Source organism: Syzygium oleosum, unplaced genomic scaffold (genome assembly GCF_021117445.2).
Source record: "Syzygium oleosum isolate NSW1041296 unplaced genomic scaffold, Sole_v2.1 Sole_v2.01, whole genome shotgun sequence".
Lineage (NCBI taxonomy): Eukaryota > Viridiplantae > Streptophyta > Magnoliopsida > Myrtales > Myrtaceae > Syzygium > Syzygium oleosum.
In genome coordinates, this window is record NW_026607485.1 from 35,026,364 (window position 1) to 35,168,407 (window position 142,044).

Here is a 142,044-nt window from a genome sequence, read left to right on the forward strand (position 1 = left end):
CAGAACTCGATTGATAGTTTGGTCAGGACTTTTGGAGAGTTTGTGTAGTGCACTTTCCCATGATGGTTCGTTTCTTCCACATAAGAATGAGCCCAACACTTCGAGGGCTAACGGAAGGCCGCTAGCATAATGCAGTGCTCTATATATGAGATCCCTTCTTATTTCAACTTTCTTGCTATTTGGAAAGGCGTGCCAAACAAAAAGGTCTAGTGCCTCATCGTTCTTTAAAGTTTTAACTTCATACACATGATTTATGCCAAGAAGGAAGAAGTAAGCAAATGTTTATCCCTCGGTGTTACAAAGATTCTACTTTCTTTGCCAAACCAATCATCTCCTCCAGCTAACGCATTTAGTTGACGCAACTGGTCAACATCATCAAGAACCAGGAGAACCTTCTTGCAACAAAGTCTTTCCCTTATCAAACTAATTCCTCCACCGACACTATAGATTATGTTCGGATTTTCCAGGATACAAATCTGTTTCTTTCAAAGATAACTGTGTCAGCCAGACGTACTTGACAAGGAAGAAGCAATTCCATTCCAATTAGGAGCTCATATTGTTGGTTCAGCTTGCACAACCACAATTCAGGAAAAGAAAAACATTTAGTTGCCAACAGCATTGGAGAGTTCAACATACCCAATCCCCGGTACATTTGTGCAAAAACAGGGAGACATTCGAGCGAAAGTTTCTGGCATCCCAGAGATCTTTCAAGACACTGTCAAATAACTTGAAAGGTTGGTAAAAAAAAATAACTTGAAAGGAAGAAGATAAGATAACTATAGCTAACACTATGACAGCAAAGCGGAACGAGAAAGAATATATAATTCGCGGTATCAAAATCTGTAGCTACATTTGACTCAGAGATTGCACGATTTCTGTTGTTCGAACCATTTTCACAGTCATTTCTTTTGTTTGTTTTTAAATCATGCGTGCTTAGGCAGAAGCAGACAGGAACAAATTAAAATTTCTAGAAACAGAAGTGATGCATCTGGAGATCAGAAGACTAGAATGAATAATTCTAGGTAGGACAACCATAATAGTCGACAAGATGATATCAGTAGCACTCTTCTGAGCCGTGACATTAACCACATAAACCTCCTTTCCAAGAAAATATTGTCTCGACTTATCCTGGGTGGTGCAGGGAACAGTGAGACCACAAAGTTGAAAGTGGGGCTTTGAGTCACCTCCATTTACCTTGTGTTCTAGCAAGAACAAGCCGACCAATTTCCCCACCAGTAAAGCAATCGAAGACGAAAAAATCCGCACTGAAGAACCATCTGGCTCGGGAAACAATCTGCATTGACGTTATAAGATAAATAAAATGCATAGCGCCCCAAAAACATTGGCACGCGAGTGTGATCCCAGAAGGGGCATGCCATCATCATAGCTGCTCAGCAGTGTCTGTTCGCTTTGGATCAACTTAAAAAACAGAATGAGGCATATTTTCCACTTCGAAACTAAAAGAAAATGTCTATCGATAAAAACCTATCTTTTGAATCCGTGGATGGGCACAGAATCATCTGGTATAAAGATTGTGTAAGCATATACATCCAACTTATCTAATTCTGAAGTTCACGCTCTTTGAAATTAGCCACTCCTTTTTGTTTTTTTCTTGTATAAACGGCAGCATCCGGTTATGATGGCAAGGGGAACACCAGCGCATTTTTTTAACTATATCTCAACCTATCTCCGGGGTCCAATGATTCGTCTCCATCTTCAAAAGCAGTGTCCTTGGAAAAGTCCCGAGACTGATCTTCAGATAAGCCATGAAGAACATGAACTGATTTCGCACCTGTCACCTCTGCAACTGAGTGGATGCGAGTGGTCACAAGTATCTTGCTTCCCTGTAACCTAGACAGGGAGGAGCTCAGGTTTATGGGCGAAGGGCACCGGATGATGTCACAGAGGGTGGATTTTGAGAGTGAATTGACTGCGGATACGGATGGTATGTGTGGAGCTCGGTTCTCCGGAGGTCCTTAAAATTCGAGTTGGCAAAGGCTGCGGCCCAACCAGGTGGTAGTGCAGCGAGTGTGGTCTTGGCGTGACAGAGGAGTTGGCTTACACACCGGTTGGGGAAGAAGATGGAGCTACTCAATTTCTTTTAGGAAATTAGCTTTTCAACATTTATGATTTTAAATTAGTTTATCCGACTTCTTTTTGCCACTTAAGAATAGGGATGAGCAAAAAGAATCGGATTGAACTGACTGGTTCTGGGCGACTTTCGGGGTCACCGGTCCTTGTGGTTCCACGGGTGAAATTGCCCACCCAGACCGAACCGATTGTTATTTTTTATTTCTTATAAATTTGAAAAGAAAAACCCTACTCACTACTCCCTGATTCCTTGCCCAGAGAGTTAGCTTCTTCGCTTTGTTGCCCAGAGAAATATGTTCGTCCATGGTCATCACTGGCGTCGCTCGTCTAAGCCGAGCCACCCCTTCCATCCTCTCCGTCGTCGCTTGCGGCCATGAAGGAGCTGTCTTCGCTAGCTCTAGTTTGGAAGTTCGCAGACTCCACATCTAGATTAGCGGAGTTGCCAGCGCGATTGTCCAGGCTTGCGCGTCCAAGCCGAGCCCTCTCCGTTGTCGCTTACAGCCATGGTCGACCCACCAGCAGGAAGTTCGCAAGCCAGATCTTGAGGCACAACTCCAAAGCTGGACCAGAGACTTGTCCAACTTGAGCCACTTCTCTATCGTCCATGCTTGTCAGATCTGTGGACAAGCCACCAAGCAAGCCACGGACGAGGCCAAATTTGGACGGGCAATGAGTAGGACAATCACGAGCGACACCGAAAGCAGTGGCTTGGCTTGGAAACATGAGAGGTGCTTCGCTGCTGGCGACGGCGGGGAGAGCCACCAAGTCCATTTACCCACCCGGAAATTGGTCCGGTCCGGTTCCAGGACTAAATGGTCCGATTTCCGGTTCCTGGGTGAGAACCAATCGCCCGAGAACCGATTACCTTTAATTAAGAATGCGTGGCTACTGGGAAAATAAATTAAAATCTGTCAGCTAGTGTTGTCCCTATGTTTCCATGGGCAATTATGTATCCTACGGTGCGCAGGCATATAATTTCAGAAGTAATTGGTATGGTGGAATCCTGGCTGTTCATGATCGCAATTTTTATTATAAATCTGTTAATGATTGATTTGCATTATATGACACCATCTCGCTTATTTGACTAAAGATAGGCTCTTTAGAGCGTGATTACTATAATTAAAACATGTGCTAATTTTCTAATGCAAATGCATGACTGAAAAGTATCAGCGGAGCGTCTCAATGCAGCGATTTCTACTTTTGACTCTTGTGGATCAACTTTTAAAGAGTCGATAATTGGAAAGTATAATTGAAAGTACTAAAAAATGAAGTATAATATGCCTTACAAACAAAATAAAAGGAAAATAACAGTGTTACACCTAAATGAACCATAAGATTAAAATATAAAAAAAAGGCCATGTTAGCATAGGCCCAAAGTACGAACACATTTCATGATTGAGGGATGACCTGGGCTGGACTTTTACCACTAACTTCATGCCCCCGTCCAAACCCCAAAACCCTACCCCCGAGCTCCCTTACTAACTCAATGGGCTGGTCTATGGAGCTAACCATTCTTTAAAGGGAAAAAACCACCAAAAACCCCAAACTTTGCCCTATGTGACACATTTACCCCAAACTTTTTTTTGTGACACCAAAAATCCCAAACTTTGCTATTTGTGACACATTTACCCCAATATACTGTAGCCTAGGGTATTTTAGTCTTTTTTCCCTTTTTCTATTTTTTTCTTTTTTTTTTTTTTAACTATATCTCAACCTATCTCCGGGGTCCAATGATTCGTCTCCATCTTCAAAAGCAGTTTTCTTGGAAAAGTCCCAAGACTGATCTTCAGATAAGCCATGAAGAACATGAACTGATTTCGCACCTGTCACCTCTGCAACTGAGTGGAAGCAAGTGGTCACAAGTATCTTGCTTCCCTGTAACCTCGACAGGGAGGAGCTCAGGTTTATGGGCGAAGGGCACCGGATGATGTCACAGAGGGTGGATTTTGAGAGTGAATTGACTGCGGATACGGATGGTATGTGTGGAGCTCGGTTCTCCGGAGGTCCTTAAAATTCGAGTTGGCAAAGGCTGCGGCCCAACCAGGTGGTAGAGCAGCGAGTGTGGTCTTGGCCTGAGAGAGGAGTTGGCTTACACACCGGTTGGGGAAGAAGATGGAGCTACTCAATTTCTTTTAGGAAATTAGCTTTTCAACATTTATGATTTTAAATTAGTTTATCCGACTTCTTTTTGCCACTTAAGAATAGGGTTGAGCAAAAGGAACTGCCTGAATCAAACTTAGTTGGCTGGTTCTAGGCAGTTTGCGGGGTCACCGGTTCTTACGGTTTCACGGGTGAAATTGCCTACCCGGACTGAACCGATTGTTATTTTTTATTTCTTATACATTTGAAAAGAAAAACCCTACTCGCTACTCCTTGATTCCTTGCCCAAAGAGTTAGCTTCTTCGCTTTGTTGCCCAGAGAAATCTGCTCATTCATGGTCATCACTGGCGTCGCTAGTCTAAGCCGAGCCACTCCTTTCCATCCTCTCTATCGTCGCTTGCGGCCATGAAGGTGTTGTCGTCGCTAGCTCTAGTTTGGAAGTTTGCAGACTCCACATCTAGACTAGCGGAGTCACCAGCGCAATTGTCCAGGCTTGCGTTTCCATGCCGAGCCCTCCTCGTCGTCGCTTACGGCCATGGTCACCCCACCAGCAGGAAGTTCGCAAGCCAGATCTTGAGGCACAACTCCAAAGTTGGACCAGAGACTCGTCCAAGCTGAGCCACTTCTCTATCGTCCATGCTTGCCAGATCTGTGGACGAGCCACCACGCAAGCCACGGACGAGGCCAAATTTGGACGGGCAATTAGTAGGACGATCACAAGCGACGCCGAAAGCAGTGGCACGGCTTGGAAGCATGAGAGGTGCTTCGCCGCTGGCGACGGCAGGGGGAGCCACCAATTCCATTTACTCACCTGGGAATTGGTCCGGTCCGGTTCTAGGACTAAATGGTCCGGTTTCCGGTTCTTGGGTGAGAACCAAATCGCTCGGGAACCGATTACCCTTAATTAAGAATGCATGGCTACCGGGAAAATAAATTAAAATCTGTCGGCTAGTGTTGTCCCTATGTTTCCATGGGCAATTATGTATCCTACGGTGCGCAGGCATATCATTTCAGAAGTAATTGGTATGGTGGAATCCTGGCTGTTCATGACCGCAATTTTTTTTATAAATCTGTTAATGATTGATTTGCATTATATGACACCATCTCGCTTATTTGACTAAAGATAGGCTATTTAGAGCGTGATTACTATAATTAAAACATGTGCTAATTTTCTAATGCAAATGCATGACTGAAAAGTATCAGCGGAGTGTCTCAATGCGGCGATTTCTACTTTTGACTCTTGCGGATCAACTTTTAAAGAGTCAGATAATTGGAAAGTATAATCGAAAGTACTAAAAAATGAAGTATAATATGCCTTACAAACAAAATAAAAGGAAAATAACAGTGTTACACCTAAATGAACCATAAGATATAAAAAAAAAAAAGGCCATGTTAGCATAGGCCCAAAGTACGAACACATTTCATGATTGAGGGATGACCTGGGCGGGACTTTTACCACTAACTTCATGCCCCCGTCCAAACCCCGACCCCCGAGCTCCCTTACTAACTCAATGGGCTGGTCTATGGAGCTAACCATTCTTTAAAAGTAACAACTAAAGAAAAAAATTGCTTCTAATGGATCCTTGGTGGGGTTGGGTCAAGTATGGGATGACTATGGGTCAAAACGGGTTAAATTGATTAATTTGGATCAGATTATTTTTTACCTAATCCAAGTCTAACTCGACTTGACACACCCGTTAGACAGGCCTTATCCAAAAGAGGATTGTACTGAAGTAATATGGTTCTCTACTACAAAACACCACAGCATTTGGCGAGAGTTAAATACATTCTATAGACCTCCTTAGCGTTCTAGAGCACTGAATAGGAGTGTCCTGACAAGAACGTGAAAAATCCTTGGTGCCGATTCATTTGTTGTTTTTGGAATTAAAGAATTAATCTTATTTGTCTTTCCTAAGAAAGAATAAAATTATTTTTTAACTCTTTTTTTTTGTTTTTTGGGTCTAGTATTTTTTAACTCTTTCAAAAGAGAGAAAACTGCGGGTCATGAAGATCATTCCATTTTCCGCAAAGGTATGTTAAGAGAACTTTCGAAAAGGAACCCAGTTCTATTATTAGACTAAATTACCGGAATATTGTATAAAAATTTCATGTGGTCTTTAACGACCTTAATTATATTTTTTTAGAGGTTTAAGATATATAGTAGTATATAAATGAGAAATCTCAAACACTAAAAGGAGAAGTAATTGCCAAATGATAAGACAATCAGTTAAGGGTTAATATCGCGAAAAATCTCAAACTGGTAAACTTCTAATAAATTTACCATGAACTAATTTTTTGACCATCAAAAACCTCAAATTGGTACACCTATGATAAATTTACCACAAACTAATTTTTTTACCACCAAAAACCCCAAACTTGTACACTTGTAACAAATTTACCTTCCGTTAAATTGAATTGATACCATGAAAAATCACAAATTAGTAGACTTGTGCAAACGGAGGGATAAAACCCTAAATGGTACACCCGTCAACTGCCTTGTATCATTCAACTCAACAATTTGATGGTAAAATTTAACAGAAACTAAAGGAGGGTAAATTTGTCACAGGTGTACCGGTTTGGAGTTTTTGTGGTCAAAAAATTAGTTTTTGATAAATTTGTCATAAGTATATCAATTTATGGCTTTTCGTAATATTAACCCTTTCGTTAAAGGGCTTGGCATTCAAATTCATTGATCGCCATGTTGTCCGGAGCGATGTGGGAATCACTATTTTGTCGATAAAACACTAAAGCTACATAAAAGTTACAGCGCAAATTGGATATGGATTGACTCAACGAAAAGAAAACTCAAGCTTCTTTTGGATAAGTTTGACCGGTCAACGGTATTTTTCCATGACCAATTTTTTAAAGATTAAATCGTAGAGCAATTGAAGCTTAATAAATTAGAATAAGACATGCTAAATTGCCAAGTTAAAATACAAGCCCGTCGAAACATTTGAAGAAAGTCTCTCTCAGATTACTTGGACTTTGAGATAGTGGATTTTCCATTAAGGCATCTACTAATTGAGCCTAAATAACACTTCATTCGAAAAAGTTTCATTATCTGATACTATAACAACTTGGCCCGATTCACGTGACCCGATCTGCCAAAAACTACGCACAAGTACTTATCACTTATTTCAAAGGGGAGACATATTAGTCCCCATGTGAGTATAAATATTTGGGTAGGAGCAGAGCTTGGAGCTCTTTACAAAGAAGTAAATATGGCTACTCGGTAAATGGATAATGCTCGTATCGAAGTCTGCAGTCTTTAAGCTGATATTGAACCCCAATGCTCAACATACATTCATTATTTATCCTGTTCACAATTGCCTCCAGGCATGTGGCGCAATCTGGTTGATGAAGCGCCCCATTGCATGCCGCATGGCCGTAACAATCGTCGTTACTCTCCGTGCTTTGGCAGTACTTATTGAAACCCGAATATGCCGCATCAGGCAGACACAGGAGAACTTGGGCGACATTAGTAGCATAGGTACTGAACGGGTTATATGTTGCTCCGTTGCATATTTTGCTCACTAGAGTGGTGTCTGGAGCACTCCTCGCAGAACCGAGAATGAGAAAAAGCGCAGCTATGACTGCTGCCGCAATCCTTGGAAAAGTGACCATTTTGCTGACCCTGAATTTTGCTTCTATAGCTAATCAGCTTGGCTATATATATATAAAGGCGTTGTTCTTGAAATTTGTTGCGAAAATTCAAATCGGCATTAGCATAAATATTACAAACAATACAGAATTGTAAAGAAACGAAATTGCAATAACAAAGTCGGAATCGATACAAATGAATACCGAGGCCTGTGTTTGACACAGTTTCCTTAAAACAGATTCGTTCCCTCCAGTACGCGATTGAGGTTTCGTGAACGTCTGTCTCCCAGGATACAACGGTTGACAGCGAAGAAGAGATCACGGCACTTCCAAGCTTTCGGCGAACTTGAACAAACTTGAAAATGAACACTACCGAAAAACAGTGCAAATGCAAAGAATTTTAAAACAGAGGAAGAATGATTTCGATAAAAAAATAGAACGCAGGGGAGAGCATTTCGGGAATAATAACGGCCGATTAAATCTGTCGTTACAAAATCAATACGAATAACGGACGATTAAATCTGCCGTTATAAAATCAATACGAATAACGGACGATTAATTCTGCCGTTATAAAATCAATACGCATGGGATTAAATCTGCCGTTATAAAATCAATACGCATGGGAATAACGGTTGATTAAATCGCGACGTTACGAAATTCGTAACAGTTTGAGTTGAAAAAAAATAAATCAGAAGGCAAAATTGGGCTCGTCGCGAGGCCCACTTTTCGGTCCTGCAATCGTGTACGCGGGATGTGCGCTCGCGCCCAAGTTTCAACTTGTCGGGCGTCGGATTTGCACCCACCCTGCGCCTGCGCGCGAGGCAGAGAGTTTGTGCTATGATAGTTACCACTTCAAATAAGTGTAACTGTATATAAAGCACTCCATAGCCTTCTTTCTTTTCCGATGTGGGAATAGTGTTTTTCCACTTCCCACTTCCAACTCAAGGGTGTTCTTTGAGCATCAATTTCTCATTCATTCACCCATCAATTTATCCCATATTTCCAACAATCCCCCACATGAATGAAAATTGTTTTAGTTTTGACTCTGTGATAGTGTTCAACAATTGAAACCTGCATAGGATAGGTAGGTGTTACCCTTTGAACCTTTTCTTGTGAAAGTATATTTACTTTACTAGTTGTCCAGTAGACATGATGTCCTTGAACTGTCCAGCTTTCTTATGTAAATGAACCATACACTTCACACAGGAATCATCTAAACGTTTGTTCGGTTCTCATAGTTATGTTCGTTTTGGCCATGAACATCAACCTGGTTCTCGCAAGAGTTTCTAAAGAATTTAGCCCTTAAATAATTCTCCTTTGAAGCGGCCCCACTTCTCTCTCACATAGGTGATTACTTAATTTTGAGTAATTTGTTTACTCCACTTAAGAATCATTAAAGCAAAATGCTATCCTTTCCATTACAATATCACTGTTATTTTATATAGGAATGGTTTTAGGGATAACCCCCATAGTGACATCACTAAGTTTATATAATTAGGTTGTCCCTTTGAACCTAGATCTTGGAATCTCCAGTCAACTAGGTTGGGTTTCCTTTATACCAACTTATTCTTTCATGGGCTTCAGTCCCATTCCTCTTGTTGATTTCTCAACTAACTCTCTATTTCACCCTTTGGTTAGCGGATCAGCAATATTATCCCTTGACTTTACGTAGTCAATAGAGATAATTCCTGTTGAGAGTAGTTGTCTAATGGTATTATGTCTATGACGTATATGTCTAGACTTACCATTATACATATTACTCCGTGCTCTTCCAATCGCAGATTGACTATCACAATGTATACTTATTGGTGGCACAGGTTTTTGCCATTTTGGAATATCCTCTAAGAAATGGCGTAGCCATTCAGCCTCTTCACCACATTTATCTAATGCTATAAATTCAGATTCCATTGTGGATTTGGCTATAACAGTTTGTTTATAGGATTTCCAAGATACGGCTGCTCCTGCTAGTGTGAATACATATCCACTAGTAGATTTTGAGTCTTTTATATCAGATATCCAGTTCGCATCACTATATCCTTCCAGAATAGCTGGGTATCTGGTATAATGCAGGCCATAATTCCGAGTATATCGTAAGTATATGAATACTCTCACTATTGCTTTCCAATGGTCAGCACTCGGATTGCTTATATATCTACTTAATTTACCAACCGTATAGGCAATGTCTGGTCTAGTACAACTCATTAAGTACATTAGACTTCCAACAACTCTAGAGTACTCTACTTGAGAAATACCCTCTCCTCTATTCTTGGAAAGATGAAGACTATTGTCTAATGGTGTTCTAGCAATACCAGAATCATTCATGTTGAATTTTTCAAGAATCTTGTCCACATAATGTGACTGGTTTAAAATAAGACCTTCTGATGTTCTTGTGATTTTAATTCCTAAAATCATATCAGTAGGTCCCATATCTTTCATGTCAAATCTTGAATTCAACATATACTTGGTAGATTTGATCATTTTATCATCACTACCAACAATTAGTATGTCATCTACGTAAAGACACAAAATGACATAGCCATTTGTTGTCTCTTTAATGTAGACACATTTATTACATTCATTGATCTTAAAACCATTGGTAATCATTGCATTATCAAACTTTTCATGCCACTGCTTTGGTGCTTGTTTTAGGCCATACAATGATTTCACCAATTTACAGACTTTCCGTTCTTGTCCTGGAACTATAAAACCCTCAGGTTGTTCCATGTAGATTTCTTCATCCAAATCACCATTTAGGAAAGCTGTTTTTACATCCATTTGATGTACTTCGAGATTTCGCAATGCTGCAATTGCAAGTATTATCCTAATGGAAGTTATTCTCGTCACAGGAGAATAAGTATTGAAGTAATCTAAGCCTTCTCGATGTTTGTATCCTTTGATCACAAGTCTGGCTTTGTACTTATCAACAGAGCCATCTGCTTTCATTTTCTTTTTAAAAATCCATTTGGACTTTAAAGGCTTACAACCAGGAGGAAGATTCACTAGCTCCCAAGTATGATTCTGCAAAATAGAATCAACTTCACTTTTTATTGCTTCTTTTCATAGAGGTCCCTCAGAGGAATTCACAGCTTCTGCATAATTTAATGGTTCATTTTCTAACAAATAAGTTAGAAAATCATTTCCAAAAGATTTTTCCACTCTTGCTCTTTTGCTACGTCTCGGTTCTAGTTCATGATCTGAGTCATGAATTTCATGAGCCGAATCGTGACTTTCTTCATTCATAGTTTCATTCTTTCGTTTAGATGAACTTGATCCATCATTGGATTTACAAGGAAATACATTTTCAAAGAATGATGCATTCCTAGATTCCATGATCGTATTCTTGTGTATATCTGAAATTTTTGATTCATGCACAAGAAATCGATATGCATTACTGTTATGTGCATAGCCTATAAAGATACAATCCACCGTTTTAGGACCTATCTTTGTCTTCTTTGGTGTTGGAACCGCCACTTTTGCAAGACACCCCCACACTCGTAAGTGTTTGTAGGATGGTCTCCTACCTTTCCATAACTCATAAGGGGTTTTATCCTCTTTCTTTTGAGGTATCTTATTTAAAAGGTAATTGCTTGACAATATAGCTTCTCCCCATATATTTTGAGGCAAACCTGAATTTAGTAATATCGCGTTCATCATTTCTTTCAATGTGCGATTTTTACGTTCAGCAACACCATTTGATTGAGGAGAGTAAGGCGTAGTTATTTCATGTATAATTCCGTGTTGTGCACAGAATTCACCAATTGGTACTTCATACTCGCCACCTCTATCACTTCTCAATCTTTTAATTCTCTTATTAAGTTGATTTTCAACTTCATTCTTATAGAGAATAAATTTCTCTAAGGCTTCATCTTTGCTTTTAAGCAAATACACATAACAGTATTTAGTGTTATCATCGATAAAGGTAATAAAATATTTATTACCACCTCTCGTTTGTACGAATTTCAAATCGCAAACATCACTATGAATTAATTCAAGGGGTTCGGTGTTTCTTTCAATTGTTTGAAATGATGATCTCGTTAATTTTGCCTCAACACAAATTTCACATTTATGTTTTGAATCAATTTGAAATGAAGGTATATGTTCCAAGTTAATTAATCTACGCAATGTATCATAATTAACGTGTCCTAGTCTACCATGCCATAAATTGGAAGACTCAAGCAAATAAACGGAAAATTTATTATCTTTATTGATAATTGTCATTACATTGAGCTTAAAAAGCCCATCAGTTACATATCCCTTCCCCACGAACATTCCGGATTTAGACAAAATAACTTTATCTTACTCAAATACCATACGAAATCCATGCTTGTTCAATAGAGACCCAGAAACCAGGTTCTTTCGGATTTCTGGCACATAAAGAACATTGTTTAGAGTCAGCTCTTTTCCTGAGGTCATCTTCAGAAACACCTTCCCTTGGCCTTCGACAGCAGAAGAGGCAGAGTTTCCCATAAAAACCTTTTCCCCATTAATTGGTTCAAGATTTGTGAACAGGTCCTTATTGGAGCATAAGTGCCTAGTAGCACCAGTGTCAATCCACCATTCCTTCGGATTGGACCCAACTAAGTTTACTTCAGAAACCATTGCAGAAAGGTTTATGTTTGACACGTCTTGAGCGATGCCACTCACCATATTTGTCTCATAATTCTTCTTCTTCGGAAGTCTGCATTCCATAGATCTATGCCCCATTTTACCACAGTTGAAGCATTTTCCTTAAAACTTGTTCTTGGAAACTCCTCCTTTTGGTCCCAACTTTGGCTTGGCAATCTTCTTGTTCTTGTGGCCTTGCCTAAGCTCCACAACATTTGCCTTAGCCATAGTAGGATTGAACCCTTTGCGTTCAAATCCTCTATTGTCTTCTTCAATTCAAAGTCTAACAATCAGCTCTTCCAGGTTCATTTCCTTTCGCTTATGCTTGAGATAGTTCTTGAAATCCTTCCACCCAGGAGGTAGCTTTTCGATAATAGCAGCCACTTGGAAGGTTTCACTCAAGATCATTCCTTCAGCCAGAATTTCATGCAAGATCACTTGAATTTCTTGCACTTGACTGATCACAGTTTTAAAGTCCACCATCTTATAATCAAGGAATCGACCGACAACAAATTTCTTTGCTCCGGCATCCTCTGTTTTATATTTCCGATCCAAGGCTTCCCATAACTCCTTTGCCGTCGTTTTTGCACAATAGACATTGTACAATGAGTCATGTAAGCCATTCATGACATAGTTTCGACACAGGAAGTCAGAGTGCTTCTATGCTTCAACAGCATTGAAGACTTGCTTATCCGTTTCTCCATTGGATAACTTAGGAGCTTCCTCAGTCAAGAATCTCGCAAGATTCAAAGTTGTCAAATAAAACAACATCTTTTGCTGCCACCTTTTGAAGTTCGATCCGTCGAACTTTTCAGGTTTCTCACCATGGTGGACAGAAACCGCAGAAGGAATAGAGGATGAGCCAGGCAGTTGGACAGCTGAGGCATAGGCAGAGTTTTTGGTGATGTCGTTAGCAGCCACATCGACACCATCGTTTCCAGCAGCCACATCCATGACTTCTTTACCAGTAGCCATTTGAATTTGTAAAAGCACGAATCTGTTTTAAGATTGTTGCGAAAATTCAAATATGCATTAGCATAAATATTACAAACAATACAGAACTGTAAAGAAACGAAATTGCAATAACAAAGTCGGAATCGATACAAATGAATACCGAGGCCTGTGTTTGACACAGTTTCCTTAAAACAGATTCGTTCCCTCCAGTACGCGATTGAGGTTTCGTGAACGTCTGTCTTCCAAGATACAACGGTTGACAGCGAAGAAGAGATCACGGCACTTCCAAGCTTTCGGCAAACTTGAACAAACTTGAAAATGAACACTACCGAAAAACAGTGCAAATGCAAAGAATTTTAAAACAGAGGAAGAATGATTTCGATAAAAAAATAGAACGCAGGGGAGAGCATTTCGGGAATAATAACGGCCGATTAAATCTGTCGTTACATAATCAATACGAATAACGGACGATTAAATCTGCCGTTATAAAATCAATACGAATAACGGACGATTAATTCTGCCGTTATAAAATCAATACGGACGATTAAATCTGCCGTTATAAAATCAATACGCATGGGAATAACGGTTGATTAAATCTGCCGAACGTTACGAAATTCGTAACAGTTTGAGTTGAAAAAAAAATGTACGCGGGATGTGCGCTCGCGCCCAAGTTTCAACTTGTCGAGCGTCGGATTTGCACCCCCCCTGCGCCTGCGCGCGAGGCAAAGAGTTTGTGCTATGATAGTTACCACTTCAAATAAGTGTAACTGTATATAAAGCACTCCATAGCCTTCTTTCTTTTTCCGATGTGGGAATAGTATTTTTTCACTTCCCACTTCCAACTCAAGGGTGTTCTTTGAGCATCAATTTCTCATTCATTCACCCATCAATTTATCCCATATTTCCAACAAAATTATCTCCACATATTACCAAATTACTTTAATCAGCTGTTACGAGGAATGCTTCCTTGACTTTTATCGAAGTTCAACTTCTTATACTGAACTTGTTGTCGATCATTCGGCTGCGGAATTTAGTTGATTAACTAGCGGTGCACGTGTGTCGTCGACCCAATGAGAATAATAGTAGTATATGCTACCATTTCAGCTAATTTTTTTCTCAGGTTAGTAAAGCTCTATCACGAATAAGGTTTTCATGAATAATATATATATTGAGGGGGGTACAACCGAAAGTATAATAATTTAGTGAGGACAAGATTGAAGGCGGGAAGAAAATTGTTAATCTCCTCCATTTGCCTTTCGGAATTGTTGAAAATCTAAGACAAATGGGCACTTGCCTTGAGCTTTGGGCTCTATCAAGGCAGCGTTCGGTCCAAATTGTTTTTTAAAAAAAAAATTACCAACCATAATATTCGACTCCAAAAGTACACTGGACCCGAAGTTGCTTTAAATACTCTCCCAAATGCATCTTGAAAGTGGAATTATCTCTATGCAGTCCATCCGTGCGAACAAACTCTATAATGGGACTCCCCTGCAGATACAGAAAATGCAATGGCATGCCTTTGATACCAAGAATTGAAGTTGTCCATCAATTTACGTTATAATGATACAAATAATCCTTAAACTTTGATCCAATATACAATTTGATCCCTAAACTTTTAATTTATTCAATTTAGTAATTGAATTTTAGCCTAATGTTCAATGTGATACCCGAACTTTTAATTTGTTCAATGTGGTCCCTGGACTTTTGATACATGTTCAATGTAGTCCTTGAATTATATGAAAATGTTCAATGTAGTCATTCTATTAATTCAAGTTCAGGGACGATATGAACATTTTCATATAATTCAGGAACTAAATTGAACATGTATCAAAAGTTCAGGGATCACATTGCACATTGGATTAAAGTTTAGGGACTACATTGAACAAATTAAAAGTTTAGGGACCACATTGCACATTGGGCCAAAGTTCAGGGACTGTTTGTGTCATTTACACACTAGTTAGTTCAATGTGCAAATAAATTTTCTTACCAGAGAAGTCGAAACTATTCACGGCACTTATCACCACAGCCCTACTTATTACGGATGGGCATTGGTCAAATGTCGCAAGGAATCTATGTCCCGTGGATCAAATGTGACATCTGAAATTTTTTGTTGATAAAAAAAAAATCAAGTAGCTTAGAGTTTTGGATGGCTCATATGGAATCTCAAAGTGGGTCATTAATTTTCTGAGGTTCGGAAGTGCGACGAATGATTCTTCCGTGACAATAATCGCCCGGAGGCCGATGCGTCAAGCCTAAATTGATAGATGCTGACATGCATGTTGATAATGTGGAGTGATGATAATTGATTTACCACCATATTAGATGTAGAAAGGGGACCGATATGCTTCAAATTACTTATTTGATAGTTTTCAAGTTTTAAATTTACTAAATTGAGATATTTCTAGCATCCGATATTATTCACTAATAAATTTAGTTAGTTCAAAATATTTTTGTGATTTATTAGTATTTAAAATGGACATTGATATCCTTATTTACGTACTACTATAGATATCTTGGTAACTTATCAAAATATCTATTTTGAAATCACGTGATGGTGTCATTTGTAGCTTTTTAAAAACTTGAACACGTCTCCCTCAAGTCATCCTCCACCAAGTGTTTTTAACTCAAAGTCATCATTTACCGACCAAAAAAAAAAAAAAGTCATCATTTCTTTTAACCTTAGTTAATAAATCGTATCTATTTGTAACTCTTGCATAGTTTACCATATACATTCCCTTCCTGATCAAACAAGCCTTTATACGTGCTCAAGTTTTACGAGAAAGCTTCAACTTGTTCTTATAAAGAAAATAGATCTCCCGTCACTTTTCTTTTCTATTTTCACTCTCCAATCTTTCGAGTAGAAGCTACGCTTCCACTCTTGTGTTGATCGAAGTTTCAAAATTGATATTTCAAGTGTTTACAAGGTGATTTTGTGGACTTTATTTCCATTTATTAAACTAGTTTTGTTGCTTAAGAATATTAAAAGTTGTTGATCCGTGTTTTTTATTATTTTACTTTGAAGGTAATTAAAGCTTTGATTTTGCTCAAGCATTTTATTCAAGGTAAGTGAAAACTTTAGAAGCTAAGTTAAATTCATCTACTAAGTACTCTCGACTTAATTGGTTGATGATTGTTAATTTTTGTTTGACTTTGTTGTCAAGTGTAGGTAAGTTCTAATGATGGTATGTGAAATCATTGTGTTCACTTGAATTGGATCGATAAGCTTGTTACATGCCTAGGATGTACTTGATTGATTTCCTAGAGGGTATTTTATTCTTTCTGTGAGGTGAGGATTGTTTTAAGTGTGAAAAGTGTGGAGATGGTGAAACTAAAACTAGAAATGATATTTTTGCAATAATCAAATTACTAGCTAAGTATTTGATTTTTTATTTGAGTTGTCGATGTTTATATTGTCAATAATTTGAGTTGTCACGTTGTCGATTATTTGAGTCAAAGAGTCATCGTGGTATTAGTTGTTTTTGAGAAACAATTCATTCTAGGGCGGAGGCCCACGGGCCCATCACCCTCTAAAGGCAAAACCATCCCGCTCGGTGTCCACCCCTAAATTTTATCGAGAAACTTTCATACCCTTGTCCTTTAATGAACCCTAAATCAAGACGTGCATTCATCTTCTGATTCTTAGTAGTGTATACCGCGAGTTCGGTTTTTGAATTTTAAAATCACGGAAACTTCTGCAACATGACATTCTTGACTCTGAGGCTACGTTAATCTATCTATTCAGCTTTCCGGAGAGGAAGTGCATCATATGCATAATGCTCCATGAGAATTTCATTGTTCACTTACTTCAAGCCAGTCAAATTTGAAGGGCCACGAAGTACCTTGCGTCCATGACTCGCGAAGAGAATATGTAAAAGATCAGAAATCATGCGATCACTGAACTAATAAGGAAACATGCACCTACACTACACTTTGATTATAACCCACATGCACCTAGAAAATCCTATCCTCTATCACCCGTCTTCTCTTTCTTCTTCTCTCTATACGGTCGTTTCTTCTTCCACCTCTTCCCCTCGCTTCTTGATCTGCAACTTGAGGCCATGAGCACCGCCCCCCACAACACACTGTAATATTTGCATCTTTTTTTACCAGGTCAAAAAGTTAGTAGTGGTGGGACCCACAAGAAAAAGACAAAAAAAGAAAAAGGAAAAAAAGGAGGGAAAGTGGACGTCTTCAGTTTTAAGAGGCCAAGAGACGCACGCAAGAAAGGGAAAAGTATGAGAAAAGAAAAGAAAGGGAAAGGAAGGAAAGGAGTTGCGCATACTCGGAACGGATGCCTCACCAAGCCGATTTATTCCGATTTGCAATGTCTGATAAGTGCTCGCGCTCTTCATTTTTTCAATCGGAGTAGTTTTCGGGGTTCGGGCTTAAATTCGGAATTATGTAAGATTCAAGCCGTGAAGTCCAATTTTTGAGTTGTTGAGTTATAAAATTTCATGAAAATGGTGGTTTATGGTGTTGTGGAGCCGTGGGGTTTGGCGGGAGTCGTTTAGAAGCAACGGTTTGATCGGAGAGAGAATTTTAGGGTTTTGAGTGCGATTACCGCATTGCGAATAGCTTGAATAATTGCTTTGGATGCAATTTATTAACACATATGAGTTATTTTGTTAGCGCTTAAGTGTCATTTAGCCAATTCGTAGTTGGTATAATATTTTACCTGGTTTTGACGTCATTTCTCATTTAATTGTTAGGATTATGAGATCATCGGCTCGTTTAGCTGCGTGTTGTTTAGTTTTGGGTATTCCCAAATGAGTGGTGTTATCTCTTGTTCGAGTTTGTAAATTCATATTTTGAAAGCAATATGAATTATATATAGTATGAGTTACAAATTGGCATTATAGTCGCATAAAAAACCGAATCGAACATTTACTATACCTTGGTTATTTATGAATGTTTTAGAAAACGTGTTGTGTAAGGTGTTTTGAAGAAATATATATATGTATTGCTTTGCGAACTGGTTTATAAAATGATTTCTGCATGATATGAGAAATGTTTTGAGAGAGGTATTTATAGCGGATGAGATGTGTTACGAAAAGGTTATCTGTTTTGGTTTATAAATGTGTTATGGTTTATGAGATTGATTCTAGATTGAATTTCTAATATTTGAGGATGATTGTTTTGATGTTCAATATGATTGTGAACTCGGGTATGGGTTTCTAAGTATGCATACTGGTGATAAAATATCATTATGGGCCGAGCCACCAGTTTTGTAGGCGAAGACCTTGCCGAGAGGGGAAATCTTGATTGCCTTGTCACAAGACGTTGTTGTTGGAGTTGGCGAATATTTTGAGGACTCTTGTTTCTCATACCAGGCATGCTCATGTGAGCATAGGAAAATCGAAGTATGAACTAACGACATGTGACCCCTACGCACGGAATGTCGGGGGTCCCGCTGCCCGGACAGCGGGCGGGGTTCCGCTCCCCGGTGAGCGGAAGGGGGCTGCCCCCGAAACAATATCGGGTTTGCTAACCCGTTTGTTGTGGGATCAAAGGGATTCAGATGGGCTTGGGCTTGGGATTTGGGCCCATTTTAAGTCCTATAAATTGTACTAATATAAGAGATCATTATAACGAGTGGTTGTGGTTGTAAAACCTAAATATCATAGTGGAATACCTTTGCAGGACGTAGCCCTATTCTGAGGTGAACCTGGGTAAACTCGTGTGCCAATTTTTTCTATTATCTGTGTGATTGTTTTGATTCTGTTTAGGATATAACCCATCAGTTGTGTCATGACCATTGTTTAAAATTGAGCAATAAATTAATCAATGAAATGGACCATTGACGTGGTTTTTTTTTTATAGAAATTCATCAATGGACTTGACCATTAACGTTTGAATTGTGATGGTGATTAAATGAGTATTTATGACTTATACAAAGTTTTGTTGAAATGAAATAACTCATATGTGATTCGATATGTATTTTATACCTCGAGTTTGGGTTATGAATCTTTGGTATTGCTTTGTATACATGCATAGTGATTGCTCGATCTGTTTAGAAGATATGTACTACTTACTAGACTGTGATTGCTCATTCCACTCGTCTTTCTTGTTTTTTGGGTTCCTCAGCTACCGATCGCTAGTATAAGAGCGCTATCGCAGGGACTTTTGGAAGCTAGATTTTGGGTGTGGTTTTTGGGAGTTGATGGTAGTTATAGTTTGTTGGGTTGGCTGAATTATAGTTGTACATTTTTTTTGGTAGATTATAAAAACTCTGATATTGTAACTAACATATTGGTTTATCTTATATATAAATGGTTGGAGATATATATGTTGATAACATGTTTTTAGTTATGTTTGAGACTGCGTCCTTCATGTCGAAAGATAGCTGTGCCATCTCCTTTCTTGTTGTTTTCGAGGTGTGAGACACACACACTCTCTCTCTCTCTCCACCAAAAGAATGAAGAAACTGAGAGGGAGTAAAGGAAAAACATAGGAGGAGAAAGAAAAATGAAATTTTTTTTGGTGATGTGTGAAATTATGGGGTGTGATTAGGTCTACAGAGGAATAATAAAAAACAACGCTGGTGAACGACGTCTGGAGAGCGGCAGCCTCGATCAGTAGCTAATTTGAGCCCTTTTTAAATAAGAACGTGCATTTAGCGATACTTACACTGACTAGTACTAAAATGACTCACAGAGCCTATGGGTTTTAGATCTGTACATTATCTCGTCTTGCCGCTAATGCTTTATACAAAAGCAGAAAAACGACAGTTTGGACACATCAATGTTTTCCAAATATAGAGGCTGGAAATAAATCGAAAACAAGAATACAGGGTGTGTTTATTTCACGAAAAACTTTATTTCGTGAAAATTATTCTCACAAAAATGGTTAGTTTTCATTTGATTGATGACATATTGAAAGTGGTTGCCCTTTATTCAGAATTGGGTATTCATTTATCAAGTTTTAAATGTACATGTTTTCATTTATCGTAAATATTTTTCTGTTGACTAATCATTTTAAACAAACCACACACGTGAAAATATAGAAAACTAATTTGCTAGAAGTTATTTCAATGAAACAAACACATACTAAACCAGGAGTCTCATCGCCCACCTGAGAGAAGCGATTCTGCGACAGAAGACGAGTGGGTAAATGCCTTGCCCATGGAGGACGGAAAGGACCTGGCCAAATTGTCGAAACCTTCGCGATGAGCAAATGTTAACCCGCTGGACGAAACGCCCGTGGACGACAGTTCAGGCATCGGAAGATCGCCCTCCAAGTACTGCAATACTTGACGCATGCTTGGCCTCATCAAAGGATTGGAGTGGGAGCACATCAACCCGAGTTTCAGCACCAGCTCCATCTCTCCTTCCACGAACTCCGCCCCCAATTTCGGATCACTTACCTCGAGAATGTCACCTCTGTCCCAGCAAGAAAATACCCAGTCCACTAATATCACGTCCTCCGTGTCCCCATGCTTTATCGGCCTTCTCCCGCAGGCGACCTCGAGCAAAAACGCTCCAAACGCGAACACGTCGGTGCTCCTGGTGGCCTTGCCGGTTCGCATGTGCTCGGGGGCGAGATAACCGAGCGTTCCCGCAACGTGAGTCGTTTGAGGGTCGGTTCCATGGTCGTGTAATCTCGCGAGCCCAAAATCTCCGAGTCTTCCGTTTAATTCAGCGTCTAGCATGATGTTACTCGCCTTTATATCCCTGTGGATCACCACTTGCTCCCACCCTTCATGCAGATAAAGCAGCCCAGATGCCACTCCTTTGATCACCCTAAATCTTTGCATCCAATTGAGGGTGACCTTTGGTTGGTTATAGAGGTACTTGTCGAGGCTCCCATTGGGCATGTAGTCGTAAACCAAGAGCAACTCCCTTTTCCGGCGGCTGTAACCGAGGAGCGACACTAAGTTGCGGTGTTGGAGCAGACCGATGCTGATGATCTCTGCTACAAATTCTCTCATGCCTTGTTTCGATTCATGGGAGACCCTCTTCACCGCAATCTCTATATTCGATGTGGGTAAGATTCCTCTATAGACTCGGCCGAACCCACCGGCACCTAATAACTCTTGGTCCCGGAATCCTTTCGTCGCAACGTAAAGATCTTTGTACTTGAACCGGTGTGGGCCGTAGTCCCTCTCCCAATCTTCGAGGACCTCGGCGAATTTCCTTTTCCTTCTTATCACGTAAACTACACTCAAGATCAGCGTCGACACGACGAAAAGAACCATCAGTGGTAACACGATAGTTAGTACTTTCAACGTCTCCTCTTTCTCCCACTTTGGCGACGATTTCACTGTGGAACAAAAAGGGAGAGCTTTCCATCATTTGGTGTTTGGTGGACGGCGGCGACATATGCCGCTGCAAGAGATGGCGGGGACGAGCTACTGTGATGGGACTCGATTTTGTAACAGAGGGGAGAGACGATGCAGTGGCAGTGCGGCCAAAAAGATGAAGAGACAGAGAGGGAGTAAAGGAAAAACAGGGGATGCGTGGAATTATGTGGTGTCATTAGGTCTGCAGAAAAATAATGAGGAGCACCAATCGGTGAACGACACCTATTGTGGCTGCCGCGCCAGCAGCTAATTTGGGCCATCTAAAACTACTCTCGGATGTGCAATTAAGTGCGTTTGTTTCACAAAAAATAAATAATTTAAAAAATATTTTAAAAAATGATCTTTTATAATATTTAGAAAAATAAATAAATGAAAAATTCTTTCATTATTTATGAAAATAGTTAAGCATAAATTATTATCGATGATGAAAATATTTTTTATTGACTAATTTTTCTAAACGATATAAATAATTATTTTTCAAAATATACTTTTTAAATTACTCATTTTTCGCGAAATGAACATACGTAACACATCGATAAACTAAGACTAGAAGTTGAGTAAACGGTCATATTCTTAGCCGACTAAAGGTCAGCCATAAGAGTTCGCATATTAATATTGTATACCATCTTGGCATTCTTAGCACCAACTTTTAATTTGATCGCAGAGGATAATTGGTCGAAACAATCAACAATAATAAAAACCTCCAGCTAACCTCTCCGGCAGCCGGTTCCGGCCAAGAACCCGTCGCCGAGGAACCTGTCCCTGCACTTGCACCGGAACCCATTTCCGCCGCCGTTCGGCAGCCCCAAGAGCTGAACACAGTCTGCATCCTGGGAGCACTCACACTCGTCGCCGTTCACCCACCAGAACAGCTGTAACATCTGGACGCCCAGCGACACCGACACGTTGTTCAGCTCCTCCGCCGATATCGACGACAGAAAGTACTCGCAGCCAAGGGCGAAGAGCTTGCTGTGGTTGAGAAACGTCACGTTGTAGTGGTTCGGCTTCTCGGAGTAGCAATTCATGCTGGTGTTGATCTTGGTGCTAGACTCACAGAGGGACTGGAACTGGGCCTGGATGACCAGCGTATTGGGCACGTCGCATGGGGAGGTCTGCGTGCAATTGCTGAGCAGGACCGAGTTCTTCCCCACCGGGGCGTAGTTGCGGCCGTAGAGCTGGTCAATGGACCCGAACGGGCGGCTGCAGTTGGCCTCGATGGTGATGGTGATGGTGTCCGGGGACGCGGACTGCACAAGGAACTCCCCGATGAGGGCGTCCCCATCCTCGGTGCAGTTGAGCTGGATTGGGCAGCCTGGCGAGAACCCAAACGGGTACGTCAGGTTCTGCTTTGCGGGCATTCCAGAGCTGCAGGTCTGGCTGCAGGGCGGGTGGATGGCTTTATGCGCTGCAGCCGTGAGGATCGGCAAGACTATGCTGGCCAAGAGGAGGAGCATGGACAGAGTGGTCTTTGGAATCATCGGGCACATCGATCCGACCTGGACGCAGTGTCGAGTGAAGAGAAGTTGATCAAGAGATGGTTGTGGATTGAGTGGAGTGAGATTGTGGGTTGGTATTATCAACGAGAAGCGTGAGCAAGGACCAGTAACTGTCCGAGAGAGCAAGTTTCCTTCAGCTACCCTTTTCAGTGGATTAGGTTTGGTATTAGAGGGGAATCATGTTGGGGAGAGAAGAAGAGTTAGAAGGAGGTGAGGAATCCTTGAGAGTGCTTAGAAAGAGAGGTTTTTTCTTACACTTGAGAATGGAAATGTAGCGAAAAATTGGAAATGAAAACAAACAAGGTCCAACGTTAGACTTTTCACGCGACTCCGGATGTGTTTGCTATTATGACTGAGACGGAAATTAAGGAAGAGTCCTGCTCGAAAGCAATGAATTCTCTGGTCATATTGATTTTTTTTTCTTTTTTGGGGATTATGTTATGTTGGGCTGTCGTTAGTCTCCCATGTAGGTCCCTAAGCTAGTCAAAGTTGACCCTTGACGGCCGGCCAAATGGAACAGCGATTTGTCATTTTGGACGCATCATAGCACCCCCCGCTGAAACAATTTTAAACAAGAAATAGGAGGAAAAAAAAATGACCCATCAAGATTAGGGTTCCTACGAATGGCTAATACCACAGAAAATTCATATGATAAATTTATTCTAAACTAATATTTTGATCACAAAAAGCTCCAAACTGGTACACCTGTGACAAATTTACCCTTAGTTAGCTTTCGTCAAATTTTATCGTTAAATTTGCTAACCTGGATGACACATGATGACATGATATGATTATGTGACAACTTCACATGGAAATCCATAGGGTTAATATCACGAAAATCCCAAATCGGTATACCTGTAACAAATCGATTGAGCCAGATCGGGGTTTATCGTGGTATTAACCCTATGAATTTCCACGTGGACTTGTCACGTCACCATACCACGTCACCATGTGTCATCCACGTAAGCCAATTTAGTTATAAAATTTGACTGAAGTTAACAGAAAGTAAATTTATCGTGAGTATAGTAGTTTGGATTTTTTAATGATCAAAAAATTAGTTTATGGTAAACTTATTACAGATGTACAAATTTGAGATTTTTTGTAGTCAAAAAATTAATTTAAAATAAATTTATCATGTGTGTATCAATTTGAGATTTGTTGTTGTATTAATCTTTCTAGAAATGCTAGCCCCGCGTTAATCAATAATGCCGGGTCACTTTTGACGCGGCATCATCTTTGCTTTGCCTTATTCTGTGAGTCCAAGTGATTCTAAATCTTTTGGGTCGGCCTAAAGTGGTCGTGCTAAAGAATTCAAAGGAGTGTGAAATGAGACTAGTCAAAACTAGGCTTGTTCCCAACAAGTTCGCCTCAATATTAAAAACACAGTCCATTTATTTCTTCAACTTGCACTTCTCATTGTTTATTGATGTGCCCACTCGTCTTGCACCTTTAAGTCTAGATTACGTTTTTGAAGTACGTCGGGATCTAAATTTTTCAGGCTAATGAATTATTAAGACTAAATCTAATTCGGGCCCTCCAAAGTCCTATCAATTCATGATTTAAGGTTTAAATTTTTAACATGCAAAAAATTTCATTCTTGGAGTCGCGTAGATCGATTAAAATCCTAAATAAAGCATAGGGAAATATGTTTTATTCCTATGAACCAGATATTCTAAGCTCGGGGACTTGATTATGCTCGATCTAGTCTAACGCCCTTTCGGTACCTTTTCTTTTCAAAAAATACTTATGCAGGCAGTCTGGATCCATTTTATTACCTAATCACTAACATGGAAGGTGTTTATGCGGCTACGCAATGTAACAGTCTGAATTTTCGATCCTTTTCCCGGGATTTAAGAAATGAGTTTGGCCAATGCACTTATAGTGAGATCTCACCCGGAAATGCGCATTCACGGGATGCTAACCTTAGGGGTAAGGCCAGTATGGGATTGAGTTCGCACGACCAAAGAACTCGACCTGGGTTCGATCTTCGACCATATGGATTGACGAGGGAATGTTTTGAGCCAACCGAGATCGATCTAATTGATTGATCGTGTCCGAAGGGCACTAGTGACAGACCCTCGCAAATATATGACAACCGAGGTCGTTCTGGGTAGAGTAAACTTAAACGTGATTGGACTTAGCGTCGGTCACGGGTCGAGAGCGCGTAATCCCAACGAGCCACCTGTTAGCAAGAGATAAGCTAAAGTCGCGATTGTTCGATTTTAGTCATTTCTTGGAATTCGGGCCCGGGAATCGAGAATTTTGAAAGTGACAATTTTGAGCGGCCGATAACGTTTTTGGCTTGGCCAACCTTGGGGCCACCCATTTCTGCAAAAAAATGAATTTTGGTTCGGGACCGGAAAAATTACGATTTTGCCCCTCTGGTCACCGACGTTGATTCTGAGGCCGTATGAGGTTATTTTTCGAGGCCGATGCCATTTTGGGGTGGCCACGCATATTTGGAGTGATTTCGGTAAAAAATTGGAATTTTGGCTCGGAAGTGAAAAATAATATTATTTTATTCCCCAGGAATTTGCAGTCGATTTTTGAGGGCTTAAGAAGCTATTTTCGCGATTCCGACGCCATATTATGTTGGCCACACACATTTGGGGTTGGTACGGGCGAAAATTGAAATTTCGACCAGGGACCGGAAAAATGACCATTTTGCCCCTGGGCCGTTTTCAATTCCGAATTTTTGGGATAATTATTAAGGGTTTTCAGCTGCATTATTGGACCTAAAGACTCAAATGCCCCTCAATTATTTGGATAAGACCAACAAGGACCGTTGGATCAAGGGTATTTTGGGAAGATCGCGTAGGATCGTGACACGTGGCGCCCTTGGCCCACCATGTTTGATCAGCTTGGACCATTTCTCTCTCCTCTCTCATTCTGGCCAGACCACTCTCTCTCTCTCTCTCTCTCTCTCTCTCTCTCTCTCTCTCTCTCTCTCTCTCTCTCTCTCTCTCTCTCTCACGTTTTCTCTCTCTCATTACCCCCTTCCCTCCCGATCGGTCTCTCTCTCCCCTCTCCCCTGTGCGTGAGCCCCCTGGCCGACCACCAGCTCGCCGCCGCCGGTCGCCGCCCAGCCCAGCCGCTCGCCGCCGCTGCTTCTCCTTTCTGGCCACCATCCGCCTCTCTCCTCTCTCTCCGTCTTTCCCTGTTCCGATCGGCCAAGTTGCCGCCGAGCCACCCCTGGCCGCCCTCCCCAGCCCTGTACGTCGCCGTCGCCGCCTCCAGCCGGCCGAGAACCGCCCGCCAGCCACCCGCCCAAGGCGGCTCGGCCGGCTTCGCCCCCCTAGGTCGCCGGCGGCGACGCCGGCTTTCTTCTTGCTTCTTTGTTCGGTCACCCCAGCCCCCTGTCCAGGCCGAGTGTCCTGTTTTTATTAGGTAAGTGTATCCCCCAAAAACTACCTAGGACCTCGGGTATTGCTAGGCTCGTTTAGGGTTCGGTTTAGACGATTTTGTGGCTGTTTTGGGACCGAATTAGGGGCTGGTGTTTGGGTTGTTGTGGACTGATTTGGGCGATGAATTCCGAGGTTTAGGAGGCTGAGTTAGGGCTGTGATGCTGTGGATTAATTGGGGATTAATTGTGTGATTGATTGGAATTGTTACGGTTTGATTGGGTTTATTCTTATAATTGCATTGTTTGTGATAGTTGGCTGGTGCGGAAATGCAATTTGGGTGGATTGTGGTTTGATTGTATGCTGTATGTGTGTGGCCGTGAGGCGTGGTGATGTGATCGTGCATTGGATGCGCGTGCCAAGTATGTGTGATCGAGTAGTGTGTTCGTGTCGCGAGAACGTGTGCATTTGTGATGTGTATGGGAGGTGTGAGAATGTGTGTGATAGCGTGTTTGAGTGGCCGTGTGGTACGTGTGGTATGAGTGGAATGAAGGTACGGATGTGTAGGATTGATGGGGAAAAGGTCCGTCCTGAGGCGTGTACATTTACGCGGGACGATGCCGTCCCTGACGAGGTGACGATGCCCGGCCCGACGGGGTGTCGATGCCTGACGAGGTCAGAAGACCGTTGGCCTGATGCGTTTTACGCGGGCACGGTAATTAAGGAAAGGGAAAGGTAGGATTCCGTCATGAGGCGTGTACGTTTACGCGGGACGATGCCGTCCCTGACGAGGTGACGATGCCCGGCCCGACGGGGTGACGATGCCTGACGAGGTCAGAAGACCGTTGGCCTGATGCGTTTTACGCGGGCGTGGTAGTGGTGGAAGAATTGTGAATGAGCGGGAATTGACGTGAGGTGCGAGGTTTGAGAAAGTGACGCATGGTGTGAGTTAGTGTACGAGTGTGTTTGTATCGCGTGATGTGATGCTTAATTATGGGGTAGAAACTGCTAGGCACGGTATGGGACGTGCCTAAGTGGTTTCTGTCTTATAATTGAGGCACGCGCGCGTCTGTGATTCCTTGCTGTGATGTGCTGGTTGTATTATGGTCTAACATGCAGGAACGTGCATGATGGGTTCCAGGTAGGTTCGTGTGTGATTGTTAGAGTGATTGATCGTTGTGTGAGATGCGTGTTCTGTCTGGCGGTACGTGAGTGCCTACGTGGGGTTTGGGGTTGTACACTTATTGAGATTCGTCTCATAGTTGTATAATCCACAATTTCAGACCCCCAGCCGTAAACCCAGGGAGCCCACCTCTTCTTTTTGAAGTACGAAGAGCCGCCATGGTGCCCGGAGGATTCGCAGGCGATGCCCAAGAGATTTCCGGAGGATCGAACCAGATGAATTAGGAGCAGATTGGAGAAGGGCGACCCTTAGGTTTTTCCCTAGGGTATTTTAGGAGTTGTTCAACTTGGGTTATCCGATAGTGAAGTTAAGATAACCAAACGCCTGAACTTTTGTTAAAACGGTGGCGGAGGATGTTCGTTTGTATTTATGTCTGTAATATAATGTTTGTATATTTGGTGCTGTATGAAGTTGTTGTTGTTTGATTCTTATGGTGTTCTACCCCGTCGTCGTCATCTTTCTGTCCGGGGTTTTTTTTTATATTCGCTTCCGCATGTGGCTCTGATGTTTGGGTTGGGTCGGCGATGTTCCTGGGACGTCGCATCATTTCGACCGGAGAGGGATGTCGCGAGCTCGATGGGGTTCGGGGCGTGACACGCAAACCACCAATTTAACACCTAAGAAAGCAGTAAATAAATTGCTAAGTTAGGAGGATAACTTACCTTAAAGCAAGGCAAGCATCTGCATTGTTAATAGAAAATCATACGCATAATCATAATATGATTTCTAATTAACAAAGCAAGGCACTCAAGGTGCTATTTAGGGTTAATTTGTGCTTTATTAAAATGCAAACTATCTTATGTGCAATGACGTGCAAAAAAATGACATGCGATCAATGCGACCAAACATGCGAACTATATGTCACACGGCAACGTGATCTAATTCTAATGACGAAAACTAATGTATTTTTTTTGGTACTTTTCCAATGGAATTCGGAATTAAAATACTTATATCCTAAGCATGCAATGTTTAACAGATTAATCTATTCTAGAGCAATATTTTTGGTATTTTTATTTAAATTCGAAATTAAATTACTCCAATTAAGAATGCAATCTATCATAATCTAAATTCGAACTTAACGGAATCGGGATTGCGGATCGGAACGGGGTGGCCGGCGAATGGTGGTTCGCGGTGGATCACAAGAAGCTCGTCGGCGTTGCGGCTCTTTGAATGGTTCGGATGGTGACCTCGTGTTGGTGCTCGACAATCTGCAAAAACAGAGAAAGAACAAGTGTCGCTAGGTGCGAGGCGGTGAGTGTGGAGGCGACGTTGCGTTGAGGCTAACGAGAGACACAAGAATCGTTGTTGATGCTCGGCGAGGCTCACAGCAGCAACCAGTCAACGTAGTTGGGGCTGTTTGCTCGGAGTGGTGCAACAAGATAGCAGGTCGTCAAGATTGGATTGAAGCGCTACTGAAGAGTTGTGGGGCTCGTCGAAACGGCAACGGCTTGATGATTAATCGCAACAACTCGGTAAGGCACGGCAGGGTTTAATTGTAACGAAGACTAGCTGAAAAACCCGCAAAAAGAATCGAGATTTGTGCTGGTTTTGATTGGAGCTTGCTGGACCACCACTTTTGCGTCGCTCGTGCGTTTATCAGGAACTGGGAACTCGCCAAAACAGCTGGACATTGGTCAAGGAGTGGTCACGTGCAGCAATAGGGACCCACGAAGATGTTGACTTCGTCGATCTAGGCGTGTTTGACGCCCCCAAGAAAAGGAGAAGTTTCTTGTAGGGGTGAGCAACTTGGACCGCCCAAACCGGGACCGGACCGGACCGACGAGTTTGGTCCGGTTCTCGGGACTATCGGTCCGGTTCCCGGTTCCTAAAAGCGGAACCGATTTCCGGGCGGTCTGGTTCCCGGTTCCAAGGGGGAACCGGACCGGACCGGACCGACCGAACCGGACCGACTATTTAATATATATTTTTGTTATTTTTTTCTTTAAAAAAATTAATAAAATGTGAACTAAACTCTAAGTGAACTTCATTATCATAAATTCATTGATAAAAAATAGTAAAATGTGAATTAAACTCTAAGTGAACTTCATTGACAAAAATTAGTAAAATGTGAACCAAACCTTAAGTGTTTGACAAAAAAAAAACCCTAAACTCTAAGTAACCGGTTCCATTGGACCGGACCGGACCGACGGTCAGGTCCGGTTCCCGGTCCTAGAACCAACCGGTCCGGTCCGCGGTTCCCAATTTTGGGAACCGGTTCTCTCGGTCCGGTTCCCGGTTCCACCTTGGAACCGGACCGGACCGGGAACCGCTCACCCCTAGTTTCTTGGGCTCTTTTCACCTTCTTTTCTCACGCTTCTCTCTCTCTCTCTCTCTCTCTCTCTCTCTCTCTCTCTCTCTCTCTCTCTCTCTCTAGCCGTGTGTTTCTTAAATTTTTTTTTGTGGCCTCCTCCCTCGAACGTGAATGGGTGTCCCTTTATATGTTGCTAGGTTTAGATTAAAACTCCCAATTTTAAATTCTAAGGTATATACTTTACTGATATGAAAATTTCATTATCTCTTAGAATCCTGATAATATCAAACAAAATCGAATAATTATCTTCCAAGATTTGAATAATAATCAAGATTCATTGCTCAATTATCCAATGGGAAAACTTCGGCTCTTATAATACTCATGGGCTGGCCAAGAATTTTCTTGAATGCGAGCTTAATTAGTCCAATTTCATTAAGTTCAGAGCCATTCACTCGAGTCCATCCACCGCCGGTGCAATGCAAATGCAACCATATGAGCCTATGCAAATGCTTCTAATATCTATATACATTTTAATTAATATATTTTTTTCTAGAGATCAGGATCGATCCCTAATTTTTTATGCGAAAATTAACTAATTGGGTCATCAAAATTTAGGTGTGAACAAAGTAGATTAGCTAATAACCATGATATGTGTACATTGTTGTGATTTCCAAATCATTAACGACACGGGATTAATTTAAAATCGAGTATTCATCGCCTTCTCTGATTACCATTTAAAAAATTTAAGATAAGCGAGTCGCAAATTTAAAATTCGAAACAAAATGTATCAAACGGCTCACGATTACATCATAACCAAATAAAGTAGTTTTTTATTGCGAATTTTGCAAATCAATCCATTATTGGGTAGTAATACAGATGAAAATTCAAGAAGTATATGTTAAACCCCTTGAAGGAAGTTATACAGAACATGCAATATCCCATCCATCCGTAGAGTTACAATAGGGTTTTTGACACTCTTTTTATTTTTTTTAGGAAATAAGAAAATGTATGTAAATCTAAAGAATTGTAGCTAATCTATCTACAATCATGTTGGATGGTGTAGTAAAAAATTTAATCACCCATATACACTCAACAAGTAGTTAAATGAAAAGAATGTCTGAGAAAAGACTCTTTTTAGTCGAGTTTCACCGTCTCTTCAAATTATCAGCACATCTTATCTGAATGACAAGATTTCAAGTGATGTTATAAGGTATCCGCATTTACATGCTTCATCTGATCCTTTGTTGGCATTTGGTACATTTCGTAAATTTCCCTCTTAATGTTATAAATCTTGATAGGCTTGAGTATTTTTAATTTTTTTTTGTTCTTATGAGAGTAGAAGTTTATGTCATATATATCTTTCTATACATGGTCTATATGGCTAAATTAGATCAAATTTCTAGTAGCGGTCTAGTTATCGCTAACCATCTTACATGGCACACCGTCACGTCAGTGATTTCCGGTGAAATAAATTAGAATGACTTTTATGTAATTTTGCGCAAAGATTTATGACTAAATTATCAAAATTGAATAGTTTAAGACTAAAGGACTGATTGGACAATTTCCCTAGTGAAACTTAGATGCACTATGTACAACAATTATTTATCCACTCCTTAATTATCCATTTGTAGTTGTACATTACTTCGCTACCTTTGTTGTTGTATAAATAAAAAGATAAGAGAGGAGTGACCAGAGCTAGCCATCCCTTTTAGGCGTTACACACCTATTATGGAATGTTCATTTTGAGATGTAGTTACTCTGCTTTACCCGCAATCCAAAGGTCTCAAATTAGCGAGCCAGTCACCACAACGACGTCAAGATGCTCGCTGTCAATAAGTCTTTTCACATGAGATATGACACACTTAGGCAACGCAGTAAGAGTTGTTCAGAAGTTGCCTCCTAACATCCATCGAACTTGTGATCTCGTGAAAGACAGCTAATCCTTTTATTACTAAGCCAACGAGGACAAATCTGTATGCTCAATATTTAATGAAGAGAATATGTGCTTTTTCTTTATCAAGAACAATTCAATAGATAAAAAAATAATGTCTATATCGGATCAAGCAATCTTGGAATTCAAATCAATGGTTTTTATCGGCAGTCTTTACCTATTCTTTTCCAATCGGCTCTCGGGCATGCACTGCAATCGTCATGACAAAGCACCCCATTGCACATTGCATGGCCGACGGACCTTAGCATGTCGCTAAAAGGCTACATCTGGACCTCGGGATGTAAAGAAATAAGAGGGTATCGTCGGGGACAGGGCAAGAAAAAGAAACTATTTCAACATGGGTGGACTAGGGCGTGCGGACACCGGCACGTTGAAATAAGGAATGCATTGGTGTAGCCCACTCCAGTTGCTGCACACCGTTTGACCGTAACCGCCATCTCAATGTCTGTAAACTGGTAATGAAAATATAATCATCCAAACGCTAGAGAACTATAGCGAAGTTCTAATTGTAGGAACTTAATGGTGAATATGTTATTGAAAAGCGGCCATTTGTTGGCTTGTTTTTGTATCTATGGCAAATCAACTTGGCCATCTTAAAGTCGTTCTTGAAATTATCTCCACGGACATCCAAAGTAGGTTAGTCAACGAAATCCTACTGCCATTATTTGCCCTTTTTCTGCTCTTTTATTCTATTGAATCTAAACACTGGCACTAACCACGTATTCTGTATGGGAAGTGCTTCCTTAACTCTATCGAAGTTGAACTGAACTTCTTATGCTGAAGTTATTGCTGATCATTCGGCTGGGGAATTTAGTTAATTCATTTGTTTGGACTTGAGAAAGTTAGATGCACTATGTGCGACCCCGCCACCGCCTTGTGGCCGTCCATTGCCATCTATGACTCTTGTCCCTTCGTCGCCATCGACATTTATTCTCGTCACCACGAGGATCGCGAACTTCGGGTCAAGGTCGTTTTGTGGTCGCAAAACAGGCTACCTCTGATCGGTTATGGTTTGAGGTCTTGCGTGGACACACACACATCTAAGAGTAGGGGACAATGGGGATCCACAATGGCGATGGCGCTATAAATTGATTCTCATTTATACTTATTTTATCGTACTACTCAAAATGACCCATTCTTCGCTCAAGAATGTAGGCCTAACTGCTGACCCACCCAAATCTTGATGTTTCTAATCTTAGCTATAGTTTTCACTTCTCTTGGTGGTCTGAATATAACAATTTCATGCGTTTATGCTGAAAACATTGTTCATTAGAGAGATCATCATGAGAATTCCTGATTAAAATTCATTGATTTTAGATGACCCTTCCTTGGTTCCTGCCTTCATAGAGAAATGTTGGCCGGCGATGGTTGCCCGGTGACCTTACCGTCCCAGAGTTGGAAAAAAAAAACAAAAGAAAACAAAAATATTCACAAAAATTTCTAAAAAAATTGAAAAATTTGTCTATATCAACGCCGGCCGGCCGTGCCAAATAGAATGACCGATGCCCACGTCAACGATTTCCGATCAAAATTTGCCAGAATGACTACATTTGATAAATTGTTGAAATGTTTAGAACTAAATTGGCACAATTGAAAAGCTTAGAAATGAATTGGTCGCCGGATAAAAAGTTTAGTACCTTTGGTAATTTTTCCTAAACTTGACTATATAGAGGATGTTCGTTGGTATTCTCGTAGCCATAATTTATAATTTTTAACTTATTTACTATTTTTTATCGTAATATTTATGACAACCATACATCATGTGTCTTACCGTCTATATTAGTTAACATATTTCAGTTCATTATTTCACTCTCCTTGTACGTTCTCTCCTACGGGTAACAGGTCATTCAAATTAGGTCTGTAAGATATTATTTGTTAGCGTGCATTTTTCAACTTCTTTTCACTTCTGACCACGACTTTTCTGACAATAGAAAAAATTGTATTGAATAGAAACTATCGATTTACATGTCCAAATTTGAATATTTTGAGTGGTTTTATTTAGGTGTTTCGAACCAAATAAAAGTCCAAAAGTGACCAACAAAATTTAGATGGAGTCAAGAGTTGGTTGCATTCAGTAATAGATCGGCCGAGTCTCTGCTTACGCTCAATTCTACATGTCATGGATCGTCCCATGAAGCACCGCAATCTCATCTCTTCTCCATTCGTTCTACCATACAAGGGCGAAGAAAAATCGACAACTCACTCTGTTGTTGACTGGTTAAAACACGAACGTATATTCCTGTAACATTATACTCATCCCAACATATCATTCTAGAAAATAGTCATTCTATAATTACTCTTTCCTCTCACCACAAATGTTGTAAGCTTACCACCATGTGCCTCTTGGCATTCGAGCCTCTAGTGAAAAGACTTCCCGACTTGTAATCCAACGATAAACGAGCTCATCAGACCTTACCACTTCGTAAAGAAAAAAGAGAAATGAAAAAAGACGAGGCACGAAGCCTGCAACTTGGTATTCGCTGTGAGGAATAACTTGGGTCACGCCCAATCCCTGTGATTAAGATGACTGGTTGCCCAAGTGACAACGAGAACTCAAACACACAGCTTGGGAAATTCTATCGCTTCACGTGCGAAGTGAAAAAACTTGCGAGTTAGGTTTGTATGTCTCCGAGAGAGATGGCAAACTACAATCATGGAGAAATTCTGGTTGCATAATTGTTCGAGGATATATAAGGACAACAATGGCATGGAGCCGAGTCCTATCTACAACTGACGAGCGACACCGCTAGCATAGTATTGCATCATCATCTTCCCTCGAATTCAGAACTATTGAGTTTATAGTTTATACCAAGGGATAATTAAAAAAACCCAACAAAAAAAAGGGAAGGGGAGGTTCAGAACCTATGGTTTTCTCTTGTAAATGCATAAAACACAAAACTTCAAATCCCAATCCATCACTACTTTGAAACAAATTGGAACTGCTCAAGCTAACACTAGATCAAAGTATTCAAAGCGCAGCTTTACCTAGCCAAAAAGATGGCGGTAGGATTTCCAGGAGATGGCGGATTCTGTTGCAGTAGCAAGGCAAGATTACCGGCCATTGTTAGAGCATTGGGGTCCGCCGCCGACAAAACTTCCACTTCTTCAAGACCAAGCAGCCTCCTAATTAAGTCCACGCTTTCTTCAAGAACATCAATCTCTCCAAAGGGGAGCTTCAGATCCAGAGCTTGAGCACCAAGAGTTATTGCTTCATCTTTCTTGAACTTCAAAAAGGGCATGCAAAGCTTTTGGATTTTCTTGAAATCGCTGGCCTGGCCTACACTGCTCTGCTTCAGAGCATCCATTATCTTGCCATCCGGCGCAAAGGAACGTGTTTTCCTGTTGTACTTGTTCTGCAGTATCCTTAGGCACTCAGCTTTCCATCCATCATACTGTTCGTTTACGTAAATCAAACCTCTGAGCTTTTCTTCTGTTTGTGAGGTAACTGGGGCTCCCTTGTTTGCCTTTTTCGAGCCAAAAATTTGTTTCTGAAGCAGCTTCCTCATCGAGACAATCGAGTCTTGCAAATACTTATTGGCGCTCCTGAGGGTTAGATCTGGAGACTCAGCAAGAGGCCAGCCTGCTTTCACCACGAAACCATCCTTTTTGAGAAGTACCCTCCACACATATTCTGCATAATGGGGACAAATAGGAGCGATAAGTCGTGTTTGCACATCCATAAACCTCCACAACAGATCTCGGTTCATGCCACCAGTACCACACGACAGTCTGTATTCATCTCTAGCAGCCTGAAGATCATAAAAGCCAGTCTTGAGAGCTTCGCGGAACATAAAATCCTGGTATTGCTGTTCACTCAGTTTGACAGCGATATTCATGTCATTAGCAAACACTCTATCTGCATAAGTAGACAGCGGACCAGTTCTCAAAGAGGATTCTGCATCCAGAACTTCTTCCATCCATGAAAGTTCCTTTGTGAGCCTCAAAATTGCAGCATTTGCGGTCTCAGTTACAAAGTTGGCATCATCAACACCGTCACCAGCATCAGCCAGAGAAAATCGTGTGGCATCTGCAGAAAATTCCTCAATGGACTGGCGCAACGTTTTGAAATTCCCTGTAGAATTCGACATCTTTTCAGAATTGAGCATGAGGTGACCGTTGCACCTGAATCCACGAGGCCAATGTCGCTTAGACATGATTGCCGTGTGATTGTAAATGCAGAATGTCAAATGATTCTGGATGAGGTCCTTGCCAGATACTCTTAGATCAAGAGGATACCAATATTCAAACTCTTGCTTCATCTGGTTAAGCACAGAAGATGGAATATCAGATGATTGAGGGTTGGGACCACCACAGAAAACAAAATCCCACACCTCATCCGTCATTTGTTCAGGTTTCATTGAAGTGCTAGAACCATACATATCATTTTTATGCAAGAGGTGGGCTATCGTGTAGTAAGCCATGTAAATAGTAGAGTCGGATAATGACTCCACGACGAATTGCTCGTCCCAAGGGATGCGAGTGCCAAGGCCAAACAATCGTGAGCAAGCCCACTGGTTTAGCCAGCCCAATGTATGCCCAAAGCCGTGTCGTGTCTCATCGGAATACAGATTAATGTTAGAAAGGCATTCCTCAGCCAACTTCTTCCATTCAGATTCCCCATAAGTGATGTACCACTGATCTGTAAGAGCAACAACACATTCATCACCTGACCTTGACATAACCCTTTTTTCAGGTTCACTGTACATAATAGCCTGTCCAGTCTCTGTAAGCATGCTTCTGATCAATGGCTTTGCTTCTTGCACTTTCATTCCTGCATATTCCCCCACAAGCATAGTTCCTTCAGTAAATCCTTTCAAGTATGTCTTCTGCTTTGCTTCTGCGAGCTTATCTTTTCATTCTGACTCTTAATTTTCATATCTTTGCAGACTTTTTCCGCAGCCTTATCTCCATATTCTGGAATATTAATGATTGGCACAATCTCAAAGGGCAATACCCAGTCATCCTTCACGCCATACTTTTCCCTGAGACCTCGCTTTGCTTTCAAATCATGCAATGCCATGTAGTCGTCAGGAGCATCACTGGGTACACTAGTCACGATCCCAGTTCCTTTGTCCATAAGGATAGTCAGCATGGGTAGAGCATGGATAATCTCATTAAATGAAAGTGGTGACTTCAAGGGAAGACCAATAAGATCGTAACCCGTCAGCTCCACCAAGCAAGTAGGCTTCTCTGGAATCTTGGAGAATCTCTGGTAGGCCAGGTTGAGGGCTGCCCTCTGTGCAACAATGAACACATCGGTATCATTGATTTCAAAAGCTCCATATTTGCCATCGGGCAACACCCATGCATTTGTTTGCCCATACATGGTCTCCGGTCTCAAAGTTGCAGCAGCCAAGAACACTCTTTTCCCTTCTAAAACTCCCATTTTTGGTGGAAATGGTCGAACTACCTCCATCTTTATTAGAGTGTAGTCCTGAGGTTGAACTCCTTCACCAGTTGCCCGGTCATGATCTGCACATGGTTGGCCATCTAGAGGAGAGTAAATTGTGTACCGCAGATCTTTCACAATCTTACCCATAGATTTCAACTTCCTCATTTGCCACCTTACAAAGCAGTCAAAAAATGGGTTCATATCTGTGGTGATGAAGGAACGTCTCCATCACAACCCAACCCAAAAGCCTTGAGATCATCCATAGCTAATGGAGGAAAGAAACTCAACCAGTTGTAAGGATCCTGAAATTTTGATATTTCATTATCTGAGAGGCCAAGACTACGCATAATCTCCCACTGATACATCTGCCCACCTGATTTTGATGCAGCCTTAGATTTCTTCCCTTTGAACTTGTCTTTCATGGCTGGTTCAGATGCATTTTGCTCCTCTGTTTCCAATTCTTGGTTGACCTGATTCTCTTCTTCACTTGGAAATGCTGGAGGATCACCGAACTGTTGGATCTCCCTGGCCAGTTTGTCAGCCGCTGCCTTGATGGGCATACCAGTGCAGTGAAAAGCAAATGGCAAAAGCACATTTGCCCCTCTTAGTCTGTGATATGCTGCGGCAAATTCAAGCTTCGAAAGCGAAAATGCATGTCCAAGATGCAAAAACCATTCATATATGGAAATGGAAAATTGCCAAAAAACTTTTCACCCTGTTCAGGAGGTTTTTCACAAGATTCAGCACCGAAAATGTCTTTTTCTGTCCACCAGGTTCGCACAGTAGCCTCAATCTCCAACAGACGATCCCTTCTTGCAAAGCTTTTCCCTCCCTCAGTCGTCATCCCAATAAAACAAGAGAACCTATAGAGTTTACATCGGCAAATAGATTAAGTACTTCAGGTTCTAAAATGAAACTTCCAATGGCAAACACAAGGTAGCCTGGTAGTCCACAAGAATCAGGCATACTGTAGAAACAGAAAAAACATTTCAACTTGAAAAGCAGAAAGAGAGAGAATCGGTCATTGGAAAAAACAGTGGCTAGTACATGGTGATCCAGTAAAGATTCGACTATATTTGTGTCTATGAAGAGAGAGAGAGAGAGAGATCCACTACAGAACGGACAAACAAAAGAGAAAATGCGACACAAACAATTTGACATCAGCAACCATCAGAGTGATTTTCAAAACATCCAATATAAATAAAGGAAAAATTTTACCCAGACTGGACAAACAAAATCGAAAAAGCGACATGGTTAATTTGGCATTATTAACCATGAGAGTGATTTTCAAAATACACAACATAAACAAAAAATTGCCAGAGAGCTAAAGCTAATAGAGTTTTGTGCTTTCCTGTCAACCTATTTTATACCGGATAAGATATATCGACTTGGAAATACATTTAGAGATTTATATCCTTTAAGCAAACACCACACACATTATCATCACCACTCAATTCCTCAATATTAAAAGCTTACAACAAAAGACAATTGAAGATACAACAGAAGATGGTGAGTCCAGAAAGTCTATCTCTTCGGTGACAAATGAAGAGAAATATAGTGAGGGAAGGAAGATGACGAGTAGATAGTTGGGAAGGAAAGATAACCTTTATAGGTCTTCATAACAGTTTAATCGTCTTTTGTTAAGGCACCTTCAGTTTGATGCTCATTTAGTTTTTAGTGGCCCTCCAATTTTGTCTCCTTTAAAGATGAACACATGTGGAAGGCAGACCGCAGCTACGTGCAATGGGCTTTGATGACTTTTACATGGGGTTTCATATTATGTAGAGCTGTTATTCAGCAAATTCCATTGTTCATCTTACCCAACAAGAAAGCATTTCTGTGTGGTAAAAGCAGTCAAGATTACATCTCATACCATTATATGAGGATTCATTAAGAGTAAATGTATCATCATCCAAAACCAAACAATCATATGCAAAATAAAATAAGAAAAAGAAAAGAAAAGAACATGAAACAACTCACCGAAAATAAATACGGGGAGACAAAACGCTAGGGCTCCTTCTATAATGCATGTAATTACCAAACCCACTCTACCATCTCCTCCTAGAATACCAAAAATGAAGGGAGGAAAAACATCTTATATGACTAATATAGAATAAACAAAAAACAATTGCCGAAGCACAAAATCAACTCATCATCACAATCAACCTTGATCTTGAGTGAAGAGAGAGGCTTGAAGCTAAGGAATGCAGATTATCAATAATTCAAAGAGAGATTTACCGTACTTGAGTAAGAAAATAAGAAATGCTCTAAAGTGGAAATGTGTTTGAGAATGAACAAATAATTTGGTAATCGCTATAATTAATTACTCAAGCCACATATGAAGACTTGACAACAACTTGAAAAAAAAAACTAAACTCTATGGAAGCATCTTGCAGAATCTCAATGAGTTGCTTGGACTAGCTACAGCTGGGAGGCCTTGATGCAAGGGAAAAATTAGAGCTTTAACTCAGAGATGCGACGAGAAGTGTAAAGATTGAATACTTTGCATCTGAGAAAGATTATATTGCCAATAAGTTGAGTATTTTGACCAGTAATAAATAGCCAGTATATCAAGCTCTACCGCAGTAGGAATGAACAATTCCGACAAGTGCCAAGAGGAAAACAAATTATGCCAATAACACGGTGAAACATTGTGCGCTATGCGAAAAATAACATGTTGGGTATGAAGTAACTACACAACAAAATATCCATGCATCGTGTGTAAATATTTTACCGAAAAAGGTTTAAACAGTTAGACAGAACACTCATTTGGTTATGAAAATGCCGTGCTTCTTCCAGCTGGCTCAAGGATTTAAAAGCAGAAAAAACTAAACTTGATCAATATATCAGCAGAAAAAAAAAAAAAACCAATGATCTGAAAACTGAACCGCTTATTGAACTGCAGGGACAGTATGAATGAGACAAAATGCTGCCTCCACAGAGCAAGGTGATTCCAGTATAAGACTTAACCAAACCTGTGATAAAAACTATAAAAAGTATGGGAATTTGCGAAAATGACTCATTTAATTCACAACAAAATTCAAATTTTTCGACATAACAGCAGCTGCAAAAAGCCCAAGAACACAAACCATTTCCAAATTTTCATCAACAAATGAACATCTTTCGCAGCGATAAGCTACAAATACATGCGAACGTTCTTAAATTTTTCGACATAACAGCAGCTGCAAAAAGCCTAAGAACACAAACCATTTCCAAATTTTCATCCACAAATGAACATCTTTCGCAGCGATAAGCTACAAATACATGCGAACGTTCTTAAGCCGCCTACCATAGCCTCATTCGATCTCGAATCGAACGGCTCCGTTTCAATCAAACCCGTTTTTGACCAGAACGAACAGCAGTAGCTTATCTCAAGCTGAATCGCAAATTGAACGGCATTAACAATTCTTCTGCTCGCCTCCTAACACTCAGTTTCTAACGGCAATAAGCTCGAATGGCAGATTTCGCAGAGGAGTAGCAATTCAAATTTTACCTGACGACCCTCTGCGATGACAACTCCACCGCAGCTCACGGCACTAGCCTCAAAGCTTTCCGGACGACGTTGAAGATTCCGACCGGCCGCTGCTTCTTCCCCCTACACCCGAAAACGGCGCCGGAGCTCGTCAATCTCGTGCGAACAGCTCCGAGGAGGCCAAAACCGAAAGGGAGCAAAGCGGGGGGAGGGACCTACCGGCGAGCTCGCCCGCTTGGCTACCAGAGGCTCGAAGCTCACCAGAGGCTGGCATGGCCTCGGCCTTACCAAATCGGCGAGCTCGTTTGTCGCCTGTATCCGGTCGCCAGCCGTTGCCATAGCCGGCGACCGGCCGATGAAGAAGGAAAAGAAAAAAAGAAAAGAAAAGAAGAAAATGAAAAATAATTACGAATGACTTTTTTAAAAAAATTAAAATAAAAATTATTAAAAGGAGTGCTGGTCGCCGATCGTAGAAGAAAAAAAGGAAAAAAAAGAAAGAAAAATAAAAAATAAAAAATATAGACAAATCATATTTTTTTATAAAATTATAAAAATTATCCATAATATTTTAGCAATATATATTTTTAAAAATTTATAATAAACAAGTTTTTCTAAATTGGATTTAATATTAAAGTCTTTTAGCAATACATGTCGGGTCGGGTATGGGTTGAATCGAATTTGGGTCGTTAGATTTGCATTACATACATATAAATCAAAACGGGTTAAATAGGTTAATATGGGTCAAACCATTTTCGACCCGACCCACTCGTTTGACACCCTTGTATATATATTTAGTAATGTTACAGGTTGGTGATGTCCATTATTGGTTGAAACCCATGAGAAATAAAATGGACTTATTGATTTATATATCTGTCCATAAGCGGAATGTTTGTAAAACTTATTACTAAGCATATTTGATGAGGAAGAAAAAAAAATGATTGAGATCCTTGAAGATCTTTGCTTTATGTAATAGCATAGAATAGCTATGCTAGATTGCGGGCTTGTGTATTGCTATAAGGTCAAGCCCACTTTGTATTGCACAAGCCTTTCCAGTGACTATAAAATACTTCAAAAGCGTGGAAATCATATAAAAGAAAGGGTCTTCGACCAAATATATATATATAAGAAAGGGTTAATACCAAAAACTTCAAATTAGTATACAAGTGATAAATTTACTTCAAACTAATTTCTTAATCACAAAAAATCCTAAACTAGTACATATGTGACAAATTTACCCTTCGTTAGTTTCCGTTAAATTTTACTATCAAATTATTAGTTAAATAACACGTGGCAGTTGACGGATGTACTAATTTGGGGTTATAGGTGTACCAGTTTATTATTTTTTTGTATTAATTCAATTTAACGGAGGGTAAATTTGTCACAAATGTACCAGTTTGGAGTTTTTGGTAGTAAAAAAATTAGTTTTGGGTAAATTTGTCATAAGTGTACCAATTTGGGGTTTTTGGTGGTCAAAAAATTAGTTTAGAGCAAATTTGTTATAGATACATCAGTTTGGAGTTTTTCGTGATATTAACCCTAAAAGAAAACTCATACTTGTTTGGGATAAGTTTGACCGGTCAAATTTTTTTCACCATAAGTTTCTTAAAGACTAAATTATGGAGCACTTGAAGCTTCAGAAATTAGACTAAGACAAATCGAAATACAGGGGCCGTCGAAACATTTGAAGAAAGTCTCGATGAAATTACTTGGACTTTTTAGATAGTGGATTTTCCATTAAAGGCATCAACTAATTGAGCTTAAGTAACACTTCATTCTTCACGAGAAAAAAAGTTCCTTTATTTGGTACTATAACTACTTGGCCCAATTCACGTGACCCAATCTCCCTAAAACTACGCACAAATGCTTATCACTTATTTCAAACGGGAGACATAGCAAATCCCCATGTGAATATAAATATTCGGGCAGGAGGAGAGCTCGAAGCTCTTTACAAAAGAAGTAAATATGGCTATTCGGTAAATGGATATTTTTCGTATCTCAGTCTGCAGTCTTGAAACTGAATCTGAACCCCAACGCTATTCCCACATTCATCATCCATCCTCCTCACCATATCAATTACGCAGTCTCGACAATCTGGACGAGAAAGTGCCCCATTAATTGCATGCTGCATGGACGTAACAAGGAACATTAGTGTCTGTGTCCACACAATAATGATCGAAATCCAAATCCGTATGATCGATTAAACATTGGACAACTTGATTTCTGTTCTGACAGTAGTAACCCAATGGGTCAAATCTTTCTCCGCTGCATATTTTGCTCACTAGAGTTGTCTGGAGCACACCTCGCAGCACCGCGAATGAGAAAAAGCGCAGTTATGACTGCTGCTGCAGTCCTCTGAAAAGTGGCCATTTTGCTGACTTTGAGTTTTGCTTCTATAGCTAATCAGCATGGCTGTATATATAGAGGGGTTGTTCTAGAAATTATCTCCACAAATTACCAAATTACTTTAGTCAGCAGTCACGAGGAATGCTTCCTTGACTTTTATCGAAGTTCAACTTCTCATGCTGAACTTGTTGTCGATCATTCGGCTGCATTAAGCATATAGTAAACAGCTAGAAGAAAGAAAATAAGAGATGAGTAAAGAATTGATATTATTCTCACTCTTGCTTGGAAATGTTCGGTATATTGCACCTACTTCCTATTCGCGTTCATATCGGTCCTCTATCTTCTTACCGCCCTCGATATTGCTCCTAAGTAGATCGATGCATGTGCCCTGGCATGCAATGGCTCGGGTAGCGGAGTGCAGGGGAAGAAGCAGAGTTCCCGATGGGCTCGGAAATAAACCGGGGAACTCATCGAGCAGAAGAGGTACATGTCTCCTGGCGCGCTCGAGGGAGACCGGCCAGTCTACAATGGGGGAGGGACCGGCGATGCCTACACCAAGAGCGGAGGCTGTCTACCTCCTCTCTTGGATCCCGAACCCGCAGACCAGCCGGTCTGCAGGTCTGATTCATGGCGGTCTGTGAGTTTCTTGCTAAGTAAATGATGGAAACATAAACACTCCTGATTTTTTGCAACGTATTTCATGAACTGCTTAGGAAATGATCTGCTCATACAAAGTTTATCGGATCGATCTGCAGTTTCCAATTTGATTCTGATTATGTTCTGATTTTCCAGGATACAAATCTGTTTCTTTCAAAGATAACTGTGTCAGCCAGACGTACTTGACAAGGAAGAAGCAATTCCTTTCCAATTAGGAGCTCATATTGTTGGTTCAACTTGCACAACCACAATTCAGGAAAAGGAAAAACATTTAGTTGCCAACACCATTGGAGAGTTCAAAATACCCAATCCCCGGTACATTTCCACAAAAACAGGGAGACATTTGAGTGAAAGTTTCCGGCATCCCAGAGATCATTCAAGACACTGTCAAATAACTTGAAAGGTTGGTAAAAAAAAAATAACTTGAAAGGAAGAAGATAAGATAACTATAGCTAACACTATGACAGCAAAGCGGAATGAGAAAGAATATATAATTCGCGGTATCAAAATCTGTAGCTACATTTGACTCGGAGATTGCACGATTTCTGTTGTTTCAGTCATTTCTTTTGTTTGTTTTTAAATCATGCGTGCTTAGGCAGAAGCAGACAGGAACAAATTAAAATGTCTAGAAACAGAAGTGATGCATATGGAGATTAGAAGACTAGAATGAATAATTCTAGGTAGGACAACCATAATAGTCGACAAGATGATATCAGTAGCACTCTTCTGAGCCGTGACATTAACCACATAAACCTCCTTTCCGAGAAAATATTGTCTCGACTTATCCTGGGTGGTGCAGGGAACACTGAGACCACAAAGTTGAAAGTGGGGCTTTGAGTCATCTCCATTTACCTTGTGTTCTAGCAAGAACAAGCCGACCAATTTCCCCACCAGTCAAGCAATCGAAGACGAAAAAATCCGTACTGAACAACCATCTGGCTCGGGAAACAATCTGCATTGACGTTATAAGATAAATAAAATGCATAGCGCCCCAAAAAATTGGCACACGAGTGTGATCCCAGAAGGGGCATGCCATCATCATAGCTGCTCAGCAGTGTCTGTTTGCTTTGGATCAACTTAAAAAACAGAAAGAGGCATATTTTCCACTTTGAAACTAAAAGAAAATGTCTATCGATTTAAACCTATCTTTTGAATTCGTGGATGAGCAGAGAATCATCTGGTATCAAGTATGTGTAAGCATATACATCCAACTTATCTAATTCTGAAGTTCACGCTCTTTGAAATGAGCCACTCCTGTTTGTTTCTTTCTTGTATAAACGGCAGCATCCGGTTATGATGGCAAGGGGAACACCAGCCCATTATTTTAACTATATCTCGACCTGTCTCCGGGGTCCAATGATTCGTCTCCATCTTCAAAAGCAGTTTTCTTGGAAAAGTCCCAAGACTGATCTTTATAAGAGAATCAGTTTAAAATTCAAATTCGATTTTTGAACAGTTCAAAACACTTGTCGGAAAACAATCTCAACAAAAATTACAAACTCTTTATTCTGATGGGGGCGGGGAATTCATTAAACTCAAACCATATTTAGCAAAACACGGAATTTCATACCTAACCGCACCTCCATACACCTCACAACATAACGGCACCGCTGAAAGGCATCACCGGCACATCGTCGAAACCGGATTAACCCTACTATACAAAGTCGGCCTACCCCCCACTTTTTGGACCTACGCTTTCCAAACCGCCACATATCTTATAAATCGCTTACCTACAGATATCATTAATCTTCAATCTCTATATCACCGCCTCTTTGGCAAACCCCCGAACTACCTAAAACTTCGAATTTTCAGATACCTCTACTACCCATGGCTTCGGTCATACACAAAAAATAAGCTTTTACCATGCGCCCGCCCATGTATTTTTCTTGGTTATTCTTTAACTCAAAGTGCGTACAAATGTTTTGGTCCTACTACCCAAAAAATATTCCTCTCACATCACATTGTCCTTGATAAAATCGTCTTCCCATACCCCTCTTTGAACTTACCCGAGTCCTCCCCCTCAAGCTCGATCAAAACTCCTCTTCTTCAGTCGCCCATTGTACCATATATTGCTCCTACTCCGAACACGCCATCAGTCGTGACAAGCGCTCTTCCTAGTAGCCCGGCCGACGCGCAAGTTCTGCCGGCCAACCCACCCGATAACTCAGTAAGTGATCTCTCCTCTAACACCACGCACACACACCTTTATTTGATGCATGTACCACCAGCGTCACACCTCAGACCTCACCAAGTAACAACCACCACCCAACTAGCAGCATCTTCATCGGAACCAATGTCTCACCAACCAGCTCCACACTCTTAACCGAACCACCCCAAAACCTGCCAAATCTGAATCGCCCCACCCGCACTCATAACATGATCACACGCTCTCAAAACAACATTTTCAAGCATAAACAAATACATACACTCACAACAAAACATCCCCTACTTCAAACCTATGAACCAAGTGGACTTACTCAAACTTTGAGTGATCCCCAATGGCGCTCCGCTATGTCCGAGGAAATCAATGCCTTAATTCAAAATGGAACTTGGGAACTAACCCCAAAGAATTCTTACATGAATATTGTTGGTTGTAGGTGGGTCTACAGAATCAAGAGTCGATCCGACGGCAACATCGAGAGATACAAGGCACGTCTTGTCGCCAAAGGATTTCACCAAAGACCGGGAATTGACTTCAAAGAAACCGTCAGCCTGGTTGTCAAACCTACAACAATCCGCATCATCCTCACTCTGGCACTCACTCGAAATTGGCCACTACGCCAGATGGATGTAAACAATGCGTTTTTGCAAGGAACGCTACAAGATGAAGTGTTCATGGCACAACCTCCTGATTTCAAAGACTCCGTAAAACCCGACCATGTGTACAAACTCAGGAAAGCTATCTACGGGCTCAAACAAGCTCCTCGTACCTGGTACAACGAGTTAAGTACATTTATAATAGCCAATTCATTTACTAATTCCAAGGCCGATAGCTCCCTTTTTATCTACTCACACAATGGCATAGAAGCATATTTCTTGCTATATGTTGATGATCTTGTCATTACGGGCAACAACACTCGGTTTCTCAATGATTTCATAGCAACATTATCCAAGCGTTTTTCGGTCAAAGATTTGGGGACCTTAGTCTATTTACTTGGAATTAAAGTACTTCCCACCAAGAAGGGTCTTTTGCTCTCGCAACATAAATACATACAGGCTCTATTCGAAAAGCATAAAATGGCCGAAGCAAACGATGTTGAGTCTTCAATGGCAACTGGTAATACACTTACACTTCATGATATTTTGGGCTACACATCCACAACTGAATTTCGGAGCCTCGTCGGTGCCCTTCAATATCTCCTAATCACTTGACCCGATATTTCATTTGCTGTCAACAAATTATCTCAGTTCATGCACAAGCCAACCTTACATCACTGGTCTGCCGCCAAACGCCTTCTTCGATATCTTAAAGGTACCTTATTCCCTGGGCTTCACTTGAGGTGAGGTATAAAGCCCATTTTACATGCTCATTCCAATGCAGATTGGGCTAGTGATTCCGATGACAGGACTTCCACATCTGGCTTCATTGTTTATCTTGGCGCCAATCCTATCTCTTGGAGCTCCCGCAAACAGCGGTCCGTTGCCCGATCATCAACAGAAGCCGAATATAGAGCAGTTGCCGCTACCTCATCGGAATTACTTTGGGTTCAAAACTTGCTCACGAACCAGGCATACACTCACTTGAAACACCCACAATATACTATGACAATATTGGGGCTACTTATGTGTGTGCCAATCCGGTCTTCCACTCTCGCATGAAGCACGTTGCAATTGATTACCACTTCATTCGTGAGCTCGTAAAAGACGGACAATTGAGAGTCTCTCATATTTCCACACATGACCAACTAGTGGATATCCTTACCAAGCCATTATCAAAACAGCGCGTGCAAACACTTCGAGTCAAGATCGGCGTTTCCGACGGAAACTCCATCTTGAGAGGGCGTATAAGAGAATCATTTTAAATTTCAAATTTCAAATTATCCTCCATAATTTCAGCCTTCTTATTGTTGTAGATAGATGTCAATTAGTTGAGATTTTCTCCATATTTTTAGTTGTTGCCGTCCTTGTACATGTACTATAAATATCACTGATATACAGTAATGAAAATCATCCTAAAAAAATATTCTCTAAATCTTCTCCTTTAATCTTCAGATAAGCCAAGAAGAACATGAACTGATTTCGCACCTGTCAACTCTGCAGCTCAGTGGATGCGAGTGGTCACAAGTATCTTGCTTCCCTGTAACCTCGACAGGGAGGCGCTCAGGTTTATGGGCGAAGGGCACCGGATGATGTCACAGAGGGTGGATTTTGAAAGTGAATTAACTGCGGATACGGATGGTATGTGTGGAGCTCGGTTCTCCCGAGGTCCTTAAAATTCGAGTTGGCAAAGGCCGCGGCCCAACCAGGTGGTAATGCAGCGAGTGTGGTCTTGGCGTGACAGAGGAGTTGGCTTACACACCGATTGGGGAAGAAGATGGAGCTAGTCAATTTCTTTTAGGAAATTAGCTTTTCAACATTTATGATTTTATATTAGTTTATTGGACTTCTTTTTGCCACTTAAGAATAGGAGTGAGCAAAAGAAACCGCCTGGATCGGATTGAGCTGGCTGGTCCTAGGCGGTTTGCGGGGTCACCGATTCTTGTGGTTCCACGGGTAAAACTGCCCACCCGGACCAAATCGATTGATATTTTTTATTTCTTATAAATTTGGAAAGAAAAACCCTACTCGCTACTCCCAGATTCCTTGCCCAGAGAGTTAGCTTCTTCGCTTTGTTGCCCAGAGAAATCTGTTCGTCCATGGTCATCACTGGCATTGCTCGTCTAAGCCGAGCCACCCCTTCCATCCTCTCCGTCGTCGCTTGCGGCCATGAAGGAGCTGTCGTCGCTAGCTCTAGTTTGGAAGTTCGCAAACTCCACATCTAGACTAGCGGAGTCGCTAGCACAATTGTCCAGGCTAGCGCGTCCAAGCCGAGCCCTCTTCGTCGTCGCTTATGACCATGGTCGACCCACCAGCAGGAAGTTCGCAAGCCAGATCTTGAGGCACAACCCCAAAGCTGGACCAGAGACTCGTCCAAGCTGAGCCACTTCTCTATCGTCTATGCTTGCCAGATCTGTGGACGAGCCACCACGCAAGCCACGGATGAGGCCAAATTTGGACAGGCAATGAGTAGGACGATCACGAGCGACGCCGAAAGCAGTGGCTCGGCTTGGAAGCATGAGAGGTGCTTCGCCGCTGGCGACGGCGGGGGGAGCCACCGATTCCATTTACCCACTCAGGAATTGGTCCGGTCCGATTCCAGGACTAAATGGTCCGGTTTTCGGTTCCTAGGTGAGAACCAAATCGCATGGGAACCAATTACCCTTAATTAAGAATGCGTGGCTACTAGGAAAATAAATTAAAATCTGTCGGCTAGTGTTGTCCCTATGTTTCCATGGGCAATTATATATCCTACGGTGCGCAGGCATATAATTTCAGAAGCAATTGGTATGGTGGGATCCTGGTTGTTCCTGATCGCAATTTTATTATAAATTTGTTAATGATTGATTTGCATTATATGACACCATCTCGCTTGTTTGACTAAAGATAGGCTATTTAGAGCGTGATTACTATAATTAAAACATGTGCTAATTTTCTAATGCAAATGCATGACTGAAAAGTATCAGCGGAGCGTCTCAATGCAGCGATTTCTACTTTTGACTCTTGCGGATCAACTTTTAAAGAGTCAGATAATTGGCAAGTATAATTGAAAGTACTAAAAAATGAAGTATAATATGCCTTACAAACAAAATAAAAGGAAAATAACAGTGTTACACCTAAATGAACCATAAGATATAAAAAAAAAAAAAGGCCATGTTAGCATAGGCCCAAAGTACGAACACATTTCATGATTGAGGGATGACCTGGGCGGGACTTTTACCACTAACTTCATGCCCCCATCCAAATCCCGACCCCCGAGCTCCCTTACTAACTCAATGAGCTGGTCTATGGAGCTAACCATTCTTTAAAAGTAACAACTAAAGAAAAAAATTGCTTCTAATGGATCCTTGGTGGGGTTGGGTCAAGTATGGGATGACTATGGGTCAAAACGGGTTAAATTGATTAATTTGGATCAGACTATCTTTTACCTAATCCAAGTCTAACCCGACTTGACACACCCGTTCGACAGGCCTTATCCAAAAGAGGATTGTACTGAAGTAATATGGTTCTCTACTACAAAACACCACAACATTTGGCAAGAGTTAAATACATTCTATAGACCTCCTTAGCGTTCTAGAGCACTGAATAGGAGTGTCCTGACAAGAACGTGAAAAATCCTTGGTGCCGATTCATTTGTTGTTTTTGGAATTAAAGAATTAATCTTATTTGTCTTTCCTAAGAAAGAATAAAATTATTTTTTAACTCTTTCAAAAGAGAGAAAACTGCGGGTCATGAAGATCATTCCATTTTCCGCAAAGGTATGTTAAGAGAACTTTCGAAAAGGAACCCAGTTCTATTATTAGATTAAATTACCGGAATATTGTATAAAAATTTCATGTGGTCTTCAACGACCTTAAATATATTTTTTTTAGAGGTTTAAGATATATAGTAGTATATAAATGAGAAATCTCAAACACTAAAAGGAGAAGTAATTGCCAAATGATAAGACATTCAGTTAAGAGTTAATACCACGAAAAATCTCAAACTGGTAAATCTCTGATAAATTTACCCTGAACTAATTTTTTGACCATAAAAAATCTCAAATTGGTACACCTATGATAAATTTATCCCAAACTAATTTTTTTACCACCAAAAACTCCAAACTTGTGCACTTGTAACAAATTTACCCTCAGTTAAATTAAATTGATACCATGAAAAATCACAAATTAGTAGACTTGTGATAAACGGAGCGATAAAACCCTAAATGGTATACCCATCAACTGCCTGGTATTATTCAACTCAACAATTTGATGGTCAAATTTAACAGAAACTAAAGAAGGGTAAATTTATTACAGGTGTACCAGTTTGGAGTTTTTTGTGGTCAAAAAATTAGTTTTTGATAAATTTATCATAAGTATACCAATTTATGGCTTTTCGTGATATTAACCCTTTCATTAAAGGGCTTGGCATTCAAATTCGTTGATCGCCATGTCGTCCGGAGCGACGAGGGAATCACTATTTTGTCGATAAAACACTAAAGCTACATAAAAGTTACGGCGCAAATTGGATATGGATTGACTCAACGAAAAGAAAACTCAAGCTTCTTTTGGATAAGTTTGACCGGTCAACGGTATTTTTCCATCACCAATTTTTTAAAGATTAAATCGTAGAGCAATTGAAGCTTAAGAAATTAGAATAAGACATGCTAAATTGCCAAATTAAAATAATAGCCCGTCGAAACATTTGAAGAAAGTCTCTCTCAGATTACTTGGACATTGAGATAGTGGATTTTCCATTAAGGAATCTACTAATTGAGCCTAAATAACACTTAATTCTTCACGAAAAAGTTTCATTATATGATATTATAGCAACTTGGCCCGATTCACGTGACACGATCTCCCAAAAACTACGCACAAGTACTTATCACTTATTTCAAAGGGGAGATATAGCAGTCCCCATGTGAGTATATATATTTGGGTAGGAGCAGAGCTTGGGGCTCTTTACAAAGAAGTAAATATGACTACTCGGTAAATGGATAATGCTCGTATCGAAGTCTGCAGTTTTTAAGCTGATATTGAACCCCAATGCTCAACATACATTCATTATTTATCCTGTTCACAATTGCCTCCAGGCATGTGGCGCAATCCGGTTGATATAGCGCCCCATTGCATGCCGCATGGCCATAACAATCGTCGTTACTTTCCGTGCTTTGGCAGTACTTATTGAAACCCGAATATGCCGCATCAGGTAGACACAGGAGAACTTGGGCGACGTTAGTAGCGTAGGTACTGAACGGGTTATATGTTGCTCCGTTGCATATTTTGCTCACTAGAGTGGTGTCTGGAGCACTCCTCGCAGCACCGAGAATGAGAAAAAGCGCAGCTATGACTGCTGCCACAATCCTTTGAAAAGTGACCATTTTGCTGACCCTTGATTTTGCGTCTATAGTTATATATATATATATATAGGCGCTGTTCTTGAAATTATCTCCATAGATTACCAAATTACTTTAATCAGCTGTTACGAGGAATGCTTCCTTGACTTTTATCGAAGTTCAACTTCTTATGCTGAACTTCTTGTCGATCATTCGGCTGCGGAATTTACTTGATTAACTTCTTGTCGTCGACCCAATGAGAATAATAGTAGCATATACTACCATTTCAGCTAATTTTTTTTCTCAGGTTAGTAAAGCTCTATCGTGAATTATATATATTGAGGGGGTCCAACTGAAAGTATAATAATTTAGTGAGGACAAGATTGAAGGCGGACAGAAAATTGTTAATCTCCTCCATTTGCCTTTCGGAATTGTTGAAAATCTAAGACAAATGGGCATTCGCCTTGAGCGTTGGGCTCTATCAAGGCAGGGTTCGGTCCAAATTGTTTTAAAAAAAAAAATTTACCAAACATAATATTCGACTCCAAAAGTACACTGGACCCGAAGTTGCTTTAAATACTCTCCCAAATGCATCTTGAAAGTGGAATTATCTCTATGCAATCCATCCGCACTAACAAACTCTATTATGGGACTCCCTTGCAGATACGGAAAATGCAATGGCATGCCTTTGATACCAAGAATTGAACTCGTCCATCAATTTACCTTTCCTACACACCAGTTAGTTCATTGTGCAAATAAATTTTCTCGCCGGAGAAGTCGAAACCATTCACGGCATTGATCACCGCAGCCCTACTTATTAGGGATGGGCACGGGCCGAATGTCGCAGGGAATCTGTGTCCCGCGGATCAAACCAATGTACACCTTTTAGAAAAAAAATAAAATTTGATTTCTTTTATTCCATTTCATTTATAAATATGAAATAAGGATAATAATTATACAACTTAAGAACAATTTCTTCTCCTTACAGGCTTGGCTTCTATTGAAGATGCAGGCTTGGAAAGACCGGTATTTCATTTTCATGTTGTCCCCCATTGACTAATTTGCGAAGGTTGAGCTTGTTTCGCTTTGTAGAATCAACCAATAAGGCTATTCTTTTTGACAAAATCCATTCATTAGGTCCTTCTTCTTCACAAAAAGAAAATAAGAAAAATGTCAAAGAGCCATCATGGTATTAGTTGTCTTTGAGAAACAATTAATTCTATGGTGGTGCCCCGCAGGCCCGTTGCCCTGTGAAAGGCAAAATCATCGGGTACCAAACAATTCCTAAACCTATTACATTGGTACCAATTCGATCCTAAACATTTTAATTGGATCAATATAGTTCTAAAGCTTTTCACATTTTGCCAATTGAATCGATCCATCCAATTTTGGCCCGAAATTGCTAACGTGGATACCGGTCGTTCTACGTGACACGGCCAGCGTTGACGTGGACAAATTTTATAATTTAAAAAAATTAAATTTTAAATTATTTATTTATTATTATTCTTTCTTTTGTTTTTCCTTTCATTTTGGCCGGCGAGGGCCTACGCACCGTCTCCGGCTGCTGGCGAGGGCGCGAAGGCCCTAGGCGAGGGCCTTTGCAGCCCCACCAGCTATAGGTGAGGACTGCGACCCTCGGTGGCCAAACTGAGAAAAAAAAAAGAAAGAAAAAAAAACAACAATAAAATATTAAAAAGGGAAAGAAAAGAAAAGAAAAAAATTATAAAAAAAAATATCTACGTCAACACCGGTCGTGCCACGTAGGATGATCGACGTCCATGTCAGTGATTTCCGATCAAAATTGGTCGGATGGACTCAATTGGCAAATGTAAAAATGTTTAGGACTAAATTGGACCAATTGAAAAGTTTATGATTGAATTTGTATCAATACAATAGGTTTAAGACCTTTTTGGTACTTTCCCCCAAAACCATCCCGCCCAGTGTCCACCCTTAAATTTTATTAAGAAACTTTCATACCCTTATCCTTTAACGAACCCCAAAATCAAGACGTGCATTCATCTTCCTATTCTCAGTAGTTTATACCGCGAGTTCGGTTTTCGAATTTTGAAAATCGCGCAAACTTCTGCTACATTCCATTCTTGACTCTGAGGCTATGTTAATCTATCTATTCAGCTTTCAGGGGAGGAAGTGCATCATATGCATGATGTGCCATGAGAAGTGTCGTCGTTCACTTGCTTCAAGCCAGTCAAATTCAAAGGGCTACGAAGTACATTGCGTCCATTAGGGGTGTCAGAACCGAGATACGAACCGAACCGAACCGAATCGAAAATTTCGTGCATTTCGGTTCGGTTTCGGTTTCGGTTCGAATCATCAAAATTAACCAATTTTTTTTTTCAGTTCGGTTCGGATCAGTTCGAACCGAACTGAAATAAACACTTCGGTTTTTACCCTTTGCTTTAGGGCTATCTCGCTCGCGCTGCATCTGGTGCTTTCTCTCTCATAGGGTCAGAACGACTGACCGAGGACGACATCTCGTAAGCGCTGCACCTCCTTTGCATCTGCACCTCCTCTGTGTCCCCGGCCTCGGCGAATCATCGCGCTCCGGCTCCGCCTTCTCCTTCTCCTGCTCGTCACAAGGCTCTTGCCCGAGGCGACGACTCAAAGCTTTTAGGGCTTTCTCTCTCGGCGCCGACTCCTGCGTCGCTCAAAGCAAGAAGCCTCCAACAATTTGTCCAAGATTCGGCTCCTACAGGTCACCTCTCTCCCCCTCTCTCTCTCTCTGCTTCTCGATTTTCCTGCTGATTGTTTTCCCTCTGATGGGTGCAATTGCTCTTCCCTTTTTCGCTTTTGAATTCCGTTTGCCGCTGGTTGTCTTTGCATGATGATCGATGGGATCGGCGTGGATTTCTGTTTCTTGGCGAAGTGGGGGCCGTTCTTCTGTATGCATTTTCTCACTGTGAAAATGCAAAGCGTGAGGTGGGTGGATTCCGTAGCTTGCGCCGTCGTGCTTGTTTCTGTCATAACGGAGAGATGTTTGATCTCCGAATCGTGGGTTTCTGCATCCTCATGGATCTGAAGTTGATGAACAGGGCCACTGTCTTGCGTGTTCTTGATCTTCCTGTACGTCGACCAGGGGTTTCTAGAATGGATAATGTCGTGCCCGCATTTGCTGTTTATGTTGATCAAGTGCATTGGTTTTGCGAAATGTTGCCATTTCTAGATTGTATTGGTGTAAGCGAGAAGTTTTTCAATCACCCGCTTTGGGTTCTCGTCGATAGCTTCTTGGCATCTTGGTTTGTCGGAGCTTTTGTCGCTCTGGCAGATGTTCAGTAAGCATTTTTGTGAGATGATTTAGGAGTTACATGTTTTGGTTGCCCAATTTAGCTATGCTCATAAACAATGTTTGACGCGATTTACCTATGTGAGTGTATTAGTATCCATCTGTCTTGCCAGTGAAAAAGATTTGGCTTTAGGCTGTTACGTTTGCGATCACCCAACTTCTCTAAGTGAAGTAATTGCTCTTGAAGGGTGGTGATGTATGGTTGATCATAGATGTTTTTTATTAGATTTATTGCTTTATTATAATCGTGGCTTTCATACTTCATTTCCTCCGAGATTGCAAATGATTCAATAGACGTCACTTGGTTCCAATAATGTTGGATAATGAACCAACAAGCGTGTAGAAGCTTGTAGTTGTTTGGTAAGATAAATGGTCTCTTTGTTAACCTCTACCAGGGCATCGAGAAGAAAACTATGAAGTTGCAAGGAAGCGAGAAGGCAGTTGTTGCACGCCATGAAGCTGGTCATGCAGTGGTAGGCACTGCTGTAGCAAATCTGCTTCCTGGACAGCCACGGGTTGAGGTATATTCTAGCTATGACTTAGCTAGTCCTGGTCTTTTTGTCAAGGCCTTTGCTGTCATGAAAATTGCATGGTTATATGTGGTGCCTAAGAATTTGATTGTACTGCATATGCAGTGGGTTTTCTTTCTTAATATTGTTCAGTTTTTTCAAGCGAAGTTTTTAGGGAAAATTTAAAATGACGGTTTTCGGAATGGAGTTATAATTCCTAGCTTATTTTTAATGGAATTGCAGTATTTGCCTTACCCAATATTTTGAGATCATGTTTTGTTGGTCACTAATGGGTTATATAGGCTGTATGTTTCTGTTTTTGCCCTTCGCCTTATCTTTTTTCTTTTCTTTATGGTACTTTAATGGCCACCCCTTCTATTAAGTATTTGCTTGTGATACAAAGTTTGATAACTTGACACAGCCACTTGAATTATAATAATTTCAGGTTTTAATTGTCATAGATTGGTAGATGTCTACTTCAGGGTTTGAAAGATATAGATGATTCCATTGTTAGAATACGCTCAGCTGTGCGTTATGTGAGGTCTTCTCCTGCGAGGTTGCAACGGTTTAAGGAGTGCATTGAGCTAGAAAACATCGAGTCCAAGAGTCTTGTATGTTTGGATGTGGAGACTCGTTGGAACTCAACATACCTAATGTTGGAAGCAGCTTTGAAGTTTCAGAAGGCTTTTATCTTACTAGATATTCGGGATAGCAAGTTTGTTGAAGAGCTTTCCAAGGTGAGAGGGTTGCCTACTAGTGATGATTGGGAATATGCCTGTCAATTTCTTCCTTTCTTGAAGTTGTTCTATGATACGACTTTAAAAGTATCGGGTTGTTCTTATGTCACTAGTAATGATATGTACTCAAGATTGGCTACGATCCACACCACTTTCACTTTCGATTGAGGAGGACTTAGAAGAACTCGAAAATTTTGAGTCAGGTGAGAAAAAATTATCGTGGAATATTTTATATCCTTTAATATTGCAATAGATACTTCAATTCTCATTTTTATTGTGAATTTAATGTAGAGTTGTCAACTGTGACCGCGGAGCTGAACTCGATATTGGTTTCCCTTGATGATTGACGAACAAAAGAGAAGTAGTCATCTCCTCGATGCGTAACGAAAGCAAGTGAGTACTGGAGATTCTGTATTCTTTTTTGCAGCTAGTCCATTATTCGATTATTTTTAAAAAAGGAAGGCTCAAAAACTGCACATTTCTAATTCATCAACTGAAAAACCAAATCTACAGTGGGGTTGCAGAAAATATTGTCTCTCCTGGAGTCAGATGATGCCAATGTACGGATTCATGCTGTGAAGGTGGTGGCCAACCTTGCTGCTGAAGATGGATTTCCATCTTTCTCTTGAAACTTCTTATCAGATGTGAATTGAATGTCATCCCTTTCTCTGGGAGCATGTTTGTATCTTCTTAAGTAAATTTCTCAATCAATATGGCTGGGATGGATATGTGGTGTTTGTTTGTTTAGGTTGGTGTTGCTTTTGTGTAGTTCAAGTTTCAGTTCATTGTCTGTGAGTGCTGCGGCTGCTCTAACAGTCTGGTACTGATCTTTACTTAGTTAAATCTATCCATTCATGTGGTTTTTTTCGGTTTTATAATCAAAGAGCACGTGCTGCTCCTACGTAATTTCACTTACCAAAATCTTGCTAAGGTCTTTTCGAGGACAACAATCTGTTGCTCTGTTTCCTCTCTGAGTACTATCCCTCTTATGTTGGAGAAGAAATTTATTGGAATTTCACCTTTTTGAGTAGTTGGAACAGGTGTCAAATGTCGCCCTCTCAGATGCTTAGAGTGCATGCACTCCTGTCAAATTCTCATAAATTCAATTACCGACTGTTTATCAAGAACTTGAGTCGTTTTAAAATGGCTTCTTGGGAAAGGAGATATAGGCTACTTTGGCAATCGGATGGCATATAAAGACAGTAAATTCATAGTCTAAATAGGAGGCTAACAGTGAATATTGATAGGGAGAAAACCATCTAAAATTATCATAAATACATTTTATTATCAAGAACTAGTAATTAAATATTAAACATCTTTTAATGTGAAATTATCATGCCAATTCATGCATATTATCAAAATTTTCCTGGTTTCTTTCTTCTTCTTCTTCTTCTTAAATTAGCTATGCATAGATCAAACTAAGTATACATAATCTACTGAAGCCATTATCTTTTTCTACAACGTGATGAAATTTCTAGAGCTTTCTTAATTTTTTATCATAAAAAATTATCATAAAATTATCATAAAAAAATTATCATGAAATTTTTTACATAAAAACAGAAAACCGAGCCATGAATAAAAAAGCAAAAAAAAAAACAAAAAAGAAGAAGAAACCGAAAACCAAACCGAACCAAACCGAACCAAATCGGCTTATCGGTTCGGTTCCTATTTGGTTCGGTTCGAGGAGGCACCCTTAACGGTTCGGTTCGGTTCAGTTCGGTTTTTCGAGAAAACCGAACCGAACCGAACCGTTTACACCCCTAGCGTCCATGACTCGCGAAGAGACGAAAAACCGAACTGAACCGAACCGTTTACGCCCCTAGCGTCCATGACTCGCGAAGAGACAATATAAAAAGATCAGAAATCATGCGATCGCTGAACTAATGAGGTACTTACACCGACTCGTACCAGAATGATTCACAGAGCCTTCCGGATTTTAGATCTGCACATTATCTCGGCTTACCACTGATTGATTTATACAAAAGAAGAGACGAGACAGTTTGGACACATCGATGTTCTCCAAGTACAGAGGATGGAATCAGATCAGAAACTAAACCGGGAGGCTCATCGCCCACCCGAGAGAATCGATTCTGCGACAGAAGACAAGCGCACAGATGCCTCGCCCGTGGAGGATGGACAAGACACGACCAAATCGTCCAAACCAGGGCGATGAGCGAATGTTAACCTGCAGGAGGAAATGCCGGTGGACGGCAATTCCGGCATCGGAAGATCGCCCTCCAAGTACTGCGATACTTGACGCATGCTCGGCCTCATCAAAGGATTGGAGTGGGAGCACATCAACCCGAGTTTCAGCACCAGCTCCATCTCTCCTTCCACGAACTCCGCCCCCAAATTCGGATCACTTACCTCGAGAATGTCACCACTGTCCCAGCAAGAAAATACAGAGTCCACTAATAACACGTCCTCCGTGTCCCCATGCTTTATCGGCCTTCTCCCGCAGGCAACCTCGAGCAAAAACGCTCCAAACGCGAACACGTCGGTGCTCCTGGTGGCCTTGCCTGTTCGCATCTGCTCGGGGGCGAGATAACCGAGCGTTCCTATGACGTGAGTCGTTTGAGGGTCGGTTCCATGGTCGTGTAGTCTCGCGAGCCCAAAATCTCCAAGTCTTCCATTTAGTTCAGCGTCTAGCAAGATGTTGCTCGCCTTTATATCCCTGTGGATCACCACTTGCTCCCACCCTTCATGCAGATAAAGCAGCCCAGATGCCACTCCCTTGATCACCCTAAATCTTTGCATCCAATTGAGGGTGACCTTTGGTTGGTTATAGAGGTACTTGTCGAGGCTCCCATTGGGCATGTAGTCGTAAACCAAGAGCAACTCCCTTTTCCGGCGGCTGTAACCGAGGAGGGACACTAAGTTGCGGTGACGGAGCCGACCGATGGTGATGATCTCTGCTACAAATTCTCTCATGCCTTGTTTCGATTCATGGGAGACCCTCTTCACCGCAACCTCTATATTCGATGTGGGTAAGATTCCTCTATAGACCCGGCCGAACCCACCGGCCCCTAATAACTCTTGGTCCCGGAATCCTTTCGTCGCAACGTAAAGATCTTTGTACTTGAACCGGTGCGGGCTGTAGTCCCTCTCCCAATCTTCGAGGACCTCGGCGAATTTCCTTTTCCTTGTTATCACGTAAACTCCACTCAAGATCAGCATCGATACGACGACAAGAACCATCAGTGGTAACACGATAGTGAGTACTTTCAACGTCTCCTCTTTCTCCCACTTTGGCGACGATTTCGCTGTGGAACAAAAAGGGAGAGCTTTCCATCATATGGTTTTTGGTGGACGGCGGCGACATATGCGGCTGCGAGAGATGCCGGGGCGGAGCTACTGTGATGGGACTCGATTTTGTAACAGAGGGGAGAGACGAGGTAGTGGCAGTGCGGCCAAAAAGATGAACAGACAGAGAGGGAGTAAAGGAAAAACAGGGGATGTGTGGAATTATGTGGTGTCATTAGGTCCGCAGAAAAATAATGAGGAGCACCAATCGGTGAACGACACCTGGGAATCAGCCACCAATAGCCCATAGTGGCTGCTGCGCCGGCAGCTAATTTGGGCCATATAAAATTAGTCTCGAGTATGTAATTAAGAATGTGTTCATTTCGTGAAAAATTCGAAAAATTAATAATTTAAAAAATATTTTTTAGAAAATTATCGTTTATATTGTTTAGAAAAATAAACGAATACAAAAAAATTTCGTTGATTAATTTTTCTAAACGATATAAATAATTATTTCTTGAAAAATACTTTTTAAATTACTTATTTTTCACGAAACAAACGCTCCTTATCACAATGGTAAACTAAGATTAGAAGTTGAGTGAACGGATCATATTCTTAACCGATTAAAAGTCCGCCATAAGAGTTCGCATGTTAATATTGGATACCATCTTAGCATTCTTAGCACCAATTTTTAATTTGATCGCAGAGGATAATTGGTCAAAACAGTCGACGATAATAAAACGCTCCAACTAACCTCTCCGGCAGCCGGTGCCGGCCAAGAGCCCGTCGCCAAGGAACCCGTCCCTGCACTTGCACCGGAACCCATTTCCGCCGCCGTTCGGCAGCCCCAAGAGCTGAACGCAGTCTGCATCCTGGGAGCACTCACACTCGTCGCCGTTCACCCACCACGACAGATGTAACATCTGGAAGCGCAGCGGCACCGACCCGTCGTTCAGCTCCTCCGCCGATATCGACGACAGAAAGTACTCGCAGCCGAGGTCAAAGAGCCCGCTGCGGTTGAGAAACATCGCGTTGTAGTGGTTCGCCTTCTCGGAGTAGCAGCTCATGCTGGTGTTGGTCTTGTTGCTAGGCTCACAGCGGGACTGGAATTGGGCCTGGATGACCTGCGTCCTGGGCACATCGCATGCGGAGGTCTGCGCGCAATTGTTGAGCAGGACGGAGTTCGTCCCCATCGGGGCGTAGTTGCGGCCGTAGAGCTGGTCAATGGACCTGAACGGGCGGTCGCACTTGGTCTCGACGGTGATGGTGATGGTGTCTGGGGACGCGGACTGCACAAGGAACTCCCCGATGAGGGCGTCCCCATCCTCGGAGCAGTTGAGCTGGATTGGGCAGCCCGGCGAGAACCCGAACGGGTACGTCAGGTTCTGCTTTGCGGGCACGCCAGTGCCACAGGTCTGGCTGCAGGGCAGGTGGACGGCTTTATGCGCTGCAGCCGCGAGGACCGGCAAGACCATGCTGGCCAAGAGGAGGAGCGTGGACAGAGCGGTCTTCGGCATCATCGGGCACATCGATCCGACCTGGACGCAGTGTCGAGTGAAGAGAAGTTGATCAAGAGATTGTTGTGGATTGAGTGGAGTGAGGTTGTGGGTTGGTATTATCAACGAGAAGCGTGAGGAAGGACCAGTAACTGTCCGAGAGAGCAAGTTTCCTTCAGCTTCCCTTTTCAGCGGATTAGGTTTGGTATTAGAGGGGAATCATGTTGGGGAGAGAAGAAGAGTTAGAAGGAGGTGAGGAATCCTTGAGAGTGCTTAGAAAGAGAGGTTTTTTCTTACACTTGAGAATGGAAATATAGCGAAAAATTGGAAATGAAAACAAACAAGGTCCAACGTTAGACTTTTCACGCGACACCGCATGTGTTTGCTATTATGAATGAGACGGACATTCTGGAAGAGTCCTAATCGAGCAATCAATGAATTCTCTGGTCATATTGATTTTTTCTTTTCTTTTCTGGGGATTATGTTGTGTTGGGCTGTTATTAGTGTCCCATGTTGGTCCGTAAGCTAGTCAACGTTGCCCCTCAAGGCGGGCAAAATGGAACAACGAAAAACAAGAAATAGGAGGAAAAAACAAAGAATGATCTATCAAGAATTGAACGTGACAAGAAGAATGAATGAAGAATGACGGCTAAGATTAGGGTTACTAGAAAAGGTTATATCACGAAAAACACATGCGATAAATTTATCCTAAATTAATATTGATCACAAAAAATTTCAAACTGATAGACATGTAAGAAATTTATACTTAGTTAGCTTCCGTCAAATTTTATCGTTAAATTTGCTAATCTGGACGACACATGGTGATGTGATATGGTCACGTGATAAGTCCACATGAAAATCCATAAAGTTAATACCACAAAAAATCTCAAACCGGTACACATGTGACAAATCGATTGAACCAGTTCGGGGTTTATCGTAGTATTAACCCTATGAATTTCCACGTGGACTTGCCACACCCTATGAATTTCCACGTGGACTTGCCACGTCACCATACAACGGGCCTGTTTGGTTCGGCTTCGGGGGAATGCCTTTGGCAAAATGCAAAGGCCTTTGAGCTAAAAGGATTTTTTGAAATGCTAGTATTTGGTAAAGTGTATTTTAAAATCACGTTTGAGAACAACTTTGATCTGAATACCATTTGGTAAAAACTAATTTTGTAAAGGACTTTTGTTAATATTTAAAAAAAAAATCAGCAAAGAACTCAGCCACCGTCGACAGGCCAAAATGGCAGCCGGCCAACCTCCGCCGGCCAACTGCCAATGGCCAGCCTCGCTTGAGGTCGCCCAACCTCAGGCGGCGTCGCCTGGGTCACGTGACCCCGGCGACCGCCGCCCGGGGTCGCGCCACCCAAGCCGACACTTGCCTGGGTCGCACGACCTCAGGCAAGGCGACCTGAGGTTGCCTGACCTAGGCGTCGCCTGGGTTGCGCGGGTCCGGCCACGGCCGCCTGAGGGTCGGCCGACCCCCAAGCGGCGGTGGCCGGACCCCTCAGACAGCTGTCGCCGAACTCCTCAAACGGCTATCGCCGGCCTCCGATTTGGTTCCTCGAGAAGATGAACAGTGTGCATGAACAGTGCACCTTGCATTCCGAAAATGCAACTTGCCAAAGTGCCTCCAGACCTGCCTTGGGCTAAGGGACTTTAGAAGCCTTTAGAAATGCAATTGCATTTCCTCAAAGTGCTCCAAAAAAATTGCCAAACGCCATTTGCATTTGGCCAAAGGACTTTAGAATCCAAATGAGCATTCCAAATGCTGAACCAAACAGGCCCAACGTCACCATGTGTCATCCACATCAGACAATTTAGCTATAAAATTTGACTGAAGTTAACAGAAGGTAAATTTGTCGCGAGTGTACCAGTTTGGGTTATTTTATGGTCAAAAAATTAGTTTATGGTAAACTTATCACAGATGTATCAGTTTGGCATTTTTGTGGTCAAAAAATTAGTTTTGAGTAAATTTATCATGTATGTACCAATTTGAGATTTCTGGTTGTATTAATCTTTCTAGAAATTCTAGCCACGCGTTAACCAATAATGCCAGGTCACTTCGGACTCGGCATCATCTTTGCTTTGTCTTATTCTGTGAGTCCAAGTGATTCTAAATCTTATGTGTTGGCCAATAGTGGTCAGGCTGAAGAATTCAAAAGAGTGTGAAATGAGACTAGTCAAAGCTAGGCATGTTCCCAACAAGTTCGCCTCAATATTAAAAACACAGTCCATTTATTTCTTCAACTTGTTCTTCTCACTATTTATTGATGTGCACACTCATCTTGCACCTTCTAAGTCAAGATTACGCTTATGAAGTAGATTAGCTAATAACTATGATATGTGTACATTGTTGTGCTTTCCAGATCATTAACAACTCAAGATTAATTTAAATACGAGTACACATCGCCCTCTCTGATTACCATTTAAAAAATTTAAGATAAGCGAGTCACAAATTTAAAATTCGGAACAAAATGTATCAAATGACTCATGATTACATCATAACCAAATAAAGTAGTTTTTTATTGAGAATTTTGCAAATCAATCCATTATTGGGTAGTAATACAGGTGAAAATTCAAGAATTATATGTTAAACTCCTTGAAGGAAGATATACAGAACATGCAAAATCCCATCCATCCGTAGAGTTACAATAGGGTATTTGACACTCTTTTTATTTTTTTTAGGAAATAAGAAAATAAGACAATAAAATGTATGTAAATCTAAACAATTGTAGCTAATCTATCTACAATCATGTTGGATGGTGTAGTAAGAACTTTAATCACCCATATACACTCAACAAGTAGTCAGATGAAAAGAATGTCTGAGAAAAGACTCTTTTTAGTCAAGTTTCACCGTCTCTTCAAATTATCAGCACATCTTATCTGAATGACAAGATTTCAAGTGATGTTATAAGTTATCAGCATTTACATGCTTCATCTGATCCTTTGTTGGCATTTGGTACATTTCCTAAATTTCCCTCTTAATGTTATAAATCTTGATAGGCTTACACTAGAGAACTATAGCGAAGTTCTAATCGTAGGAACTTAATGGCGAATCTGTTATTGAAAAGCGGCCATTTGTTGCCTTGTTTTTGTATCTATGGCAAATCAACTTGGCCATCTTAAAGTCGTTCTTGAAATTATCTCCACAGACATCCAAAGTAGGTTAGTCAACGAAATCCTACTGCCATTATTTGCCCTTTTTCTGCTCTTTTATTCTATTGAATCTAAACACTGGCACTAACCACATATTCTGTATGGGAAGTGCTTCCTTAACTCTATCGAAGTTGAACTGAACTTCTTATGCTGAAGTTATTGCTGATCATTCGGCTGGGGAATTTAGTTAATTCATTTGCTTGGACGTGAGAAAGTTAGATGCACTATGTGCGACCCGCCACCGCCTTGTGGCCGTCCATTGCCATCTATGACTCTTGTCCCTTCGTCGCCATCGACATTTATTCTCGTCACCACGAGGATCGCGAACTTCGGGTCAAGGTCGTTTTGTGGTCGCAAAACAGGCTACCTCTGATCGGTTATGGTTTGAGGTCTTGCGTGGACACACACACATCTAAGAGTAGGGGACAATGGGGATCCACAATGGCGATGGCGCTATAAATTGATTCTCATTTATACTTATTTTATCGTACTACTCAAAATGACCCATTCTTCGCTCAAGAATGTAGGCATAACTGCTGACCAACCCAAATCTTGACGTCTCTAATCTTACCTATAGTTTTCACTTCTCTTGGTGGTCTGAATATAACAATTTCATGCGCTTTTGCCGAAAACATTGTTCATTAGAGAGATCATCATGAGAATTCCTGATTAAAATTCATTGATTTTAGATGACCCTTCCTTGGTTCCTGCCTTCATAGAGAAATGTTGGCGGCGATGGTTGCCCGGTGACCTCACCGACCCAGAGTTGAAAAAAAAAAACAAAAGAAAACAAAAATATTCAGAAAACTTTTTTAAAAAATTGAAAATTTTGTCCACATCAACGCCGGCCGGCCGTGCCAAATAAAATGACAAACGCCCACGTCAGCGATTTCCGACCAAAATTGGCCAGAATGACTACATTTGACAAATTATCAAAATGTTTAGAACTAAATTGACACAATTGAAAAATTTATGAATGAATTGACCACCGGATAAAAAGTTTAGTACCTTTGGTAATTTTTCCTAAACTTGACTATATATAGGATGTTCGTTGGTATTCTCGTAGCCATAATTTATAATTTATAATTTATTTACTATTTTTTATCGTAATATTTACGACAACTATACATCATGTGTCTTACCGTCTATATTAGTTAATATATTTCCGTTCATTATTTCAGTCTCCTTGTATGTTCTCTCCGACGAGGTAACAAGTCATTCAACTTTAGGTCTGTAAGATATTATTTGTTAGCGTGCATTTTTCGACTTCTTTTCACATCTGACCACGACTTTTCTGAAAATAGAAAAAATTGTATAGAATAGAAACTAGCGTTTTACATGTCCAAATTTGAATATTTTGAGTGGTTTTATTTAAGTGTTTCGAACCAAATAAAAGTCCAAAAGTGACCAACAAAATTTAGATGGAGTCAAGAGTTGGTTGCATTCAGTAATAGATCGGCCGAGTCTCTGCGTACGCTCAATTCTGCACGTCATGGATCGTCCCATGACGCATCGCAATCTCATCTCTTCTCCATTCGTTCTACCATACAAGGGCGAAGAAGAATCGACAACTCACTCTGTTGTTGACTGGTTAAAACACGAACGTATATTCCCATACCATTATACTCATCCCAACATATCATTCTAGAAAATAGTCATTCTTTAATTACTCTTTCTTCTCACCACAAATTGTTGTAAGCTTACCACCATGTGCCTCTTGGGCATTCGAGCCTCTAAGTGAAAAGACTTCCCGACGATAAACGAACTCATCAGACCTTACCACTTCGTAATGAAAATAGAGAAATGAAAAACAGACGAGGCCCAAAGCCTGCAACTTGGTATTCGCTGTACGGAATAACTCGGGTCACGCCCAATCCCCGTGAATAAGACAGAGCACTCAAATACACAGGGCTTGGGGAAATCTATCGCTTCACCTGCGAAATGAAAAAACTTGCGAGGTAGGTTTGTATGTTTGGGGGAGGGAGGGAGGGAGGGAGAGAGAGAGGTGGAACTACAATCATGGAGAAATGCCGGTTGCATTATTGTTCGAGGATATATAAGGACAACAGTGGCGTGGAGCCCAGTCCTATCTAAAACTGACAAGCGACACCGCTAGCATAGTATTGCATCCTCATCTTCGCTCGAATTCAGAACTATTGAGTTTACAGTTTTTTTTTGGTAAGGTAAAAGATATATTGACTTTTCAACACGCAAATTACAAGTGGAGTAGCCGTACACAAAAACCTCGAACCTGAGGCAACACAAAAGTGTCACGACGGGTGCAAAGGTGTAACAGCTAAACAAGGCATAAATACACCAAGCGCGAAGGACTAATTACACCAAAACAGCGGTCAAATAAGATTAGAAACCTATAAGGCTAACGCCATTAGAGTTACTGGAAAATAGAGGCCGGAATACCCCATTTGACTTGAAGTCTTCTATTACGCGGTGTGTCAACGACAGGTTGAAGGGAAACAGCCACATCTCTTATAGTCTTGGCCAGATGGGCACGCATAGCAGGCAAGTAGGGGTTGCGATCCCTAAAAAGGATATTGTTACGTTCAGTCCAAATGCAATGGCACATCGCTCCAAAGGAGGCACGAGCAATACGTTGATGGAAGGTCTGTCCACCAATGACTCGGGTAGCCCATCTTACAATATTCATCCACAAGCCAGCAGTCAAAGTTTACAGTTTATACCAAGGGATAATAAAAAAAAAACCCAACAAAGAAAAAGGGGAAGGGGAGGTTCAGAACCTATGGTTTTCTCTTGTAAATGCATAAAACACAAAACTTCAAATCCCAATCCATTGCTACTTCGAAACAAATTGGAACTGCTCAAGCTAACACTGGATCAAAGTATTCAAAGCGCAGCTTTACCTAGCCAAAAAGATGGCGGTAGGATTTCCAGGAGATGGTGGATTCTGTTGCAGTAGCGAGACAAGATTACCGGCCATTGTTAGAGCATTGGGGTCCGTCGCTGACAAAACTTCCACTTCTTCAAGACCAAGCTGCCTTCTAATTAAGTCCAGGTTTTCTTGAAGAACATCAATCTCTCCAAAGGGGAGCTTCAGATCCAGAGCTTGAGTACCAAGAGTTATTGCTTCATCTCTCTTGAACTTCAAAAAGGGCATGCACAGCTTTTGGATTTTCTTGAAATCGCTGGCCTGGCCTACACTGCTCTGCTTCAGAGCATCCATTATCTCACCATCCGGCGCAAAGGAACGGGTTGTCCTGTTGTACTTGTTCTGCAGTATCCTTAGGCACTCAGCTTTCCATCCATCATACTGTTCGTTTACATAAATCAAACCTCTTAGCTTTTCTTCGGTTTGTGAGGTAACGGGGGCTCCCTTGTTTGCCTTTTTCGAGCCAAAAATTTGTTTCTGAAGCAGCTTCCTCATCAAGACAATCGAGTCTTGCAAATACTTATTGGCGCTCCTGAGGGTTAGATCTGGAGACTCAGCAAGAGGCCAGCCTGCTTTCACCACGAAACCATCCTTTTTGAGAAGTACCCTCCACACATATTCTGCATAATGAGGACAAATAGGAGCAATAAGCCGTGTTTGCACATCCATAAACCTCCACAACAGATCTCGGTTCATGCCACCAGTACCGCACGACAGTCTGTATTCATCTCTAGCAGCCTGAAGATCATAAAAGCCAGTCTTGAGAGCTTCGCGGAACATAAAATCCTGGTATTGCTGTTCAGTCAGTTTGACAGCGATATTCATGTCATTAGCAAACACTTTATCGGCATAAGTAGACGGCGGACCAGTTCTCAAAGAGGATTCTGCCTCCAGAACTTCTTCCATCCATGAAAGTTCCTTCGTGAGCCTCAAAATTGCAGCATTTGCAGTCTCAGATACAAAGTTGGCATCATCAACACCGTCACCAGCATCAGCCAGAGAAAATCGCGTGGCATCTGCAGAAAATTCCTCAATGGACTGGCGCAATGTTTTGAAATTCCCTGTAGACTTCGACATCTTTTCAGAATTGAGCATGAGGTGACCATTGCACCTGAATCCACGAGGCCAATGTTGCTTAGACATGATTGCCGTGTGATTGTAAATGCAGAATGTCAAATGATTCTGGATGAGGTCCTTGCCAGATACCCTTAGATCAAAAGGATACCAATATTCAAACTCCTGCTTCATTTGGTTAAGCACAGATGATGGAATATCAGATGATTGAGGTTGGGGACCACCACAGAAAACAAAATCCCACACCTCATCGGTCATTTGTTCAGGTTTCATTGAAGTGCTAGAACCATACATATCATTTTTATGTAAGAGGTGGGCTATTGTGTAGTAAGCCATGTAAATAGTAGAGTCGGATAATGACTCCACAAGGAATTGCTCGTCCCAAGGGATGCGAGTGCCAAGGCCAAAAGATCGTGAGCAAGCCCACTGGTTAAGCCAGCCCAAAGTATGCTCAAAGCCGTGTCGCGTCTCATCGGAATACAGATTCATGTTAGTTAGGCATTCCTCAGCCAACTTCTTCCATTCAGATTCCCCATAAGTGATGTACCACTGATCTGTAAGAGCAACAACACATTCATCACCTGACCTTGACATAACCCTTTTTTCGGGTTCACTGTACATAATAGCCTGTCCAGTCTCTATAAGCATGCTTCTGATCAATGGCTTTGCTTCTTGCACTTTCATTCCTGCATATTCCCCCACGAGCATAGTTCCTTCGGTAAATCCTTTCAAGTACGTCTTCTGCTTTGCTTCTGCAAGCTTATCTTTTTCATTCTGACTCTTAATTTTCATATCTTTGCAGACTTTTTCCGCAGCCTTATCTCCATATTCTGGAATATTAATGATTGGCACAATCTCAAAGGGCAATACCCAGTCATCCTTCACGCCAAACTTTTCCCTGAGACCTCGCTTTGCTTTCAAATCATGCAACGCCATGTAGTCGTCGGGAGCATCACTGGGTACACTAGTCACGATCCCAGTTCCTTTGTCCATAAGGATAGTCAGCATGGGTAGAGCATGGATAATCTCATTAAATGAAAGTGGTGACTTCAAGGGAAGACCAATAAGATCATAACCCGTCAGCTCCACCAAGCAAGTAGGCTTCTCTGGAATCTTGGAAAATCTCTGGTAGGCCAGGTTGAGGGCTGCCCTGTGTGCAACAATGAACACATCGGTATCATTGATTTCAAAAGCTCCATATTTGCCATCGGGCAATACCCATGCATTTGTTTGCCCATACATGGTCTCCGGTCTCAAAGTTGCAGCAGCCAAGAACACTCTTTTCCCTTCTAAAACTCCCATTTTTGGTGGAAATGGTGGAACTACCTCCATCTTTATTAGAGTGTAGTCCTGAGGCTGAACTCCTTCACCAGTTGCCCGGTCATGATCTGCACATGGTTGGCCATCTAGAGGAGAGTAAATTGTGTACCGCAGATCTTTCACAATCTTACCCATAGCTTTCAACTTCCTCATTTGCCACCTTACAAAGGAGTCAAAAAATGGGTTCATATCTGTGGTGATGAAGGAACGTCTCCAATCACAACCCAACCCAAAAGCCTTGAGATCATCCATAGCTAATGGAGGAAAGAAACTCAACCAGTTGTAAGGATCCTGAAATTTTGATATTTCACTATCCGAGAGGCCAAGACTACGCATAATCTCCCACTGATACATCTGCCCACCTGATTTTGATGCAGCTTTAGATTTCTTCCCTTTGAACTTGTCTTTCATGGCTGGTTCAGATGCATTTTGCTCCTCTGTTTCCAATTCTTGGTTGACCTGATTCTCTGCTTCACTTGGAAATGCTGGAGGATCACCGAACTGTTGGATCTCCCTGGTCAGTTTGTCAGCCGCTGCCTTGATGGGCATACCAGTGCAATGAAAAGCAAATGGCAAAAGCACATTTGCCCCTCTTAGTCTGTGATAGGCTGCGGCAAATTCAAGCTTCGAAAGCGAAAATGCATGTCCAAGATGCAAAAACCCATTCATATAGGGAAATGGAAAATTGCCAAAAAACTTTTCACCCTGTTCAGGAATTTTTTCACAAGATTCAGCACTGAAAATGTCTTTTTCTGTCCACCAGGTTCGCACTGTAGCCTCAATCTCCAACAGACGATCCCTTCTTGCAAAGCTTTTCCCTCCCTCAGTCGTCATCCCAATAAAACGAGAGAACCTATAGAGTTTACATCGGCAAATAGATTAAGTACTTCAGGTTCTAAAATGAAACTTCCAATGGCAAACACAAGGTAGCCTGGTAGTCCACAAGAATCACGCATAATGTAGAAACAAACAAAACACGTAAACTTGAAAAGCAGAAAGAGAGAGAATCATCATTGAAAAAAACAGTGGCTAGTACATGGTCATCCAGTGAAGATGCGACTATATTTGTTTCTATGGAGAGAGAGAGAGAGAGAGAGAGAGAGATCCACTACAGAACGGACAAACAAAAGAGAAAATGTCACACAAACAACTTGTCATCAGCAACCATCAGAGTGATTTTCAAAACATACAATATATAAAAAGAAAAAATTTTACCTAGACTGGACAAACAAAATCGAAAAGCGACATGGTTAATATGGCATTAATAACCATAAGAGTGATTTTCAAAATACACAACATAAAAAAAAATTGCCAGCGAGCTTTGTGCTTTCCTGTCAACCTATTTTATACCGGATAAGATCTATCAACTTGGAAATACATTTAGAGATTTATATCCTTTAAGCAAACACCACACACATTATCATCATTACTCAATTCCTCAATATTAGCTTACAACAATAGACAACTGAAGATACAATAGAAGATGGTGAGTCCAGAAAGTCTATCTCTTAGGTGAAAAAAGAGAAATACGAGGAAAGTTGTGAGGGAAGGAAGATGATGAGTAGATATTTGGGAAGGAAAGACAACCTTTATAGGTCTTCATAACAGCTTAATCATCTTTTGTTAAGGCATCTTCAGTTTGATGCTCATTTATCTTTTAGTGGCGCTCCGATTTTGTTTCCTTTAAAGATGGATACATGTGGAAGGCAGACCACAGCTACGTGTGATGGGCTTTGATGACTTTTACATGGCGTTTCATATTATGTAGAGCTGTTATTCAGCAAATTCCATTTTTCATCTTACCCAACCAGAAAGCATTTCTGCGTGGTAAAAGCAGTCAAGATTACATCTCATACCATAATATGAGGATTCATTAAGAGTAAATGTATCATCATCCAAAACCAAACAATCAGATGCAAAAGAAAATAAGAAAAAGAAAAGAAAAGAACATGAAACAACTCACCGAAAAGAAATACGGGGAGACAAAACGATAGGGCTCCTTCTATAATGCATGTAATTACCAAACCCACTCTACCATCTTCTCCTAGAATATCAAAAATGAAGGGAGGAAAAACATCTTATATGACTAATATAGAATAAACAAAAAACAATTGCCAAAACACAAAATCAACTCATCATCACTATCAACCTCGATCTTGAGTGAAGAGAGAGGCTTGAAGCTACGGAATGCAGATTATCAATAATTGAAAGAGAGATTTACCGTACTTGAGGAAGAAAATAAGATATGCTCTAAAGTGGAAATGTGTTTGAGAATGAACAAACAATTTAGTAATCACTATAATTAATTACTCAAGCCTCATATGAAGACTTGACAACAACTTGAAAAAAAAAACTAAACTCTACGGATGCATCTTGCAGCATCTCAATGAGTTGCTTAGACTAGCTACAGCTGGGAGGCATTGACGCAAGAGAAAAATTAGAGCTTTAACTCAGAGGTGCGACGAGAAGTGTAAAGATTGAATACTTTACATCTGAGAAAGATTATATTGCCAATCAGTTGACTGTTTTGACCAGTACCAAATAGCCAGTATATCAAGCTCTACCACAGTAGGAATGAACAATTCCCACAAGTGCCAAGAGGAAAACAAATTATGCCAATAACACGGTGAAACATTGTGCGCTACGCCAAAAAAAACGTGTTGGGTATGAAGTAACTACACAACAAAATATCCATGCATCGTGTGCAAATATTTTACCCAAAAAGGTTTAAACAGTTAGACATAACACTCGTTTGGTTATGAAAATGCCGTGCTTCTTCCAGCTGGCTCAAGGATTTAAAAGCAGAAAAAACTAAACTTGATCACAGCAGAAAAAAAAAAAAAAAAACCAATGATCTGAAAACTGAACCGCTTATTGAACTGCAGGGACAGTATGAATGACGACAAAATGCTGCCTCCACAGAGCAAGGTGATCCCAGTATAAGACTTAACCAAACCTGTGATAAAAACTATAAAAAGTATGGGAATTTGCGAAAGTGACTCATTTAATTCACAACAAAATTCAAATTTTCGACATAACAGCAGCTGCAAAAAGCCCAAGAACACAAACCATTTCCAAATTTTCATCGACAAATGAACATCTTTCGCAGCGATAAGCTACAAATACATGCGAACGTTCTTAAATTTTTCGACATAACAGCAGCTGCAAAAAGCCCAAGAACACAAACCATTTCCAAATTTTCATCGACAAATGAACATCTTTCGCAGCGATAAGCTACAAATACATGCGAACGTTCTTAAATTTTTCGACATAACAGCAGCTGCAAAAAGCCCAAGAACACAAACCATTTCCAAATTTTCATCAACAAATGAACATCTTTCGCAGCGATAAGCTACAAATACATGCGAACGTTCTTAAGCCGCCAACTATAGCCTCATTCGATCTCGAATCGAACGGCTCCGTTTCAATCAAACCCGTTTTCGACCAGAACGAACAGAAGCAGCTCATCTCAATCTGAACCGCAAATCGAACGGCATTAGCAATTCTTCAGCTCGCCTCCTAACATTCAGTTTCTAACGGCAATAAGCTCGAATGGCAGATTTCGCAGAGGAATAGCAATTCAAATTTTTACCTGACGACCCTCTGCGGTGACAACTCCGCCGCACCTCACGGCACCGGCCTCACAGCTTTCCGGACGACGTTGAAGATTCCGACCGGCCGCTGCTTCTTCCCCCTGCACCCGAAAACGGCGCCGGAGCTCGTCAATCTCGTGCGAACAGCTCCGAGGAGGCCAAAACCGAAAGGGAGCGCAAAACGGGGGGAGGGACCTACCGGGCGAGCTCGCCCGCTCGGCTGCCGCGCGGTCCCCGGTAAGCGGCGGCGGAGCGGCGGAGCGGCGGAGCGGCGGAGCGGCGGAGCGGCGGAGCGGCGGAGCGGCGGAGCGGAGAAAGGACGGTCGGCGCTGCGAAATGGAGATGGGAGGCCGATGAGATATTTGCCTCGGCGAACGGCTGCGAATAGAAAGGCTTTCAGAGGAGGAGATGCTGCGTGAAGAATGCGAGAAAACCCTCTTAAACCCGATCCGACGGCTGCAGAAGACTGGACGTGCGTGAGTGGACGCTACAGATTTGACGGTCCATTGGTTTGTCGTTTTCACCCCCCAAAACTTTTATTTTGTTTGGATTAATACCACCAAAATCTCCAAATCGATACACTTATAATAAATTTATCCAAAAAAAAAAAATTTTATCACCAAAAACCTCAAATTGGTACACATGTGATAAATTTACCCTCCACTAGTTACCGTCAAATTTTATCTTCAAAATGTACCAATTTAGGGTTTCATAAGTTTGGCGATTTATTGATTTTCGTGATATTAATCTTAATTTAACGAAGGATAAATTTGTCACAAGTGTATCAGTTTAGGATTTTTGATAGTCAAGTTTAAAGTTTTTTGTGGTATTAACAATTTATTTTATTTTCATTATGTCCCTCCAATTTTTTTTCTTTTCGGCCGAAACTGATTTTTGAAAAAAAAAATTTGTCAAAAAGAAAAAAATTTCCATTCAACAACGAACACCATTAGATCGTAACGGATGAGTTTATGAACACAAAATATTTCATTGAAGTTCGATTGCAACCGAAGTCCCTAAAAGCCTTGCAAATTTCCAAATCGCCAAATCGAGTAGGAGATCGTGCCAAAAGAGCCCTTTAATCGAATTCTTCGGGAAGGAGGAAAAAAAAATTGGAGATTTAGATAGCGAATGATAACCATTTAGTTAGGAATGAGTTACGAAATAGAAATAGATTTTTTTATTTTCGGTTCCGAGATGAGTTACGAGAAGTAAACCCGTTTGATAATGACCAAAAATTTCTTTTCCGGAGCAAAACCCATTTGATAACAAAGACAAAATTTCTATTTCACGAAATAAAAACCCGTTTGATAAACAACACAAAATTCTATTTCCAGGAACAAAAATCCATTTTTTTTAAATGGAATAAAAATAATTAGAAAATCAAAAAAATTCCTAAAAATCTCAAAAAAATTCAAAAAATCCAAAAAAATTGAAAAATTCTAGAAAAATTCATCACAATTTCCAAAAAATAAAAAATTCAGATTTCGGGAAAATAGGAAATTTGTTGAATTTTTTCAAAAATATCAAAAAATTAAAAATTTCAAAACTTCATAGAATAACTTAAAATACCTGTGGCCACCCACATTTAGTGAAATTTAAATATTTTTTAGGTGCAAAAAAATCAAAAAATTAAAAATTTCAAAACTTGAGAATAGTTTAGAATACATGTACACCCACTTTGAGTGAAATTTAAACTTTTTAAGGTGCCAAAAAATTCAAAAACTCAAAAATTTCAAAACTTCACAGAATAGCTTAGAATACGTGGCCACCACTTTGAGTGAAATTTTATTTTTTGAGGTGAAAAAAAAGCAAAAATAAAAATTTCAAAACTTCATAGAATGACTTAGAATATACGTGGCCGTCCACTTTGAGTGAAATTTAAATTTTTTAGGTCCGAAAAAAATAAAAACATAAAAAAATAAAAAAATTTAAAATCATGAGAATGACTTAGAATGCCTCTAGCCACCCACTTTGGGTGAAATTTAATTTTTTTAGGTGCCTAAATGGTATTTTTTAATTTTTTGATTTTTAAATTTTTTTCGGCACCTAAAGAAAATTAAATTTCACTCAAAGTGGATGGCACATGTATTCTAAGCCATTTCGTGAAGTTTTGAAATTTTTATTTTTTGCTTTTTTTTTTTTTCGAGCACCTAAAAAAATAAAATTTCATTCAAAGTTGGTGGCACAAGTATTCTAAGCCATTCGTGAAGTTTTGAAATTTTTGCTTTTTTCTTATTTTTATTTTTTTTCGGCACCTAAAAAAATTAAATTTCATTCAAAGTGGGTGGCACGTGATTCTAAGAATCTTGAAGTTTTGAAATTTTTTATTTTTTTTTATTTTTTCGCACCTAAAAAATTTAAATTTATTTCAAAGTGGATGGATATAGGTATTCTAATTCATTCTGAAGTTTTAAAATTTGTGCTTTTTTGCTTTTTTATTTTTTGTTAGGCACCTAAAAAAAATAAAATTTCGCTCAAAGTGGGTGGCCACAAGTATTTTAAGCCATTCTGTGAAGTTTTGAAATTTTTGCTATTTTGCTTATTTTTATTTTTTTTGGCATCTAAAAAAAAAAATTCGCTCAAAGTGGGTGGCCACGGGTAATCTAAGCCATTCTGTGAAGTTTTGAAATTTTTTATTTTTTATTTTTTTATTATTTTCGGCACCTAAAAAATTTAAATTTCGCTCAAAGTGGATGGATGGCCACAGGTATTCTAAGCCATTCTGTGAAGTTTTAAAATTTTTGCTTTTTGTTTTTTTTTTATTTTTTTAGGCACCTAAAAAAAATAAAATTTCGCTCAAAGTGGGTGGCCACAGGTATTTTAAGCCATTCTGTGAAGTTTTAAAATTTTTGCTTTTTTGCTTATTTTTATTTTTTTTGGCATCTAAAAAAAATTAAATTTCGCTTAAAGTTGGTGGCCATAGGTATTCTAAGCCATTTTGTGAAATTTTGAATTTTTTTATTTTTTTTATTTTTTTATTTTTTTTTCTGCACCTAAAAAATTTAAATTTCGCTCAAAGTTGGTAGCCACAGATTTTAAACCATTCTGTGACGTTTTGAAATTTTTGATTTTTTGATTTTTTTTTCCACCTCAAAGATCATGACTTCCAAATGAACATGTGTTTTGAAGAAAGAGTTCTCTCAGAAATTATTCTCATTTTTGGTCTAGAAATAGAAAACCTACTTTTTTTTTTTTGTTCTGATTTCTGGTTCAGAATCGATTCTGGAACAAAAGGTTGTTCCAGAAATAGAAAAATGGAATTGCGTTACCAAACGTGTTTCTGGTCCAAAGCTATTTCTGGGAACCAAAAACCAATTATGGACAGAACCAGAATGATTATCATGCGCTACCTTAGTGGCAATTCAAGTCATGAATTACAGATTTTAAAATGCACCTTAACTGTTATTTCGATAAAATCTATAGCAATTCTTTTTTGCTTTTTCACTTGAATTTATTTGTAAACAAATCTCTGGCGTAGAATTGATTTTCTTTTTTTTTTGCGAATTCAAAAAGATGCGCTCTATCAAACTCGTGGTTGATGCTAATCTTCCCGCAAGGAAAAGAGACGTTAAGAGTAAGGGTGATTGGTTCCCAATTTTGGAAACCGGGGACCGGACCGGACTGGTGGTCCCGTCCGATCCAATAGAACCAGTCACTTTTTTATTTTGTCTCACCACAACAAGAGAAAGTGACAAATCTTAACATATTGACGGAAACGACGATAAGTGAAGATTCATTGTGATGCAATGATAAGGGGAAAGCGTTGTATGTGGATTTTAGTTCACATTTTACCAATTTTTTTGAAGAAATAAAAAATAAAAAAGTATATATAGTAGGCCCGGTTCTCCCTTGGAGTTGGAAACCGGACCGCCCGGACATCGATTCCACTTTTAGGAACCGGGAACCGGACTGACACTCACGGGAACCAGACCAAATCGGCCGTTCCGGTCCGGTCCGGGTGGTCCATTTTGCACACCCCTAGTAAAGAGTAGGTGTGTTGGATTCATGGTGGGTAGGTTTGAGGCCTGGAACCTACCCAATTAGAATTGGATCCGGTTCTAAGGTCTATTAAAGAAACTGTTTTTCTTTTGTTCCTTTTTTTTTATTTCATTTTTTATAAAAAAAAAATAATATGAGCAATAAAACGTTTTAAAGTAAAAGATGAACGAGAGCGAGTAAGCAAAGGTGAGCCATGAACGAGCGAGGGTTTCGAGGCTCGAATGAACGAGGACGAGCCGCGAGCGATCGAGGACGAGGGTGAGCCGCGAGCGATCGAGGATGAGAGAGAGAGCGGAAAAGTGAGGTTGGAGAAAACAGAGAAATATAGAGAGATAGAGAAAAGGATGCTAAAAGAAAAAATAGAGTTTTTAGGCTTTATGAAACCGGTTCCACATTCGGTTCGGTTTCCATATGGTTTTTCACTCGGAACCGAAAACCAAGAACCAAACCGGTTCCAACAATTTGGAATCAGGAACCTGGAAACTAAACCAGTATTCAAGACGGTCCAGTCCGGTCCGGTCACACAGCTCTCATCGAGAGCAAACCTACTTGGCATAATCAAGTATATGATAACCACTATGTATTTAAATGTGCATAGTTTCGCGGGTACGCGGATTCTAAGTCGAGAAGATACCGTTGGCACTCGGAGAACAGGTTATCTCGTAAACTTTGATACTTCGTGGAGGTGCAATCTTCTCATGCGAAGTTGAGCTCGAACAAATCCAGTTTGCATAAGGTCAGCCACGAGCATCACGAATCGACGGGCGAGTGGAGTACTGACCGTGTGATGGTCGAACCTTATTCTGTTGTCTTGTCTTGTCTTGTCTTGTCCTCCAAATCAGGCGGAGCATCCAACGGATTCCTTGCCGGCACACCGAGTTCGCATTTGGAATGCTTTTCGCGAGCATGAAAGAGATTCTCTTTTTCGTGGGCGCACCGAGTTCGCATCTGGAATGCTTTCCACGACATTACAAACGTATACGTCGTTAAAGAATGCTTCCGGAGAGTCGATACTGAAGCCTTCGTCCAAAGACGCTCTAGTGCGGGGGAAATTACCAAAAAAAAGTCATGAACGTGTTGCACTCGTGCCAATTCAGTCGTAAACCTTTCAATTTGGCCAATTGAGTCCTTAACCTTTTGACGATTTATCAATTTAGTCACAAACTATTCAAGAGGTTTAGAACTGAATCAATACCAATGCAATATGTTTATGACTTTTTTTGTGCTTTTTTCAATAATCAAAGTATATAAAAACTAGTGTGTATTTAAATATACAGAGTTTCGCGGGTACAGGGATTCTAGATACAGTTGGTACTCGGAAAATGGGGAACATGTCAGCAGAAATCGCATTATCTTAGGTTATGTTGTAAATTTTAATACTTCAAGGAGGTGCATTCTTCTAAGTTGAAGTTGAGCTCGAGAAAATCCATTTGGATCAAGTCATCGAAAACATCAGAATCGAACCTTAATCTGTTGTCTTGTCTTGTCCTCCAATTCAGGAAGAGCGTCAAAGGGATTCTTTGTGGGCGCACCGAATTCTCATCTGGAATGCTTCTCACGAGCATCGTAGAGATTCTTTGTGGGTGCGCCGAGTTCGCATCGGGAATGCTTTTCGCGAATACAAATGTGTGCATTGTTAAAGACCGCCTCCGGATACTCGATGTTGAAGTCTTTCGTCCAAAGGCGCTTCGATGCAGGAGGAAATTACCAAAAAAAGTCTTAAACATATTGCGCTCGTGCCAATTCAATCCTAAATATTTCAATTTGACCAATTCAGTCCTAAATTACGTGGCACAGCCGGTATTGACGTGGATAATTTTTTAGATTTTTTTTTATTTTCTTTTTTTCCAACTCCGGCCACCGGCGAGGGCTGAAGGTTGATAAAGGTTGATTCATCACATGGTATATCCAATCAATTGAGCTGACTTAAGGAGGTTAGGCCTTCTCCAATCAATTGGTAAGCTATCACGTTTTAGTTTTCACAGTGCATTCCTAGGTTCATTTATAATTTGTCTTGAGAAGATTAACAGCATAAATTACAACATATTTAATAGAGGAACATGACTGAGTTGCTACGGGCATCAAGAGAAACATGAGCATGTCTCGTCTGCAACTCAAACTCACATTATTCATGGTGGCAGCACATGCACGTACACGGACACACTTTGAAATCAGATCCGACATCGAAAAGCCGTGCGTTTATTCCGGGAATGGATAATCCTCGTATCGTTTTGGATCCGGCGATGCTTAAGTTGAAACCGGACCCCATACTCCATTTCACATAGCTTCACGGTATAGTCAAAAGCCTCTTTCAAGAGAGCACTGCAATCTGGGGTTCGCGAGGCCTCCGTTGCACGCCGCGTGACTGTAATATGGACCCCCCGCCCGGCGGTGGATCGACTGTAATAGGCGAAACCCGAAGCCGCCGTCTTGTCCGTCAAGTCATATAGGACATCGTAGTGATTGTCATGGGAAGAATCCAACGGCCCAGATGTGTTTGCCCATTGCACATTTTCTCAACCAAATTCGTGCTTGGAACGCTTCTCGCAACGTTGCAAGTACAGAAAATCACAGTAACAATCAAAGCAATTCTTGCGAAAGATTAAGCCATATAGAACTCCCTACCTTCTCTTCGGATCTCTATTTATGAATGTTGCTTTCGAAAGAGACTTTACTAATTGAAGATTGGAACTGAGTAGGGATTCTTCTTAATGTTTCGTCTTATTGATATGATTTGTGTTGCTTTATCAAAATATCCTCATCATTCATCACTAAGGAGGAGGCACTTCCTTAGCTTTTCCAACATTCAAGATCTTGTGTTAAGAGTATCTTTTGTAATTATATATACGGCTTGGAAATTGTTTTTGAGCGGTTGTGCTTACGGAATCATGAAGCAAAGTAACTTACGCAGGACAAGCCAGATCCGTTACTTCTATTCTACTACAACCTCTTGAGAATCGCAAAGTCACAATGGATTTCAAAGTCCTACATCGGATTGGAGAGGCCACGAGAAGTCTTACATAAAAGGTAATACACACCTTCAAATGATCGAACAGAGGAGCGTGGCCTCGGTGCTTCTCTCTTTTGTCAAGGCAAAACGAAAAATGAGTTTTTCGCCGAATGTCTCGGATTGCACACAACAAAGCCAAGCGAGGAGTCGAGGACTCGGATTGCCCTGGACTAATCGTAAGAGGTGTAGAGGTTGGCAAGCCGACTCGCTCTGACATCACCACGGCCATTCAGCCGTCAGCGCGAATCGAGGGAGAGAGAGCTATGTGTTTTGGTTTCCTCTTCATTCCAAGTCTCCGGCCAAGAAGATGAAGATGAATATAAGAAGAAGCAGAAGAGAAGGTATGGCACGTCGAACTCAAAATTTTGGACTTGAAATTTGTTCCATTTTCCACTTTAGACATGAATTTCTATTAAAAACACCACATCTGACTCAAAATTTATTTTAAAAAGCCACGTAACACGAATCGCTTGAATAGGCACTCAAGTAAACTATTTTTCATCAATATAGCACACAAGCGATTAGGAAAGAAAAAGTTATGACACTCAAATGAATACCGTAAGAAGTTAGGGATAATGTTCTCATCTTGAGTGTAGTTGATATCCCAAAAGCTCTAACGAAAACACTCCTTTCATCATTTTATTTCAATCGTGTATATTTATGGCATGTACAATGAAAACGTGTGTATCTACTTTCTTTGTAGCCCCTGTCCTGCTTTTTGACATCTATGTAATCATATCCAAACCCCAAAAAAAGAAAGTAAAAGATGAAAGTGAAAACAAGAATGGTAAAAACTTTCCACCTGTGGTTGAATCCTGTCCAGTTGTGTGGCTTCTCATCGACTTCCCAAAATTCTGGGACGTGCGGGTAATCGAGGATAAAGAGTGAACTAAAAGCTATGTGATCAATTTGCTGTCGCGCGACTCCTACGGCGTAAAGCTCTTCATGTTGGTATAAACACCACCGCATTATACTCGTTCAGCACGAAACTTACGAGGCATTTGTCAAATCCCGCGACCGCACAGAGTCATGCTTGAGGAAAAAGGCATAAAGAAGCTCATTCCACACATCCGGAACGCCGGGCAAGCACCAATGGCTACAATCCTGCCTGTGGAGCGAAGCAGGACCCAACTCAGGCCCCAGGTAATATAGAGAGGAATGGCCATCTTTTCTGTGCGCGGTCATAGCTGTGATATTCAGCACGTCAAGGTTATTGTTTACTGTTTGGTTGGACCGATCAGTTAACAGATTGGTAAGAATTTTCAAATGGACCGACGAAACTGGGGAGGAGCCCAAGTCAGGTAGAGTCTCCAAGTGACATGTTCCCCCGGACTTCCAGTCTCCACCTCTGTTAAGAACATACATGCCGCGGTTACTTTGAATAATAATAAAGCGGTAATACTAATAACAGATAAGCAGCATCATATAACTGACTATAAAGTGAAGTTCGATACGCTCAAGAGTGTCAAAATTATCTCCCTTATCTTCCAAACCAAGTGCTTGAATCTCAAGCACTCTTTACAGCAATGCTGTATCCAAGGGGCATGATAACACAATTCAACCACCAGTCTCGAATATTTGACAAAGTTTTAAGAAAAGAAAATGCTTCTAATTATAGAGAATCAGCTGTGCTACTTCGAACATAGGGAGGAAAGCTGCAGATAAGCCACGATCCAAAAGACATAAGTCACATCCGAGAGAAAAGAAACTGCCATAGTACTAACATGGAACCACACAACCTCGTTTCCATCTAGCCTAATGGGAATAAATGCCATGGGTTAGGAACAAATTGCTTGTACTAAATTTGAAAGGATAAAAATAGTCAACAAGAGAAAAACAGGTTGCTTCGTCTCTCAAGAAAAAATATGGTAGAACAATATTTAGTTGAACTTTTTGTCAAAGAATCTTGTACCAGTGGTCAAGTGGTCATCAGTTTAGATGCTGCTTCTAAGCAACAGAAAGAGAGAAATAAATATTCAATGTCAACATATAAGAAAATAACGCTCTTCTGATGTGAAGATAATGAGTGAAATCACTGAGGTTAATAGAAATTAACTTACCTAAAATGTACAGGTGCAAAAGATCGAAAGTAGACCTGACTCTCGCTCATATTCACATGAGCACTGATCCAGTCAAGTACCGTCTCTAGCGATCTCCGATAAGCATCTTCAACAGTCATATTCATCTTAACCTCATTTCCAACCTGGAAGTAAGAGCCCCTGCCACAGACATTCAGAGAGATCAGATCTAAGTTAATAACATTCATTGTGGAAAATGAAACCTTTTCTCAAAGAAACATAGGGCAAAAGTAAGGCTAAAGGCCCGAGGTTGCATCCAACGAAGGTGACCAGAGCAATCGGAAGTTTGTATATCAGGGAGAGAGGGGCTTCCTTAGTCAATGGCTGGACTATGAGTCTTACGACTGATTGTAAAAGAACCAAGAAAACATGGTCTGTTAAGGAAACAGGAGAAACATCCGGCAAGCATAGGAACATTATCTATGAAAAGCTCTTTAGCTTCCTATATCGCACTCATAACCGACAATCCAGATTGGGAGGGAATTAGTACATTCACACACCATCTATTTAACAAAAACATGGCCAAACGACCTAATATATAATGCAGCCACAGCAATGACTTCCCGTTTGAATTGAAGGCCACACTTGTAAAGGTGGTGCAGGGGGAGAGATTAAAGGGAAACTTGTCAGTGTGCAATCTAGACCAATGTATCATTTAGCCACATGATGAACCTGCCTAAAGTAGCAAGTGAAGGGTCATTTTGCAGTTTGCAATTCCAAGAGTAGTGCTTGGAACAAAGTCCCTATATTTTTAGGGGTCAACCACTTGACGGGACAAAATATGAGCTTACAACGGGATGAAAGAACATACTTACCCGCGTACAGTCTTCTCATAATTCCACCAATGCCCGGTATTGAGAACCAGCAAATCAGCATCTGACCACTGGCTAGAAGTCCAGTCAATCTGATCCAACTTCAGGGTAACCTTCACGTCTTCTGGAGATCCAACTGGAGCTCGGCCCTGGACCACTAGAAATGGAGATCTGTAATATTCAACTGTGCAGTTGAAGTCTCTGAACTTGTACACCAAGAACCCATTGTGCTTGGTGATCGGTCTACCATTCACTTCATAGACTGCGCCCTTATCTGAAAGAGCAGACGAGAGCATGCAGAGGAGGGATTCCCATTGGTTCCGACCAATTGAGTCGCCGACAAACACGACCCTTTTGTTGTGCAACCTTTCCAGCATCATCTTTGCATCAAATCTGTACTCAATTAGACAGAGAGAAATGTTGGTATATTTGTTTTCTAGTGGGAAATTAACGACAAGATACATGTAAGAAATGCTCTGATATTGGATGTATTCATCACCACCCAATTAAAAGAAGGTAAAAGAACTAATCAAAGACGATTCTGATCATGTAAAATTAACCTCAGACGATATTGCCAAACAAAATACCAATTAAATATTTGATCCATTGCCATCTAATTAGAACAAGGAAAAAGAATTATTCCAAGGTAATTCTGAACGTACAGAATTTAATGAAAGATGATATCATATCACCAAATGAATTACAAGTTCAATCATCATAAAACTTAGATTGACCCCTTACTGCCTAAAGTTCATTTAATGGCCTTCAGTCAGTCTCGATTTTCCAATTGGTACAACTAATCGAGCACTCTTCCATATCATGGGTTGAATTGGAATTATGCGGCATAAGTAGAGTAGATCTGTTACAGGCTCTGCAGTTGACAGACAGATCAAGAAAATTCAAGGGCAAAAGAGAATCTCCTACCAGATGCCTGATAGGGCACGAAGATAAAGTTGGCTATTGGATAAAAACCATAATTACATCCACTAGGTCATCCAAAAGAAAGTGGAAAAAAGAACAAACGGAGCACGGCAATGACATACCTTACCACACGCTGGAGACACCTTCATCATGTTTCAACATGTAAACTGGATTATGTGTAATTTGTCCAAAAACAATAAATTTGATTACAAACAAGACTCTATATGCACTGGACCTGTGCAGCAGCAATTCAACTTATAATCTTTATTCTTTATGTAAGACGGAACTTAAGCATAGTATTCACTCTTAAACTACTTATGTCTGATGGTCTTCTATAACTCTGCATAGTATCAAAACAGAAGTCTTATGCTCAAATCTCCCCAGAACCCTCAATATGATCAATTTCACGTTTCAATCTTAGGACAAACAAACTTCAGACCGAAAAAAACAAAAATCTTAGGACAAACCCTTCAACCATGCATGTGGTAAGTGTTAGCATTCTATATTGAACCCATCCCTTCACCTAAAAGTCCCCCCTATTCATCAAACAAGTTGAACATCGATCTTCATTTCCTCAAGCTCTAGCATGAAGCCTTCCCTTTACAACACCATATACGTTATTCGGAAGAAAGTTTATCCTTTTTCCCATCATTCGCTCCTCAATTAAATTTAGCTCACAGTCTTTCCTCTAAATCAATGCTAAGTAACCATCCCATATGGACGAACTATTTGAAAAAAGGGAATTGAATCATTTCTCTTCTTCCAAATTAGGATTGAATAAATGTCAATACAACAGTGAAAAAAAGTCAAGTTTGAAACATCATTGCCCGAGGGTAAATCACCGAGCTAGAATTCCTATGAAGATAGAAACAACAAAGCATGAACAGAAATTTCATCAATTTTGTACCACTTCACGAGAAAATCCACACTCACAAGTTCAAAACCTATCGAATGACTGGACGGTGAGCATTCAAAACCTGCCTTACCTTATAAAATTCCCAACAACCCCAAATGGAGACAAAAGCACCAATCAAGAAAACCAATACATGAACAATAAATGCAATCACCCTTCAACAAGCAACACACAGCATGAGACAGATATATTTCAGAAACAGCTAATCATAATACAAACTCCTCCAACAATTAAGACGAACAATTAAAAGCAATAAATTGGCAAATCAAATATTACAAATTTATTCAATTTATTCAAAATTAGAAACAACGACAACATCAAAAGATGCGAGTGAAGAAACCTGGGCAAGTCACACATCCTGGGTTGCCATCTCCACTTGGTGTAGAAACTATCAGGCCTCCCGTTCTCAGTACACCTGAAACCTTCATCAATCAAGGCACAATCTCTACTCTCATACAGAGGATACCTCTCATCCCACACCCAATTCCCATCAAACGCGTCGCACCTGCCGCCGCCCTCGTCGAGAAACCCGGGCCGCCCGGCCGCCGCCGCCTCATTCGGCGGCACCCGGCCTCCGTGGAGCCAGGACTGCCCAGTGTTTCGTAGCCTCTGAGTTACTGCCCTGTAGTCCAAGTAGAAGCAAGAGCCAATGAAGAGGGCAGCGACAAACAGGAACCCAACTATTCCTGAAGAAGGCTCAAGAGGGTTCTTCAAGCGCTTAAATTTGTTCAATACGCTCAAGTGGGTCACCATTTCTGAGCACCCTGATGATTTATCCTTGGGCATTTCGGGGGATAGAGATGAAGAAGGTTCATAGGAGCCGCGAAACGACAAGGTGCAAAAACAGGCCTAAAAAGTGGGCTTCAGAGAGAGAGAGATGGGTGTACGCGTGTATGTGCTTGCTGCTTCTTCTTCTTCTTCTCGAGTGGTGGGTCTCACAAACAACTACGACCAGACAAAGCATTAAAGATGCCGAGTTGAATTATGGGTATTTCATGCTTGTCTGATTCGGGTATTAATATGGCAAGAAAGAGAAGTAGCTCTCGAGCATTTTCTCCTCCTCCTCCTTCTTCTGAGAGAGAGATTTGTCCCCTAGGAAAATTTTGGGAAGAACAAGAAAAGAAAACGAAACTGAATTCGAAACCTGGCCTCCGGAAGACAGTAAAAAACGCAAGAAACTGCAAAGAACGACCAGCCTAACATGTCAAGTTTGTCTCCAAATCTTGAAGTTGGGGATTCCAAGCGAAAATATTCAAGGATAGGGAAAAAAAGGAAAGACGCAAAAAACGAAACTCCCCCAGTAAGCAGATCCATCGACCCGAAAACCAAGACCAAACAAGAAAGAGAAGAAAGATGAAAACTTTTTCGGGGCCATAACGTTAGATCGCGGGGGGAGGTCTAGGCAAAATTCAAGAACAGATTTTTTAGTCGAACGTGTGGCTCGTGCCGACGTGGGTGTCGTCGTATTGCGTGCCCCTCGATAGTACGCGACCCTGACTCGGAGCATCCAATGATTCCATTCCTCCCTGCCTCCCTCCCTCCCTCCCTATATTCTCGAATTTTGTTTCCTTTTCTTTATCTTTCTTCGATTACAAAATTGGGGTAGAGTAAAGATACTGCAATTGACAAGAAAATTATAGTAAAATGGTCGCAATTACATGCCTGCGTATGGACAAAAGAAATTGTCGACGTGATTGCGAAGGCGAAGCAATCACTCCGCGATTTCGGGGGACGGGGTTCGACGTTCGCTCTGGTCTGGGCTCTGGGTCAAAGCCACCGGGTCCAAAAAAATTCCGACCCGACCTGACCCGATCCAGTATCATTGTCGGGCTTTTTTTTAATATATATATATATTGCAAGAATTTCTTTGAGCAATGGACTAGAATGGAACGAGCGCGTTAAGTTTAATGAAATGTAAATTGATTTTTATGTCCCTGCCCGTGTAGCATATTCTGATTTTCAGTAATGATTTTTCCCCCTCTGCGTTTTCCATTTATGATAAGAAGCTCGTTTGAAATAGGTAAATCTCAAATTCATGTGGTAAGATGCTATTGCTGATCTCAAGGAAAATTATCCAAAAAGTCCTAAACCTATTGCACTTTTGCCAATTCAATCATATACCTTTCGATTTTGCCAATTCAGTATTAAACATTTTCACGTTTTGCCAATTAAATCAGTCTGGCCAATTTTGACAGAACATTGCCGACGATGACGTTAGCCGTCTTACGTTGCACGCCGGCGCTGACGTTGACATTTTTAATTACTATTTTAATAATGTTTAATATTTTATGGTTTTTTTCTTTTTTTTTCCCTTTTCTTCACTTTTTTTTTTTGTTGTTTGGAGGGATAGCCGGCGCGGGCCCTCGCGTAGATCTAGTGAGATCAAGTAATTACGAGAGAGAAGAAAGAGAAACGAAATGGAGAGAATTTAAGTTACAATATCGTTCGAATGTTACGAGTGAGAAGAATAGAAAGGAATGCGTCATGAATTAATCGGCCTTTTTATGTACTTAAAATGTAAAATAATACCAGGATATAAGTATAACAAAAAAGGAGAAAATTTTATTTATGAAGCACATTAAATCCTCCATATTTAAACGGATTTGGAGGGATTCCAAAGAAACACGTAACATTAGCTACATCAATCCTTTCGAATTTTCCCTCCATCCAAATAAGATGACATCTTTAAGAACCTTTCTCTTCTTTCACAATCTTCTCTAACATGCATAACCTAAATCTCTAACAATTTCCAAATTAAAATTGAAAAATTTCTTTATCTTTTGTAAGTTAAATATTTCTCATTTGGAAGAAATTTAGATCATTCTCTCTTAATGAACCAAACTTTTACAAGCCCTACAATGCACAAGGAAATAGAGAGTAAATGGACATAATCAAGGATATTTCTGATAGAAGGAATTACCGGGGGTTCCTTTTCCTAGTTTCATTTCATTCGTTGGTGTCGTGTTGAGATCAAGAGTGAGCATTTAAAACGAGAATGATGATACCATCGATGGAACGAAACTTGTGGCGGACCGATGGTTGCTTTGTGACGGCCGGCCGACGATCCGGTCGTATGGTCCAAGTCTAGAGGGGAAGAAGAGAGTGGAGAAAAAGACGGAAAAGATAAAAGACGAAAAAAGTAGAACATATAGCATTCAATGGTTCAGTTGTGCTTTTCCCTTAAGACTTCAATATAAAGGTATTCCGCGGAATGTGATTATTCGGAACGAGAATCAACTTATAATTTCCTTGCCGACGAACCAAACAAGGCCCTAGTGAATTTGCCACAAGCATCACTACTTAGAAACCTATTAAATTTTCTCACATCAAGTGCATGCGCATCGAATACATCTAGATGATCGAGTTTTATAAATTGCGCATAGAACTTCGCCCGATCGAGCGATCAAATCACCACACGTCTACCCCCGAGTTCATGTTAGGTTTTTCCGTCCAAGGGAAACACGTCCCTATCCAGAAATTTTACTGAATGAAAATATCAGGATCATAAATATGTTGGTCAAAATTTCAATGAAAAGTGACAGATCCCATAGACGCATTCAGACATCCTTTCACATTTATTTTGCTCCTGTAGGTCACGTAGAGAATTAGAGCTGAACTTCAATTGACAGGAGAGATAACAGGAGGAGGTCCCTCCAAATATTCTGATTTTGGGCAAGAGACAGTCCACCTAACCAAAACCATCATCTGTCCGATTCAAGATCGTTTCGGCCATGACCCTTAAAAACTTGACTCCTCACCAACAACCTGCGCATGAATGACTTTTCCTCCCTCGGTCCTTTCTAGGTTGCTTGCAATCCACATCCACAGCTCTGTCGTACACATGCAAATTAACGAAAACGATGCCATGGGGGGCCGGGCCGCCTAAATGTTTCTGCACCTTCTGATGTAGAAATTTTTCACACCAGTTTAGTAGAAGTGGAAACTTTAGCAAGGCCGTGTTCTGTTAAAATTCGTCTAATAAACGGATTGCACCTCGAGCTACTATTCATTTCATTGCCCTTTATCGCATACCGAAAGAAAATGACATGAGTCGGCAGAAGCTACTAACACGTGGCTCGGTAATATAGAGAAATGAAGGACTAAGAATTAGAAACGAAGCCACTGGACCTAGTGGAAATCAACCGACTTCTCTGTATTCGATGATCCAAATGCATTGGGCCAATGTGCACTGAATTCATGTGAGAATTGTTTTGAACCCCATGGCAATTTCATAGCGATAAGGCCCGAGATCTCTAGCCTAATCTATACAAGCAAGGATCTAAGTCAGTAAGGCTGCTTGCAAATCTAGCTGCGGAAAACGAAAGGAGAATTTTGAAATTCCTCACCAGTGGCTACAGTATTGCGCCTCAGCGATTCATGAGTTTAATATTCGACTGGAGAATGCCCACTGCCTTCTCAATCGACCGAATGATCGACCTGTAGACCGTTGTCGTTATCAGTTTAGGCAACATGATCAAGCAAAAATTAAGCCAATTGTCTTCACCATACCCTTGATATGGAGACTTCGTTCTGGTGAGGAAGGCATGGGCACAAGAAGAATGAGCTGCCACAGATTTAGAATCCTTGTCTATCATAGCTAATTGTTGCACAAAAGTTGTACTCTACATTACAAGCTTAAGCATATTAAGATCCATATTCAAGGGAGACTACAGTTTCCGCGGAGTAGATCAATGAAAAGAATTGCAACTCCAAAGTTTTCACACCTGAATCAACAACGAAGATACCTCCAAACCACAAAGGCAATATAACCAGCATTTGCCTGTTGTTCACAAGACTAGTTCCCAAAGAAACAATGTAAGTCAGCAGAGACAAGTTAACGTCCACGCCCCCGTCCACGGCCTCGTCCTCGGCCTCGACCACGTCCCACAGCCCTCCCTGACATAGCAAGTAGCACAATTGTTCATGGCATAGCAGAATGTAAAAGGAAATGAGGATCAAGGCAGGTAAAGTTAAGAATGATTTCAAAATGTATTAAAAATGTAGCTCACATACCTGCAGTTGGCTTCTTGGGCTTGACCCTTGGTGTCTCTTCTACCAATAGGGTCTCTAGATTCAAACTGTCAGGAAGGATGTAGTAGCGAATGTTGTTACCCCTCACACTCAAGTGATCAAGAGTCACAGGATTTTTCCCCTTCAGAGTAAGTTTCACAGTCTTCAGATGTGTGTTCATGCTGATGTCAACACCTGTAATGACCCAACAATGTATTCTGGTCAGAACAGTCATTGATCTCATCATAACTTTAGAAGCAGGTGAGATAAAACCTTTTACTGCTATATGACCATCAGTACACGAAAGTTTGCACACTTGTAGCAAGTAGTTAATAAATTAGGACAAATAGTCTTAAGTACAAGAAATTGAATCAAAATATCATTCGATAATGAGTGAAGGTTAAGGCATGACACGGTACCACCATTACAAAGTTTCATCAACTTCTTCAATCTAGAGGAGCAGAAACAGTAGAACTTCAAACAAATGCCAGAACTTCGGTATGCTTGAGTGATCTAAGCCAATACCACTTAGCATAACTCCTCCTTATTAAAAAAAAACATATGAAACAAAGACCTTAATAACCCAAATGAACAAGTTCTTTGGCCAAATATATTCTACAATCTATAACTTCCACTCCCATTTCAATTATGGTCCTTTCACTTTCCAGTGTGTCAATTTTTTGTTCAGTAAAAACAAGGAGGATTCAACTCCAATTTAGCCATGTTTCAATCATCACTTTTGATACTGAGGTTTAAATAATTAGAAAAAAAGGTCCTGCAAGAAAAGAGCACCAACTTATCTTAGGTCTAGAGGTCATCAAAATTGTATCCTACATCGAACAGCCAGCTATCCATTCAACGAATGACACTACAGCAATAGATTTTATCATCAGAACAGGAATGTCTCTTAGTTCGAGATAATATAATCACCCCCAGTAAATTCTCTTCCAGGTTCCGCAGAAATTAATTGAGAACTAACATATTTCAGAGATCACATCCACTCTTTCGATATAATATGATCCCAAGGCCAAAGAAGTAGTACAACTTCATGTCCCATTACTGAGGAGCAGTAGCATCTTCAACTCAACCCATCACTAAAGCAATCAAATGGCAGTCCATTTTATTTGGCAGACTTGAACTTGAAAAATAATAATTCATGTACGGACATGTGCATCCTTACATGTAGGATTCTCATAAAGGTATGGACATGTTCCTATACTCCCAACTGTAACTATGTTTATCGTGCTTCTAAAAGTTCCATGAAGACATATTGTCATTCATGACCAACATCAGAGAGAGGGACTTTTCTGATTCACAAAATAAAGTAGCAAAAGAATTTCAGCCATTGAGTCCAGGGTAATCGTGCTGAAATATGACAATAAACTGTTAATTTAATTATTTATTTCTTCGGCTAATAAACTGGAACTACTACGTTGACAAATCTAGCATAAGCATTCCTTTTGGACCAATCCTCATACAAACGAATGTACAGAATTCAGGATGACAACTAGTACTGGAAATCAAAAGAACTTTACACAAAGGTAACTCACTCACAAACGTCTGAAAGAACATGATAACTCTTGAAAGCAACACTTACACATACACAAAGTGTTCCATAAGGCTCAAAGATCTTAACTGGAGAACATTTGCATACATTCTCCTAACACTAAACACGACACCACACTTCATGAGTCATTACTAGCGAGCAATTTGTTGTAAGAGGAAGGAAAAACGCACGACAAGATGAGGAAAACAACATAAAGAACAAGAAAAGAGCATTTTCCCATTTCCTGGAATGAGCAGAGCAGTAGCTAGTGTAGCCAAAAAAAGCACGTACTACGTCTTGTCCGTAGGAAATTGGAAAACAACTCAACCTATCCATGACACTCCCTTCAAACGTAACGACACAAACTAGTCGCTTGTCGATGCAATTCAAAGGCCACTTAGGACCTCTTTCACAGAGGAAGAACTAAACCCCGCAACTTAAAAAGTCACCCTCACCCAATTCACAGCATCAGCGCACCGTTCCTAGGCAATGCCCACCAACATGATACATGTCCACGAGCTCAAGGTTCTATCAATGAGTCCAAACATCTAGAGCACTTGAAAGTCATAGATTGAGCAGCCATCACTGCCACCAAACTCCAAAGACGTCTAAGTCAATGTGAATTACATCCCTTTTTTTCACTTCTGCCCCGCTCAAAGGATCACCTAACCATCTCGCGACACAGGTCTGACACTGCTCTAGGCATTATCTACTGAATGCAGAGATATATGTTGAACTATGCAGGGGAAAAAGAGTCGACCGAGAGAGAGAGAATAAGGAGACCTGTGATGGTGCCATGAACGACGGTCCCGTTCTTGAGCTCGATGGAGACGGTCTCGTTGTTCAGCTTCATCAAGAACCTGACCAGCTTCATCGTCACCCGCTGGCGAGGAAGACGATCACTAGGGCTTTTACTCACCAGTTTCTCAGAGAGAGGGGGAGGAGAGGTGGGTCACACACTTAGTCAACGCTTGGGCTTGGGCTTGGGCTTGGGGTTTCATGTGTCAATGCAATTATACCCTCTCTCTCTCTCTTTTTATTTATTTAAGAAAAGGGGCAAAGCTCGATTATTACAATATCACTGTAATTATACCTGATCATGTACATTTCTAGATATCGATCGAACTGCAACCAATGATGTGACGTGAGGAAGGCGGAAAAGATCCCAGGCGTGATTATTAAACCGAGCATGAAATTCATTCCCCCCCCCCCCCCTTCGGATCTTACTTTGCTCTTGAAAAAGGCGTGTATTCCTGCAAAGTATTAGAGAGAAAAAAAATTATTAAAATATTTATTAAAAAAAATGTTCACGTCAGCCGACGTCCAAGTCAGCGATTTTCCGGCCAAAATTGGCAAAATGTGAAAAGGTTTAGGACTCAATTGGTACAATTGAAAGATTTATAATTGAATTGGCACAAGTGTAATAATAGGCTTAAGATTTTTTTAGTAATTGTCCCCTGGACAAGGTCTACGGCCTACAGCGCCACCGCCTCACCGGCCACTCCCACTTCGTTCAGGACGTCGTCCTCTCCTCCGACGGCCAGTTGGCCCTCTCCAGCTCCTGGGATGGCAAGCTCCGCCTCTAGATCTTGCCGCCGTTGACGTCTCAGCCCGCTGGTGATCATTTCCCTTTCGCCCGCGCTTTAAACTCTTGTAGCATCGTGTCTATGGTGTTTCACGTATGCGATGGTTTTGCTTATGATTCTAGTGGTGGATTCGCGCTCAATTAAGGGATTTATAATCCATCTTCTGGTTCGAGCGTATCTACTTGCTTCACTTTCAAAAAGGGAAAATAACACAAACAAATTTTGAACTTTGGCTTAATGTGCAATTTGGTCCATGAACTTTTAATTTGTTTAATCTAGTCCATGAACTTTAATCCAATGTGCAATATGATTCCTAAACTTTCACTTTGTTCAATTTCATCCATGAACTTTTGGTACATGTTCAATTCAGTCCATGAACTATATGAAAATGTTCAATGTAGTTCCTGAACTTGAATTAATGGAAGGACTATACTGAACATTTTTATATAGTTCAAAGATTAAATTAAACATTTATCAAAAGTTTAGAGATCACATTAAACAAATTAAAAGTTCATGAACCACATTGAACATTGTACTAAAATTCAGGGACTACATTAAACAAATTAAAAGTTCATGGACCAAATCGCACATTAAGTCAAAATTCATGGACTGTTTGTGTCATTATCCCTTTTGGAAATGGCGAAAGTTTGAGGAAGTATCGAAAGTACGAGGTCACAGAACCGCTGAGTGCTAGTCTATTTTTGTTTGAGTTGCCTTGAGGAAAATACTTACATGGTATTCTAGTGCCAAGTGATTTCTTGAAGTTTCATAGTTTTTTTTCCAGTTTGATAGGTCGATTCTTTCAGGTAGTCATAGTACTTCGCAGATTTTTTCATTAATGCTGCATGGCGTAAAGATTCAACTTCATATGACTGAGTTTTCATTGGCTAAGTAGCATTGCTAACACTAATTTAGGAAATTGTTGGATATTGATTTGAGGTTCAGGGTTGATAATGGATTTTTTGAGAGTGCCCATGAATTCTCCTCAGTCTAAAGATTGATTTTGTGGTGCTTTGCATTTATTGACCCAAACCCCTAAATTAAGGAAAATAAATTTCCATTCGTGTAGTTGGAAAGATGTGTGATTTTGGTCTCGATATTATGTTTCATGACGATGTTAGCCTCAGTACTGTTATTTTGAAGACGATTTAAGTACTCTCCCGTTGCTAACAACATGATATTTGAATCCGATTGATATATTCCTTTCAATGAAAAGATACAATGGATGATGCAATATTGCTTGAAAAGTATGTTGTGTAGCAAATCCATAGCTTGATATGTGTAATTTTGGAGATGATCAAAAGAAGGTAATTTGTTTTTCATTACGAGCCAAGGGTAAGTTAGTTTTCATTAAGCCCAATACATTAAGATCTCTCGTCTATACTAAACCCAAAACCATAGTCCAGATTGGACTTTCCTCACCACCTTTACTCCTCAATAACAGTCGGTATTTCGCATTTCGGGTATCAAATGTTGATTGTTTCTCCAAGCATTGTTTCTTATCGTTGTGCTTAGTGCTCTAAATTTGTTTCCCGTACTGAACAATGTTAAGGAGCCTTTTCGATTTTGAGATTAACTTCGAAAATTGTGAATCCCATATGATTTCGCACTTTCCTTGAGCAAAAAAAGCGACTTTCGTAGCTCTTTCTTTCGGAAAGGTACAACTGAAAGCGCTCGAGGAGCTAAGCTAAAACGGTCCTAGATATGCTTAGCAAACAATGGGGGAGGTTTGGATTTAAAGACATTGAGGGTGTGTTTGTTTCATAGAAAACTCAAGGTTTGGAAAATATTTTCAAAAAATGAATGGTTATATTGCTTAAAAAAATTAGTCATGGGAAAATATATTTATTATTGGCAACAATTTATACCCAATTATTTTCGAAGGTGATGAAAATATTTTATATTCATTCATTTTTGTAAGCAATATAAGTGATTATTTTTCGAAAAATATTTTTCAAATCTTGAACTTTCCGTGAAATAAACGTACCCTAATATAAGCATCAAGCTTGTATCGTGATAAGATTGTGGATTTCACATGTCATAGTCGTGACCCTTCTAATCTACCCAGATAAGAAACATGATCATGAAACTATTTAATGCAGCTAGGGCAGTCCAAACGAGATATTCAAAGCTGAAAATTGCAACTTACTCCTCTCAACTTTGACTTTGTTGCATGGAATAGTTAATTGCATCGAGATCCCAGCAAATTTGACTATATTAAAAAAAATACTAGATCTATTAGATCTTGTATACTAAACTTCGAGTTCCCGTCAGTGAATTAATGAACTTAACAACATTAATTTTTCGGTACCACATTTTTTACTAGCCATTAAAGCACTTCAAAATAGTTTGGAATGGCAATATTATGCAAACCAAGGTCGGTCTATCAACTTAGTGTGTTAAATGGTCCAACAAACTGCAAGTGAGCTCATATGGAACATCCAAAAACATTATGTCACGTCATTTCGTGTACCTAATGATAATACATTTGTATAGCTAAGCACTATCCCCAGTTAAGGGGAGATATTGCTTAGTAATCACAATATTCTACATCCCATATCTATCAGAATCAAGATGATAGATAACTGCTCATATATACAACAGACAATGCGGGATGTGCATATTAACATCATTTAAATTTGTAGATCTTGTTATTGATAGACTACACTAGTTTAAGTCAACGTTCCATTGCTGCCCCTCACAAGCCTTCTAAATTGCCTCATCCTCAACCCATTTGACCCTCAAGCTAAAACACAATGGTGCTTCTTCTTCTTCTTCCTCCTCTTCCTCCTCCTCTCACCGTCATCTTCATGCTTCAGCTCGCTCTTGGTACCATTGCTTCTTCGGCCCAACCCTACCATGCCCTAGTTTCACCCATCATCAAAGACTCGTCCACCTCTCTCTACTCCATCACCCTCGGTCCGAACGATGGCGGCGGCTTCGTTATTGACCTCTCGTCCCCATTTTCATGGCGTCGCTGCAGCCCGCGAGATCGTCTCATTCCCTGTGCCTCCCAGCAATGTGTCGCAGCAAGACGCCACCAGCCTGATCCTGAGTCTTGTCATCATCCGAGTAGGCTCCAAATCGATGGTGAGAATAGCTCGAGCTCCAGTCATCAAGATTGCGCGTGTACGGTGACAGCATCGAACCCCATCGCCGAGTCGTGTGCGTTGTCGAAGCTGTCAGCCCACGACATAGTGATTCCGTCGACGGATGGCCATATCCCGAAAGCAAATATTTTGGTGAATGGCGTCCTGTTCGCTTGCGCTCCAGAATCGTTGTTTCGTTCATTCCCGTCTGGATCTTCAGGAATGGCGAGCCTCTCACCCGGTTCGTTCTCCCTCCCCTCACGATTCAAGAACGCTATTGGAGCTACGGTGGTCAACAAGCAGTTCGCAATTTGCTTGCCGAGCAGTTCTTCATCCCCCGGAGCGAGCTTCTTCGGAAACGGGCCATTTTACTTGCTTCCGCCGCCAGGTACAGACGTCACACAGTTCCTCTCCTTCACTTCATTGCTAAAGAACCCCATGACGGAGAACAATCTCGACTACTACATTGACGTCCGATCCATCTGCATCAATGGTGAGCCGGCTTCGTTCTTGCAGCGCATGCTCGAGTTCGACTCTCTTGGCCATGGCGGGATCAAGCTGAGCACGGTGGCTCCGTACACGACCCTCCGGAGCCACGTGTACCAGCCTTTCCTCAAGCTCTTTGCCTGGTCGACAAGAGGGATACCACGTGCACGGAAGGTGAAGCCTTTCGATCTCTGCCTCAACACGAGCGCGCTAGGGTCGACGAGGGTCGGGTTGCCAGTACCCTGGATCGATCTTGTGCTCGGGAACGGGAGGAACTGGACAATCATCGGGGCGAACTCAATGAAGCAAGTGAGCGACAACGTGGCGTGCCTCGCGTTCGTCGACGGCGGGGAGAGGGCCGAGCAAGCAATGGTGGTAGGGTCGTATCAGATGGAGAACAACTTCTTGTTGTTTGATCTGGTTGGGCAAAAGCTTGGGTTTAGTTCGTCGCTGTTGTTCCGTCAGACCACATGCTCTAACTTCAATTTCACATCTTCGAGTCTATAGTTTCCTTGAGGTAATGCATGCATGTGTAAGGAATTAAAGACAGGCATTACATTCATTTTAGAGCTTCGATGATTGAAACTGGCCAGAAATATTAGTGCAAGCTCTTCTGATTTCAACCTTATATGATGTCCCATTATTGAAGGTCATTGTTTGTTTTCATTGTCCCTCTTAATTAGCATTTTTATACATTTTAGATTAAAGTCTTTCTCTAATTGCAAAAGAATTGATCAGTGGCGCTTCACCAATAGAAGATCAATCTACCCTTTTTTTCACCTTTTTTTCACCTTTTTTCCCCTGTTTGAACAATGTTCATGAGAGATGTATCTATGCAATAAGGGAAGAGCTTTTTATCTTGTTTTATTTTAGTTTCTTGGAGGCACGTGAGGAACGGTCAAGGAAGAAGGGAACCGTTGACATTATTAAATGTCAAGGTTCCAATCTTAGAAAAGAATGTCGCGACCTCCCCCGAACCGGCCCAGCCGCCTAAGGGGTTTGGCTAATGGATTACTAAGCTAAACCTAGCTCAAGCTCTCCCAAGCCCATACCAATTCGCGACTTAAGTTTAAATTGTTAACATGCAAATCAATTTCATCTAGGAGTCGCCACTAATCGATTTTTGGTGGGTCGATTAGACACCCAAGTAAAGCACGGGAGAAATGCTTTACTTCTACGAACCAGAGATTCAATGGGTACGGGGACTTGATTACACTAATTGACTAATTAGTGCCCTTTCGGTACCTAATCTTGTTCAATTCACCACCTAACGTGTTCACACTAATTGGGAGTCTCAAAATTCCATTCCTAATTGAGCTAAGGGAAGCAACAATTAACATCTAAACCTAACATGCGTAATCGACCACATGCGAAGTTAAGTTAAATGCACAATTCAAAGTGTATGAATCGATCAACATGCAATAAAAAATGACACTAGTCATGCAAAAAGGGCAAGAAAAGCCAATTCCAAAGCCTAAATAACATTTTTTTAATTTTCGAAATTTTTTTAATTTTTTTTAATTTTTTTTAAAAAATATTTTTTATGTTAAAATAATAATATAATATTAAATAATATAAAAACGGACCCGGGTCGGATCTCCACATCCGACCCGAGTCGAAGCCAACCCGGGCGCGCCGGCCCGGATCCACCGCGAGGGCCTAAATAAAACAAAAGAGAAAGAAAAGGTCTAAGCCCAGCCCACTATGACTAAATGATTAAATAAACCTTCAGCCCAAATTAACCATTCGGCCCATCCGCAAAAAATGGCCCAAGACCCTAAAAAAGCTATTCTAACTAAACTAAAAAAAGAAAAGCCCAAAACCTAATAAACCCTAAAGCCCACGTACTAAAGGAAGTCCAATCTGGTCAGACCCGCGACCCGACTCACCGGAAACCCTACCCGGTGCGCCTGAATCGCCTGACCTGGCTCGGGGCCGCCTTCGCACGTGCCACCCACTCGCGCCAGCCCTCGCGGCGCGAACGCCGACCGCCGTCGCCCTCGCCAACCGCCGCTTCGACGGGGAGCGCACGCTCGCCTCACGGCAGGGCCCTTTCCGCCGCCGCCAGGCGTGCGCATCGCCACCCCGACGAGAGTGGCGAAAGTTCTTCGCCCGCGATGGCTGTCCGGACCGCCGCCACGAGCCGCTTCCTTCCGCTGCCGCCACCGCGGCGACCGTGGTGATCGAAACCGAACCGACCGAGCCCCGACGAGGGATGGCCTGGCCACGAACCGGCTGAGCCCCGATGAGGGGATCGGCCAAACGAGCTCCTCGCTCGTGCGTCGCCCCTTTTACTGGACCTTCATCGTTCGCCGACGACAAGCGCCTTTGGTTGAGCGCAAGGAGGCGATCGATCTCCGCCCTAGTTCGGGAATGCATCACGTACAGAGGAAAACAACACACAGATCTCACTCAGGCAAAACATCAAACAGCTGGAGCGCGCGACGAAAACGGGAAATTTCGGACTCGATCGAGGCTCGAAACGGACCAAAATCGTCAACACAAGACACAAAAAACGGCGGGAGCAAGCACGAGGCCTCACGGGCGGAACTCATGGCCGGACGGCCATGCGCGAGCTCGCCGCCACAAGCCAAGTGGATAGAAGCTAAACGAGCGAGACAGCAGGGGGGAGGGGAGGTGTCGTTGCGGCGGTCCCTATCCGGCTTGGGGGCGACGAACGACGGCGAACTTGATGGATCTGGACTACGTCCGGTCGCCTCGCATACCCCCTGCCTAATCCCTCGGGAAATCGCTCAAAACTCATAAAGAAAACAAAAAACGAAAACCCACCTTGGGCGAGGAAAGGGGGCCGCGGGCTCGAGCGACGCGGCCGGAGACGTCGAATGACGCTCAAGTGCGGTCGAGCAAGCTCGTCACTCTCTTTCCCTCTCCGGAATTTTCTCTCTCGGATCTCTCCCTCGGATTTCTCTCTATGGATGTCTCTCTCGAGCTCACTCTCCCTTTCTCGCTTCACCCCCCGGCCTTTTTCTCTCCGAGACGGACATATAGGTGCCGCATGAAAACCATTCAGTTCTGTTTAGAACCGGTTTTTTATTCCCGAATCGCTTTGACCTTAAACCCGCTTTGTAACGCAATTTCATTTTTCTATTTCCGGACAAGTTTGCTTCCAAAATCGATTTAAAACTAGAAATGAGAACCAAAAAAAGTTGGTTTTTCATTTTGAACAAAAGTGAGAACCATTTCGAGAATTCATTTTCTTCAACACACATATTCATATAAGTCACGATCTTTGAGATGAGAAAAAAGCAAAAATCAAAAATTTCAAAACTTAATGTAATGGTTTAGAATCAGGCTACCCACTTTCAAATGAAATTTAAATTTTTTAGGTACCAAAAAAATAAATAAAAATAAAAAATTTCAAAATTTCACAAAAAGGCTTTAAAACCTTTGGCCACCCACTTTGAAAGCAAATTTAATTTTTTAGTTGCCAAAAAAATAAAAATTCTAAAATTTAAAAACTTCATTGAATATCTTAATACTTGTGGCCACCCAATTTGAGCGAAATTTTATTTTTTTTAGGTGCCTAAAAAAAAATCAAAAAAGCAAAAAATCAAAAATTTCAAAACTTCATAGAATGGCTTAGAATACTTGTGGCCATCCACTTTGAGTGAAATTTAAATTTTTTTAGGTGCCGAAAAATAAAAAAAAAAAAATAAAAAATTTCAAAACTTCACAGAATAGCTTAAAATACCCGTGGCCACCCACTTTGGGTAAATTTTAATTTTTTTATATGCCAAAAAATAAAAATAAGCAAAAAGTAAAAATTTCAAAACTTTACAGAATGGCTTAAAATACCTGGCCACCCACTTTGAGCGAAATTTTATTTTTTTAGGTGCCGAAAAAAATAAAAAATAAAAAGAAAAAAAGAAAAAATTTCAAAACTTTACAAAATGGCTTAGAATACCTGTGGCCATCCACTTTAAGCGAAATTTAAATTTTTTTAGGTCTAAATAAAAAATAAAAAATAAAAAAAAAAAAACTTTACATAATTGCTTAGAATACTGTGGCCACCCACTTTGAGTGAAATTTAATTTTTTTTAGGTGTCGAAAAAAAAAATAAAAATAAGCAAAAAGAAAAAATTTCAAAACTTCACAGAGTGGCTTAGGATACATGTGGCTATCCACTTTGAGTGAAATTTAATTTTCTTTAGGAACCAAAAAAAAAAATCAAAAATACCATTTGGGCATCTAAAAAAAATTAAATTTTACTCAAAATGGGTGGCTAGAGGTATTATAAGTCATTCTGTGAAGTTTTGAAATTTTTGATTTTTTATGTTTTTTTTCACCTAAAAAAATTTAAATTTCACTCAAAGTGGATGGCCACATGTATTCTAAGTCATTCTGTAAAGTTTTGAAATTTTTGATTTTTTTTCCTTTTTTTTCACCTCCAAAAATTAAAATTTCACTCAAAGCTAATGCACAAGGTATTCTAAGCCCATTCCAGAAAGTTTTGAAATTTTTGAGTTTTTGAATTTTTTTGGGCACCTTAAAAAATTTAAATTTCACTCAAAGTGGGTGGCCACATGTATTCTAAACTATTCTGTGAAGTTTTGAAATTTTTGATTTTTTTTGGGCACCTAAAAAATTTAAATTTCACTAAAGTGGTGGCCACAGTATTCTAAGCAATTCTCATGAAGTTTTGAAATTTTTTATTTCTTGATTTTTTTTTGAAAAAATTCAACAAATTTCCTATTTTCCCGAAATCTAAATTTTTTTTATTTTCTCGACATTTTGATGATTTTTTCTGGAATTTTTCAATTTTTTGGGATTTTCTGAATTTTTTTAAAGATTTTTATGAATTTTTCGGATTTTTTATTATTTTTATTCCATTTCTAAAAATTTTGTTCCTGGAAATAGAATTTTCTGTTGTTTATCAAACGGGTTTTTATTTCAGAAATAGAAATTTTGTCTTTGTTATCAAACGGGTTTCGTTCTAGAAATAGAAATTTTTTGTCATTATCAAACGAGTTTTTTTTCTCGAACTTCATCTGCGAACAGTAAATAAAAATCTATTTCTGGGTTCGTAACTCATTCCGAATGCAGAATCTGCTGATCATTCGCTACCATAGTCCCCAAGGGGGAGAAGAGAGCTCCCCTCCGTTTTTGTCTCTTCTCCTCAGCTTTTCTTTTTCTTCTTCAAGAAAACACGCAGACCCCTTTCTTTTGTGTCCTTTCCCCCTTTTCTTATTTTTTTGTAAGTCAAAAAGGTAGAGCCTCTGTCCATGGGGAAGAGCTCCCTTTTTACTTTTTTTTTTTCTTCTCTTTTTTTTCTTTTCTTCTTTTTTTTTTTTTAAAATAATGATTTTTTAACACAAAATAAAAATGAAATGAAATAAAATAAGAGGAAAATATGTTTTCACTAAATTCTATTAATGCAAATGCGCCTAACATCTATATGCCAATTAATTTAAAGAAAATATTTTCGTTTAGGGGTTAAAAATTAATCCTTAATTTTTCATGCAATTAAACCCTAAATGAATAGGTAAAATTTAGGTGTCAACAAAGAATCGTTTAGGATCCCAAGCTCTTTTGACATTATCTAATGTTTCAGTACAATTTCAGCAATCAACTCATTAAATGTCCACGCACATGGCCGGTTTGAGCCAGATGAATAAATAATCCGTGTCTCGGATCAAGAGACTGCAGTCAGGATTTCATATGGTCATACTTTCCTTCATCCCATGACCCCTTTGATCAATCACAATCACGGACATCACACATATATTTAAAAAATGTTGCATCGATTCACGTTTTTCTCAAACTTTAATTGGAGAAAATTCCTCCAATCACCCTTTTGAATGTAAGTTATAATTGTGAATATCGCATATATTTATATTTGATTAATTTTGCATGTGAATAATATCCAAAACTTGTGACACACCAATTAGAAGAGCGCAGTTGGAGAAAAATACAGTCCTTGTGAATGATGTCCACAATATGTAACTCACCGATCTAAATGTTGGTCAGAGAAAAATGATATATATTTTTTTATTTCATTAACCCTAGCAGTAAAGTACAAGCAAATCTTGAATTGGAACTTCAATTTGTTATGAGGCTTTTTTCCCATCCTTGATTGGGGAAATGCTTCTGACGGTCGGTGAGCTATAAAAATAGACGTAGTTACATTTATGTTTGGTTAAGTTTAAGTTTGGATCATGTGAATATATGTAATCTACTAATTAAATTTTTCCCTCTAACTAGAGATAGAAGAAAGCACAACCACTATTATAACTAGGTTACAATTGAAAAATGAAAGAGTTATACTTCCTTTATTAATTGGTATCTCTAATGAATAATAAAAAAAAAAAGGTTTCAACCACGATGGGATGTACAATCTTATAATGTTCGATTGAAAATAAAGTTATATCACCTACATGCAAACTAAAATAAATAGACATAATATGGATGGTGTATACGTTCTTAACCCACCGAAAATGGGTTGGAAAAATTTCCCCCAACCAAGAATCGGGGAAACATGGCTCAAAATAAAACAGTGCAAATCTTCCCCCCACACTCAAATTGGAGGAGATTTTACGCTCTCCAATTTTGGATTGTCCATCTATATCCTAATTAACATCACCCATACGTAACTCTGAACTTAAAAGAAAACCCCATCAGACCCTCCCTCGCTTCCCCTTTTTCTCTCCTTCCCAGTCGACTTTCAAAGCATGAGTAATTTAATCATTACATGGCCAAGGTTGCCGCGGAAACAGCATACAAAGCTTGTGCATTTAGTGCCCGATTAGTCTATATGCATACCCTTTTGTCTTTACCAAACTTATATTGCCGCAGCATACTGATAAGAGTTCCCATTGGATGTGCGAGAATTGTCCTTGTGTTCACACAGTCTCCTCTCGTCACGCCCGCGGGCTCACTCAGATTCTTCGTGAATACGGCACGTCCAGCGGTCGAGCATGAAACCTCGAACGAAGTTATCACGCCCGGTGCATGTGGTGGACTTTGGATGCTCTGTGCTCTCCAGTGCTTGGTCAAAGAATTCACGCCAAATCTAAGGCGAATTCGATCCAAAAAGTCCAAAAGCCAGAGAGATAAGATCCCCAACATGTTGCCAATCCGGTGTGTGTCAGCGCACGTTGAATTGGATTTTGTCGTATTGCGCTCATGCCCTTTTAATAGAGCTCGTTCAAACCCTTTTCTCTCGCCGACAAAAACTCAACGCACCGAATCCGAATACGATGCCGCTCCACGTCCTCGTCCTCGTCCTCTTCCTCTTCCTCATCCCCATCATCACTGTCACTCCTTCTCCAACGCTCTCACTCTCAACCTCGCCACCGCCGCCGCTGTCCTTGCCCTTGCTCGCCCCTATCCGGAAGGACCACACGACCCTCCGCTACACCCTCTCGGCTTACCTGAAGACCCCTCCCCAACGCCTCGACCTCCTCCTCCACCTCGGCGGCCGCTTCTCCTGGGTCGACTGCTACTCCGGCGGCTACTCCTCCGCCACCTACCGCAACATCCCCTGCAACTTCTCCGTCTGCGTCCCCCTAGACTCCCTCGCCTGCGGCTACTGCTATGACCGCCCGGCCGGCCCCACCTGCTCCAACGACACCTGCGAGTACTTCCCCGAGAACCCCATCAACCGGAAGGTCGGCCTCGAGAACGCCCTCGTGGACGCCCTCGGCCTCCCTTCCACGGACGGGTCGAGCCTGGGGCGGGTGGAGGTCGTGCCCGACTTCCTCTTCTCCTGCGCCAAGGCCGACCTGCTTGCCGAATTCCCGAAGGGGACCTCCGGCCTCGCCGCGCTCGGGTTCTCCAATGTCTCCCTTCCCGAGCTGGTCACCGAGGCCCTGTCCCTGCCGCGGTGCTTCGCGTTGTGCATGTCTGGGTCTCGGTCGGCTGCCGGCGTCGCCTTCGTGGGCACGGCTGGCCCCTACAACTTCATCCCCGGGATAGACCTCTCCAAGGGCCTCACCTACACGCCGATCCTCCTGAACCCACAGGGAGACACCGTGATCACGTACGCGCGGGAGCCGGCAGCGGAGTACTACGTCGGCTTGACAGCTGTCAGGGTCAACGGGAAGGCCGTACCGCTGAACGCCACTCTGCTGGCGATCGACCAGGAGAGCGGTCGCGGCGGGACCATGATCAGCACCGTCCTGCCTTACACCGCGCTCCAGACCTCCATCTACAGGGCGGTCACCGAGGCGTTCGCGCGGGAGGCCTCCGCCGCATTCCACCTCCCTGCGACACGGCCGGTGAAGCCGTTCAGCTTGTGCTACTCTGCCGGAGACGTGGCCAGCACCCGCGCAGGCCCTGCCGTGCCAGCGATCGACCTGGTGATGCAGAGTGAGGACGTGTTCTGGAGGGTGTCGGGGGCGAATTCGATGGTGAGGATCACGAGGAAGGGGACGGACGTGTGGTGCCTGGGGGTCGTGGACGGCGGGGCCGAGGCGCGGGCGGCGGTGGTGATCGGAGGGCACCAGATGGAGGACAACCTGCTGCAGTTCGACCTCGGGTCGATGAGGCTGGGGTTCAGTTCCTCGGTGCTGCTGCGGGGGACCACTTGCGCCGATTTCAACTTCACGACCAGCGATCATACGTGACGAAGGTGGCAAAAGAAGCACCGTGAACGGTGATGATAGTGGTGGACGATGATGGTGAAATAACGTGTGATGCTGCTAATCTTTTGGCATCATGAACGAGCCGATAAAGTTGATGGACCAGTGCAGTTATACTAAATTTAGTATATGAAATAAAAATTTGGTACATCATAATGACATGAAAGATTGTCATCAGGCAATTAAATAATTGTGAAAGATTGTTAGTAGGCAATCAAACCGATTGGTCTTTATCTAAGTTTATGTATATCAAAACAAGTACACTTATAATGAATAAAAATGGAGACAAAAACTAACAATAATATAATCATTTTATCTAAAATCGGCTTGATTTGAAACTGATTTTAAAAATTAGATAAGAGAGAATCCCGAGGCTTAATTTATTATCTTCTCGCTCAACGGTTTTTTTTAATCATACATTTCAAATAAAATTTAAAAGTGGAATAGGAGAGATGACCTCAAGTTCTATATTAGGGTTAATACCACCAAACACCCAAACTGATACACCAATGACAAATTTACCCTTCGTACTGTCAAATTGCTGAGTTAAATGACACGTAACAGCTGACAAACGTGTCAGTTTTGGGGTTTTACCATCCATGTGTCACGGGTGTACTAGTTTATGATTTTTTTATTAATTCAATTTAACGGAGGATAAATTTGTCACAAATGGACCAGTTTATGAGTTTTTAGTGATTAAAAAATTAGTTTGGGGTAAATTTGTCACAAATGTACCGGTTTGGGGTTTTTGTGATAAAAAAATTAATTTGAGATAAATTTATCACAAGTGTACTGGTTTGGAATTTTTCGTGGTATTAACTCTTTATATAAACCATTATCATTGAATCAAAATATCGTTGAAAGAGTACAATTACTAATAGTATACAAAATCCTCTTTTCTAATAATTCTATAATACGGGTACCCAAAAAAGAATTCTATTACCCATCTATTTTATCAAAATTTCAAGTTTAATCTACAGGGCAACATTTTTTGTGTCCGGATCGATAAATACTTTTACTTAGCATTTCCTACTTTTAATGAATAACAACTCCAAATAAACATAAAAGCTAAAGCCATCGACACTAATAACCAAACAAGAACAAACGCATATCAAAACGTGGGTAATTTATGACATCATCATGACGTGGAAACCTCAATCGAAAGTAGACATAAATTTACGACCATCCCATCATTAATTAACAACTAAAACCAATGTGCTATTTAGGTGGCCTTCGTTTTGGAGGGAAAACTCAATGATAAAGGAAAATGCTTTTCGAAAAATCATATTTCGAAAAATAGTTACATTTCCTTGTTTGATTACATGTGATCGAAAACGTGTTTTAGTGTTAGAATCTCATTTGAAAAATAATTTAAATCTCGTGATTTTATCTCAAGTAAAAAAAAATGAATTTCTAAATTATTTTTTATTTTCTCTTATTTTCTTAATTTTTTTTTCTTTTTTTTTTTCCTACTTCTTCCTCTCAGTGGCCTGGCCTCGGCGACAGTCACAACAGGCCGCTGGCGAGGGCCAACTTGGCTGACCTCGGGTGAGCTTGACCTCGCTCAAGGCTTGTGAGGCTCGAGCCTCACCTGAAGCCGGCCCGACCCGCACCTGTGGCCAGTCGCCGGTCATCCCGATGAGCCGGCGACCGGCGGAAGAGGAAGGAGGAAAAGAAAAAAGAAAGAAGAAAAGAAAGGACAAGATATTAAGAAATTTAAGAGAAACAATTTCGAAAAGTGTTATAACCTTCTTAAATTAGAGAATTCAATCTTCCTAATTTTATGCATGAATATTTTTCTTGATAGGAAAGTATTTTCTGTTAATCGATCATTTTAGGCAAACCAAGCGGGTAAAGTTCCCGACAAAGCACTTCCCACTAACAAACGCGCCGTTGCATAACTTGTTTCGCGTTGACCGGGGGAAATCGATCAAGCGGCGAGGTCAACGAGATACCCCGCAAGCCTTAATCCCGAAGCAAAAGAGCCGACGGGAGTGAAAAAAAAAACACGAAAGGCTGGATCGATGTCGGTCTCGTAACATTCGCCTCTGACGAAAATGCCCTCGCCGAGGCCCCGTAATTACGAGACGGCCCCGACCCGATCACTACAATACAAAATAGTCTGTCCCTCTGTCTCTCTGCCTTTCTCTCTCTTTTTCTGTCTCTCTCTCTCCACCAGACTGCTGTGGCGTGCGTGGGGTGTGGCTCCTGAAGGTCAGTACGACTACTCTCGCTTTCCATGTGGTTTCCGCTTTTTTCCATTCGGAGGAGAAGAGCGCATCGTGGGCTGGAGTTTCGCGTGCGAAAGAGCGGAAGTCGGGACTAAATTTCGTTGCTTTTTTTTCCTTTGGGGAGCTTTCGCTCTTGAGGGTGGTGATCGCAAATCGCCGCCTCGTTCCTCGTCCGTGGTTTCGATCGTTCTCGGAGGATTTGCTTTGATTGTTGATGTCCTGTGTTTTTTTCCTGGGTTCGGGAGGTTGTTCCTGTTTGTGATCGTTCGTTGGTTTCTTTCTTTCTTGCTTGAGATTATGTTTGGTGGGTGTGGGCGAGTGAATTTTGGGTGTTTCATAGGTCAATCTGTTTCTCCAATGCGGTTTTGCTCGAGTTCGATGGTTTTGGTGACCTGGGCTGGTAGATTTTCGTATGGGGTTTTTCTGAATTTGGAGTTTTTCTTGGTTTGCCGCAGAGATGCTTAGAGTTTTTGTTATGCTTTGTGTTTTTCTTGTCGCTATAAAATTGTGGGCGTGTAAAATTATGTGACTTTTCCCCTTATAGGTTGTGTGTAATATCTATGTAGATGTTGTTCTTGTGCTCCTTTGTGCTTTCTTTTGCCTTTTGCACTTGTATTTCTTTCTTACAATCTTTTTTGGGATCAGACCCTTGGGTTTTTTTTTTTTGAGTTGTTTTGTTGCTATGGCTTAGCACTTTCAGCTTGTTGCTTGCAATTTGTTTCTCGATCTTTTGATTGTCAATTCTCATTTCGATCTGGATTTCATATAATGCAGGCAGTAGCGTTTGAAGATGGGTTTTGCTGCTGTTTACCAATGCCTGCAGGAACTATTCCCACAGGTGCATATCGCGTTTTTCAATATTCATTGAAAATATTGATCAGCTCAAAAGTCGATTTTCTTGATATTTTGGATGTCTGTGTTTTCCTTATGGAATGAAATTTTGGTACAGTCAAATTTTGCAATTTGGACATTTCTTTTAGTTAAATCATTTTGTCCATGCTGTCTACTGGATATGATTTTGTTGGGAGCATTGTATTTCTCACGTCCTTGTTCATCATTCCTGAACTTTTTCACTCTCCAATCCGCAGCTCGATGCGCGCTTGCTGAAAGCTGTTGCTATTGAACATCCTAAAGATGCTGATGCAGCTGTGGAAGTTATTCTTTCTGAAGTTCTTCCTCATATGGTACAAAAGGCAAAAATGACTGATTCTCGCTCTGAGAATATGAGTTCTCTTGGCCAATCAGATGCAGAAGGTGACACAATTTTCCTTTTCAACATGGCAATCAGTTGTCACTAAAATTTCCTAAAACAATTGTCCGGTCCTCTGCTTTTCCAACCTTTCTATGTGTTTTAATACCATATTGTGCCTAACTTCTCCTACTTCTGTGCTTATCTTGGTGAAGTTGAATCTGAGGAGCAAACTTCATTATCAAGGCGCCGACATATGTCTAAGAGGGCAACTGTCAATTCTTTGGAGATGAAAGAGGTGTCTAGTGGAGGTGGTAATGCTGCTAACAATGCAGGCAATTCTGTGGATGCTGATTCAACACTCGGTGATGAGGGTCCTTTCTATGATGCAAATGATGGGAATGATCATCCATGTAGAGCTGTTGATAATGAAGCCATGATTGTATCTGAAAATAGTCAAGAAACGAGTGTTGATCAAGCAGATAAAAATTCTGAAGTCTGGAAACATTCTGGTTTGCATCCATGTGATGGAAATGCTGATGGTGAAGAGTTAATTTTGTTAGGGATGGAGAAAGTTCAGGAACCTATGCCAGTGTCCGAGAAAGTTCAGGAGCCTATGCCAGTATCGGAGAAAGTTCAGGAGCCTATGCCAGTATCTGAGAAAGCTCAGGAGCCTGGCCCTAGTTATGGCACCACTTCAAGTTCTGATCTGGTGCCACTCACTTCAAACTTTGAAAGTGGCAGGTTGAGCAGCAGTTTGCATATCGGTTCAAGAGGTTCCAGTTATTCTGATGTTGGTGTTGGTGTTGGTGTTGGTGAAAAGAGCTCTAACTTGGAAACATTTTTGTCTGAGGTTGAGAATGCTGATGTTGAACTGGCGTTGCTGTCTCCTAAAGAGCATTCCTCAGAGGCTCCAAGTTGGGTCTCTGAAGTTGATACTGATGCTTACGTAAATAACTATGCTGATGGGAATGTAGAATTAGAATCTAGTACTGTTGCTCAGAAACTAGACCTCAGTTGCACTGACACTGTTGAAATGGATGATGATCTTCCACTGAACATGACTCGCTCTGGACAGATTTGTAGTGTTGAACTTCTCGAAGAGATCATTGAGGATGCGAAGAATAATAAGGTGCTCAACATTATCTAAAACCAAATTGTTAGTATTTGCTCTATGTTAATTGATATCACTGATCGGTAGTTGTACTGCTGTTGCAGAAAACCTTGTTCTCAGCAATGGAATCGGTTATGGACATGATGAAGGAAGTTGAAGAGCAGGAGAAAGCTGCAGAAGTAGCCAAAGAGGAAGCTGTTATGGGAGGTCTTGTTATTTTTAGCAAGGTTGAAGAACTGAAACAGATGCTGGCACGTGCCAAGGAAGCTAACGATATGGTTGTGCCTTCTTTAAATTGCAGTATATGAGAGGATTTTCTTCAAGAGTGGATAGAATAGCTTATTATAGTTTATATTTGCAGCGTGCTGGAGAAGTGTATGGGGAGAAGGCGGTTTTAGCAACTGAAGTCGGGGAGCTACAGTCCCGTTTGTGCAGCTTGTCAGATGAAAGAGATAAGTCTCTTGCTATTCTTGACGAGGTACTTCCTCTATCTTTTATTAAATTCATCATGCGTAAAGCTAATCCTCTGTCGGGAGTTAATGGATCCAAGTTGCCACACTGTCATGTTTTGTGAAGTCAAGCTCCTGTTGCGGAATCTAATGGACTAATTGTAAAATAAATTTGTAGCACACATTCCGCCAATCAATGAAATTAATATCTCTGCAAACAGAGTGGGTGTGCTTTGGAGAAATTCATGTATGCCTCTCATTGGTTTTGTGGAGCATTTGACCTGCGAATATGCTTCTTAAAGCAGCTATCTTGCTTATAATTAGGAGTTCTTCGAGATTCAAATTTTGGGATGTGAAGATCATAAGATCTTGTGCTGGATCAAAACAATGTATAAGACACCATAAATATGATGTTGTATGTATGTGAATTCAGTTGACTATCATGGTAGATTTAGAAACTGTTTGGTATAGGTTTTCCGCAGCAGTTTCAATTGTGAAAATGGTTGTTGTAGCTTTACTAAGGTGTTTGGCAAACATCTCATAGCTGCAACATCTCCAAAATTCCAAGAGTTTAACAACAGTTTTAGAAATCTGCCTCACTTATCTTTAAGGTTTTGTAGCTGTAAATATTACTACCAAACATTTTAGTGTTTCAAAGCATAGTTACAATATAATACAGTTAAAATTTAGCCACTGTTATGCAAAACAGGTTTTTGGATAATTGTATATAACTTGCTGATCTTTGGCCTACGACTTGCCTTATATTCTAGCCACATAGTTGTAGCAGATATTCATATAAGGATAACATATTCTGTTTTATCAGTTAATGGTTTTCATATGCATGCAATCCTGATGTTTTTCATATTATGGGCTTCATATTGGCATGTCTGCTGCCTTCATTTTTTTTGTTTTGTTTTGTTATGTTTGTACTGGAAGATGCGTGAAGCTCTTGAATCTAGACTTGCTGCTGCGGAGGAGGTGATGAAAGCTGCTGAGAATGAAAAGCTGGAAAAAGAAGAATTGGCACGAAGTGCTCAAGCCGAACAGGAAGCCATAATGGAGAAGGTGGTTCAAGAATCAAAAGTACTACAAGAAGAGGCAGAGGAGAATTCCAAGGTAAATTCTTTTTTGAGAACTGTTGTTTGAATTCTGAATTTTAATATTTGACCAATAAATAACCTACTGACTGGCACCTATTTCATCTCATCACTGCAGCTAAGGGAGTTTCTTATGGAGAAGGGGCGAATTGTTGATATATTGCAGTAAGCATATAATACTTAATTTCATGCACATACATATCTTAAGTGGAATTTGCATGTGAATGTGGGTGTGGTATTCTCATTGCTCTGTGGACTCTATCAGCTGTCAGTTTAGTAGGCCAATACTTGTATGGATATCTCAATTAAACCTTCTGCCTTGAATCAGTACCTTATATACGTGAATTTGTGAATACGGATTGAGAATCTGGACTTACAATTTCTAAACTGCTGTACGAGTGCTTGTGAATTTCTGTGGTTATCTGGAGGTTGTTCTGTCCTTGATTATATAAAAGTTAAAGCTGTTGCAGCATTACATTTGGTTATGGGGTTTTTCTTACATCTTTCACTTTCTGTCTTGGTCTCCTACGGGCATATGCTGAATCATAAGTAATTATAATTAGGTGCCAGCTTAACATTCCGGGTTTTAAAGTGCTCTGCCTATCTTCTGATATAGACTATGAAGTATAAACAATCCTCTGTAATATATGACTAGCGTACTGCTTTGGCATGGATAACTTTAGGGTTGATGTTGTCTTTGAAAGGGTAACGATTAGTGGGCACTTTTGATAAATTCCTGTGATGATATTGCTTCCAAGTCTCTGTTCATCTTCACATTTATGTTTTTTTTCAGTTTATGAAGTCGAGTGATGCTTGTTTCTCTGTTTTTGCATTTACCTATTTTGCCTTAGCAGGGCACTCAAGTCATACTCGATTTTTGTGTGCTCTTTTGGTGGATTGAGTTGGGCTTAGGAATTAGGATGTTGATGTGCATAAAATATTACTAGCCACACATCCCTTAGATGCCTGCAGCTCCTCATGTTGTGATCATTATCTTATACCGAAGATTTAGAGCTTTGAAGAAACTCATTGAGTCATATCTGCAGAGGTGAAATATCGGTTATTTGTCTGGATGTGAAGTTCCTTAAAGAGAAGTTTGATGAGCGGGTTCCTCTGAGTAAATCTGTTTCCTCTAGTCAAACCAGTTGCCTTTTGGCCTCATCAAGCTCTTCTCGGAAAAGCTCATCCTCAAATCCTATTCTCAACGAAGCTGAAACATACGGGACACCAAACAAGATTGCTGAGACAGCTATGATCAAGGACCTTTTGCCTTTCGATGAGGAAAAAAGCAGAGTCGATCTGAAAGAGCTTACAGATTTAGGGTGGGAGTTCTTTGATAAGGACACTGAATTCTGCAGTGGGGGTCTGAGCCCGACTGCGAACGGAGAATATAGGGGCTCTGAATCCGACATCCATGGTGGCATTGATGAACTCAGGGAGCTTTTTTAATTGTTCTTTATTTTTCGGTCGCTTGCTGAGTAATTGGATAATCTGGTTGTTTTGGATTTACTGTTAGAAATCTTAGCAGTTAGCACCCTGCGAGAAACCACGGTATAGGACTTTAGGTGCGGCTCTCTTACTCTTTATGTATGTAGCTTAAATAAGGACGAATACTGTGAATATTGCTGTACAGCATTCCTATAGTTACTATTCGGTAAACCTTAGCACGACTCAACTTTTGGAAAACCTACCATGGTGTTCAATCTTCTCTTCATGCTTTTGCAGTTTTAATAGTCAATACTATTGCTTCGGTAATTCTTCTCGGTACGGGTTTTTGGATGGTATATCCTTACAATCGTTACATATGTACTTGAGAGTATTTCACTCATTAGATCCTCTTCAAGAACCGTCAGTTTACTCGACGCCCTCGATATTTCTTCTTAATTGAGCATGTTCCAATCGATGCAAGTGTATTCATCATGTCCGCCACGCGGAGTGCAGGAAAAGATTGAAGCCTGAAAAGCTATGATCTTGCCACAAGGGGAACCAAAGTTGAAAGCCGGACAGAGGTTATAACCTCGGCGTCCTTGTGATAATGGAAGGTAAGTGATAACCTTCCGAGCCTCCTAGACGCGAATCTTTTGAGGTAGATGAATCGATGAGAGTTTGTTGTTATGGCTCATTTGAAGTTCGGACTCGTCTTCATACCGTGGCGAAGCAGGGTAGTTCCACGAGGAACACTAGAAACTGTAATTTGAAGTGAAATATGGCAAGCAACTTAGGATGTTATGATGATTCAGAATGAAACGAGCTACGTTGCTGCATAATTCTCTTGCGCAATTCACATCTTGGGGTCGGTCCGTTAAGGCGTGAATCTATGAGAATTCGCCCATGGGAAGCTCTAGAGTAGTAAAAGCGCGAGTTGTCAACTCATCTTTCTTACCTCCATGGCTGTCTCGATTGAAATTTGCTAAAGTACAAGATGGTTGGCCATTTGAGATGACAAAAAATTAGGTGGTGACCAGGGTAGAGACCCCAAAGTGAGGTCTAATGTTTCCAAAGCCGTGTCGAAAACTATGCCGGATTTATTGACTCTTACTCGATTGAATTGGTCAAATCGGTCTAAAGTTCGGGACAGAAACCGGACTACCTTTTTCGGCCCATCCGCTATCATACCGAACAGGTTGGCTAGTTCGGTATGGTTTTCGTGACATTGGAGCACTAGTCATTGAACATAGGGTGTTAATTGTGGGATTAATTAACCAAACCTAATCTCATATGTTTTTTTTTTTGGCATGTCCAATCTCTAACTCTCCTTTCTCTCTTATTTTTGCTCTGTCACTTACAGAGCGCGGGAGTCGAATTAGGCTTTAATAGTCTTTTTTTTTTGGGGGGGAATCTGAATTAGGTTTTAATATAGCTCACTAGCCCCCCCCTTTTTTTTTTACAAATTATTAAACAGACTTAATTATGGCCAGAACTGAATAATAAAATACTCCCATTGATCTCAAGAATTATATGTCTAAGAGGGATATGAGTTGAGAGGATGGAAAAATAATGATCAAATTTTCATTATATAAAAAAGAGTAAATTCATTAAATTTCACAAGATATGACATAGAGAGCTTGCTCACATATGGGGGAGTGAAAATAAAGAAAAAATTATGTCAAAAACCACACACACGAGCCCTCTATTTTATTCACTAAACCAACCATTGCTCTTTATCTGAAGCTGATTGGGATGAACAAACCCACCAACAGGTTCAAGTAACTCCGAGGGTTTCCAATTTATCGAGGAGAGATCCGCGGTCATTTGGATCGATTATTTCGAACTTTTAAGTATTCACGTGATACTTTGTACTGAAAATTAGAATAAAGTTCGCTAATAAACGACCGATCTCTCGAGAAGGGTCATAGAGTATTCTCAAATAACCCGTTACGATTGCTTTTCAATTTCTTCTTTTATTTATGACATCTGAATTTTGACTTTTTATTTGATGTCTGTCACTCAATATCTTTCAAATTAGAACCTCATGAGTCACGGCTACCAATTCGATTTTCCATTGACCTACCAATATATATGAGATATAAAGTCATGATTTATTTCATAATTTTCTAAGATTTATAGTATGCTCATTCATTATTTTTTTCGCTCGACTGTATATCAGCAAAATACATTAAAAATGAAGAAGAAGAAGAAGCTAAATTATTGAGTCAACCTTAACCAACTACACTTTAAAAGACAAAGGAAAAAAAAAGAGACTGTACATTATTGAGTTAACCTTCACCAACTACACTTCAAAAGAAAAAGAAAAAAAAAAAAGAGTCTGTACATTCATTCAAACTTTCAGAGCTTTCTGCACTTGAGAAGAAAAAGCTTCCCCGGCTCAACAGCTTCACTTCTTCTCACACTGTGATCCTGATCTCTCTCTATCTACGATTCTTTCTCTCTGTTCGGTTCTCGATCAATCTTCCCAGCAGATGAGCATGACCGTGCACCTCCAGATGAGGTAGAGGCGCCCCCTCTGCTCCCTGATGTGCTTGGAGCAGCACCTCTGCCATGAACGCAGCTTCAAGCCCGTCCTCACAGTGCTCGCGCTTGAGTTAGTCCTCCCCATCCTCTCTCTTTCTCTGTCTCACCAACAGCCAAACACCCACAGAGATTGATGCGGAAAAGAAGGCGGGTTTCGATTCTTTTTCCGAGTAACAGTTGTTTTGCTCTTCTTGCGCCGAGGCAGTGAGCAACGGAGGCTTCTGGGCTAATATATAGAGCGCGAGAGAGAGAGTAGAGGAGGAGGAGATATGGAGGAGACCCTGTGGCAGGCGATGAAAGAGGGCCCACCGAGTCGGACTGGTGAGTCAGGTCCGAGTCAGGAAGTTTTGCATGAGTTTAATCAGCAAAAATGGAAGATGGCGTCGTTGTCGGAGGAGGAGGTGGTGGTTCAAGCTTTTGATTTTTTGTCTGCTGGTCATGTCCCCATGAAAAGGACTTGTCATCTTCTTCTCTGATAGGCTCATCTCTGTCAAAGAGGGTCCTCCCCTGTCTCTCCATCCGCCAAACCTTCGATAAGCCTCGCGCCTGATTCATCATTACGCGTGACACTGTCATTTCCGTTCTCAAGATAGCACGATGGTTACTGTTATCCACTTGGGTGTAGGGAAAAAGAAGAACAACGCTTTCTTCTTAGGATGAGAGAATTCTACTTCGGTTTGTCTTGTTTCTAGGCGTGGAGTATCTGTTCTCCTCGTGTCAACAACTAAGTATAGGCTTGTGGTTGGTCTAGGCTAACTTTTCAGAGGGTTCGGAGCCCCTCTCGTTGTAGGTTCGGATCCTCCGATCGCTCTTGGGTCTCAGAAAGCCTTGGTTTGCCTGCAGCGTAGATTTGACTGTGCTATTGCGTATGATAATCTCAGCTCTACTCGTATTAGCGCCTTGGTTGGAATGGCGATGACAAGCTCACTTCGATTGCTGGTGTGGAACTCCTGTGGTAACTCTCAGAGGGTCGTCCTGGCAGCCTCTTCTCCTCCTTTTAATTGATAAAAATACTATCCTCCCGTCGACTAACTTCCGATACATGTCTTAATTACATGAATTGACTCGTGCTATCATCCCAAATGTCTTGCACATCAAAACGACTGAGAGTTCGTATGGTCTTTTTCTCCTTAACATATCCACATGTCGTTGCGAAACAACAATTTATATATTCTTATACCTAGGAATAGCTAAACACAACATGTTTTACCGATACGAGCTCGTCGTGAGAGAGAGAGAGAGCCTGCTTGGGGACGAACACCATTGCTGGCAACCAAGATGAACACAGAGGCAGCACGACGGGGGCGGTGATGGCATGGCCGAGAGACGGAACAGCCATGGACCGTTTGAGATGATTTAATTCCTATGATGCTTGGATAGAAATGAGGATGTCATTGTTACATAAAACAACACGCCATGGTTGAATTAAGATAAGGAATCCGATTCAATTAATCTTGGCAAGTTCCTGACCTATATTTAGTGTCGTTTCACTTAATGTTAGTAACCTAATGTGAAGGGCAAAATAGAGTCTATTCCCAATCGACGCTTCAAGAACAATTCAGATAGAAACGCATCGACCCCACATTGCCAACCATTTATGATGACATTACTGAATCCAAACCTCAAATTTATAGATTGCGAATCGAGAATCGAATCGAATTGTAAGATTCGGTAAAGTACCTAAATTAGTATCCTGTGTATAGTCATTTGTATTTTATATAGACATGAAATGTTGAGTAAGATTTTGTAATCTATGATCAAGGAACATGTGATGATTCCTATGCATAAACAGACATGATTTTTCATTGTTTGGTTATTATAGTTTGTCAACTATCTTCTAACCATCAAAATGTTACATACATCATAACGTACGACCAAAGTGACATCATTTGATAGGTAAATTCTCAACAAAAAAAAAAAATTGAATTGCTGTAATCGATAGATACAGACCAGATCATGGATTCACTAATGAATCGGTAGATTCGCCTGCTATTTATGAGATTATCGATACACCTAATAAAAATATATTGATATCGAAGATTATACAAAATGAATCGAGAATCCACCAATTATGATAACTATATTGACATTACGCAACAGAGTCACTTAGACAAATCCTAATCTTTCAACATCCGCTTTTCTTTTACAAGTATACGAAGGAACAATCCTCAAATTTTGAACCCTATTGATCTCATAAGGTATGATTTAGAATAGCACCATCTAATTGCAAAATACTACACATTAACTCAAATTAGTCGAGGGCCACCTAACATCACCCTCCTCATACCTTCAATTATTCTTTATAGGTGCGTCGAAAAAGTTGTCGGGCGACCCGATCAAGAGTTATCGTTTTCGAGAGCATATGGTTAGCATCATCTAACACACGATCGGGGAGACACACCGAATCGATCGATATCATACACGATAGCTCGCGCCGCGCACACGTGGCGCGCATTATTCAGACATTGCGCGGTACAACTTGACACTGAAATTGGAACCCTAACCCTCAACATTAGCCCAACATGGTCCATCAATGTGACCTACATTTGGGGGGACAGCCGGGTCAACCCACTCTGCTGAAGGAAATGGAGTCTGCACCTCCACCATGTGGCATGTGGGCCCAAAGCCCACGTGCTGAGCCCTGGCCCATCTGTTGTGGTAAAGATTGGCAAGGGGGGAAAGCTCCTTTGGCTCACATCCCAATCACAAGCCAGGTCGGGGTGCCAAGGGAAAACGAAGAATCATGGGCGAATTGGCCAGTCTCATTCATTTCCAATCACTCGAAATCGCTTCAATAAAATAAAATGAAATAAAACAAGCTTTTTATACACGACATGCGAGGCTCGAACCGCCTGCCGTCCATCCATGTATGGTCGCCGTTATGCTCCTCGTCGCTCGTTCCGGCGGCGCCCGTACCGGCATATATCGAATTCGTGCGGTTCTGGTTAGAGGTCGGTTTAAGGAGGAGGGGGCGTTAATTCGGATAAGATGGGAATGTTTATGCAGTGGAGTCAGCAGAGTAGGTGTTAAGTTTTGACCCCCCCAAATGGGGGATTTTTTTTTTGTTTCCATTTTTGGGAAAGGGAAAGATTTATCTGGTGTCAGAATGATTTATTTATTTTATGGGATGTCTGTCGCTTGAATACTATTCCAACAGGGATTTCAATGATATGAAGTTCTGAAAAACTTCAAAAAAAAAAAAAGGAAGGGGGGGGGGAAGAAATGAAGAGGAAAAATCCATGCTGTCGGGTGGGAACTTTGTTCTCTTTCGATGAAGAGAGATTCACTAGTGTACAGCTCGAGCGAGTGAACCATAGAAGAACAGCAGGCGTACCCCATCTCCTTGAGCCTTTTTTTTTTCTCTTCTTCTTTTTTCATCCGTCGCTCGTGATCCTCCCGCACGTGCGGATCGTGAGAGAGATTGATCACCGGCTTCACTGCACAGCCCCTGTGTTGGCTCTTGGCATCATCAGTATGAATTTCTTCTGGGGATGAGCATTCGAGATCCCTCCGAATTTTGGCAAAACCGTGTGCCGCGGCTTCCATACATTGAAAAGTTACAGATTAATTTACTCTCGTAAATTTTTGGCGTCGTACGCGATGGTCCGGCACTTTGAATCGCGACTCATTAACCCCTGAACTTCGATTTTCGTTGCATCCATCTGTATATAATCCTTAAGTATTGCGTAAACGCGGGATAACTCAAATTTTTTGAACCAAGATAACATCTGCAGTAAGTATTTTTTTTGTAATTTCATTAACCATGCCTTACTCTCTTTTTTTAATAGCATTAACAATGTGGCAGAGAGGTTTAACACTTAATAGTTACCTGACAGAAAACTAGCGGCCGGACAAAATAAAATCAAAGGTCGAATGGAGTAATCTGTAATTTCTCAAAATTCAAGGGCTATTATGCGCCAATGCCAAAGTTTAGGAGGGTCAATTTTAAGTTGTTAAAAATAGGGGGGCTACTAGGTAAGGGTGTCAAGAGGATTTTCAACAATTATATTTGTTTTATTTTTTTTTTCTTTTTAAACTTTTTTTTGCAAATGCCATGACATATTAAAGGGATACTTTCTCCAATCAAAATCTGTGTGTGTGTGTGTGTCTCTCTCTATATATATAATCAACTTCTTGCATCTTTCTTCCTTTAAAATCCAATCATTTCATTTTTGCCAAGATGTTTGATACCTGTGTAGTCAAAGCTTTCAAAAGTGAAATGCCTTCTTCCAAAAATTAGTTCAACATGCAAAGTCGATATAGTGAGCTCTCTTTCTCTGGTATAAGAGTAAAAGATTGAATCCGTCTTGAGATTTCAAATTCGATTCTTACTCGGCGCAATCCCTTTGATCGAGGTCACAGAGAGAATTACTTCCTTGCGAATTTCCTAATCTAGCATGCCTTTAACCGGATTTGAGAGGCGGTATTAGATTGGTGTGCAAAATCGATCCGACATTACCACCCGACCTTTGTTCTGTTCACATGGTAAATTCGTTGCCTTGCTGTATTTGTTAACACCAGCACGAATGGTCAAGAGAGTACAAATCTTGGCAAAATCGGGTGCTTTTAGTCTCAGATTCCTGAGTCAGGTTTTACTTGATCAAAAGCTTAACCAAATTGACAAAAAGAGCCCCTGAATCTTTATTAATCTTGATTGTGTTATTGCTCCTTCTGGCTGGAGTTTCAGAGGCATCCAAGATTTCATGCCTCATAAGCATCCAAAAGATGAAAAAGAACAAGAAAAATCACTGTAATTAGAATTGACCAGATCTGCACGTCTGCCTTAGCGGAGCTTCGTCATTAGTTTCCTTTATACTACTTCACAAGACATGCTTTGTTATTCATCGTCGCGCTATCCTGGCCTAAGGCCAATTTAAACTGATAATTTCTGATACACCTGAAAAATGAGGCAATAACCCCACAGAGAGCTGATAAATCTAAAAATGAATGAACAGAGAGCTTTTGCATGCATGTATGAGCGAATTCGAGCATTTATGGACTGCATAGGAAATATCTAGCTGAACTTCACTGCTGATGCCGCAAAGCGATACAATTAGGCAAGGTTCCAAGTCCCGACTCACGAATCGGTCGAGCACTTAATGCAGGATTAAGCTTAGAAGCCATGTCCATGTAAACTTGAAAAGAACAAGATCCATACAATATTCAATTCAGCAATTACTTGCCAGGGCTAAAATCCTACCAGCATGCTGTCCAGCACAGGTATGTGCATGAACTGCACGTATTAACTCGGCTTGCTCATGATGAGACGATGACTAAATTTTCTCAAGTCTTCAAAGAATGGGACCATCACAGCACAAACTGTCCCCCATTATATCAACCATTTGCAAACACAGTGTCCCACTCCTAGCAAAATCTAAAACAGTACAAGAGCCAACGTGTTAAAGGAATTCATTATTATGAACATCCTGACTTTTGTGTTTCTAGCATATTGAACTGCAGGCCACAATGTGCATTTCAATTATTATGAGCTAAAAAATATCTTTATCTGCTCTAACCACATTCAGAATCCGAATCTGTAGAATTTCAAAGAATAAATGAATCTTGTCTAACAACAGCGCCTTCTTTCCACATCTAAAACGTGTTTAACAAAATATTCAGGGTTAACCCAACCAGGTAATGTTAACAGAAATAAATCATTGTGAGAATAAACTTAGAAAATAAGCACTTGGTATGGTAATAATCAGTCACAGCAACAGAAACTTCTACTACTTTCATATACTTTATTCTGCCTCCTAGTCATGACACGTTAAACCAAATTCTATAACTTCGATAGGCCACAGAGTGACAATCATGCCACTCCCAATGCTTTCTGGATGTCTTCCTGCATGGAAAATATCCATGAATGTCGGTGAATAACTAGGAAAAGTATCTTGCAAAGCTGAGTGAACTGAGTGGTTCAGAGAGGTTGGTTCAGAGAGGTGAGCACTTGAGAGCCAGAAGAGACTGTCGGTTACCTCGATGGCGAGTGGAGGTGTGGTTGTCCCGTAGCGGCTGATGACTCGCCCTTCCTTGTCTATTAGAAACTTGGTGAAGTTCCATTTTATTCTTGAACCAAAAAATCCAGTTTTACGTGCTTTGAGGTACTTGTAGAGGGGCGCTGTTTCTTGCCCATTGACGCAAACCTACAACCACAGGTGCCAACTGAGACTTCAAATATACAGACAAGTCATACGAAATGAGCAAACAAGTATGAGATAACCAATATTCTGTGGTATATATACCCACAGAGCTATTACATCTATTATAAGCCGTGCAGTGTAGAGCACAAGGAAAATTGTCCAAGATATTATAAGCAGTAAATATGTCTCTAAGTTGATAAAGTTCTTAAAGATGGGTACTTTTGAGTTTACTATCAACAACTAGAAAAATCTCCCGACAAACACTCATAATGCGATCAGATGTGACATGTCCCAAGATAAGGGTAGGCCCTGCAATAAGGTAGCCCTGTGGCCACACTCCTTAAGAGGTGGATCGTGAATCTTATACCACCGGGAGTTGTACAGCCTTGAATAACATGAGAAGCCAAACATGTGAAGCGTTTTACTCATTACAACTCCATTGCCAAACATACTAACAGACCAGACTCTCTTCATCTGAGGTCAAGTACTGGCTGATCTTATCTGAGAAATCAAGTTGTGGTCTTCTTCTTCAGAACATACCCTGAAAGGAATCTAAGAATTGTAAACCTATGAAATGTTTTCGAATTATTTTTCTCTAAGAATTTCCTAAAATATGATCTGAGTGTAACTGGTACTGACAGAAAATTAATGATGTGTTTGGGTAGTATTCTCAACTCAAACTAACCGCTGAGTAAACAAAGAAAACAGACGGGCTATTCTGATGGAAATCAGGTTATGGACTTCTTTGTACGTAGCTTCACCAAAAGGAAAATCATAATCGCTGAAAACTTGCAATCCAAGCGAGAAGTTTCACAGTGTTTCTCCTGAAAAACTTTCTAAAACGTCATCTGAATCCTTAGTCGACTTGGCCATACCACCCAATGGAATAAAATGTGGATATGAAAACAAATGAAGATAAGCTTGTGTAAGTCAATGTACGAGCTATGGAGCTTACACATTAGGCCTTTTTTAACAAGAATATGTTAGTAATATGTTTACTTCAATTTTGGATACGTTCACTTCAATTTTGGGTAATGTATTTGGGTACTCCTCTACATTTGGCTTCGAAGCCAGCTGTTTTGGAAGAGCTACAAAAGGGATACCAGTATTGCAACTTCTCGTCAATACTTTCTAGCCAGAAACCTTCTATGTTTTGGTTAATCTAATTGTTCCTCATCCTCTCTGGCAGTTTGTCTTTCACCTTTTCTTTCTGCCACTTGATGTTAATTCTGGCTAAAAATTACAGATACAACATGCGGAACAAGGTTTCCTTATATCAAGAACTATGTCTTGGGTTTGTTCCTTATTTCCTCCCTCCACATAATTTGCTCAGTGTAGATATAGTACTGACGAAAAACAAGAGTAACAAGCTTTTGTGCAATGTCCGCGTACATTGGTAAATTTCAAGACTTTCAGTAAGTTAAAAGAATTTCAAAATTATGATCCTAACCTTTAATAAAGGGTTTAAGAACTCTTAACAATTCGATTTTCTACGTCCCTCGTGATCCTAACCTCCAGTCAAGGTATAAAACTCTTAACCTTCTACAAGGAGATTTTCCTCCGAGAGTCCAGGAAAAAGAATCCTACTGTAATTACTTCTTGAAACATTTTTCACAGCTGATTGCAAAATGTAATGACAAAACTTTTAACTACTAAATGATGGTCAGGTCAACTTGGACAATGGCCAGACCTATTAGACAAAGCTTGTTCAACATTTTAACCAGTCTTGATACGAAGTGACAAAAGAACGAGATCAGAGCATGTCACTTCCCGGCAAATTAAAAATCCAATCTGTATAGCTCATGTTTATATAGTTCAGGGAACTCAGGGGAGAGAACTATCCAGCATATATTACAAAGGCTACCAAACCATCTCATATAGACTCAGTAACTTGAACCATGTGCGAACTTTGAAGCAGGTATGCTTTACAAGTTAGGAGCAACCACTTTCTAACTTCTTGGGGGGGTCAATGAAACATATTTCCTCAAGTCTTAATGATGCTCTACAACCAAATGGGATAAAGAAATGAGCAGTCAACCACAATGCTATCTAGAATTCCAACCAAAGTGGCTACAAATCTTATGTCTACAGACAGTTCGACCCACTTATTAACTGTGATAAACATCAAAGGCCACAATTGATAAGTCATGATTTCTCAGAGATTCCAACCTGCGGAAGAAGTAATTATTCAGAGATAAAACCATCAGTTCAGTCACAGGCCACAAGTACCTATTAGAGCCAAAAAGAAAAGATCTAGGAAAACCTATATAACTGCCCGGCAAAAACATACAAGAGAAGGGGAACATACAAAGAAATGAACCTATTTGACGAAATAATGATTCAAAAAATCAATATGAAAAGCTAAAACAGTTGCAAGAGAACTGCTAAGAAGCATACCTTCTGGAAAATTGGAAATTCGACTTTATATCTGTCACAAGCAAATTTTTGCACCTCCTGACTAGTTGTTGGCTCTTGTCCAAGAAATTGGTTGCATGGAAATGCCAAGATTTCGAATCCTGAGAGAAACCCGGGAGCAGCTATTTCCTTCAATTTCCAACTCATTAAACTCATCTTGGGAGGGGAAAAGAAGGAAAGGTCGGTGGTGCATGTAATAATCTTTTGAATTATCCATATAGAAAATGACTACTCTCTATTTAAAAATTTCTAGTGGAGACAACTTTGCATGGCAATGCGCAGCATTAGGGGCAAAGTATTACAAATGTTCATGAATTTCCAAACAGACAATGAACAAAGCAAAAGAAATGATTGCAACATCAGAAGAAGAACAAGTGCTGTGGATCGAGAGTGGATAGGGATTTCCTGAAGGAAATGAAGCTCAAAATTGACATCTGCAATCATTTGGGTTGACTTGATCATCCCGAGTTATCTGATTCTAACTTGCATGCATGGCCAACCTCCTAGAAGTGACCACAACCCCAGCAAAGATGCCGAGGGAAGGTCGTGCATCATCAACCATTGGATCAGTTACGAAGGCAACTCGTTAAATCTCAAAAAAAATGGAAAAAGCAGTAGACTCGACTCATCCTCGTGAGCTTGCCACCCAATATTTTTCAGACATGCAAGCAGTATTAAGACAAGTTATGCATCACTTGGCCAACAGTTACAGTACCGGAATATTTAGCTTCTCATGTGGATGTTTGAGTACCCCCACACAAGTTGATTTTACATTATTTCCTTTCTGTTTGGGTAAAAACTAACAGTATTATTTTTCTATGGTTTTCTTTCCCCCACTTACAAGCTCACCCGAAGGTGCTAATCACCCATCGCCATACTGACGTCCACTGTATAGCCGAAAAATGTAGGAATTCCCATGACAATCACCACGGAAACATGCCCATCATAACAAATACGACATCCACGAAAGAGCCCATTCTCACATACAGCAAAATGCATCGGAACAGTAAACGGCGACAGAACCGACCTTTATCCTTGTACCTGTTGTGCAGTTCAGTGAGCTGAGTGTAATTCTGTTTGGTAAACCCACTGTTTCAAACCCACAAACACACACACACACACAGATCAATCTGGTTACTTAGAGAGCGAACGCATCAGAATATAACGAAAAAGAGATTGGTGTAAAAGAAGGACGAAATTTGATGAGAAGAGAGGGGCGGGTGGGATACCAATTGGAAGCAACGTTAACGACGAGAAGAACCTTCCCTTCGTAAGCTCTGAGATACACCTCATCGCCTTTGCTGTCCTGCATCGTCATCACCACCATCATCAGCACCCACATCAAAACGTCGCGCGATCCGACGGTAAATCTCGAGCGCCGAGAACGAGAGATTCCCGAACCACTTGCGAACGATCTTGTGTAGCCACCCACCTTGACGACGAACTCGTGGAGCGATTTCTCGTCCGCGGATTGGGCGGCGCCCATTTCCACTGCTTCTTCTTCTTCTTCTTGTCTGTTCGCGAAAATGGAACGGATCGGTTTGCTGTGTCCGTCTATCGAGAAATCGAACTGCATGGCTTCGAGGATGGACGAGGACGAGGAGGAGCGCGCGGAAAGGACGGTCTTCGTGCCACGTCAGAATTCGAATTTCGATGCGATCGCATGATCTCTTACCAGATCGAGACGCGCCACGTGCGGTTTCGTAACACGACAATATGTGAGGAATTACGAAGGATTGATTGACGAAATGTGGATCGGAGACTAAATCTTGATGTACCGCAAAACGAAACATTTTTTTCTCTTTTTGTTGCCACTAGATGTATGAGTGGTTGCTGTCGAAATTGTTTGAAAAATAAATGCATTCATTATGCATCGGATGCACGGAATTCATTAATTGAGTAGCGGGTGGTGTTACAAAAGTAATGTGTTAGTGAAAAAAATTTAGAATATATTTATGTACATACATATATCATCAGTGATATCAATTCGTAAGTTTTAATATATCGATTCATCATTCTCAAAACTTAAAACATTTTCATTTCAAAAAGAAAAGAAACTTAAATGGTCTTCGAACTTGGGGCCAATGTACAATGTGGTCCATAATCTTTTAATTTGTTCAATGTTGTCCATGAACTGTAACTCAATGTGCAATGTGGTCTCTGAACTTTTAATTTGTTCAATGTGGCCCTAAACTTTCCGGACATGTTCAAGTTTGTCCTGAAGTATATGAAGATGTTCAATGTTGCCCCTGAACTTGAATTAATAGAAAGACAATATTAAACATTAAATATAGTTTAGGGATTAAGTTGAACATACCATATTGAACAAATTAAAAGTTGGAAGATGACATTGTACATTGAGCTAAAGTTCATGCACTATTTGTGTCATTATCCCAAGAGATAAATAAAAATTACTCGACCTTCCACTGGTCATGCGGCATTTCACTTTACCTCTATGCTTATGTGCTTGCCACGTGAAATAATTTTGCCACGTGACCCATGAGCGTAATGTTAGACTTACATGATTTATATCCAGATGCTAAAGTTTTGTATCTTTTAGACATACTTTATTATGTTATAAATCATTTCAATCGGGCCATGCTAAGTTGGTGCAGGCCGATAATTCGGACCTGCCCGGACCAAAATTTTATAAAAGGCCCGAAGATCTATTTGAACAAAGTTTACCAAAACCATGCATCCCACGATTATTTTCTCTCCAAAGGCTCTTCGAGCGAAAGCTGCATAGAAGATCTTCAGAAATCCCAGATTTATTGATATTCTTTGATTTAAATCTAACATTTTTTTTCGGAAAAATTTCAAATCAGCACCCGAAGTGGGGTCATTTTCTCAAAAATGGGTTCAAAGTGGACATAGTGTCAAATAAGGGCCTGAAGTGCCTAATCAGTCTCAAATAGGGGCCTGAAGTGCCCAATTAGTCTCAAGTAAGGGCCTGGGTTCGCCGGCCGGTCAAATGCTCATCGATCGGCAAGCACGTCACTGTTCCGGTGATCGAAACAAGGGCAATTTCGTCTTTTACTTCTTCTTTTCTTTTTTTTGCTCTTTTCCTTTTCCTTTTCTTCTTCTTTTTTTCCTCTTTTCCCTCCGCCGGCCACAGCCGGGGCCGGAGGTTGCCGATCGAATTTCGATGCGATCGCATGATCTCTTACCAAATCAAGACGCACCACGTGCGGTTTCGTAACACGACAATATGTAAGGAATTACAAAAGAAATTATATTGACGAAGATGTGAATCGGGAAGGACTGATAGACGAAAACATGGATCGGAGACTAAATCTTGATATACCGTAAAACGAAACATTTTTTTCTCTTTTTGTTGCCACTAGATGTATTGGTGGTAGCTGTCGAAATTATTTGAAAAATAAATGTATTCGTTATGCATCGGATGCATGGAATTCATTAATTGAGTAGCGGGTGGTGTTACAAAAGTAATGTGTTAGTGAAAAAAATTTAGAATATATTTATGTACGTACATATATGATCAGTGACATCAATTCGTAAGTTTTAATGTATCGATTCGTCATTCTCAAAACTTCAAACCTTTTCATTTCAAAAAGAAAAGAAACAAGGAAAAATGACGTAAATGGTCCTCAAACTTTGGCCTAATGTGCAATGTGGTCCATGAACTTTTAATTTGTTCAATGTAGTCCATGAATTGCAACTCAATATGCAATGTGGTCTCTGAACTTTTAATTTGTTCAATGTAGCCCCTGAACTTTCCAGACATGTTCAATTTTGTCCTGAAGTATATGAAGATGTTCAATATTGCCCCTGAATTTGAATTAATAGAAGGACAATATTAAATATAGTTTATAGACTAAATTGAACATACCATATTGAACAAATTAAAAGTTCGGGGATGACATTGCACATTGGGTCAAAGTTCATGCACCATTTGTGTCATTATCCCAAGAGATAAATAAAGATCACTTGACCTTCCACTAGTCGTGCGGCATTTCACTTTACCTCTATGCTTATGTGCTTGCCACGTGACCCATGAGCGTAATGTTAGACTTACATGATTTATATCAAATGCTAATTTTCAAGCTAGGTTTGGTAGTCGGGATATAATTCAAGATATGCTAAATTTTATCCTATCCCGTGTTTGGCGCCAACCCAAGACAGTATAAAGTCAGATACATAAAGGATATAGCCCGGATACAATTATCCCATAGGGGAGGTGGGATAAAGGTGGATATGATCTCTAATATACATATAAAAGTTATTTTTCTTGAATAACAAACTTGTTAAAATAATATAATTAAAATAATATATGAATATAAATAATATTTGAATTTTAATATAAAAATAACAACAATTTCGTTTTTATTTATTCTTATTTGTATTTATATATTCAAATTTCTTTCTATCTTATGATATAAATTTCATATATATAAATTCAGTATTTATATTTACAACATATTTTAGGTATATTAGTATAGTTTACTATTTAATAAATTTTTATTAGAGAATGATGGAAGGGGAAAAAAGATATAAAAAATAAAAGAATTAAAAAAGAAAGGGAAAAATTATAAAAAATGAGCAAATAAAAATGAAGTAGGTAAGAGTGTGGTGAGAAATTTTTTTCGTGTCAGTTTGTTTAATTTTTATGTTCATTTACATTGATATGACGCTCATAACAAATAATAGAAAAATATCCGGTCTATCATTACGATTCACCAAACAGTAAATAGGTTATAACAAATCCCTTGGATTTCATATTCTATCTTATCCAACTTTATCCTGGCTAGAAATCCAGATGACCAAACGCAGCCTTAAAGTTTTATATCTTTTAGACATACTTTATTATGTTTTAAATCATTTCAATCGGGCCAGGCTAAGTTGGTGCAGGCCGATAGTTCGGACCGGCCCGGCCCAAAATTTTATAAATGGCCCAAAGACCCGTTTAAACAAAGTTTACCAAAACCTTGCATCCCACGATTATTGTCCCTCCAAAGGCTCTTCGAGCGATAGTTGCATAGAAGATCTTCAGAAATCCCAGATTTATTGATGTTCTTTGATTTAAAGCTAACATTTTTTTTTTCCAGTTTGTTTCCGGGAAAACTTCCCAAGAGTTCTCGTTAATTGGATTTTCGACGTTTCGTTACTTCAACCCCGGAACTTTTCGATTCACTCGCACGATTCATTGGTAGCAATAGCTCAGGGGAACTCCGTTGTAACGTCCCGCGATGTCGCCCTTCTCACAGGTGTAATGCGACCCGAACTCGAAAGTCCCGAAATAGAGAAAGCCCGAGAGGTCCAAATAGAAATTTTCATAAAAACGGGTCACTTCTAATTCATGTGGGGGAATAGTAGAAACTTTTTTCTTTTACGTGCGGGATTAGGACCGTCCAATTATTAAATTTCCTCATTAGAAACCTTATAACAAAGTGGCTTATACTACTCGAAGTTAAAACAAGATATTATCATTTATAACAATCTAGGATCAGTACGTCAGGTAGGGGTAAGAATTGCATATCGAGCATACTTAGAAACAGAGGGATATACATGAAGTGTATCAAATCCAAATTAGAGTCAACTTACTCCTAGAAAGATGGGTCCTATGCCAAAAGTCTCCTACCCAACATGCTCATTCTAACAATAAATGTTTGCTTAAAGGTAAAATATCATTTTCTTTTCAATATAGATATAAGCCCAAGAACTAGTCTAATGAAGAAGGCCTTTAATTGACGGGAAAATTACCAAAACAGTTATAAATATATTGTAATTGTGACAATTCAGTTTTAAACGTTTTTTTTGGTGTCAATTTAATCTTAAACCTTTTACATTTGAACCTACTCAGTCCATCTAACCAATTTTGGCCGGCTAGCAGTGACGTGGATGCCGGCCAATACTGACGTGGCAATTTTTTAATAATTTTTTTGAATTTTCTTGTTATTATTTTTCTTTTCTTTTTCCCTTTCTTCTTTTTTTCTCTTTCCCTACATCTTCAACCTCTAGCCGATTGTCGATCCGACGACTAGCCAAAGGCAGGGGCTAGCTAGGTCGATCCCGCTGGCCATTGGCAAGCGCGAGCCTCACCCACCCTTGGGGAGGCTCAACCTCGCGAGCGACAGTGAGGATGAGCCTCGCCATGGCTGGGTGAGGCTCGACTCGCTAGATTTGGTGAGGCTCGCCCTCACCCAGCCACCGACAATAGCGACGCCAATGTTTGGGTGAGAACGAGCCTTGCCAATCCTGGCGAGGTCGAGCCTCGCCCTCACCAATAGGCGGCGGGGCTGACCTTGCCGGCCCTCATTTCTGGCTGATTGTCGGACGAGTGATCGGCTAGAGGTTTAAGAAAAATGGAAAGAAAAAAAAAAGGGGAAAAAGATGGTATTTGATATCCTTTTTCTCCATAATTTTTTTTTTGAAGTTTTGTTATTCAGTTTTGATCTCAAAGTCCATTTTTCTGCTCCATTTGTTTAATAGAAAATGAATGATTTGAAAAATACTTTTCTAAAATTGATCGCTTGCATCCCTTACATAAATGAATGAACGAAAATTATTTTCATCGTCCACGAAAATGATTAGACATAAATTGTAGTCAACAAAGAAAATATTCTCCATTGACTAATTATTTCAAGCCATTAAGCACTAAGAAGAACAACTAAATTTAAAATTGGAATCACTAACATTTGTCTAGCTAACCCCAAAATCTTCCGTTGGATCTCTTAAAGTATTTGCTAAATATCTATCTAGTGAAGATTTGAGACAAGGCTATACGATGAGCAAGAAGGATGGGTGAATTTGCTAAATAATACCTATTAATTAACAAATAAACTATTTCCCTTTTCATATTAATCTTTTCCAGCAAAACTTCATTTCAATCAAAAAAAATATTATAACTCGTGCAATACACATGCAATGCAAGGGAATTCAACAGGTTTAAAAATTATTGCAAGTAACGTTAGACCGAGTGGTGACATGCACAGTTACCTATCCAAGCTCTAGCCATTGGAGATTATGAATAAGTCGAATTTATTGAGCCACGGCAACGAGCACGGCACCAAGTGGCGATCCCTCGCGAAACTCTGTGGTGGTGAACAACTTTCCAAAACTGGTGGCGTCGTGTTTTCGAGCGGCCCTCCCTCCGGTCCGTCCCGATTGTCCGCTTGGTAGGTGGAACACAAATCGTGCATGGAGCGGGTGGGACAATCCAACCCACCCCCACCACACTAAAACCAGTGTGGGGGGTGATTAGGGCCAATTCAGACCCTAAGCCCCCCATTTCATCTTCAAATTCAAAATTGCCATGCCCTTATACGAGTGGGAACTAGTGACAGATCACCTGTACACGGGCTTTTTATGGAGGAATTGTCCCACTTGGGTGTCATGAATGCTGCATCTTCTAGGTCATTATGTGATGGAATTTTGGCCAGACACGACGACAGCAATCAGGAAGTGGGGGGATTGGCCGGGACTAAAGGGTTGAAAAGTGGGTCTATGATTTCTAGGAGTAGGTGGTTGGTAGAAAAGGTGGCAGTGCTATTCTAGGAAAGAAAAATGTCAATTTTGTAAGCAAAACTCACATGATTGGTGTTGTGTGGAGATGGAGTTTGGTCCCTCGATACAAGAATGAGAGTGCAAAAAGAAATTGTATTTCTAAAAATAAAAGGTGCAAAATTGGGATGATTTTGTGAATTTTCCCATTTTCAAAATTCAATTGAATGGTGTTATATGACGACTCTTTGTGACGATTTGCTCTTGAAACACTTGTTAGACATAATTAATGTAGAATAGTAATGAAAATGGATTTTTGCTTTCAAATTCTCGAATACCTTCGAAGTTCGACTCCTTACTTGAGTTAGCAATAAATTCATATGATGAATTCGATAATTGGCCGTGCGTTGAAAACTACACAATATCCTTACTGCTTACTTAATAAGTGCTTCCGAGACACTAACAAAATCCTTATATGGGTGCAATGCCGTGGCCACACATTCGACACCTGAAAATACTTCGTCGCTATGTGATTTTGAGCTAAACTGGCACGTCGTACATTAACGTCGACCAGCGACCTTCCTGTGCGCGAAGTGCGGCAATCGTTTTCCTCCGATCACGAGCAATACATGCATTAAATCGGACATAAGTAAACCAAATCGACACCAGCCGGCGGATCTAGTGAATATTCCATATGATCGGGCAACTCGAGTCAATCGGGCTCGGGTACGCCCGCGGCACCTAATAATTTTCTTACAATTTACGCCCACAACGAAACACAGCAAGGCAATCAACAAAAACGATCGGAGGCATCCATCACAATTCAACAAAGCGTGGTCCCCCCCGAATCCCGAATCACCACGTGTCCCCAGACAAGGGAGCCAATCCCGCCCTAGTCACGCGCCACGTGTAAAACCAGAAAAAAATAAAAAAAAAACTGGCAATAGCAAGCGACAATCATTAAGCCACGATCCTTCGACAAAGGAAGGGTGACGGACGGACAAATGCACTTTCGGGGATGGTCGCCGGATCCGGACACGCGGCGGCTTCTGAGAGGGCGAGGCGAATGTTGGTATCAAAGGCTGCACCGCACCGTCGCGCAGCACGACGCGCCCGTCGCTCGACACGTGTCCTAAGCCTCCCGAAATCCGACTGGGGGACCATCAACTGAGTTGACTTGACCGTGTCTCTCTGATTTCCTCGTCCCCCCAGAAACTTGTTCAGGGTCGCATCGTCCGATGAACAGAAAAATATCGTGAGCTGATGAGCTTTGCGGAGGAATCTTGTGGAGAGCATCTCCCGGGACCAACATCCTAATCGCTTGAATTCGTGTCGAGTTAATGATGTTTTGGATCGCGAACCGGTACGACGACCTCGCCCCGGCTTTCGCATATCGAATTCGATAGCAACTTTTGCATATCGCCGCAGTTCGTAAGTGCGCGTGCGCGCAAATTATGAAACGTGGTCGCTGAGTTTTATAAAGGGAACGAGATTGAAATGGACGATTCATAATTTGCAAGGTCAATGTCACGTGGAGGGACCGGTTTTACCATATGTCGAAAGTGTGTGAAGTAAATCTTTTTGCCCTCTTTCTCTTTCAAAACGTGCAGTTACTTGTTAACGTGTTATGTCACCGACCAAGAATTTGACTTTTGTCAAGAGGAAACCTTTTGTTGCCAACTTTTAGATGTGACTAATCCTATGGCCTCTCTGTCAGACCGTTCATTCGCATCGTAATTTAATGTTATTAAACTGGAATGAGTTGGCATGCAAGCGCGTGAGATTCTATTGCGCGCGAAATTGCCGGAATTTGCCATCGCAATCGATTAACAATGCTCAACTAAGGACAAATAATAGAATTCATCTATGAATGAGCTCGGCGTGTACCGTCTGATATTCTGTCGAAACTAGGGTCCAGTTGGTTTCGGCTCCAGGCTCGATCAATTCAGTTCTCGGTTTCGAAAAATCAGAAACCGATTATGACAGGATAAGTTATCGGTCTCCTAATATGGAACCCACTCTCTGTTGGATTGATAACCCGATCAAACTCGATGCGCAAAATGCGAATGTCGAAACGACATTTGCCCGACAAAATTTTTTAGCAATAAATACCAAAAGAGAAGAAAGAAAAAAAATTTGTTTTGCTCTCATCTTGTTGGTTGGGTTGGTTCTTGTCCCCCATCGAAAAAATGAACAGAAAATTAACTAAATAAATACCCGAAAACCACACCCCACGATCGACACTTTTCGGGTCGGAACAACACGCATGCCGCCACGTGGCCGCACCTCCACGTGGACGAACCCCACCATCGAATCCCCGCGGACCAGCACACGTGTCCCATCCGGTCCCCCTCCACGTGCCCGCCCCAGCTTTGTCAGAAGGGAGACAGGAATTATTGCCCTTATTTTTTGTAAATTTTTTTTTTCGCCGTGCGGGGGAATTTCCGAATTTTAATAATGCAAAAAGAGCCCCGCAGATATTTCCAGCGCCCCCCCCCCGCCGACCTCCGTCACGACCCCGACACATCGGACCCCAGATATTTTCGAGGAAGCCGCGGGAATAATATAAAAAAAAAAAAAAGGAGGAGGAGGAGGAGAGAGATGCGTCCGAATCTGGAATCCGCGGACACGTGGCGGCCGAAGCGCCCCGCGCCCCCTCCTCCGGTGACGCGCCGCCTCGATTCCGCCCCCACACGGCAACCCCGGGCAATGCCCGCCCTACACGTGTCCCCAGACCCAATATCGGCCGTCCACGTGACCCCCCGCATTCCCCCCCGAGGGGTATCCGCGGCAGCCGCTAGCCCCATTCCGTACGGGACACGTGTCCTCCCGCTGGAGATCTCCCCTGCTTCCGATGTTTATAACCAGCCCCGTAGGCAACACCGGCTTCACCAACGGACGCCGAAATGAATGCGAACCAGCGACTCAGAACGAGCCACCACCGCGGCGACGGCGGCGGGGGTGGCGGCACCGACTCGCCGGAGCCCGGCATCCTCAACGAGCGCGTGCTCCTGCTCATCCTCGAGTCGATCCAGTGGGACCTCCGCGTGCTCTGCCTCGTGTCCTCGGTGAACCGGAAGCTCCGCGCCGTCGCGAGGCGGCTGCTGTGGCGGGAGCTCTGCGCCCACCGCGCGCCGCGCATGGTGGCGGCATTGACCGGCGGGGCGCCGGGCGGGGGCCGGATCGGCGGGGGGTGGCCGGCGGTGGCGAAGCTCATGTTCTTCTGCTGCGGGGCGGAGCCGAGCCGGAACGTCCGGCTGGGGCAGGAGCTGCCGGGGCACTTCGCGAGCTCGTCGCGGTTCTCGAAGACGTCGGGGCGGAGCTTCCTGCCGAGGCGGTGCCGCGGGGACGTGCTGTACATGAGCGACCCGTGCGAGCACCAAATGGGGAAGGAGGAGGAGGAGGAGGAGGGCGGGGGGCATCAGGACGACCTCGGGGTGTACCGAGGGGTGTTCAAGGAGTTCAGCTGCTCGATGACGCGGGCCTGCCTGATAGGACGCCGGGTGGAGCTCGAGGACCGGGCGTGCCCGTACTGCGGGGCCCGGGTGTGGAGCATGACGACGGCGCGGCTCGTGCCGCGGAGCGCGGCGAGGAGGCTCGGCTCGCGGAACGGGCGGCTCGAGTACTTCGTGTGCGTGAACGGGCACCTGCACGGCACGTGCTGGCTGGCTCCGCTGTCGTCCGACGACGAGGACGACGACGGCGGCGGCGGCCGCGAGTTCGACGAGGACGAGGACGAGGACAGGGAAGGAGACCAGGACGGCCAAGATGAGGTCAACGGGGGTGACGATAGGGCGGCCACGGATGGGAGCACGAGCTCCACGGGGGAAGAGGTTGTCGGAGAATGGCGGGGGCCCCACGGAGTGACGAGATGATTTCCTGGCCGTTGATTGGTGTCGGGATGCATCACATCTCGACCTTTTTTTCTCTCTCTCTCTCTCTTTCCGTGACTGTACCGTAGGTGGGAAGCGATTCAGTGAGGTAGCGACCGCCATAGTGATTCTCGATCCATCAGATCGTACGGACGCGATTTCTTTTTGTAACGTTGCGGGTCTTCTTCCCCCAATACTTTTGACCGACGGTTTCCATTAGTGTTGCCATTCTTGTCTGTTTCCATCATCGCCCGTTCTTCTCAAGAAGTCAAAAGCTTCAGTTCAACGCGCGGCTCCAGCAGGTCTCAGCAGTCGATCGAATAGCGTCCTTCGAAGAACGCGTACCATCATCCATCCCTCCCTCCCTCCCTGCGATTCTGGTGGTCATGGAAGCAGGGGAAGCCGGACGGCGCGTGCGTTCTACAAGCCTTCGGGGCGCCCGGACGTGACGCCATCGACCGTCGAAGCAGAGACCGTAGTACCCGACATCGTACATGGATCCGAGGATGACCGAGCAGGGCTTTCGTGTTTGGATTGTGTCGGGCGACCAAGAAGAGGAGAGCTTCTTCATTTTACGTGGATAAGATACTCGGATGGATGGCGCTGTTGAACCTTCACTCTTATCCCGCGTTTAGTTGTTTGGATTTTTAGTCGGGATAAAATTGAGTAAAGATATGATGTGAAATCTTGAGATTTTGTTATATCTTATTTACTGTTTGTTGAATCGCAGTAATAAAGGCGGATATTTTCATATCCTATACTATCTATTATTTGGTATTTTACGATATCATCTGTTTAGATGAACCTGAAAGTGCACGAACGGAGATTGTAAAAATCTCTCATAATTCACCATCAAATCTAGTGAGAGAGAGGAAATATGATCACTTACTTCTGAGATTAACGAAAAGTATAGTGTTTTGACTCTATTGCTATTTTCGTGAAACTTTAACATGAACCATAAAGTTACGAAGAAGAAGGAGTTCCGACTCTCTTGCTACTTTCGTGGACTTTTGGTGCGAACCAAAGAGCTACAAAGTAGAAATATGGACTCTTTTGTCGTTTTCGTGAAGTTTTGACGTGAACTTAAAACTACAGAGGAGTCGTCAAGCTTCAATGTGAAAAGAGAAGGAGACGGAGACAGAGAGGATAGTTTTTTTTATTTAGAATTTTCGTTTTCCCTCATTCTTCGAGAATTGAAAAGATCCTTTTCAAATTTGATTTCACTGGATTCTTCTACTTCAATTTTATTTACTTATTCTTTAAATATATTTCCATCTTTTTTTTTATTCCCTTCCATCATTCCTTAATAAAAAAATTTCAAACAATAAATTATACTATTATAGCTAAAATATGGAATAATATAGATACTATACACACGGAAAGCATATATTATAAAGTAGAAAGAAGTTCAAATATATAAATAAAACGAAGATTATTTTTTTATTGTTATTTTGAATTTTCTTTTGAATATTAAAATACAAATATTATTTATTATTTTATTTTATTATTTAAGAACTTTGTTATTCGAGAAAAATAGCTTTTATACCATAAATAAGAAATCTTATTCACATTTATCCCACCCTCTCGTGGGCTAATTTTATCCGGTCTATATTCCACTTATATCCAACTTTAACCTCTTTTGGGCAAGAACCAAAGACAGGATATAATATATATTATCATATCCAAACTTTTATCCTGACTACCAAACGCGACCTTAGGAATGATAATGGGCCCGGTCAAAATCGGGTAGATGTCGACCGCCAAACCCTCTTGGGTCATAATTGGTAGGGGTGAGCAAGATGGACCGCCCAAATTGGGACCGGACCGGACCGACCTGTTTGGTCTGGTTCTCGGGAATATCGGTCCGGTTCCCAATTCCTAAAAGTGGAACCGGTTTCTGGGCGGTCTGGTTCCCAATTCTAGGGTGGGAATCGGACCGGATCGGATCGATAAATATATATTTTTCTAATTTATTTCATATATATAATATTTAATATATATATGAAAAATATTTAATATTGGTCCCATTGGAACCGATTGTTCAATTTTTTCATATATTATATATATTTGTAATTTTTTCCATGGCCTTATGAGATCAAATCATAACTACAAAGGAAAGAACGGAACAATCGGTTCCCGGTTCACAAATAATATTTAATATTGGTCCCATTGGAATCCAGTCCACGGTCCCAAGACTAGCCGGTCCGATCCTCGGTCTTAAAAACTAGGAACCGATCCTCCTGGTCCGCTTCCCGGTTCTTGGGTTGGATTGGATCGGATCGGACCGGACCGGAAACCGCTCACCCCCAATAATTGGGTTTCCAAACGAATCGGGATTCCCCCTTAGAAATACACTGCTAAAATACTACTGCCATTTAGGTGGTTACATTATTCATTTTGGATTATTAGACTTACTTATAAATATAGAATCAAAGACGATTAGTCAAATATACTTAATCGAAACGAGGGTTTGGGACTCCATTAAAAATCGTTCTCGATTTAAATTATTAAAGATTGTACCCGTCCGAATTTCGGATAGGATTAGCCACTCCAAACCATCTCGCATGCCAAGGTCACTTCGTTGGACTGTATAGTTTCGTGAGTATCACTTGCACACCTTACATAGAGGGAACCTCGCTTTGCTTTTTCTAATTAATCATCGTTTTTTGAATTCTAAGGCGAATTTTGGGGTTTTTGTATTAGAGAACTATATTGTTTGCCTTATTTGCTTTTAGTGTAAACAAACACATGTAGCTTATGCCTTCCGAGTTCTCATTAATGGAGATTATCATTCACTAAATTCAATCTATCATGGCAACATACGTGTCAATTACTCCAAGCACCATCGCACTTGCAGTTGACACCCACAACATCTCGCTGTCTACAACAGCACTTGACCTCTATCAGTGCATTGACACGTTGTAAACCAATTCTTGTTCAGTTTAGAGGCAAAAGAACAACCATAATACAGTAATCATGATGAATCTTCAATGACAGACAAGACATAATCAGCATTATCCTAATTCTAATAAGCTACAACTGCAACATCTTCTGTAAATCCAATTCTAATCCCATGACCCTTTTCGTGTCTTAGCTTAAGACAATCCTATTTTACATGCCCTCTCTTGTCACAATGCCAACCAAAAGCACCACAAATATTGGGTTAATTATGTATGTTCAGGTTATGTTATTTCTGCTACTATAAAACTCTAGTTCATCTTCTACCTTTTAGGGCTTTTATCATCTATACTCTGGTTCCCTTTACAGGTAACATGGCCTCACTTTTGGCATTGTTGTTCGTTTGTTTCTTGTTTTCCTCTCATTTGAAAACCTTGTTGATGACTTCTCCGAGTTCTGGCTGGTTAGGCACTAATGGGCAGGAAGGTGAATGTGGGTGTATTACGTGGCAGGTTAACACCACATACATCCCCCGGCCCACGACATCAAGAACTGGGAGATGGAAAGCTAAACGTACCCAGACTCCAGGTTCTCGGGTACCGCAGGACATGAATTGTTCGCGAATTCAAGGTCGCAAGGTTTGGTTTATACGACGTCGCCATCCTGGTGGTTGACATCATGCTTGGTTTTGGAGCCACAGGCCATGGAATCGTTCGATTTTGTGTAGATGAGGAATGCAAGGGCACTTAACTCAGTTCAGAGAGCAGGGTCTAAACACTGAATTATATTACACTAATCAATCAATGGCCGAACTCAATTGTTCCTCATTGGTCAAGCATAACTTCCTGGCGGATCTAGTAACTTCTCGAGAAGCTACAGCGGCGAAAAGTTCCCTGATCTGCAGCTATTTCTGGACGCTTTATTGACGAAGAAGATGATGGGTTGAAATATGAACATTCAGAAATGAAGTTCCGGTGCGTCTGATGTCCCGATTCTCTATCTTTAGTGCTTCGCAGAGGTGTCGAAATAAGAACCTGGCTTTGGGTTCAACTCCTCAGTCTCTTCTTTACCTTGTTTGCAATCTGGTCTCTTCTTTAGCATGTGCACGATGTAAACGAAGCATCAACCCGTGTTGCATTTTCGCGCCTTATGGAAGTAGCATATGCGAAAGCAAAAAGGCTTGAGTGAAGCTAAGTGATAATAATCAGGTGTTTTCAATAAGTCATAAAACACAAATTAGCATACTTTTGTTGAGAATTGATATATATATATATATATATATATATATATATATATATATAGAGAGAGAGAGAGAGAGAGAGAGAGAGAGAGAGAGAGAGAGAGAGAGAGAAGTGGGGGAAAGTGTGCTGAAGATGACCGGAGCTTCAAAGCTGAAAGTTCATCTGCAAATACCATATCGGAACTGATTGCTTGTTTGCCGAACCACAGGATCTTCAGACTTTTGTCCCCAAGTAGTCCATTCAGAATGATCTTCTATACCAAGCAGTGGTGGTTTTTGAGCCGTCTAGGCACTAGACAGCTAGGAATCAATGCCTCTTCTGTTGATCGCTGCAATAAGACCGACCTTTCTGATCTGTCGCTCCTCATTGCATACAGAGACCGATATGTTGTAGTGTTAGCACTCCACGCCGCATTCCTTTCTGAAAAATTAAAACCAAGGACGCTACCAGCTGGAGCCGCCTCCAAGGAACATTACCAAAACCATACAGCATTGTGGTGATTCTATAGCCAGAGATAGCAAGTTTCAGTGCATCTCTGCACTGGTTACAGAAGTTGATGCCGCCTCAATTTCAGTGGATTTAGTCGAACAAGAAGGATCGAGTTGTGGAAAGTGATTTTCTGAAGTAGAATCCCTCACATCGAACAAGATATCACGGCAATCTCAAAAAGTACGTTCATCGGGCAACCTAATCTATCATTGGGGATGTCTTGTTCTTCGGCGGCACTCCTGAAGCCCGTTTCTCGTGCTGATGGATCGCTTCTTCGCAAGCTTTTGGTTAATTTGATGTAAAAGACTTGCTTGATTTGGAGTCAGCCAACAAAAGTGTCGGTTCCGAGCAGGACTGCAGTTCTTGGTCCAGCAGGAGTTTCCACTGGTGCTATCGTTCAGTGATTGTAATGAATATGAAACACTCGAGTGTAAAGCCCTAACTAAGATTGGATGTTGGAGCTCTTTTTCCTTCACTCGGCCTATACAATTCAAGAATAACAAGTAATCAAAGCCGAAGTAGCTTTCTTGAGATTGACTGGAACGCATCGGCCAACCGGAAAGATGCATAAACTCATCTCACTACCATAACTCATCTTGCTGCTCCTCTACGTGCAACGACTAGGCTATCTTATCCAATGAAGAACTTCACTCCATATATTTACACAAAAATTAGCACAATAACCCAAACTGACGGTTTAAAATTAGTTAATCAAGTGTAAAATATCTATAGTTACAAGGTACAGAAGAATACAATCTGATTTACTGTAACATACCTATGATTACAAGAACGGAAGAATACAATTTTCCTCTACTCCCTACTTTATACTATACAATAGATTTTACTCTAAGGAAGCTATACTAACTGCAAATTGATGCAAAATTGCCATCTCCATAGATTAACAGAAACAGCCGTGCTACAGACAACGAGTCACCCTGGCTGACCCAAGAATTAGCAGCCAATTTCGATTATCAGTTCAGCAGCCGAGCCCATTGCCTTAATCCCACCCTGTCCCAGCAGGGCTACCGCCAATTCTTCTTCATTCCAGTGCCTCAACCCGTTGCTCAGCCTCTTCAAGACATCCACATCAACCTCTAGCACCCATTTAGGCGCACAGGTCACCATCAAGCCCACAAAACCAGACACATAAGAACGCCAAGTGGCCGAATCACAGCCAAGCGAAATTTTACCATCTAATGCGCTAGCAAGGAATTCCAAGTGGGCTCCTAGAACCTTTGGTCGCCGCCTCGATGCTGGCGATGCTGAATCTGTGCCCCAAGCGAATGCTCCACAAAGAAGGGCAAAGTATGCAAGGGCATAACCTCTGAGCATGGCAACCATACCACCCATATCGCCTCCTTCCTGCTCCGACTTGTGACCCGATATGAACCAAGAGGGTAAAGTTTCTTTGATCAAGGACTGTACCAAACTCACCCCACCAGAGATCCACACGAATGAAGCCCCCAAGGAAGCAGCGACCTTAACACGTGTCATAGCCGCAGCGAGAGAGACTTGCCCATATCTCATTCCATACTTGGTCTTCCTCAGTTTCTCCGCTTTCTCTCTCGGCAACCCACTAGTTGCAATCTCCCTAACAAAGTGCATCAGAAGAGAGAGAATCACTTCAGACATGAACATGACATCCCTGACGTACCGGTGTACTCTTAAATAGAGGATTCCTGGGGCAACTGGGGAAATTCCCCCAGAGAAGTGGGTACCGAGTCCTTGGCCAAGAAGAGCACCAACACCACCGCTAGAAATTTGTGAGGAGCTTAGTCCTAGAGTCGATGAGAAGCAGCTTTTAAGAAGGTGCACAACAGCATCACTATTATGGTGGAAGACAGTTTGAGAAGCTCGGAAGATTAGGAAATCGCTCCAGCGCTTCACCTTTTGGGCCCACAAGGAGGCTATGATGGGCATGCAAGGCCAGGGGCAGCCAGCACCCAGGGAATTCAAGGCTGGACCGATAAACGTTAGTAAACGTTCAGAGGCTTTATCAAGCTTGTATGTTATTGTAAGGCTCACTAGCGCAGCCAACGGCAAAGGTAGTGTAGCTGGAGCGCTTCCCCCTGCAAAATTTTTAGTTTGAGCCTCAGGCAATGAAGAATTTGTTTAGTGGCTGATACATTATATATCCATGAAGAATTTATGTCATAGCCCAACCAACTATTAACTCATTCTAAAAGGTTAAATGGTTACTCGAATAGCATGAGTTTTACCTTCACACTTCAGATTAAAGTTGCCAAAACCAAAAAAGAAGGCAAAAGCAAAAAAAAAG

At 41.1% G+C, this 142,044-nt stretch overlaps 14 protein-coding genes and 1 pseudogene across 27 annotated transcripts in view; 4 read left to right on the forward strand and 11 right to left on the reverse strand.

Moving 5' to 3' along the window:
- LOC115680731 (disease resistance protein Roq1-like) overlaps positions 1-2,862 on the reverse strand; it is a 5,678-nt pseudogene extending 2,816 nt beyond the window's left edge.
- A 4,554-nt stretch (positions 2,863-7,416) lies between these two features.
- On the reverse strand, positions 7,417-7,815 carry LOC130137551 (antifungal protein ginkbilobin-like protein). The gene has a single exon (XM_056309120.1). It carries the CDS (start codon positions 7,813-7,815, stop codon positions 7,417-7,419), a length of 399 nt encoding a protein of 132 aa, XP_056165095.1.
- A 12,526-nt stretch (positions 7,816-20,341) lies between these two features.
- On the reverse strand, positions 20,342-21,915 carry LOC115681410 (L-type lectin-domain containing receptor kinase IV.1-like). Its single transcript, XM_056316224.1, has one exon. It carries the CDS (start codon positions 21,542-21,544, stop codon positions 20,411-20,413), a length of 1,134 nt encoding a protein of 377 aa, XP_056172199.1. The 5' UTR covers positions 21,545-21,915; the 3' UTR covers positions 20,342-20,410.
- Positions 21,916-22,195: 280 nt separating this feature from the next.
- On the reverse strand, positions 22,196-23,689 carry LOC130139392 (wall-associated receptor kinase-like 14). Its single transcript, XM_056316225.1, has one exon. It carries the CDS (start codon positions 23,134-23,136, stop codon positions 22,357-22,359), a length of 780 nt encoding a protein of 259 aa, XP_056172200.1. The 5' UTR covers positions 23,137-23,689; the 3' UTR covers positions 22,196-22,356.
- A 10,836-nt stretch (positions 23,690-34,525) lies between these two features.
- Positions 34,526-73,362, reverse strand: LOC115681394 (leucine--tRNA ligase, cytoplasmic-like). Its single transcript, XM_030605331.2, is given in 7 exon segments — positions 34,526-36,726; positions 36,729-37,493; positions 37,496-37,933; positions 37,936-38,126; positions 39,244-39,324; positions 40,757-40,858; positions 73,341-73,362. Coding segments are annotated over 5 exon segments (3,318 nt in total). The 5' UTR covers positions 39,294-39,324; positions 40,757-40,858; positions 73,341-73,362; the 3' UTR covers positions 34,526-34,852.
- Positions 58,297-61,428, reverse strand: LOC115681402 (L-type lectin-domain containing receptor kinase IV.1-like). Its single transcript, XM_056316220.1, has 2 exons — positions 60,351-61,428; positions 58,297-59,616 (listed from the first exon to the last, which is right to left on the reverse strand). Exons 1-2 carry the CDS (start codon positions 61,123-61,125, stop codon positions 58,418-58,420), a joined length of 1,974 nt encoding a protein of 657 aa, XP_056172195.1. The 5' UTR covers positions 61,126-61,428; the 3' UTR covers positions 58,297-58,417.
- On the reverse strand, positions 67,002-73,407 carry LOC115681383 (leucine--tRNA ligase, cytoplasmic-like). 4 transcript variants are annotated; one of them, XM_056316200.1, is made up of 4 exons: positions 73,345-73,382; positions 73,162-73,246; positions 71,516-71,597; positions 67,002-70,405 (listed from the first exon to the last, which is right to left on the reverse strand). In XM_056316200.1, exons 3-4 carry the CDS (start codon positions 71,563-71,565, stop codon positions 67,129-67,131), a joined length of 3,327 nt encoding a protein of 1,108 aa, XP_056172175.1. In that variant the 5' UTR covers positions 71,566-71,597; positions 73,162-73,246; positions 73,345-73,382; the 3' UTR covers positions 67,002-67,128. The 4 variants fall into 4 exon arrangements, with proteins under 4 accessions (XP_056172175.1, XP_056172186.1, XP_056172181.1 ...); XM_056316211.1 differs by lacking the exon at positions 71,516-71,597 and having other exon boundaries at positions 67,002-70,406; positions 73,345-73,407; XM_056316206.1 differs by lacking the exon at positions 71,516-71,597 and having other exon boundaries at positions 73,145-73,246; positions 73,345-73,361.
- A 7,362-nt stretch (positions 73,408-80,769) lies between these two features.
- Positions 80,770-86,025, reverse strand: LOC115680418 (protein trichome birefringence-like 11). The gene is made up of 4 exons (XM_030604228.2): positions 85,222-86,025; positions 83,051-83,440; positions 82,218-82,376; positions 80,770-81,505 (listed from the first exon to the last, which is right to left on the reverse strand). Exons 1-4 carry the CDS (start codon positions 85,665-85,667, stop codon positions 81,148-81,150), a joined length of 1,353 nt encoding a protein of 450 aa, XP_030460088.2. The 5' UTR covers positions 85,668-86,025; the 3' UTR covers positions 80,770-81,147.
- A 2,985-nt stretch (positions 86,026-89,010) lies between these two features.
- On the reverse strand, positions 89,011-92,359 carry LOC115680427 (small nuclear ribonucleoprotein SmD1a). 2 transcript variants are annotated; one of them, XM_056310829.1, is made up of 5 exons: positions 92,221-92,359; positions 89,895-90,086; positions 89,391-89,777; positions 89,228-89,318; positions 89,011-89,144 (listed from the first exon to the last, which is right to left on the reverse strand). In XM_056310829.1, exons 1-3 carry the CDS (start codon positions 92,309-92,311, stop codon positions 89,716-89,718), a joined length of 345 nt encoding a protein of 114 aa, XP_056166804.1. In that variant the 5' UTR covers positions 92,312-92,359; the 3' UTR covers positions 89,011-89,144; positions 89,228-89,318; positions 89,391-89,715. The 2 variants fall into 2 exon arrangements, with proteins under 2 accessions (XP_056166804.1, XP_056166802.1); XM_056310827.1 differs by having other exon boundaries at positions 89,011-89,318.
- Positions 92,360-95,779: 3,420 nt separating this feature from the next.
- Positions 95,780-97,105, forward strand: LOC115666087 (chitinase CLP-like). Its single transcript, XM_030587875.1, has one exon. The coding sequence runs from the start codon at positions 95,780-95,782 to the stop codon at positions 97,103-97,105; it is 1,326 nt and encodes a 441-aa protein (XP_030443735.1).
- Positions 97,106-103,796: 6,691 nt separating this feature from the next.
- Positions 103,797-105,473, forward strand: LOC115680751 (probable aspartic proteinase GIP1). The gene has a single exon (XM_030604588.2). It carries the CDS (start codon positions 103,816-103,818, stop codon positions 105,181-105,183), a length of 1,368 nt encoding a protein of 455 aa, XP_030460448.1. The 5' UTR covers positions 103,797-103,815; the 3' UTR covers positions 105,184-105,473.
- A 1,873-nt stretch (positions 105,474-107,346) lies between these two features.
- On the forward strand, positions 107,347-112,964 carry LOC115679231 (uncharacterized). 5 transcript variants are annotated; one of them, XM_056312450.1, is made up of 10 exons: positions 107,441-107,697; positions 108,204-108,267; positions 108,518-108,683; positions 108,834-109,232; positions 109,263-109,750; positions 109,837-110,010; positions 110,094-110,210; positions 111,118-111,297; positions 111,397-111,443; positions 112,325-112,964. In XM_056312450.1, exons 2-10 carry the CDS (start codon positions 108,220-108,222, stop codon positions 112,725-112,727), a joined length of 2,022 nt encoding a protein of 673 aa, XP_056168425.1. In that variant the 5' UTR covers positions 107,441-107,697; positions 108,204-108,219; the 3' UTR covers positions 112,728-112,964. The 5 variants fall into 5 exon arrangements, with proteins under 5 accessions (XP_030458712.1, XP_056168417.1, XP_056168425.1 ...); XM_030602852.2 differs by lacking the exon at positions 107,441-107,697 and adding an exon at positions 107,347-107,412 and having other exon boundaries at positions 108,834-109,750; XM_056312442.1 differs by having other exon boundaries at positions 107,431-107,697; positions 108,834-109,750.
- Positions 112,965-120,498: 7,534 nt separating this feature from the next.
- LOC115679266 (probable glutathione peroxidase 5) lies at positions 120,499-125,352 on the reverse strand. 5 transcript variants are annotated; one of them, XM_056319604.1, is made up of 6 exons: positions 125,238-125,352; positions 125,035-125,111; positions 124,833-124,894; positions 123,788-123,906; positions 121,226-121,393; positions 120,499-120,624 (listed from the first exon to the last, which is right to left on the reverse strand). In XM_056319604.1, exons 1-6 carry the CDS (start codon positions 125,289-125,291, stop codon positions 120,580-120,582), a joined length of 525 nt encoding a protein of 174 aa, XP_056175579.1. In that variant the 5' UTR covers positions 125,292-125,352; the 3' UTR covers positions 120,499-120,579. The 5 variants fall into 5 exon arrangements, with proteins under 5 accessions (XP_056175579.1, XP_056175576.1, XP_056175589.1 ...); XM_030602878.2 differs by lacking the exon at positions 120,499-120,624 and adding an exon at positions 120,771-121,092; XM_056319601.1 differs by having other exon boundaries at positions 125,035-125,346.
- Positions 125,353-134,157: 8,805 nt separating this feature from the next.
- On the forward strand, positions 134,158-135,186 carry LOC115679250 (EID1-like F-box protein 3). Its single transcript, XM_030602867.2, has one exon. The coding sequence runs from the start codon at positions 134,173-134,175 to the stop codon at positions 135,139-135,141; it is 969 nt and encodes a 322-aa protein (XP_030458727.1). The 5' UTR covers positions 134,158-134,172; the 3' UTR covers positions 135,142-135,186.
- Positions 135,187-140,437: 5,251 nt separating this feature from the next.
- LOC115679504 (mediator of RNA polymerase II transcription subunit 33A-like) overlaps positions 140,438-142,044 on the reverse strand; it is a 10,146-nt gene continuing 8,539 nt past the window's right edge. For both annotated transcript variants that reach the window (XM_030603108.2, XM_056312249.1), the window contains one exon: positions 140,438-141,835. In XM_030603108.2, coding sequence (XP_030458968.2) covers positions 140,718-141,835 — 1,118 coding nt within the window. In that variant the 3' untranslated portion in view covers positions 140,438-140,717. The remainder of the gene's footprint in view (positions 141,836-142,044) is intronic.

Coding starts and splice junctions, on each gene's coding strand:
- LOC115681402 (XM_056316220.1), bottom strand. CDS start 61,125: ATGTGCCCGATGATGCCGAAGACCGCTCTGTCCACGCTCCTCCTCTTG. Junction 59,617..60,350: donor CGGCACCGGCTGCCGGAGAG/GTTAGTTGGAGC, acceptor TTTGTTCCACAG/CGAAATCGTCGCCAAAGTGG.
- LOC115680427 (XM_056310829.1), bottom strand. CDS start 92,311: ATGAAGCTGGTCAGGTTCTTGATGAAGCTGAACAACGAGACCGTCTCC. Junction 90,087..92,220: donor CGTTCATGGCACCATCACAG/GTCTCCTTATTC, acceptor GGGTCATTACAG/GTGTTGACATCAGCATGAAC. Junction 89,778..89,894: donor GCCCAAGAAGCCAACTGCAG/GTATGTGAGCTA, acceptor TTGCTATGTCAG/GGAGGGCTGTGGGACGTGGT.
- LOC130137551 (XM_056309120.1), bottom strand. CDS start 7,815: ATGGTCACTTTTCCAAGGATTGCGGCAGCAGTCATAGCTGCGCTTTTT.
- LOC130139392 (XM_056316225.1), bottom strand. CDS start 23,136: ATGTGCCCGATGATTCCAAAGACCACTCTGTCCATGCTCCTCCTCTTG.
- LOC115680418 (XM_030604228.2), bottom strand. CDS start 85,667: ATGCCCAAGGATAAATCATCAGGGTGCTCAGAAATGGTGACCCACTTG. Junction 82,377..83,050: donor TATGAGAAGACTGTACGCGG/GTAAGTATGTTC, acceptor TGTCTGTGGCAG/GGGCTCTTACTTCCAGGTTG. Junction 81,506..82,217: donor TTTGCACCTGTACATTTTAG/GTAAGTTAATTT, acceptor TGTTCTTAACAG/AGGTGGAGACTGGAAGTCCG.
- LOC115679250 (XM_030602867.2), top strand. CDS start 134,173: ATGAATGCGAACCAGCGACTCAGAACGAGCCACCACCGCGGCGACGGC.
- LOC115679266 (XM_056319601.1), bottom strand. CDS start 125,291: ATGGGCGCCGCCCAATCCGCGGACGAGAAATCGCTCCACGAGTTCGTC. Junction 123,907..124,832: donor CAACAGGTACAAGGATAAAG/GTCGGTTCTGTC, acceptor GGTTTCTCTCAG/GATTCGAAATCTTGGCATTT. Junction 121,394..123,787: donor AATTTCCAATTTTCCAGAAG/GTATGCTTCTTA, acceptor CTGTGGTTGTAG/GTTTGCGTCAATGGGCAAGA.
- LOC115680751 (XM_030604588.2), top strand. CDS start 103,816: ATGCCGCTCCACGTCCTCGTCCTCGTCCTCTTCCTCTTCCTCATCCCC.
- LOC115679231 (XM_030602852.2), top strand. CDS start 108,220: ATGGGTTTTGCTGCTGTTTACCAATGCCTGCAGGAACTATTCCCACAG. Junction 108,268..108,517: donor TGCAGGAACTATTCCCACAG/GTGCATATCGCG, acceptor TCCAATCCGCAG/CTCGATGCGCGCTTGCTGAA. Junction 108,684..108,833: donor TGGCCAATCAGATGCAGAAG/GTGACACAATTT, acceptor ATCTTGGTGAAG/TTGAATCTGAGGAGCAAACT.
- LOC115666087 (XM_030587875.1), top strand. CDS start 95,780: ATGGTGCTTCTTCTTCTTCTTCCTCCTCTTCCTCCTCCTCTCACCGTC.
- LOC115681383 (XM_056316200.1), bottom strand. CDS start 71,565: ATGCATTATAGAAGGAGCCCTATCGTTTTGTCTCCCCGTATTTCTTTT. Junction 70,406..71,515: donor TCTCCCCGTATTTCTTTTCG/GTGAGTTGTTTC, acceptor TAAACTCTATAG/GTTCTCTCGTTTTATTGGGA.
- LOC115681410 (XM_056316224.1), bottom strand. CDS start 21,544: ATGGTTCTTTTCGTCGTGTCGACGCTGATCTTGAGTGTAGTTTACGTG.